The sequence below is a fragment of the Cottoperca gobio genome, chromosome 19 (assembly GCF_900634415.1).
Source record: "Cottoperca gobio chromosome 19, fCotGob3.1, whole genome shotgun sequence".
NCBI lineage: Eukaryota > Metazoa > Chordata > Actinopteri > Perciformes > Bovichtidae > Cottoperca > Cottoperca gobio.
The window spans coordinates 10,711,802-10,829,798 of NC_041373.1; the positions used below are offsets into that span (position 1 = coordinate 10,711,802).

The following is a 117,997-nucleotide window of genomic DNA, read 5'->3' on the forward strand; positions in this document are numbered from 1 at the left end:
AATCCTCTAGACCAGCGGTACATGGGGACCTCCACTGACAGAGGTTTGACATATTTGACACTTGTCATTCCCAGAAGACGAGCTGGATGTTGTGGCAAGCTAGCTGACTGAGACACTCAAGGGCCTTCTGCCCCCCCGAGTGCTGACCTTCAGGCAACATAAATCCTGCAGCACAGACTGCATACACTTATCATACACAACAATAATATAAACAGCAGCAGTGGTAGAATAAATACTGCAATACAGATCTGACATGTTATCTGATGTAGATTTCATCTCCAATATAAATATGTTCGTACAAAAAAAATGTGACCTTTTATGGAGGTTGAATTGAGAGTTGGATGAACAAAAAAGAAACTTTGTGTTTGCTGCTATGCGTCCGCTGCTTATTCAAACTAGGAGAGTTGCCAAAGTTACGCGACAGAAGGCAGATATTTCATTTTCAAACAGATGTACATAAAATCCACTTTAATTAGCTTAATGCTTTGCCCTTTTAATGGCATACTCCTCCAACTCCAACTCCTCTTTAAAGGCTTTCTATTGAGGGCATTTTGATTTATCCAGAAGGGTTGAGTAAGTTACACTCACTAGCTTTTTTTTTCAGGAGCTTTCAACCCCTTCTCATGGTCTTCCTCGGTGGATAGAGTCCATCTGTTATCATGTGACTGAAGTTCGTTCCACCCGCTGAGGAAGATCGTGAAATGCGATTGAAATACAGAAGTTTAGTTTGTACCCACTTCTGAACTGTACTGAAGTATGAAATAACATAACATGTAGATGAATAAATATACTTTCCACCACTGGTAACAAGCTTCTAACCTTCTCCAACCTTTAGGCCAGGACCTTAATGATCAGAGTTTTGTTTCATCAGTCACGCTGTCAAAACAGCCCTTGTATTTCAGGGCGAAAATGCACCCAGCCTACAGTTCAGGACAGGTTATTATTTTATATGAAGCGGAGCGGAGGCCCAGAGCTTGCTTGTGAAATATGAGAGGAATCCAGCCTGGCAGGCGAAATGAGGGTTATTACCGGGTGATACCCAGCAATGTGCTTGTGCCCTGTGTATGCTTTGATCCTACACTCTGCTGAGACCTGCATCCCACTCAGCCCCGATAGAAAGGCATACCGTATTCCACAAATGAGCTCCAGTTTTGGCAGGGAAGTGACAGGCCACAGGCTCTGTGAGGATCTGGGAACACCGAGGTCCAGGCTTCGGCAGGGCTTTGACAGCCTCAGCCAAACCTGAAGATGCTCCTTTAAAGCTACTCTGCCACACACTCTGTGCCAACAGTCAGCCTGGTCCATTCAAGCGTGTGGTGCAAGGCTGGCTTCATAGACTGGTGTGTGTTCCACCACAATCCTTCAGACCAAGAAGGTCAAGAGGGGCTCATGCAGACTGGATGGCTGCTGTCGTTCCACTCTTTCAGCTCTTTGTTCCCTGCCTCCTCTTTGTCTTTTTCCTTTTCTTTTTTTCTGTCCCTCCGACTGACTTTCTTTTTAATTTGTTATCTCTCCCCGTGTCCCCTCTCTGCTTCTGCCCCTTTGTCTCTCTCTCAGCCAGCCCATTTGTATTAATTTCTTACATAATGGAGAAATCAGATTGCGGTACTTAGCAAGGATGTAATCAAAGTACGGCGCCTTGAATTTAATTCAGGTAAAGTTGCCGTTAAGAAGAGGATAAATTCTAAAGCTCTGTATCCATTAAATGTGTGGAGAATAAGGTGCCAGCCTGAGAATTATGACTGATGCACTGCTGGAATAGGATAAGCTCTTCGTTTTTTACTTTACCATCTCAGATAAATCAGAGAAAAACGTTGGGCTCGCCTGCCAGTGCTAATATTAATGAGCCTTTTGCATTAAGTTTACGACATCTGAGTGCACTGATAAAATACATGTGCATCTTAAAGGGCAAATGACACATAATCCTTTCAGAGTAATGTGCACTGACCACGTTCCTCTTTCTGTTCACACTAGAGGGGATATATATATATTGATCAGGCGCAGCAAGGTCCTCAGAAGGACGTGATTCTCTGCAGATATGAGGCACACTGCGACTCTCAGGCCAATCGTTTTAGTTGTCACACACCTCAACTGATTTATTTCTGGGTTGTGGACACATCTGCAGTACTTATGAATCTTTAAAAAGGCAAACACGCCATGATCACAGATGTAGAAGTTAGTCTCACCACGCGCCAAATCTTTGTTTTTATTTCTACATGACTCAAGAGAGTTTTCACATCAAGGGCGCATACACCTAAAAATGGGCCAATAAATTACTGTATGCATAAAAATCCAGCTAATTTATCAGAATTAGCCTCTAGTAAGTATTTAAAATACGAATGTAACAAAGCGCAAAACAATCTGCATTGTTATGGGCAAATGTTGAGATGAACCACATAGAGGAAACATATAATTTATACAAAAATAAGTCATTACAGGAAAATATCAGAAAACCTCTAATCTTGTTGTATCCTTAACACTGTAACATTTCAGATTCAAATTCCAATGCAACTTCACCTACATTTGAAATAAAAGTAATTTAGGTAATTTAACATGTTTCCATTAGATTCTAATGCACATTACATAGAAGCCCATTTGAAACTGAGTGTCATCACGCCGCACTGATCATGCAGGAAACCACATATATGACAGTGAAGAGCATCTGATGGATTACATTTCTGTGTGCATCTCTGACCCAAAATGCAAAATTATCTGAATGCAAAATGCCTGGCAGTAACTCCAGTACTATATGCAAGAGGAGAGTTATTCATCTACCTGTTGTTCATGTCTCTGGGCATCCTCTCTTCACTTTCCATTAGAAAATAAACTCAATTACAAATTCATTTAATTTCATTATCCACAGCCCGGGACATTGCTGTCTGGGTTTTTGATTGGAAAGACATAATTAGAGTCAATGGACTTCCACTGGTTGAGCTTCTCTTCACCATAATGAACGAGGAAAAATTCACAGCAGAGGTAAGATTGTTGTTGCCAGAGTATGATTCATTCAATCTGATTTTCAAATTCATGTGAGCCAGCTATATTTTATTTTGTTTCCAAAATGCCTGAAGAAAGTGAAAGATAGCCGAGATGCCAAGAGAGATACATGCAATGAGTGAACGTCAGTGCCTCAAATCCATCAGTGGTACTGTGATTGTGATCGTAATCAGGGTGGGTATCGGTAACCCGCGTTTAGTTCAGTTATTGTATAATAACATGGATTAAACCATGATCCCTATGCTTGCGGCCTCACTCTAGGTAGTGGTCGGCCCACTTTAGTCCAGACTGAAAGTATTAGATGGATTGCCATACACCGATGATATTCATCTCTAGAGGATGTAGCCATCTAGAGCCACCAGCAAGTAAAGGTTTTCATGTATCTAGTGAAATATCTCAACGTCAAGATGAGTTGTAATAACTTTGGTTTTGGTTTGGTCAACTTTTCATTCACTGCCACCATTTAAAAAGGACCAGTGTGTAGGATTTAGGGGGATTTATTGGCAGAAGTGGTTTATAATATGGGTAACTTTGTTTGTATTAGTGTATAATCACCTGAATTGTTGTGTTTTCGTTAGTTTAGAATGAGCCCTTAATACCAACATAGGGAGTGGGTCCTCTTCCATGGAGTCCGCCATGTTTTTTACAGTACAGACAAACCAAGCAATGGCTCTAGAGAGGACCTTTCACGTTGTTAGGTTTCCTGAAGGCCACCATAGTTCTCTGACATGCTTGGAAGGGCAGGGGGATGAGCGGAGATCATTCAGTTGGTGACCTGTATCCTTAACACTCGACGCCAGTAAATCCTACACACTGGATTTTAAGTTAAAAAAAAATGCAATCTGTACAATTATTTGGTTTAGTGCTAATTAGCAAATATAAGCATGCTGAACTAAGATGGTGACCATGGTAAACCTTATTGTTAAATATGAGGTAGTTTGACTTATAGACGTCTGATTTCTTCTCATAGATACAGTATATAGCAGAATGGCTGAATCCCCACAGAAAACCAGAGAAAGCCTCAACCCATTTGAGTTTTATGAGGATTCTAAATATTTAGGGCGCTGCTGAGTTATGTGTCCTCTTTCTTCCTAACAGAGGCATTGCTTCGTATGAGTTTCAATCAGTGACAGCACTAGTTTAGTGAAGTACAACAAACTGTTAAAAATCTTTTATTCAAATGTATGTTGGGGTGAAAGTTTGTCTAAATCTGATGGGATTATTTCTAATTTATTTGAGGTAAATCGTCCTAATTATTGATTGTATCAGTCCCAGTTGGTGCAACCCATCCCTAATGAAATTAATTTCCATTTATGCCAGCCAGTTACAAGTGCTGCTACTATTCCAGTAGGATGTACATGGCTCACATGTGGCAACCATGGTACTTAGACCGCAGTAAAATGAGTACATGCCGCCACTTGTGGTCATAAAATACGCCTACGGGTATTTGGAGGATACATAAGCCGCAGACGACACCAGTCACAGTGACTTTGCATTTTTGCCTCCCTCTTGTCTCTACTGGTCAACCAAAGGGGCAGTTCACTAACCGGGTCGAGGCCGAACATAAACTGACGCTCCGTAAGGACTTGTCTTCGCGCTACAGACTGACCACAACAGCTGCAGACAAAGCCTCAGTGTTTACAGAGTTCATGTCTGAGGCTAGGGAAGAGGAGGAGGCAGCAGGAAGGACGAGGAGGGCATGAGGGGGAGAGATTCTGGTCTCAGCTTCCACTGCTGGAGGGTGTAAAAAAAAATGACCAGGGCAAATGGGACCATAACGGTGCCCACAAGAATTCAAGTCTCAGGCTAAAAACATGGAGGGCTCGCTCTTCACGTCCTAGGAGAGGATTCTGACAGAGTTGACATCACAAAGGAGAAACTGTATGACACCTGGGGGAATGAGACGAAGGGAAAATAAGTGGGTAGATGTGAAGGATAAATTGCCCCTGTATGGTGCTTGTTCTTTCAACAATGCTATGGGATGTAGTGGGCTGTGTGAAGCTCAGATCCAAGGTGGGGAATCGAAGAGTAAAATGAGTTTGTGTCTAAAGAAGCAGAGGCAGAGGGACTCTTCTCAGGAAGACTGGCACCCTTAAGCGTCACACAGAGACTTGCAGTGACAAGGAGACCACAAGCTTGGGTTGGACAAGCTGCCACAGAAGCTCTCAGTGTCATAAAGCATAAATCATGACACTGAGCATCACTGTGGCACTCTCCGTCTGATGCAGCACTACTTCTCTGTGAACAGCGGAGCTCGGCAAACATGAAATGTCCCTTTTTAACTTCAGCAGTTTCTGTCAACATCTTTTTAAGATGGAAGCCATCAAAGATAAATTAAAGATAAATGATCGCACCGTGCCAGCAAGTTTTAATATGTTAATGCTAGCATGGTGAAACAGTGTTTTTTAAAAAAAATGGCTGCCCTTGGCCCAAGGGTGCAGTGGCTCTCCACTCATCATCAGGTTGAGGTGAAATTAATCAGCAATGCTTTTCCTGTTTGTTGTCTGAGCTAATGAATTACTAATGAGGAATGTCAAATTACATTTTTCAAACCATGTCATCTACTGTAAGTGGAGTGGAATGAATGAATGGACTGGTCTGGGGTTTTGGTCAGAGAGACAGTAAATAAACTGAGGTGGTTGCTTAATTATTTCCACAACCAACAAGTCTTTCAATTGATTTCAGCCATGCTGGGTTTAGACTGAGTAACCAGAAGGAAAACACCTGTACAATGTAAATATATAGGGCTAGCTGCAATAAACACTGCTTCACTTAGCATGTGTTGAGACAAGCTGTTTGTGTTCAGATGGTATGGTCTGTCTCCTGTTCCCATACAACTACACTGCATTCTGCAGTTTTATTAAACACATGGTTAACACTGTGAATTAAAACATAACCAAAAGGCAACAAGAGTCATTTATTATGTTTAAGCAACACAAACTACTTGGTTAGCGTAAGTTAAAGATCATAGTTTGGCTTAAAATAAGTGAAAATAAACAAAAATGTAGTTTCATCCAGGACACGGACAGCAGAATCCTGGGTGAAAGTCCTGCGTTTGTTTAACCCATCCCATTATGTAAAAACCAAATATGTTTCCCCTAAAAACACAATTGACAATGCACTTTTGTTGTATGTGAACGTCATTTTTAGGAAACCAGGCTGCATAACAGAATCACTTTCTTACAGCAGTGGACTATTTGTTTCATGTATTCCGGCGCCAGCTTAATACGGTTTTATTGACTACATTATTTATCCATCAAAATGAAGAGTAATAGTGTAATGTTGGTACCAGTAGAGTATATACTTTCTATCTTTGTAGGATGTGACGGTGAAGCTTTAATGACAAGCTACTACGTGTCATTTTCTCAAAAGCAATCCCTCTATACACATGGTAGGTAAGAAGCAACACGCGCAGGGAAATGATTACAAGAGCGCTTGACGTGCGAATGACAGCTGAGTCTCCTCCTCAGTTTGTCAAATCATGACAAAGTGTGTGACATTCCTTATACACACGAGTGAATGTGTGGGGCTCCATTTGAAGGCTGTTGCCACAGCGTAAGTGGCCACAGAGGAAGTTGCCAGTAATTGTTAGACTGCAGCACATTCACATCAAATTTATATTCTCTGTTCCTGCCCTGTATTTAAATCAAATCCCTCACAGGGAGACGCTGATGAATACAATCACAGTCACTCGCACAATTCTGTCGTTACGGCTTCCTCTGACTTTTAAATTTAAATTCCGGCTCCATGCACCTCCAGAATTCAAAGACGTTCTGCTGAGCTTTGATCTATCCCATACAATCCTGCTGATGCTGCACGTTCAGACCTCATGGTACGTTAGTGGCACAAATGTCTTCCACTAGGAAAATTGAAAGCAGCTCTTCTGCCACGTACTTCTCCACACCACAGCTCCATGCCCGGGGGCCATCTGCACACCGGCTCTGACAGCCCGGCACTTAGACCTGGTGATGCTACAGGACAACACAATATCCGCCTGTCTTTGCAGAAGCCTGGGGAGAGATTACCCAGTATGCAGTCTGTTGACTCTTCTAGGTTCATAAAATCCTCCCGTTTTCATTAGAAATTACCATCTGAGGTGGACTTTGCAGTTTCCCAGTATGCATTTATTTGGTCGAAAAAGGACAAATAGGAGGAAAACTAAGATAGATGTGACTGAAATATAATTATTTTTCCCTTTACTTCAAAATCCAGTTTTATTATAGTAGTCTAGATGTTTTTTGACTTGCAAAACCACCACCAGGCTTTCTCTCTCAGACTCCCTTTATGCTTCTTCACTTGCACTGGTTAGAACATGTCTAGCTTGAAATCATTGATCTTTATGTAAACTGCGATGTAATGGAGTGATTAGGTCTACGTCGCTTTATTTTCAAAGTATACATCCATCTTCCTAAAGGTGTTGACACTGCAAAAACCTCACAATGCATGCTTGCTTACCGGTGAAACTCCAAACAAACACCCTTGACATTTTCACGCACCACCTCATGAAATCCATAATTCTGTGTATTTATGATTGGGCTGCCCGGTGCTCATAATTACAGTCGTGAAAGGTTTGCCTGTCAACACTTTGACCCGCTGACCAAAGTAAAAACATACAGTAGGTGCAGTTATTCATGGAGTGATGTCACGCCGACTCGGATTGACTTGGATTGGTTCTTTCCATGTGTGTTGGCCTTATGTAAGTCTCAATGAATACGTCACTCCAAAAACATAACATCTTGACAGTACAAGGACACATGTGTGCCTGTTTGTTTTTAGTAGTATTCATGAGGCAGACATAGCCAGCAGAATGACAGCATTGTTTGTTTGTTCAAACACTCAAAGCTCCATGAATCAATAGTTTCTATATTAACAATTGATTTCTGTAAAAAAAAGTTTGACACGAGACAAAATGTAAAGATAAAGAGGTCTGGTAGGAAATAAGATCAATCTGAGTCTGAGCTGCCACACAAAGTGCCCCGATAGCACTGAGACGCGTAACCAGAAACACGTCGCCAGCAAAACCATTGTTTTCCTAAGGAATAGCGCCCCTGGCGTGCGCTCCTCTACTTGCGTTTTCCTAGCTGTTTTAGACGCCCATAAAGGTTCATATATTCCCAACGTTTCAGTGCAAGAGCAAGAATTCTTTTTTTTCCTCGGCCAATCGGCTCGCCACTCCCTCACTACGAGTGGGACCCAGATTTCCCTCAAACAAAACCCACCTGTTTGCTATCCTGGTTCCAAAATGGTGGAACGACCTCCCCATTGATGTCAGGACAGCAGACAGTCTTTACACCTTTCGTCGCAGACTGAAAACTCACCTGTTTCGACTGCACCTCGGCGAATGAAGAAAACTAAATAATGTATGTTGCACTTATATTGGTTTGACTTATTTATAGATAATAGTTGAATTTGTATTCTATTGTTTCTTTATGTTGCACTTCAAACTGGCTTATTTGAAGACAGTGTTCACTTAAACGATTGTACCTATTTGAAGCTATTGTACTTGCAAGATTCTTGCTGTTCGGAGTTGTATCTCCATGATTGTTTGCACTTTTTGTACGTCGCTTTGGACAAAAGCGTCAGCTAAATGAACTGTAATGTAATAATCACATTTGATCACCAGGTTGCCCACGCAGACCTGCTCAACAGACGCACGTGCACCGCGTTGTTTCGCCAGAAGCGCTTTGCCTAGGTGTTTATGAAACAACCACGCCTGTAGCAACGTGTCTCGGTGTGATCGGGACAAAACACATATACTCACTCTACACACACTACTGCTATTGTCTGCACAGTTACTTCATTGGCTGTTTGTGGTGAACAATTTGGCAGTCCAGTGGTCAAATTCTCCCAAATAAACCGAGGCTAAATGTCACTAGAAATCCCCTCAAGCCAACTTTCAGACTTATGTAGGTAATAAGCAATCAGACAACTAAGAGGCGGAATCCTACACTGTCGCGTATTGCACAGTCACCTCCCTGTATAGTGGTCAGTCACCTTTCTGACATACAGTTCAGCGTCTTGTCTCGGCAGACAGGGAGGCTCTGTAATGTTTCATAATCAAGCTGATCCATCCGAGCGTGGAGAGCAGCTGGACTGAGCTGATATTAGTATGCCCCTGGTGTGGCTTGGTGACAGAATCTGGAGCTCTCTCTCTTTCTCTCTCCCCCCCTCCCTCTCCCTCTCATTGCATGGTGTCAGATGGACAATTTTATGTGACAGAGGGGGGAATGAAATGTGCTGGCACTCTCCAGAAAACTTAGATTGGGCTTTGTAGCTTTTCACTGTTTTGAAATAACCGACGGTCAAAGCGCACATCAGTCTAAGCAGTGGAATACTCTCTCAGAGAGCTTGTTTGTAGATCCAAATGTGATCTGATTTGTTGGAAGACAAACATAAAATTGGAGCACAGGTTGACTGTAGAAGATGGACAGATATCTCAAATAAAATATGTGTGTTCGGATTTTAAATCTAGTCCCTGACAGCGAGTTTGGAAAAGCAGGGGAGGAGGGGGGGGGGGGGGGGGGGGGGCTGCTGGAGCCTTGCTGTAATCTGAGTGTGATAAAATCAGGTTTGGCATTTGGATTGCTGTACCTGGAACAGCTTTTTCTCTCCTCTCCACCCATGACAGATGCTGCAATTAGTGGTAGTGACGACTGCCAACTGCTGACACGGCTTTGTATCACCAAGCCCATCTCCTCTCAGTGTGTACCTGAATCATTAGCTTATCTCGGTACCTGGTTTCCAACAGGGAGCAGCCAATCACAGAGGCAGCTCGGGCTCAGACAGGCATTCTCACAATATAGAACCGGACTCTTTATCCAAGGCTAGTACTCTTCTTCTAATTGCAGATTTTACCAGAGCCATGGGATAATACTTTATTCCCCATGGCTGGCTAATCTCTATTAAAACGATATAACAGGACTCGTCCAACAAAGATCCAGGCAAACAGTTTAACCACCATTCTAAATCAATTCACAAGGTATATTAAACTCTAACTAACCATATAGACAGCTTCTGCTTCACCAGTACCACTAAACTCTCTCGGGTGAAATGAACCCACGTTAACCTGACCTGTACGAGAAGAGAAAGTAGAAGACTCCTTCTGCGCCTCTTTGTCATGAATTATAGCTCACTAAACTCAAACTACCACTGTATTAAATAGTTATCGTTTTATATGTGCACTAATACTTTGTTTGGATTTAGTAGTAGCTAGCAATAAAGTCAAAGTGGTAAAAACGAGAAAGATAATAATAACTCTTGTTTTTAGACGTTTTGTTTTTAAATGTCATTCAGCGAGTGATTTATTACAGATCATAACTTTTACATAAATGGTTTTTATTCGAAGCAGTTCTGTTGACGATGAAACAGCACACAATGACTGTTATTGTGTGCTTTAACGTGTCTTTTCCAGCCTGCCACCAGTCCTTTTTTAGGGAAAGTCAAAGAAGAAAGTAAAACCGAATAAAGACCAATGACCATAACACCCTTCTACAAAAATCTTTTTTTTTGTCCCAAATGGATTGTGGTAGAATTTGCATAGAAATCTTCTCAGTCAAGGACATCACAATGTTACTGGAGGAGGCATTTCAATTTGCATATCAAATTTAATTCAATTAAGAGCTAAAATACAACATGTATCACGATGGAAAGATGTTGCACATTACCATACTTAAAATACTTTAATGAATTAAAGTTCTGTGCTTTGTGCTAATTAGGATTTGGTGACTAATTTCCACAAAATCTGTTTTGTAAATAATAATTTTTTTCTTTGTAGCTATGAATGCCTATCCTCATAAACTTGAAGATTCAGTAACACAAGAAGAAAAAAGTTACTATATTTAGAATTTTACGGCAGTCTTACAAAAGAAAGCAAAAATACATCTTCCAGATTTCACAACAAGGTGTCACAATTTAACTCTGCCTTATTGTTGTGAATTTAATAGTAAATGTACAGGAAAACTGAATGGCCTGGATTTAAGAACAAAGTTACTATTGTGTCTCACAAAGCTCACTTTCAAGTTGGTACTCTGAATCTGAACTCATTCCAAGAGCAGGGGGGGGGGGGGGGGGGAACCACAGGACCAAAATGGCCCTACAGTGGAAAGCCACTTTGTTTTTCTAAATCGCCTCTTTTCTTGTCCATCCATTAATAGTGAATTCATTGGTTGCCAAGTCTGGGCCTAAACCCCAGATAGATAACAGGTAATATTATCCACCTTGACATTTCCCCAGTAAAATGTAATCTCTGTGTGTTTGAAGAAATGTAGCTTAAATTCCAGACTCTCCACCACTAGTCCGGTATTTCTCCTCTTTTGTATTGATTTAATACGGAGAGAAGAGTGGTAGAGGCAGGGATAGAGGAGAGAGACACACCATTACAGAAGCAGGGCTTTCATGGAACAATGTAAGGCCGGGGTTTATTGTGGCAGAACTCAAATGGACTGCATTTACACTGGCTTTCCGCCTCATTTTGTTGTCGTCGTTGTGTTAGTGAGAGACAGGCTGAGTGATACAGAAAGGACGAGTTCAGTGGCTAAGAGAACATTACTGTCTGCCATGATGAGCTGCAGAAATGGTCGGACAACAATGACAAGAACCTGTCATTCACTCTTCTTTTCAAGAAAACACACACCGAGGAAGGGCGAAGAACGTCCTTCACACTCCGCCTTGTAAATGTTGAGATTTATAAAAAAGCAAATGTTGCCGTTTTTGATGTTGTTGCAAGCTGTGAAGAAGTCCTGTTGGACTGACGCTTATCCCTTCTCTTCTTTTTTTTACCCAGAAGAACACAGGAATAGAAGAAATACAATTTCTACGAGTACAAAGAACTTCTCGAGGTCTTTGGAGGGAGAGAGAAAAGAAAACTGTAGAGCTTGTTCGGTCAGCATTAGTGCAACATCCATCCCCGGTGAGGGAGGTGGACCGTGGAGGACCCCCAGCTCTTTGTTAGGATGTGAAAGATGGACAATGCCACTACTGTGTGCTGAGAGCAGGAGCCATGTCACTGCTGGTTCCATAAGACTGCCAAAGCTTCACAATTATGCATTTATTTTGTTATATAGACCATAATCTTGCCCTGCCTCCACCATTTTTCTTTTTTTCCAAGCCTTCAGTGTCCTTTTTAAATCTTTAAAATGATGATTTCTCCTCCACATCACAGACCGCTCCAACCTGATGTTGTGCAGTAATCCACTGGGGACATCTGTAAACATCCAATCATCCCACAGTAATTGCCAATAGTTGTTTACTTACGTTGAGGACGGAGCCACTGTGCTTTAGGAGTTGGTGGTGTGATTGTAAATGTAAAACTGGCCAAGTAATTGAATTTATCTGCTAATATGTTTGACCTCAGCAGAGCTCTATGTTTGAGACTTGGAATCAAGCCAGACTTCACAAAAACGAGAACTTGAGACCTGACTCGGACACAACTGACTTTGTACGAAAGATCTTGACTTGCAATTTGCTCATGAAGATTTGTGAATTTAACGTGGCCTCTGCCTATAGGACTCGAGACGTGACTGTGATTTGTCTTGAATGACTTAAGACTTGGCTTGTTCCGAGTTACTTGGAACTTGATTTGGACTTGTTTCAAATGACTTGACTTAGACATATGTTGAATGATATGAGACTTGCCTTGAAATTGTCCCTCATGACTTTAGACTTGACTTATGCTCCTCTCAAAGGACGTGAAACTTGACTTGGACCGGTCTCCAACAATACGATTGGCCTTGGGCATTTCCCAAGACTTGGCTTGGAGCTGTCATGAATGACCTGAGACCTCAAATTGTCTTGAATGACAGATTTGACTCGAATGCGTCACGACCTCGGGCACAGGGAAGCAAGACTCAAACGCACGACGCCAGAAACAAATGGAAAGTGTAAAAAAACAATACTTTACTTCAAAAATCTGATAATCAAATTCAAAACCCTCACTAGGAGGATATACAAACTTCTCAGAGCAATAACACTTCTTGATACACTTGTTCATTGCACATGATATAACAAGACAAACTGGCACAAGACGGGGGGGCAGGACTATTTATACAAGAGGTGAGTGGGAACAGGTGGAAACAATCAGGGGCGGGGCAGACGCTGACGATGGCGGGAAACCACACAAAGAAAGGAAGTAAAGGAATATGGAATGAGAAACAAGAGGTAGGTACAAAATAAAACAGGAAGTGATGTGACAACATCGGCTTGTCATGATAGCTGACTCGTCTCAAAAGACTTGACTGTCTTAAATGAATTTAGATTCAACTTGGACTTGTCTCCAATGACTTGACACTTGACTTGAAGCTTGTTGTGATAGACCTGAAACGTGATTTGGGCTTGTCTCAAATGACTTGTGACCTGGACTTGTCTAAAATTGTGAGATTTGGCTTGGCCTCGTCTCAAGACTTGACTTTGACTCAAATATTTTGAGATCCAAATAGGACCTTGGACCTCTCTAATGACCTGAATCCTGACATGAACTCGAAAAAACTTTGTTGTGTCGCCTACATGTTGATGTCCTGTGGATATATTTACTTCTCAGACAGCCACAACTCTCTGCTAACAGAAGAAGAAACTGAAGAAACATGTACAGTATATAAAACGACGCAGTGGTGCTTGTGCTTTCAGATGCACTTGATGTGCTAATGAATAAGGATACATAATATGCTTCACATAAATGTAGACGCAACCAGGTGTGGAATATGGGAGCCATTAAAGTGGAGAGGGTATTTTTTATTACACAACGCCAGGACGACTGCTGAGGAGAGCGTGTGGCTGCTTAATTTTACTTCAAGAAACTTTAAGGATCAACCCTCGAGTCTCATAGTCAGCACACTATAAAATGTGAATAGCTCTCCAAAAGATGTAGCGTGGGAAGAAAGATGAGAATGGATTTGAGAAAGGGACTGTGTGTATGAGTGTGTGTTTGTATAGTATGTATGAGAGAGAGTATAATGAAGGCTGTGAGATCAATGACTTGTTTATCTCTCTTGCAATCTGAAGAAGAAGGTACATTTAATTCAGTTAGTTAGATGAAATGCCATTGTAATATGCAGCATATTGACTTTATGGTGCTGTACTTAGTCTGAGTGGCTGTTTGTTTCAAATAAAAACTGGGAAAAGAAAATAGAAAACTGTAAGATCCCTCAAAGACAGAGACGATTTAAACGGGGAATAGAGTTGATGTCTTTGTGAATCTGCTTTGTCATCGTGAAGCACCATTTCAGTAGAGCTGCAAGCCAATAATTAGTTTTAAAGGGAATTAAAAAAGAAAACATTTTCATAATTGAGAGATTGAGGACAAAGACAGAAGGTTTATTGTGAGTATCAACTGCAGCTAAATTCTTTTACTCGTGAGTGTTTTAATTATGCTAAGACACTATTGACCAGTCACCGATACAGCTGTGTCACGCAAGACATCTGCTCAAAGAGAGTTTGTGCAACTTGTTTTTTTCTAAAAAGGAATCCATGTTGCCTTCCAGAAGCCTCAGGACATGAATATTGCATTTAGTTCAACCCCAAACACTGACATTATTTATGGAGGCAATCATCATCTGCCATGAAGTGAACCCTGTCTGCTTGCACCGAGCAGCTGACCTCCAACAGTCTTCTTTGTGTTTAAAACTGAAGCTCTTTGTGGGTTAATACAGCAGCGATTCAATCATCACATCGCTATTTTACATAAATTCCTGTGGTGTTTAATGATCTGCGACATGTACGTTTCCCCATCATCCCCGGCTGTGTTGTTATGTCCGATTTGATGAAGAACTCACCTCCTCCTCCACCCCCAGACTGTCTCTGTCTCTTCATTGTGTGCTTGATGAAGCTGTCAAAATGTCTGGCAAAGTGATGAGATGAGACAAGGGCGATGACTTGCTTCAGTCAGGCTCACCTGCAGCCGCTGGCAAAGTCAGGATGAGTGTGTGTGTGTGTGTGTGTGTGTGTGTGACTCGTGCGTGTAAATCTGTATGATGGAAACCTCAGGGAGTCGCTTTTATCGAAAACCCTCAAAATGACTGTGGAGAGCAATTACTGGACCAAATAATTTGCTGTCAGTGGTACTTACAATGCAGCCGGTAAGTATTTGGACACTGGCGCATTGGATTTTAAGTCAAAAATTGAAAATGAGGGTAAATGTCAACTTTCAGCTGTACATTGAAGGGACTCACGGTCACATCAATATTGGACGAACAGTGTAGTAAAGGAAGGTCCTAATTAGCTGTCCAAAAATGGGAGGACAATTGATGAGCTATACATTAATAAGAGAGCTACGCTTGCTACACTCACCTAATATAAGAACACAAAGAAGAGGACGAAGAAGAATGATGAGAAGAAGAAGAAGAAAGGAAGAATTGCGCCCCAAACATCATCCAGGACGATATTATTGCCAACATTTTAGCTTCTGACAGATGGTATCAGTGTACTGTATATGCATGCCACGTCAAAAAGATATTTGAGATCATTTTGAATCAGCGCTGACACTACACAGAACGCTCGTATGTTTATCTTTTATTGACTCACCGATGTATCATTCATAAGCAGTAGATTAACATAATTGTTTATAAAACACTTATTATGTGGTTAAAAGGATTCTTCTATGATGATATGTTTGATTGAATATCACCTGTGTTATATTGTCATTCATTATCTCTCTCTATATATATATCCATGCAGTATTACAGTTATGAATGTTTTACAGGAGGAGTTAAAATAAAGTATCAGATATTTGAAACTCTCAATATCAAATCAAATCAATTCAATTTCAATATCAGCCTCAACGATATCTCAGTATCAGAAGAAGTATCAGATCAGATCCTCAGGCCCGGAGTGCCACAGCTAAGTTTATTGATTTATTTCAAATCTAATAGGCTGGAGTACGGAGACAAAACAACGGAAAAAGTGTGTTTCTGTCAAGATTCTTACGGACTGCACTGTATGTGTAAAGTAGGTCAGGAGCAATGAAAAGTGCAGCCGGGGAGGATGGTTGGTGTGAACGGTGAAGTGATGAATAGAAGAGAGTTCAGCTTAGTATGAGTCATCATGGGTGGTGAGGTGGTAGAGAAACAGACTTCCTGTGTCAATAATGAAGGAGGAACTCTGTGAAGAGGGGAGCCATCACCTGGCAAACTGAATTATCAAGTCACAGCAGCTCACAAATTAAACGGAATATTTGAATACGCTCTCTCACCTTTAGAGAGGCGGGAGTGACACCGAGAGGTACAGACGAATTCCAGTTAATTTCCACGATTTGAAAGCAGCGCACACACACACACACACACACACACACACACACACACACACACACACACACACACACACACACACACACACACACACACACACACACACACACACACACACACACACACACACACACACACACACACACAAAGGCATCTGACTTCAGGTCATTAAGGTGCCACACTGGCTTCCACTGTGGGTTTTCCACCGGGGTTGAACGCCTTTCCTAACGAGCATCTGCACCACTGTCAGCTCCACAGTACACGTTTGATGGCAAACATTGAAATGCATTATTCTGTACAAGTGAGAAACAGCAAACAGTGTGTAGAAGAAGAAGAAGAAGAAGAAGAAGAAGAAGAAGAAGAAGAAGAAGAAGAAGAAGAAGAAGAAGAAGAAGAAGAAGAAGAAGAAGAAGAAGAAGAAGAAGAAAAACAGTCTAGGACACGCAATCAGGCCCTGCAAATCCAGAGCATGAATAAAACATTAGCAGAACAGGAAGATTTTACATCGCTCTCTCCGTGGACTTTTTTGTGTACACAGAGAAACTCCAGCAGCCAGTAGGTGATAATGCACAATGGAACATTTAATGAACATTTTTGCTCTGCAGGTATTCTGTTATTCATACAGACCCAAGGCTACTGTTACACATGAGTTTGGAGACTTTTCTCTAAATATACTATTTCTGACTTCCCTTTCTGAGCTTCTGTGAGTGTTATCAAATATTCTTTTAAAAAAAGGTCCTGAAAATCTATTTTCTCAATCAGTTTCTTGGGATCCATGAAACCACATGAAAGATTTTTTATTTATTTATTGTTGATTTAGTGCTTTTCTCACTGGTTTGCCATTTTTGAGTGTTACACTCTGAATAAATTATATAAATGATACGTTTTTTTATCTAACTTTGATTATTTCTTATTAAGACATGGATATTTAATGTTATAGATAAATACCAAGTTTTGACAGGCTCTGAAATCTGACCTTTTGTTTAACTGGTGTGGTCTCTTGAGATCTAATTTAGTTTTTCTTTGCTTTTCTCTTACAATTATGTTGCACGGATCGACACACGCAAAGAGGCAGTGAGAGAAAAGGAGAAAAGAAAAGTTGAAAAAAAAGGAACTGCATAGGTTATTAAATATTCAAGCATTTCCACAAAAAGAAAACTGAATTAAATCAGTTGCATTAGCCAATTTTATTCCTTAAAATGTTAATACTTCTTCTCCAACTCTCTCTCTGCATGTCATTACGCTGCCCAGACTATATGGAATTTCATCCACAATGCCAAAATAAACAAAATCACATTTTTGTGAGCAACCAGATGTGAGATTTAATGTCCTCAGGCATAACAAACACCGTCAGATGATAGTAATCATGATGAAATATGAAAGTGTAACCGTAGCCTATGGCTTCTCTCCTCTAGCTCCGTGAAGGTGCCACGATTCTATCTGCAGTTTTCCTCCAGCCCCGTGAAATCTGTGAGAAGTTTGCTTTTCCACTCAGCTCGCCTGCACCTTGGTGACAGGCCTACCCAGAGTTTACATCCACGAGGGGCCCCCGGTTTTCATATTACAACATCAGAAATTCCTGCGGCCTTGTTGCACAGTGCTCTGACTGTTCGGAGCTCCTGCCAAGTCCATAGTAACAGACAAGCCTATATTTAGCCGTGTTTACGGGCTGTTGGAAAACGCTTAAAATAGTTAGGAGGGAGACACTTCTATAATGCTGCCCCACAGGGGTCCATCAGGCTGGGGAATATCAAAACTGCACAAACACAGCCCTTATTGTGCTATGATTGAATCTTGGCACTTCAACATGGACATAATTGTTTACCTGTGTGTGTGTGTGTGTGTGTGTGTGTGTGTGTGTGTGTGTGTGTGTGTGTGTGTGTGTGTGTGTGTGTGTGTGTGTGTGTGTGTGTGTGTGGCAGTCATGAAGAAGTCTAAATACTAAATAAAAAAATTGAAAAACCCTCATTGAATCATTTGTTCCCTAAAGGTTGTCAAATAGAAGTTTTCATGATTTGCTAGTGGATACAGGAGCTTTTGAGCCAGCGGCTATGGCCTCAACTTGAGCCAAAAACACAGTAGGATTTTTAATGCAGCCTTTGCCCTCTTCCTCTTATCTAACAGGTTCAGCTCTGCAACCTTCTCTAGAAGGAAGCCTGTAGCTTTAAAAAAAAAAGAAAATTGGTACAAGGCCAATTTAATACATACAGGAAACAATGACTGAAAGTAGTCCTCAACATCAAAGATTTAACCCCTAGTCACCTTGATGCAAGAGGTTTACAAGCAGAGCAACACACACACACACACACACACACACACACACACACACACACACACACACACACACACACACACACACACACACACACACACACACACACACAGAGCTTGGATGGATGTCAACCATCTTTCTACATTTTAGACTTTCAACAGCATTCACGATCAAAGGCTGAAAGGGAATTACAATAACATTAAACACACACGGACTGCACCTTCAACTATACGTTACTGTAGAATGTTTAACTCTCACATTTGCAATTTCTTTGAGAAGTAACCTTCTTTTAAAACTTGGCATGAGAGTGAAACACAACATTTCATTGTCTCCATCCCTATCCTACTTAGGCGATCCTAAGTATATGTTTGAACGTGAAATGTTGTGCAAACAGAAGCTCTACGATAAAGATGTTGGAACTTGCAAGCGAGCGAGTGATAAGACCCAGAGCGGGCCGCAGAGGCAATTGCTGGTTTAAGCGTGGAAGGAATCAGAAGTGCTGGAAGCTGAGATAATGATGTGGCATAAGCAGATAAACTGCTGGTTTGAGCCAATAACAGAAATTCCCAGTATTGTAAACACAGGAGCGTATCAACACTATATTTAGACTGTATTCCGTAGAGCCTGTTTGGATTATGCCAACTCTTTGTTGATATTATGGATACATATCACGGCCAGATTTTCCACTAGTGAACAGAAAAATGTAATCAATCCTTCCATGTGGCGGCAATTTTCTTGACAATCCACTCCAGTCCACTGATTCACGCCTAAATAAAAAGTCTATCCCAGTCTAAGCATGGCGTCCACAACCACAACCGAGTAGACCCAGCACTGCAAAACACCTGCTTCAGACTCTCAGCAAAAACCTTTAACCAGCTACAAAATCCCAAACTAGCAAACATCGAAATTAACCCTGAAAATAGTTTTCCCACCAGCAGGAACCATAAGGAAATGGAAATTCAGATATTGGGAGCAGAAAGGTGGAATAGTTTTTTGGTAGCGCAGTGGGCTCAGAGTGGAATGGTGGTCCCGGCTCCGTGACCCTTGTGTGTGATGGTGTGATGGTGTGAGGGGATTTTTTAGACAGCGCCTAATATCTAGCCAGCTGGAACAAGTTCCCAGAGCGTTCTTGGCTTGTTCACTGTGCTGCCGACAGTGAAGCCAGCGCTCTGATTGCCTCCCTCCCTTCCTTCTCTCCTTACACCTCTTTGGACCTGGAGAGCTGCTCCCGTGAAGCACCGGGACGCTGATTATGCTGAGCAACGCGTGCTGGGAGAGCACCAATTACCCTGATGTGCCTTTTCATGTTTGCACATTGTTGAGCAGCACATCGGCTGCTGTCCCAGGTGTACACAACGGCACACAGGGAGAGGCAGCAGTGACAGCAGAGGTGACTTTCTCTGAAGGAGGACATGGAAAGATGGACGGCACCAGTCATGATTGTCACAGGAAATATCATGAATATGAATATACATAGAGGCTAATCCAGGGACATTTTTAAGACAACTGTCACCCCTTCATTAGGTCAAAGTAATAATAAAGGGACAAGAGGAGTTAAAACACATTTATTTTTCCAAATATTCCACAATTCATGAGCACAATTGTTTAGGGCTTCCTGCAACTAATGCATTTTTTTGTGAATATATTTGTAATTGTATAAAATGTGAAACATGCACATCAAGATTTCCCACAGCCCAACATGACATCTTCAAATGGTTTGTTTTGTCCCACCAACAGTACAAAATTAAGTAACAATAATATACAAACAGAGGGTTAAAGGGGTACTCTATAGATTATTATTGCACAACATCAAAGTCGGGAAACTTGTGAGAGACACACAAGTAAAAAAAACCAATACAAGCAAGGCCAGGATATCTTGATCTTTAATTTCTAGTATGGGTCAGTCTACAAAAATGCTGAATCCTACATTTTCCATATTGCAAGTCAATACTATCTTCCTCATAAATACATGTCTTTCAAAATCCACCCTCTAGTTTGTAACACATGCTTTCTTTTTTTAAATTCAAAGTCTCGAAGCCCAATCTGAGGTAACCTTGATCAGGCTGTTCTCATGCACTGTTGGTATTTATACCTACGTAAAGTAATGCACTGTAGTTTGTATACAACCAATGTAATCTTGAGCCAGCACAAGTGACGAAGAAAATCGTATCCCCTCCATTATGTCTTTTGGTTTGAATCTAGCCTCAAGTAGGAATTTCATCTTCACACATTAGCATCAACCCTGACTCATAATTCCAGACTCACAATTCCTGACTCACAATTCCTGACGCTTTCACAAAATGCTTGTGATTTGATGCAAATGACCGCAATAAATAGATGACCCCATGTCAACTCTGCACCAGCACCCAGACCTTTGAGATCCCCTGTGCTGTTAACAGCCTCACTGGTACTGAGCTGATGCAGCGTTTCACATTCCCCATTACAGAAAGAGGAAACATGCAAATGGTGTTAAACTGCACCATTTAAATTCAGAGTAAGTAAGCTGCAATTTTTTGCAGCTGTATGCTAAGCTGCCGGATATCTCCATTCCATTTTATGCATTAAATCGTTTAGTATCTATTTCAGAGAAAAGCAGCAAATGTAATGCTTTCATGCAGCTTTATATCATGAATACATGATTACAAGTTTCTATTGAATGCTGATGTGTACATTAGACCGGAGAAAACGTTTGTCACACGTTCATCCCTGTTAAAGTCGTTTAATTCTATAAAGTTAAGCTGACTCATGGTATGCATTTGTACAGTTACTGGGGTAATCATATTTCCATTTGGTAGAATCAACAAAGGGAGCACATGTACTGTATGTTAAAAGGATTTTACGTAACAGGTCCAACGCATTGATGTCATTCTGTTCATATATGGCAACATCTCTGTGGGAAATTCATCTCAAAAAGTGATTTGTTATTGTCTCCACAGGTCACAAATTCAATCAAATAGTCCAGGTGTTCAAGAGGTGAAGCAGATCCACAGTGCCAGGTTTACTTTGGGTTATAAAGACAATGATTTGCTTCTAGGCTTGTTTGAAAAAAATAAATCAATTTAATTTTTAAGGTAGCTGGAGGAGGTAGCAGCCATAAAGCTCTGTGGTGCTTCCCAGAGGGATCCAGCCCATAATGCCTCTATCTAACCTCCCGGGCTGAAAAACAATCATGTGTGAGGTGGAGGTCTCCTTGAGCGTCTGCCTCCAATAATAGCACCTGCCTGTGTCTGCTGTAGGCGTTTGAGTGGCGGCCATGTTGGAGGGCTTTACAGAAGGACCTTTTGTGCCAGCCAGTCGAGGCTGAATCGCTCGAACAGAGCCCCAAGCTCATGCAGTGTCACAACAGTCTAAAGTTATGAAAAACATACGTCGATCACTGTCAGTCGTTCTGTCAACAACGATATTGAAGCAGAAGATGTATGTACAACAAAGACAAAAAAACACATGCTTCACAACTTTTAATATTTTTCCATCAACTACTCCCACAACTTTACTGTTTTCCAACTTAGCAGGCAACTGTTTTCAGCACAAAAGCTCTAAAACACGACCGCACATTACCTGCCCTCTAAGACAAGTTAGTGAAAAAAGTGAAGCATTTAGCTGCGAAGAGCCGTTTAATCCCTCAGAGCCCAAAACAGAGTTTAATGAAGAGTGACTCATGACTCAAAATTAATGGTATTATTGCTTATATCTGCTGGTTGTTTAAATGGCATATAATAATGATATAATACTTCTATGTTCTGTTTACAACCTATTCAACTACCACCAAGTGGCCAAAAAATACATTAATACTTCTTTAATGCTGAAGTATTCTTATAATAACTACATTTTCTGCAACTTTAAACAATATGTCAATGTTGTGTTTACAGTAGGGTTGTCGAATTACCGCGTTCATTTCGATTAATTAATCACAGAAACAAACAAACGCGACAAAAAAATTAACGCAGATTAATCGCACTCTTAGATGCCCCTTGACTCTTTACATCACCGACGCGGCGCAGCCACAGCAGCCTCGTCATCATGATGAAGAGGATGAGAAAACGTTACTTGGCCCAGTGGATAGTAAGTTTACATTAATAAAGTCCCGGATGTAACTGTTGATGCTCCGTTCTGTGAGATTCCTGCAGCAAAGAATGTTTGAACCATCGGAGAACTTCAAGCTGAAATATCAACTCAACGCAAAGCACTTAGCAGCTAGCTCGGAGCTAGCTAGCACCGCCGCTGATGCTAAAGTGAGCGACCCGTCTCGTCATACATCTCGATCAGGCGTTCAGACGCACAATGAGTCGGTCTACCTGAGACACATTAAAAACTCCATCAGGAAATGTATTGCAATGGACTGCAGGTGGTAGAGGACAGGCTTTACAGATGGCGTCAAATTACACAACCTTTAAGCCACCTACAACATAGGCTATTGTTTATTGTGCAAGATGTTATGCCAGATTTTAAATTGCGCTTTATGTCAAACTGTTGGTCTGAATATTTCGAAATGCTTCTCACAGCAAATATTGATATATGTGATTAATTTAGATTAATTAATCACAAAGCTTGTAATTAATTAGATTATTTTTTTAAATCGCTTGACAGCCCTAGTTTACAGCTTGTTTCCAATGCCCCCAAGTGGCCAATAAATCAGTCGTTGCAGGTTTAAGGGAATATTCAAAAGGACATGACAACATTACATAATCAATCAGGCATCGGGAACTCTGATACATCATACCATTTCATTGTTATCAGCTGATATATTGATAGACAGGGGGGGTGACGTGCATCAAGGGCCCCTGTATGGACGATGAGGTTTTGTACACCATCCGATATCTCCTCTCTTTGCCCTTTATTCCTTAAAAGATTCTGTTGGAGTGGAGACCTGTAACTGTGAGTAGCAGTGAGGCATGAAGAATGCAGGAAGAAGCAGAGGCAGGTATCGCAACATCAACGTATACTCAAAAGATGTTTCCATAAGCCTTTATTGTGGATTCTCTTTTTCAATATGGCAAACTTTCCAATTCACCAATTGGACCTTCAGTCTTCTGCACCAGCCGTTTGGAACCTAAAAAGCAAGCTGGCTTATTTTTCGAGTATGACTGTAATACGAGATGTCTCACCAGGTTCCCATCTGAGATTTAATGGTGAAACCACTCACACACTTGTGCTGAGTCTTCTTCTGTTCAATAAAGGTGAGCAGCAACATCTGAATAATGTAAAATTAGGGCTTGATCTATTGACTGAGCCTCTCTGCGGCTTTAAAAAACAACCCAATGAGTTAATTTAGGATGCATCATTAATAAAGGAAATTGGTTTGATTAAAGCTTTCGGGTTAGGAGTGCAAGGCTGATAGATGATAGCTTTATAAAGATCCGAGATCAGCAATCCCATGTGTGATATTTAGCTATAAATGGAACACAAGGGATTATGCACAATTAGGGATGCATCCTCATGAATATTCATGAGCCGAGGTTGCAAGTGTAACATAATCTGGCTCTTTATCAGCTCTACTCAGATACTTACCTGGGGCTTTTTGGAAGCTGCAGTATCTCCTTAGTCAATTTATCTTTTTTAAAAACTTTTACAGAGATTCCTTTGGTGGATTATTTTATATAAATCAGGTGGGCACTGTTGCATAGTAAACTTGAACTTGCTTCAAGTGCTTGTATGCTTACAGATTACATTTGAACACATCATGACAACGTTTTAATGTTTTAATTTACTTTTGCCCAATACTCTTTTTTGCTGAATAGATTTTGAACGCTTCATAATATAACACAATGGAACCTCCATTGACGTTAGCTGTTAGCGCATCACACACTTGAGCAAACACATGTGCAGCTCCTGGGCAGTGAACGAGGTGGGAGACAGGACTACACGTCACCCACGCACTCGGTTGCTGCTCTCAGCTGCATGCACAAGAGTGATTAAAGAGGTCCCCCCGTCGCGATTGGCATATTTTTGCTGAATATCGGCGGATAATGATCGGCGGCCGATCAATCAGGGCATCCTTAATATCTGCCACCTTATAATCTTGAATCCTGTGCATGAGACAACTTTAACCTCCTCACAGTTCATATTTCAAACACTCTTCTGAAGTTTTTCCATCTACTGAAGTCTGTTATCCAACATTTTGTCTCCTCTTCATACTGCTTCCTTGTCACATCCAAGAACTTTGTTTTTAAAAATTGCACTAGTGCGCAGTTGCCATTACAGCTGCAAAACACAACACTGACCTTTTGAGCAGGAAACTCTGCGTAGATGTTCTGAAACATTCTGTACCCACTGCTAAAATACTTGGCGACTTAAGAGGGCATCAGCGCTGACCAGAAAGCAGTTTCCAGTGAATGTGGCCTTCATACTTTCCACATAAAAAAAACAGAAGCATAGAGAATTTTCAAATACACATCTTCTTAAAGTAGAAATTGCACTGACAGGCAAGAGAGTCCTTCACAGGTTTGTATGTGGTCTCGTACGGTCGAGATGATATTTCCATCAACACACCATAACGGGCCACTGCAGCACAGCTGAAAACGCTCATCGATCCCACACTCTGATGTTCTCCATCAAGGAATGAAAGCCATCATACAGCGTGTAATTACGTATAGTTGCTTCAATAACAGCTTATACATTTCTAAACAACAAGGCGACTTTTCTTGTTCAATTCGCTCTATAGTCCATTCTTTGAAGTGTCAAATCTAAGTGTTCAAAATAAAAGCTTAAAGGATCTGATGTTACTGTATGTTCAAGGGTCCCCCGCAAAGTGGGCTCTTTCTTTTAAATTCTGTTATTTTCTCTTAATGTGAAGGACTTTTATCTTTCATTGTTTTAAATTGTTGCACCTGATGTTGTTTAAAAGAGGTAGCATTGTAATAATCACTAAGTCATTATGACTGTGATGACAGACATGGGGGTGACGAGAATGAAAATGATCAATCGGCAATTTTATCCCCTGTATTGTGTCATAGTCACAAGGCTAAGACCAAAAAAGGTTTGACGTCCACAAAGTGCTTTGTGTCGATGACCAATGAGAGCAAGAGCAAGTCCCTATGATTGGTCAGAGATCAAGATGCAGTCTGACATGTCTTTCTCCACGTCACGGCAAGAATTTAGGCCATTACTCCTCTGAGTTGTAAATAAATAAATAACCACTTTGCAACCAGTAAACTGTTATTATGAATAAGATTGTATGCTTATTCACCTTGAGGATTAAGAAACTGTCTTTTTATATTTACATTTCAGGGCTTCACTAAATGCAATGTGACACGTGCTTGTACTGCCTCTCTGCTATTGTTTCTATAGAAAATGTAGGATACAACTCCTGTAGACTGTGTAATGTGAATGTGTATCTGCTTGTCTTTTACAACTGCAGTTTTGGTTGCAGGTTAATTTATAGCATCCCCGGTCTACTTGTAAACAAAAAATGAATTATTCCCCGGCAGCAGCTATATACGTCAGGATAAGAATCTCAGACAGATTGACTGCTAAGCACACAGCGGAAATGAAATCGAAACCCATGTTAAGTGATAAACAGCAGAAAAAGAGGGTAACGGCGTCGGACAAATAACAGATGTGGTTTCAGTTAAGAGTCCAATTCATCAGATTTAATTCAAGTAATATCGGTAGAAGAATAATGACCCCGCTCCAAACCACCAAAGTGCTGACAACAGCTTTAATGTGCATGTATATATAAACTGAGTCACTCTCGCATGGAAAATGTGAGGCAGATTTGGACCATTTGTGGCCCAAACACTCTGCTTGTGTTGTGGGACGCAGAGCTGAGCCCACTTTGAACTTTATGCCCCAGTTTCTCACAGTCAGACACAGCAGGAATCATCCCACTGTTACCCCATGAAAGCCGCTCGGACCGGCCATTATCCGGCAATAAAGCCTTTGGCAATGCTGTTTGGTGGCCAAAACCCCGGGGGATGAGATAAGACGTGAGGGTGGATTTGGCTCTCAAAGCTGTAAATCTTTTTTACATGCCCTCCTCCCAGCTCATGTTGGAGGCTGTCGCTGTCTCCGCTAATTGGTTGAAAGGACTCTCCCGGCTCAAAGCTATGAAAAGAAAATGAGCGGCGGAATCCAATTGGCTTCGCCTACACATACAGGAGTTTGGAAAATTACAAAAGGGATGAAACAAGGGCAGAGAAATTAAAGAGGAAGAATAATGACTGGAGTGTTACAATGTATCACAACACAAACATGTGTTGGTATACATTTAAACAGGAGTGGAAGTATGAGCTTAGCTTAGCATTTCTTTTACTTAGATCAAAGCTAGGCTAGCTTTTCCCCAAGGCTTTAAGTCTTTCTGCTAAGCTAGGCTAACTGTCTCCAGCTTCCTACTTAATGTACAGACATGAGAGTGGTATTGATCTATCAAGGGAGCACATCAGCACATTTCTCAAAACTATTCCTTGACTATCAGTTCATACTTCCAAATGGGACACATTTATGCTCCCTGAAAATGGTGAAAGGCTTATGGACTGAGTTTATTTCCTTGCCCTCCCCGAATCGAGGTTTGTGGAACATGTGTTTGGAGAATCCAAATCAGACATTGGCTCTTTATCGTTAGGACACTTTTTCATCAAGACAGTTTCTATTCTTCAGTTTAAGAATTAAGAATTACATGTAAAATTGCTGCTTTAGTGTTACAAAATATGTGTTTTTATTTATTTTTACACAAAACACCTACAATAATAGCTATTACTTTATTACTTTATAAAAGTATTACTTGCACAATTGCCAGAGGAAACTAAGAAAATGCTACTCTGCGTTTTTATTCCAACTTTGTCAGAAATATATTGATAGCATCAAACCAATAACTGTGCTAATAACACAAATAAAGATAGGGAGATAATGGCAAATTGTTTTATTCAGAGCACGAAGTGTGCAAGAACCTGTGCTTTGGAAACAGCAGCTTGGGGGGAATAATGACCTTGGACATGTGCCCATGTCTGTTCCAGTCAGCAGACTGTGTGCTGCTGTGTGTGCTGCTGCTACAACACCTGAATGAGTGTGAAACAGCAAGCCATCACAATAATGCTCAGTAGAGACAAGGTGTGTGTGTGTGTGTGTGTGTGTGTGTGTGTGTGTGTGTGTGTGTGTGTGTGTGTGTGTGTGTGTGTGTGTGTGTGTGTGTGTGTTGGTACAGTACGGAAACATTCATTTGAAGGTGGAAGCCAGTTATAAATAATAGATTCATGTACACTACATCTTATCTGTGCATTACATGCTCTGACTTGAAGTAAGCCAATACATGACAAGTTGTTTGTGATGATGAGCAGCCCAAGTAACCCCCTGTGGCTGCTTCTAATTTGAGCAGTTTTTAATTATCATCCCCAGGGGAGTCACATATGTCAGAGGCCATTGTCTCAGACAGAACTTCAGCTGTGATTTAGCATTTTGACCCACAAAAGGAGAACTAAACCGATGTGTGTTAGTGTTCAACATTTTCTTGTCTTTAGTGCTGAAACGATGCGATCAATAAATTAATTAGTCAATCAAAAGAAATCAAACTGCTAACACTTTTAATTGATTATCTATTTAAGACAATAATTAAGCAAATAAAATACATATTTCTTTTTATATCATTGTGACTTAAATATCTTTGGGTTTTCAATTCTTAGTTGAACACATTTATTTATATTCCTTAGCTCTGGGCACTTGTGGCGGCCCTTTTTTCACTATTTCTTTTACATTTTAAAGACTGAATTGACCGCATAATTGCATGAATCTTTCATGACAAATAATCATTAGTTGCAGCCCTCGTCTTCTTAACGCTTATTCAGTCTTGCCTAACCAATATTTTCCATTTTACAGGTGCAAGTAAGCACAATACATATTTTTGCCAATTTTGTTGTAATGTATACTCTGTGTCCACTTTCCATTTCATTCCCTATTTTTTCTTAACTCTTGCCTGATCCTCCCATCCCTCCTGCTCGATATATTCTCCCAGTGGTGAATGAATGGGACTCAGTGTTAATGGAGGATGTGAAGTCACCCCATTGGCAGTGGAACACAGGTTGGCACCTGGACGGAGCAGCTGTCTCGCTGACTGTGACTGACAGATTGCAGCTTGGGAACCCGGACAAGCAGCCACACAGCCGGGCAGACAGCGAACTGGATACCGGCCATTCAATTAATCTCAACCACCATCAGCCTCACAGCCATTTTGCACCGGTGTAGATTTACTCACCTGTGTTCCCACTCCAGACCGGTGGAATGAAGCCCAGTTAGACAATATCCCACTTCTCCACTTCTACAACCGAGGAGAAGCACAGACACACGACCAAATACTTTGACAATTCAGCTGGAATGCTGAATTATACACAGAGCTGTATGTCTCTCTAATTTAATAGATCGACATTTGACAGGCCTTATAACTTAAGTCCAGCAAAATGTATTTCTAATGTAATTTGATCAACTAATCCGTTTCACAGAGGCTGATTTTGGCTGCATTTTCTTGAATCGTGACCCTCAGAACTCTTTCTTGCATTCAATGTGCCGTCTGCTTATAATCTAAAGTTACAGTACATGGCTCCATGAATGCATTACTGTCTGTCGCCCCTGCTGACCCAAGTCACTTTTTATTTGTCATGGCATATTTGATTCAAAAAGCATATTTGGACGTTATGCATTTAGGTTTCAGCTACATTTTAGAGAGCTGAAACGGAAAAATATAGAGCTGCAACAAATCGATTGGTTGTCAACCGTTAAATTATTCGACCATGTATTTTGATAATAGGTTCGAGTTACTTCTTAAGGGAAAATAAGTCAAAACAAACAACTATCGATTAAATCGAGAGATTAATCGATAATGAAAGTAGTCGTAGTTGCAGCGCTGGATAAAAAACCTATCAGCATTTAGAAAATAAAAATGCCAAATGCAAGTTTCAACTTCTCTAATGTGAGGATTTGCTGTTTTTTCTTTGTCTTGTACTATTGTAACTTGAATATGTTTGGGCTTTGGATTGTAAAAAATGACAGAAAAGATAAAAATCATCAGATATCTTTAGTTGTGTAGTGAAAGTTAATTTTTAAGCAACCATAATGCTCTGCTGTGCACAATAGACTCACTTTACTTGTCATTTAGAGATATAATAGCTTGCTTTGCCCCATAAGTACACACAGTCCTGTGTAATGGAAGTTATCTTCATGCTCAATCTGCAAATGACATTTTCCTTGAGAAATTCATGGGCTTTATGACCTTATGCCCTTTAAAAATCTCTTGTGGTTCCAGAGCTAAAAAAAAGAAGAAGAAAAAAATCAAATGTTTCCTGTTAACCAGTCTGCTGGAGTATCTCTGTTCAGAGAGGCATCTCGTCATATGTTAAACCAGCAGAACCATGTTAACTGCTCCTCGGTTAAACGTGGAGGCCGAGCAGTCTTCATGCTGGTGTAAATCCTGCAATGCAATGTGTAAATCTTTTGCGGTAAAGCAATTATCTATGTTTGATCTGTGACTGGAACACCGAAGAGGTCTCGTGCCTGTGAAATCCGCTTTAATCCCACTTATTTGCATGGAAATGGATATTGATTGGTGGAAATAGCCACCCAGCAACTGCCTCATTCTCTTCTCTCAGGGAAGAGAACAGTCGCAAGATGAAAATGCGACTTTGAAGCTAAAACTGTACAACAAAGTGCACACATTCTCCGAGCATGAATTCCACCAGCAGGAAAGGAGTATGCAAAGGTGAGGATATCTAAACCCGGATACGCCATCAAACTGTTTCATATGAAGCAGAGGAAATGGGATCCCCTGTGGTGCACACCCTGAAACACGGAGCACAAGATTTGAAGTGAGTTGAATGAAAAGGAAATGTGCATCCACGCTCTGGCACACAGCAACGCAGTGCAGGATTCACAACTCGGCATCACTTCAAAAGGCCTCGATGTGGTCTACCTCGCTTCAAACATAAACATCACCAAAAATATACTCCTCAAGCTGCATCTGTGGCGACTAAACCATCAGCACAGCGTTGCTGTTGCCTCCCAAACAAGCAAAGAAATACCAAACCAACGGCTGAAAATAATACATATTTGACGGACAGGTTTTCATTACTCTGTAATAATTACTTCATTATAACCCTCTTAGAGTCCACAGTTTAGTTACATGACCGTGCCATTTAAAAACCTCATTAAATCACCACAAAATGCAAATGGCAGCAAATGATACGTACTTCTGCTTACCTCCAGCCATCTTTCAGTTCATGTTTGCGTCTCGGTTGCTATTTGAATTCCTTTGTCGGCTCATTAAAACCTTCAGTCCCAAACCAATGAGGTTTGCTTCCTGGCATTTAGCATGTTTTACATTTTCCTCCGGAAGTCACAGAGTATAGAGAAACTTGTCTGCTAAATTAGTGTTTATTTCTCATTAAATTGCATTTCATAAGTGTGAGTGAACATTTCCTGCGACAACATGTTTCTCTAATATATTCCGGCAATAACCCGACATTGCCAGTAACATTATCATTCCATTAGCAAAGCTCTGCTGTCGCCAATTATTGTAGGATATGACAATAATAGATATGTATATGAAACCATGCAACGTTTGAAGAAAAATAAATGTATTTGTAACCACGGAAACAGCCAAGGGGCATTGTAAATGCAGGGGGAGCATCTCGAATTAATATGTGAGTGTGAAAACAGACATTATCATTACGACGTTCACATTCGGTCAAGATCCCCCCCCCCCATCCCTCAAACTCTCATACTGACCACAGTCTGCACTATCTGTTCTTTGGAAACTCAAATGTGCCTTTATTTTATTTCAATGTTTTCAGCAAACACAATTAAAATCTTGAAAGAGAGTGATCTTCAAGGTTGAACGCTGACAATTAGACCGTTTCTATTCACTGAGCTTCTAAAGCCAGTTAAATGCGTCAGTCTGTATGGACAAATTATTGAATGGGCCTTCGATATGTGCGCAATACGAGAACAACACAAAGCCTCACATCGCTTCATTTTAAAGCAAAGAAACACATTCTGGGTGATGATGTCTTTTGGCACTGTGTTTGGTTTTGAAAAGCTGAAGGTGTGTAGGAGTGGAGGTGTTTTAGGTACATTGTTCCTTAGGAATGAATATGGAATCATTTCCTTTATAAAAAGTCATAGGAATGTCCATCACAATTTCATGTGACGTCTTCAAATTCCTTGTTTTGTTTGACCAAATGTCCAAAGATATTCAATTTATAACAAATCCTCACACCCGAGGTGCTAGAATCACACATTTTTGGCCCTTTTGTTGGATAAAACGTCTTAAACTAAAAATTTCAATTCCTTTGTACACCAGTAGCTGCGCAAAGGGTGAATAAAAAAAGTCTTGAATCTTGAATACAAACAAACAATCGATTTTCAAAATTGTTGTCGGTTAATATTCTGCAACTAACGATCATTTTCAGTGTCAATTCATCTGCTGATTATTATCTCGATTCATCCTTCATGTGTTCATCAAATGTTTAAGAGCTAGGGATAAAATGCAATTCACAATTTATGAGTTGAGCTGAAACCAGAGAATATTATATTCTTTGATTAGAACGGTAGCTTTCAATCGAGTAACCGATTAATCCAATAATTGTTGCAGCTGTCAATCAACAAATCCATTTAAAACCATCAAACCATGTTGTTACATTACATTGTGTTGTATACTCTTAGGGAGAGTGTCTATATGTGGGACTTTCTGTATGTGTACTGTTATGGGAAAGTGGGTGGTGACCCTGCCTAGTAAACTGATGTATGGCATCCTGTCCAGAACTACAAGATTGGGCTCTATTGGCTTTCTCCACAGACAGGACCTCTTCAAGAAAAACCTTTTCCCACAAGAAGCAGCTACAAACACAAGCCGGCCGTCATAAATCAAATGTATATTTCCAGGGAAAGAAACTCCAGTTTCCCCTCCAATGACTCTTTGAGCTCAGCTTGGTCGACGTGTGACACGGTTTATTCATTCTATTGAGTATTGCAACAGAAATTTTCAATTTTTCCATTCATCCCCTGATGTGAAAAAGAGCGGAGAGGTATGACGAAGAAGATGGAGTGTGGCAGCTTCGATCGAAAGTCCTTGTTTGCTGAAATGCTGAGGCAGCACTGTTCTCTGTGGAGCCAGGTGCTGTGATGTCTCTTACTGTTGAATCTTACAGAGATTACCGCAGATGATCACATATAATAATGTTTTCACTTTTCATCTGGGCTAAGGACACAGTTCAGCTTTAGTCATCATAATTTAGAGAAACCCCTTGTAGCCTGCGAAAAGCATTCCCTGCTCTATGTCAAGCCATAGGGGGATTTTGCATTATTAATTCACGCGATGTTAGTCCATATCAAACCTCACTTGAAAAAATTATGAGTTCATACCTCATGTCTCTCCCACTAGAGCTGAAGATGAAGTTCTCATCAGGTGAAAACTTCAAAACTTTCGAGTTAACCTTATAGGGTTGAGAAAATGTAATAACTATAACTTATATAAGGTTTAAAAACCCTTTAAGTACTAGGCTGGATATATATGGTCTACATAAAAGTATTGTCGGTAAGAAATTAAATGTATATGTTAATTAGTTTTGCTGCATACATATTGAGGGAAACATAATTGCTGCATGTTCATTGGCAAGTGCTACTTAGCATATTGCAGTGGCACTTGCTATATTTTTGTACCGTATTCAAGTTGTAGGAAGATGGAGGGGGTGCACAGTGTGTGCATATTGTCATTGACTAAGTCCCACATTTGGTTAAGTTTAGCCAACAAAAGCATGTTTGGTTACAAGAGCACTCCATTGATTTTGCATTGCTCTCATGTAACATTGTCATACTCACTTTGGACAGTTTAACACAAAAATGATTAAAACTGATAGAGCAGAACAATTTTTATGCTACGCAGTAGTCTTCCTTATCAAAACCTGGTGTATGCATTACCCACAATGCAACGTGCGTTATGCTAGTAGCAGGAAATGTGTGGTCATGCCGTTAGCCTCAGAGATAAGGAGCAGGCTACAGAGGTCTGGTAAGCTTCAAACTTGAAGTCTTCAGCCCCAATTGATTTAGCCTCAAGTGACATTACTTAGTGATAGTTTGGGTCTTTTTGAAGTGGGGTGATATTTAATCTTAGTTACTGGATGGAAACAAACAGGAGCAGCAGCACAGCAAACGCATTTTAGCCTCCTAAAACAAAGGCCTACTTTAAAAAAAAATCTATTTCAGTTCCAGTGTACGCTATATTTTGAATATTTTCACCGCTTTAAGGCATTTTAAGGCCACAGACAGATTGAGACAGATTAACGCATTGATAGCAGGCCCGCCCGGGCCTAAGTATCGGCTAATTTAAAAACTAAATGTATTTTTAATATGCTTCTTAAACTAAAGTGTGTTATACAAGTAGCAAACTCCTTGCAGGAAAAACTTGCATTGTTTGAGGGGGAGAAAAAAAGGGGTTAGCCCCGCAGCTAGCGACAACAACGGCTCGCACTCACTTAAGGTGGGCGGACCTTTAAGGTGGAACGGGTTCTTATGTAGCAGCAAGCCGCCTCTTTTGAGTTTAAATGTTAACAGTTAAAGATTTAAACATTTTATTCCACAATCTCTGTTCAGCCCTTATATTGGTGCTAAATAGCTTTTACAAATATCATTAGGGTCAGGCTGTTATCACCGTTCAGCCTTGACATACTCAACATGGAATGAAAGAGATGAGTAATACTCAGGCTGGAAATAACCGCATGGCAGCAGCTGCCTGGGATCCTGCAAGTTAAAACCAGACTTGGCAACACACAGATTTGCACCAAGGACAAAATAAAGAGATCTCATCCCCTCTTCATGACTAACAGTATTGAAAACATACTGTATTCAGTGGAAACAGTGAATCACTTAACCATGATTAAGCATTCACTGTTCCCTAAGAAATCCTCAATGTGATTTTATCAGACATCTTTTCCACCCCCTCTCACTAAACAGGCATGTGTAAAAGCAATTATTTCTAATCTCATCTGACTGTCCTGCTGGGTTCTTTGCAACATTTTAAACACTTTTCATTCTGCAGAACACAAAACAAATTCAAAGAGACTGTGTTTAGAGCTGACAGTAGTGTGCTGTTCATAAAACATACTCCTTAACAGAGGAACCGTGGGGAGTCTTGCTCCGCTCAGAGACTCTTAGCTGAGGTTACGCCTCATAATTTAATATCCGGATGGATGCAGTTTCCGCCTCTCAATCCAGGTAAGATAGAAACTGAAATATCACACATCCTGGATGATACTCTTATGAGCACAAATGAGTTTAGCAGTGAATCAGCCTGACACTACAAAGTCTTGACTCAACTACAAAATAAAAGCTTTTCAATTTGATTTATTTTGGCTCCTATTTCAAAGACAGATGAAACCTGACAAAACCTAACTTCATAGACTATTCTGTGCTTCTTTGATCAAATTTGGACACTTAAAAATCCAGTAGCGCAGTGGAAAACTGCCACACTATGAATTGGATTTGCTGGCCACCAATACTGAGCAGTGAGGACACTCATTTGATAGTTACAGTAATTTTAAAGGGAAGTAAAAAAAGTTGTGCCTACTGCCAAATATTAGCACTTTGATCATGTCGTTTTTTGAGAAAGCAATTCTACAATGCGTGCAATGAAACAAGCAACTGAATGCCACAGCCAAACTGAATTACCTGAGGTTCTGGTCTAAATAACTGGTAATTCATTTCTGTGGAAATGGCTCGAAGGTACACCCACAGACTCCCACATATTTCCTCCCGTCGCCTTCCTAATGTGTGTGATGAAACACAAAAAACAAATGCGGCTATGCAATTTTCTAAGCTAACACACAGAGAGACAAAACAAAAAAGAACAGCCACTTTTTTCACACTTGTTTCCTTTCCAGTAATTTCTACCAGGCTTTAATAGAGACAGAGGCGAGAGTCATGTCTGACTGCAGACGTGGTGCACACGGCAGGCAGCGTGACTCATATGCTCTGGATGACTTGTTGAGCAGAAAACCATCCATTGCACTTCATCACTATCACCATCATCATCAGTGTTGTTGTTCCCATCCGAAGCTTTGGAGGATAAATACTTACAGTAGTTGATTAGATTGAGATCCTCCTCAAGTGGACAGCAGGCACAACAATAAAATTCATTTTGAGAGAAGATGAAAGTCTTGAAAATCTATGACCTCCCTTGGGCTAGTTGCTTATTGCAATAAAGGGAAGGACATATACTGGCAATAATGGATGTTGGAGGCTTTTTCTAAACTAGCAGCTTAATGTTAGCCAGGATGATGATGGTGATGATTGACTCAGCGACAGCAGCAACTGACCCGTGGCGGCATAACTGAAACACGATACGAGACAACATCTCTCCCAGCTGAGCGGATCCGCCTCACGCGGAGAGAATTGCAGCTGCATGTGTCAACACCACGGTCAAGCTGCTGAATCCATTCGCGTGCATCATCGTGAATCATCTCCCATGTCTCTGGTCCTCATGTATTAAATCTGCCTGTTGGACTTCATCATGAGAGAGTTGGGGTCTGTCTGCTGCTGCTGAAACACCGGCAGAAAAACACACACATTATCAAATGAATGTGAAATTATTGGCCTTTGTTTTCCCAGGTAATTGCAATGCTTTCCGTTATATTTCTTTGTCCTGGGGGCAAACAACTTGTTATTGTTTAAAAGGCTAGAGCAAAGGAAATTTAACAAACATACGGACATATTGTGGCCTCTTATAAATCCTTCTTTGCCTTAATGGTCTGAATAACCAGCCAGTGAGCAGCAGCTGTCTTGGCGGCCGCGGTCCCCTCCCCCACTCAACACCCTCTGAGGATCGAGCGCCACAATAATACAATGATGGTCCAATAGAGACTTGAGACAAATAGGTTTATGGTGTTTTTGTATTTGTTTAGTGACTACAGAGGTCGTTAGTGCAAGACTTGAAGAGATCAGTATTGTGTTCTTAAAGGGCCAGTTCACACACATTAGAAAATTAATATTTTCTAATGTATCTGCTTCTGAGATTTCCTTCAGAATGGAACATTTGTGGTGCTTAGAGCATTAACAAATAACATCACAGGATAAGGCTGGCATTACTATACTCTTACTACGATTATCTTATTTTCAACAAATCCTATAAAAAGACCAAAAACAAACACTGAAACCATTCCACTAATAGCATTGCTGTTGTAGCCAAAGCCTGATATGGCTAATTACTCTGTGACATAGACCTCTATAGTGTCCAGCTGATTTAGGAAATTATTATGCCTTTAAAAAAAAATAAAAAATTATAGACAGTATTTTATGACATGTTTTAAAGGTATACGTCCTCAATAGGAACCAATGGGCCACACAGATGATCTGGGGAAGAATGGAAGTTTTGAGACAGATTTAAATATTATTGGTTTTGGTCTTTTCATGGGATTTGTTGACAATAAGGAAATCATCGTAGTAAATAAAGTAACGTAAGACAAATACAGAATCTACGCCAAGATGTAAGTCTTCCCAGAAACAATACAGTCACTCAATAACTAGATGAAGCCACCATCAACTCTTTCCATTGGTGTCGAGTGATCTTTAAAGTACTTATTTATGTTTATATTAATTATGTCTACCTTTCTCTGTCATCTTTTTTTATTCGTGAGGTTATATGTGGTTTTGTAAGCGATGATACTACAGTATATCATCTTGGTGCACACAAAGTGTGTATGTTTAAATGATGTAGTAAAACAATTAAGATTTGATCAAGTACTTTCTCTTAATGAAATGGAAGGAATGAATAATAGGAGGGGGGCACTGTTTCTGGTTGTTGCTGTTGATTTATTTATCTATTTTTAATTAGAGGGGGGAATGAATTGACATGCAACAAAGCTCCCTGACAGGAATCCAACCGGGAATGCAGTGGATACAGTACATGGCAGGCGCATGAACCATAAGGCCACTGAGACGTCCCTTGAATTTAGATTTTTTTTTTTAATGCAATCTTTCAATACTACTGCGAGAGCCACAAATGAAATTCCATTCACCTCCATTGTATCGGGTTAGAATTAGAGATCTGAAATACCTGTGCAAATAACACCAAAACTATTTGCATGACTGTATGTGTGTTTTTTGAAATGTGTGTGAAGTGACCCTTCAAATGAGTATTTACTTTATTCCTATTAAAATGTCTAGCACTAGTAGAGCTCCTGTTTGTAAAGAGATTACAGTCTTCTGGGTAAGGGACCCCTGCTCCCTCCCCCTTTTTGCTGCCGCTCACCCCTCACCCTTACACCATTCCCCCCCCCCCCCCACCATTAGAGAGAGACACAGAGAGAGAGAGGCTGACTCCCACCGTTCATATCGGGAGCTTTAGAGAGAAGCAGAAGAGAAAGAGAGGCTGTCACAGCGCGGAGAGTCTACAACTTGTTCACATGTAATCGCCAGTGGAAGGGAAAAAAATAATAATTACAAGGATTTACAAATGCCATTAATCCCGTGACCGGAATGGAAATATACGAGCCGGCTATGAGAAGTTGTTTGCTCCCGGTGGTCGCGTGAGCGCTGCAAGAATACAACTAATGGTAGGTTTTTTATAATTTTTTATTTCACAATATAATTTATCCATGATAGCACTGTGTATTTTTGATTTATGTCAAGGCTGCTTCTGTTATTGTATCTATCAGCTGCTAGTCGGTGAAGTTAATGCCCTCGGTTTTCAGACTGTGTGTCTGAAGCGAGTGCGTGCAGAAATGGAAAAGTTTTGGGTGATTTGACTGTGTGTGCCCTGTATACAGACGGAGACATCGCCAATATAACGGGCTCCTTTCAGCGGAGAGGCGCCCGCTGCCCGTAGAGAATGAATGGGTCACTATGTATTCTGATCGAAGTCGAGAGTTGACTCAGTTTGCTTCGGTTTAAAGTGGAAGAAAGATCTGCAGCTTGCAGAGTTAACAGCATGTCCAGGAAGAATATCGGGTAGATTATAATCCATCGGAAATACCCAAATCACAATTACCAGCAGTTAAATGAGGGATTGTTCGTATAAAAAACAAAAGAAGAAGATATTTTCTCTCATTTTCTTTGTGATTGTGCAGGAATAGTGTGGCTTTCATTCATGAGATGGGTTGTTGGGCTCTTCTATCGTGAGAGCCAAAACAAAAGGATTTCCCGCTGACCAATGAGAGCAGGGGAAACCTCAGGAGGGACGGAGTGGTCCTCTCTTCTCTTTGTCCTATACCTGAGACACCAAACAGACCACAGACTGCCGCGAGGCAAATGTGGGATGACTTGGGAATGCTGACCAGATGGATCACCGTGCGTAAAAGAGTCATTTTCTCTCGGTATTTTTTTCTTCTTTTAACCAGTTTTAGATGCCTGGATGCATACTCGCAGATGCACCTTATAGTTCCATATTCAGATCATCAGATGTGAAGAAGACTAGTGTATTCAGGATCTGAGGAGCCATCAAGGCATCTGCTAATTAAGCTTCCAGTTCACACCACAACATCCTTAATCATCTCCAAAATGAATAACAGTTAACCGATCTCTCGTCAGACTCATTTAAATGCATCTCAGGACAAACTGGAAACATCTATACAGTACGCTGTTACAATATAGATTCGTGTGAGGGCTGATGGGTTTTGGTTAATGGTTAAGACATGCCCTCAGGGTGCATCACATTGCACCTCCTCCTTCTTCCCCTCATTACTTTCAAGTTGAATAAGTTAATGTGCAGAGTAACACAAGGGTTGTTAATTACTGTACTTGAGCTTTCAATTACGCACATGGTAGCGGCTTGCCAGCACATAAGGCTGTCATACAGGAAGTGAACTAAATCGGAGAAAAAGCATGCGACTGTGAAGTCGCCTTGAGCACTGGAGCAGTTAATCGCTTAGTCGAAGTTGAAATAAGTCATTTATCAAGAATATTTCTAAATAATCTTTGGATCCAGCTTCTCAAATATAACGATGTGCTGCTTTTCTCTGATTTACATCATTGTAAACTGAATATATATATGTTTACTTTTAATTGGACAAAGCAGATCTTTTTGAGCTATGGGCACTTGTAATAGGCACCCCCCCCCCCCCCCCTTTAAAAAAAATGCATTTTATAGACTAAACTAATAAGCTGATATTCATTTTAAAATATAAAAGATAATGCAATTACTTGCAGCCCTGACAAGCACTCCCATCTTCAAAGCACATTTCCCATAATGATGCATAATGTACATATAATGTTAACATGGCTTATACTCAGTGTGTGTGTAACAGTTTGCTTACAGGTTGACACAGAGTCTGTGTGGGAAGCTGCGACGTAGGCGTCATAAATGTGGTTGGGGATTCTCTTTCTCGCTGCGATATATTATTATACAGCGAGTGGGATGGATGATTAGAATGATTTAAATGCCAGCACTGGGTGTACACTGTAGTGTGCGTGGCCTCTAGCAGGCACTCCGTGGAGTGACTGAAGCACTTTGATGAATTGCTCTGTCCAAGATAAGTTGAGATGTAATATGTCCTGCTGATCGTTCTGCATTTAGATGCAGCATTAATTTCTGTCTTTGTAGGGCTAATGAAGTATTAATTTAAAAAGCAACCTAAAGTAAATAAACAATGAATCACACAGCCACCAATGACACATCTGCATGTGAAGCACGGCTTTGTGCAACATGATTAAGAGCATGCAAATAGAGACAGAACTATGAATGAATAATATCGATTTCATAACTCTTCTATTAATTATAAAAAAGCAAGATGTTGATTACATGTAAATGTATTCACAGCAGGAAATCCAGCTTTTATGATGAATATTCCATCATTGGTTTTCATTAGTTTCCAGTAATGCTTCTTCCAGTAATATACCAGCTGTAAACTCTTAATTATTGCTATACAGACAAAGAGGGAATGCTTTTGTCATTGAAATGGTTCTTGGAGATTTCCCAAAGGGGTGGGAATTCAATTGAAATGACTGAGGGAATCTCGCTAATTCAATTTAAATGCCACTTCATCATGCAAACTGGGGAGAACGTGGGAGCAAACATGCACAGAGCGGTTGCCCTTTTCAAATTTACAGAGGTCATTAGACACTGACATTGATAAGACATATCCTCCTGTTGGGACAAATGTAGAACCACAGATTGGATTAGTTTGAGTCCAGAAGATGAAACAAGTGTTACTTCAAAGCTGGGCGGGCTTCTGAGAACTGGCTGCCATTATTGTCATGCTGTTACAGTATTGTGTCTTTGTGTACATTTGAAAAAGATGCGCAGTGAATTTTGTGCAGTGGAGCGGCTTTTATTAGTCGAGACATTTGGAGTCCGATTGAAGACTTTCATGTGAATTGTTCCGCCATCCTGCGTTTAACGTCGCACAGATTTAACACGCTGGTGCTCTTGTTTATTCGCACAGTTTTCATTTAAAAAAAAAAAAGAGTGCCATCTTTATCGCCACCCATAAATCTGAGAAATTGTGCATATTTGGAAATACATGCTTATTTTTCTCAATGGCCCGGCTGTGTTGTGATTCATACAAATGTACTAGAACACTGCTGCCTGACATGCTGCCAACTTCCTTTTGCTCCACTTTATCTTTTGTGAGAACGCAGCCTTGTCTGGGACATTTTGCACCAGGCGGGGCAACTGACTGTCCCAGAGCCTCACTGTCTCACCTCTTGACCAGCCTTTCAGACACCCTGCGTTCGCTCGTTTTCCCAGTGACTCACGCATTCTGGCCCTGCTCTGATAACTCGAGACACCTTTTTTTCCCTCCTTTCTGTCGGATACATCTCCCTTTTTTTCAGCCCGAGAGCCTGAAGCAGCACTCTGTGTTTCTCAAATGAAGCATTTGACCTCTCTTTTAGGGGTCTTTTATTGCACTCGCTGCTGCTGGAAGGTTAGCGTCAAGTGTGCATCGATGTGCAACGTTAACACACAACAGGGTCAGCTGACTGTCCTCCATATATGTACAGTACATGATGTGCTCTTATGTAGCTCAAGCGTTTAATACTTTGCATTTACCCAGCACATTTTGGTTCCAAAACTTACATTCATTAATTGCACTTGATGGTAATGTAGTGTAGCCTTGCTGTTAGTGTTTGGGCAGTCTTTGAAAAAATTGACCTTACTGGACCAAGATAGTCTCTGTAACTTTTTTTGATAACCTATTAACCGTTATGTCATTTATCAACCAACATTCATTGGATCCAGCTTGTCGGTGTTATGTATCGTTGGAAAAAATGAGGGGGGTTTAGACAGCTAGTCGTACAAAACATGCAATTTGAAGTCCCCTTGGCATTTTTCACAACCTTTTGACATTCCACACACTAAACGATTAATCAAAAAGAAAACAAACAATTCACTATAATAAATAATAAGTTGTTTGCATCACTATTATTTGAGATTAAGCATTGATGGTTAACAATCTGAACACAGCACTTCCTGAAACTACTACAGCAGATGCATACATCTCCCTCATCAGAATGCTGATTGAGTGTTTTGCATCCACATAAACAAACCGACTGTCAGATGCGGTTTTCTTCAGCGTCTCTATTTAAAGTTAAGTCCTGCTGTTCAGCAGCCCATCAAAACATGTCAGCTCTTAAAGATGGCATCTTTAGCTTCACTCCTGTCACCAGTAACCCTTTGTTGCATAAATGTTTCATAGACAGACTGCTGTGTTTGTGAGCTCACGTCTAAGTGACAGCAGGCTCCAGTTTTAGACCGAATGATCTGCAGTGGGAGACAGTATCCGGCTGCTTTCTGACTGAGCTCAAGTGCAGAAGTTGGATGGTTAATGGTGCATGCAGGAGCCCGTTGATGGATGGATCCTCCAATGAAGTTATGTTATGTATTCCTGATGAGAGTAGTGGATCAGCGGGCAGGATTTATGTGGCTGTGGAGGAGCAACCACTTTCCAGAAGATGCTGTCTGATTGAAGCAGCGGTCCGAGGCTATTTGTCATTGTGATTGATGAGCTTCCAGTGATTAAGCCAACATGCTGACGGACATTAATCTGCTTTATCTTATGAATGACTTGCACGGATGTTGTTTTTCTCCAGTGTTATTGGCTCTAGTAAACAAGGAGGAAACGTGGCGGCATCTTGCATGCTTCAATCATAGTCTCAAACTCATTAATAGTCATTTTAACAGGTCTTACCATCTTTGCATGCAGTACTTGAGACTTTCATAAGTCAGAATATACATCCTTTTTTTTATTTTTAAACGTCACATATTCATCAAATTGTCAATTCAAATCACATATGTTTTCTGGACACGTTGGTTTTCAAATGCAAATGTTACATTTCCAACTTCGCACAGTGACATTTTCACGTGTGATTTGTCTCCACGTGAGTCACAATCACAATGGCTGTGTGATCGTTTTAAAAACGACTTTTGCATACTGTAAGAAGCAATAATTATAACACACGTTGTGAGAACACGACAGGAAAACAGCACCTCACACATGAAAACCAACATGTTTAAAAAAAATAAAAAGCGTTTGACTGCCTTGTTATTAACACGTCTGTAGGATACGTTTTATGAAATAACACGACGCGACAATGCGTGGGACTTTGAGGTGCTGTGTAAGAAGGTAAATCTGGCATCCCAGAGTTGCTGTGTGCTGCTGCCAAGTTGTGGGGTCATTGCTTGTATTAATGACGCATGGGAAAATAAACTGGCTTTCATTTCCCTCACCATCTGTACCCAGGCCAGTTGTGCTGTATAGATATAGTCTGGCGCGTGACAACAGCCTCCTTTTGCAGCTATTTGATTTATGGGACAGTGAAGTGTGGGGGGTATAGTACTACTTATGCAGAGAAAAATGTATTTGTGCAATTATGTAAATATCCCTGTACTCAGAATACATCACTGGTCTTTTGTCTTCATTATTAGCGCAAAAGAAAAAGATGTAGCCTAATAGTTAAGGCTCGTTGTTTTGGGATTTCAGTACATTTTCTAGAAAAAACGTCTGTATTGGAGCGAGGCAAACATGCTGCCTGAGGTGAAGGGCAATTAACGTACTTTCAGAATCTTGGCACCCAATTGCTGCAATTTGCGTCAACATGTATACTCCTCCTCAGAGTTATAACTCTAAATAGTAATGTGTCAGACTTTGAAAACCCCTAGTTAAAACTAATTTCCACCTGGATTGGATGTCCCCACATGCTCAAAAGGCGTTTCCTGCAACACAGGCGGGTGTACAATGTCAAACAGTCAAAGTCAGTTTCTTTCAACCGTTTATCTTAACCTTACCATAAGCAAGTAGTTTTAGAAGCGACATGTCAGAAAACGCTGTTTTGGAAGACACCGACAAATAACCTGTTCTATGGTTGAGGACATGTTGGTTCATGACGGAAGTTTATAGCAAAAAAAAAACAACTCCCAGTAAGGAAGAAAGAAGAATGGGGAGAAAATGCAAATTAGCTGTCAACGAGGTTGTGCATCCAGATTTCTGTATTATTGTTTTGTTTTTTTACATTTAAAAATAAAAACACAGAAACATTTCTAAAGAGAAACAAACAAAAAAATTATAATAATAATACTCTTTTTACACATATGACTTTTAAAATGTATAATTACGCTGCCACTAGATCATGAAAGCTTTCATGTGTAGCCATGGAGTGTTAGTGTGTGTTTTTGTGTGTGTGTGTGTGTGTGTGTGTGTGTGTGTGTGTGTGTGTGTGTGTGTGTGTGTGTGTGTAGACAGTATCTGTCTTCCAGGTGTCAACACAGACCTGTGGGGACTTCGGGGAGAGATGTGCTAATTTTCCAATTACCTCCGGCTACTCCTTTTAAATGAGCAACTGGGAAACTTTTCAATGCCACAGTCCTTTCTCACACTAACACTTCCTGCGTTTTTTTTCTTGTTTTTTCTTCTAATGCCCTACAAACCATTGAGACTGTGAACCGCAGATTCAGTTCAATTTCAACTCCATTTCCCAAGTAATGTAAATGAATGTGTGGCTCAGGTGGTGACTGTTAGTGCAAGCAGCGGGGGCTAATTTAACCTCAGCAAGAGATGCCGTCTTAACTAGTTCAGACTGGTAAACAAAAAAGAAACTTGCAAGCACTTGCCACCTCGCTGCACGTCTGTCTGTCTGAGTTCAAAGGTCAACATGGAGTTCCGTTTACCAGACGGCCTCGAAATGTCCAGCAGAGGCGTCAGACGCACCTGCAGGGCTGTTTGCATTTTTCAGGCTCTTTGGCAGCGAGGAGACACACTCCGACCTGGCCCGGGTCACAAGGAATTTGTACAAATGTTATTTTCATCACTGCAGCTATCACTTTGTGGGATTATCCCTGTCAAGTTAATTTGGAGCTGGAGTTTTATATCTGAGCAAGCAGCCGCCTGCCAGTATGAACCTTTGGCAAAGCACACACATTTTCACACTTTGCAAGATGGATGTGCTGTTGTAGTTAGAACATCTCTCTCCCTCCCTTCATCCATCAGAACGTGGCCAAGCAGGTAGACCTTTGATTAAACTGTTTTTTTTTTTTTTTTTTAATGCCACAATCTACTTTCAGAGCATGCTGAACGAGACAGATGTATTATTGTGATTTATGCTAAACCTCACACTCAAATCACAGTGGAAGTGATCCTTCTGAGAGAGAGGTGGAACATATTGGCAACCTTAAAAGTTAAGATACGATGCAATTAATCCTTCTTATTAGAAAGAAGACCTCTTTATGGTCACCCGTAATTTGGAGAATTAACCTGCCTGCTCGTCCGTTAAGCCTGGAGAATTTGTTCAAGTCTTCATTATTGTGGAGTCACATGTATAATGTAGCAGGGAGAAGATACGTTGAAAATCCACAGGCCAAGTTAATATTATGGATCCACTGGGACGCCCTCGAGTAGCCTCCCTAAAACTGTTTGCATCAGGCCCACACTGCGCAGCAGAGGAGCAGTAAGTCAGCAGACTCGGTAATAGCCTACGTTTTGTTAATTCACACTTTTTCTTGGCAGTCATAGGCTAATACTCAGTCCGTGCACATATCCCTATCTGGCAGGAGGCTTAGCGCTGTTAGAGATGAAACTGACTGTTAACTCGGTGTGAAATGCTACTGCACAGGATTACTATACATCTACTGCGGAACCTTTAGAAAGCAGGGAATTAAAAAAGAAACAGGAAGCTGCTCGCTCTGAAACATCATAGCCTGTGGTGCTCTTCATCATCACACATAGTCAGAGATAGAAATGTAGTCTTTAATAACTTGACTGACTTTTCTGATTTTTTTTTGTTGCAGGGCGTTAACAGCCACCCGTAGTTGCATCTGCAGAGAAAAGTTGAATTTCTCAGACTGCGCCGCTGATACTTCTTGAATCCTCACAACTGCAGGATTTGACAAAGATTTTTTTTTTGTTGGGAGAAACTCAAGTTCTCCTCCAGCTTTAGTCATAAGTAACAAAGTTTATTTGATGGAGGGTGAGAAAAAGTACAAGGAGCAGCTCATCTAGAAATAAAGTTTCTCTCTAGCCTCATTTGATTTAACAAATGAGATGCTCTTAGTTTCCTTACTCAGCCGTCAAGCCCTCTGTGACTTCATCTTATACGAGTCCAGGGTACCATCATCATCATCATCATCATCATCATCTTCTGCCTGATGGGCTACTACTCAAAATATATTGGCGTACTGAGAACAATGAATTACAGGCGAGATGAAACATCCCAAGTGTCCCTTTCATTCCGACTACTGAAAGGAACATTAGTCAAGGATAAATGAAAGACTAATAACACCTCTGCACATTACAAATTCATCGCGCCACCATTGTGTTAAACTCAAGCATTACGTGTAGCGGTGACATGTACTTCGGGAATTTCGGATAATCACAACGTCGACTGCTAACAAGCTGTAAAGTGTTTGCTAATTATGCTTAAGTGTGATAGATTTAAAACAATTAATTTTTGATTTAATTGAATTACCCAAGATGGAGCTACTGAATAATAATAAGACACCATTGAGAATAATGTCAGCACTGTCAGGTGAAAAACCTGTCTCCACTTCTGATTACTTACTTCTTCACTTGATGGATTACGTCTTCCTCTGTGTGTTGGTAAAACCAAAGCAAAACCTAAACTCGGGGGCTGCCAGATACATTTAAGGGGGTCGCAAAATCAAAAACATAATACGGGGGCTAAATATGCTCAACAAAATGAGATGGGTCACACATGTTTGATCCAATGTTGTTAGCTGCTCAAACTTTATGTTCACGGCTTCTGTGTGGAACACGCTTTCATAGCACTTGGATCCATGGCTCCAATTTCTCGACATGACTGGCTCTCATAATAGTTTACCAGAATACAAACTGTTTTTATACGTTGCACAGATGTGCCATGAAAGCACATCTTAGTAATGGTTTACCAACTTGAAGTGCAGTGTGATTCCACAGCAGAGAACAGTGTTTACAGATGTGTCAATAGGCAACAACAAAAATACCATGTAAATACAATATTGTTTTGATTGTAAATATAGCCTTGAAAGTCCTAGCCACAACATTCTTCTTTTTTTTATAGTGTTACGGGTTTTTCCCCCTAAATGTTCTGTAAGCCGATTTGGATTGGAGCCATTTATGCTGCACTGTGGGTTCAGAGGCATTCCACTGGAAACAGTAAACATTCCCATTGGATTAATTACCAACTGCTTTCCCCCGGCTCTGTCTGCTTCTTGTCAAAAAAAAGGAAGATTAACAGTAGATTGAACTTTGGTCTACATGTAGAGAGACTTCCTGTCAGGTCTCATAACGAGAGTGAGGAGGTGATCAGGAGCAGGTGTTGGTAGAGTGGTGAACAATTGAAAAGGTGGTCGTCTGAAGGAAGAAGTTCGATTAGGTAAACGACCAAATTACAGCATCAATTTGGCCCTAGTGTCGTCTCCAGTATCAATAGAAAAGGTAATAATGTCATCCCCAAGATCAACACTTTCCCCCCCCCCCACCCTGTAGGAAAACAGTTCTGATGCCGAGTTGCTAATGGTGCTTGATTTAAATGTTTCATTTGCCACCCACATTATTGGCGATTTTAAAACGAGAAATGGAGCTCAAGGGAATGAGAAACCGATTTTCACAAATCCCAAAAAAACATCCAGTCCTCCTACGCAGCACTGAGTTTAATATTTCACAAACAAAGATTATGATCAAGAGAAGAAAAAACATCTGACCTCTGACACAGAAAGATAAAAGAGGGGAGGGGGGAAAATGGAGAATAAATAATGAATTAAAGTGACTAGAAGATCACTGTTAAAGATCTTAATGCAACAAAAAAAAAACAGTAGAAGGAAAAATATGGAAATACACACAAGGCTGTCTACAGAATTATTTGAATTCATCGGGGTATAAATTTTCTAAAGTTAGATAATAAGTTACAGACACATCACATCTGAGTTCATCCTGATACATTATTCATTAGAAGCTGCTGTGCGAACACAGCACTGTTTTGCATATGCCCCTCAAACTTGACGCTCCTTCTCATTCACACAAGAAATCCTTGATTGTTTATTGTGTTAAAGATGCAGCTTTTCAAATAAGATTACCATTTTCTATTTATAATTTTCATGTAAAATAAGCTCTACTCCCAGATAAGACACGTGACCTTTCACCTTTCCTCCTTTACATTATCGTTTTCTGTCTGTATTTAGCCTCATTGTATGTGTTCTGTGTAGAAAGCAAAGCACCCCGAGCTCTTCATAACCTATCCATTACCGCAATCAATCATTTTAATAGCAGCCATTGTTTTTCTGTGCTTTTTAATGACACCATCATAAGCACTTATCCACATCAGAAAGGAGCCGAGGCTGTGGGAGGATGCAAGTGAAATTAAAATAATGAATAAAAGATAAGAAGAAGGAAAGTGCTGAACTGGGACTCCGCCTGAGATCCCTGCTGAGCAGCAGTTATGAATCCAGGGCAGAGGGCACATTTCTCACCACCCTCCGCAGCAGGGAAAGTGTCCGAAGGCGATGTTGATAATTTGACCCGGTGGCTCCTCGGTCAGGTCACGGTCAGGTCCTCTGGTCTCCCGGGGGGAGGGGGGGGTCTGCTGCCTGACTTCCTGGAGATTAGATTCTGATCTTCAGTCAACAGTGTGTGTGATCTGGGGGAATGTGATGGATGACTTCTCCCTGGGTAATATGATGAATCCACTCTGAGCCACAGTGAATACTGATCTTTCTCTTTCTTGCTTGTGTTACATGGTTGTGATTTACGTGATTAGATGGGGCATGCAGCCCCCCGGGGGCGCTAAAGAAGGAAGTGACATATTTGACGGGTCATAGGGCTCCTGCTTGCTCGATCGTCAGTGGGCTTTGTGGTACGTTGTAGCCCAATGCAATCATATTTCCAGATGCTTCTCTTGTACTCCCAAGCCATTGTAAGGAGTAATTTCATGCTTCAGTAGCTTGCTGTGGTTCTCGCTTCATTTACTCCCACCAATGATGCCTTTTCCAATTGATTTCATTTATCTAAATAAAAGCTCCATAGTTAAGGCTCATCATTTTCATTTGTGTCATGTATTTATTATCACTATTTATCTTGATGATTAAAATGGGTTTTAAAAAAAGAAAAGAAAGATCTGAGTGAAAATCAAACTCTTCCTTGCGCCCTCTGGCTGCATAATCAGCTGCCCATTTGTGATTTCCCACCATAGTTCTGCCGCCGCAGCACCGGCGACAGCTGTAGCCAGAGGCATTACGTTATTGGGTTGTCTTGTCCGTCCAATTCTAATGAACATGATATCTCAGTAACGCTAGGAGGTAATTATCTTCAAATTTGGCACAAACGTCCACTTGGACAGAAGGATGAACTGAACTGAATTTGGTGGTCAAAGGTCACCTGTGACCTCACAAAACACGTTTTTGACCATAACTTAAGAATTCACATGTTAATTATGACAATTCCACACACATACAAATGATGACGTTACGATGTAAACTTGACTGGTTGGCAGAGGTATACAACAGCGAGGCTGTAATTATAGCAACCTTTACTTTCTATTACTTTAAATAATTCTTTGAGACGTCGTCAGCACAAGAGGACCTAATTTAGGAATATAGCGTGTGGGAGATAAAATCTAGTTACTGTTATCATCTTTAAGAGTTGTAAAGTGATAATAAACACACCTCCAACTCCTCAACAAGGTAACTTTGCTGTGTGAAGTTTGGTTGCACTGTGAACAGATCCCCCAGGATTGAAAATATGTGAATATCGTAAACTTATGACACCTATCCCCAGTTTATGGAGATCGCTCTTGTCCCTTTAAGATCCCCATGGCAAATTAAAATAGCCTTGGTACTGGAGGAGAAAGACATCCGTGTCATCAGCAGCTATTTATCACCAGCCCACTTCAACCAATCACAAGGTTGCTTCAGTGTCTCATGGCTGTACCACCGTTGCAGTGGCCTCACGCTGAACTTTAATTATTGTGAGTGGCCTGGTGGAAAAACATCTTTCCGCAGCTGACACAGTGATGACACCCGCTTTGTTCTTCTTTCCCACGCACTTGCCCAACAGAGCTTCCTGTGTTTTTAGTGGATGTCAACCAAAATCCACTTCCCGTCTCTTGGAAATGTTAAGCGATCATGTGATGAGGGGATGAGCAGATTGTTTCTCAGAAGAGAACGCACATTAAATGCATGTTTAGAGCCCCTCAGCTAGTATTGGCTTTTACAGTCAGCTCATCAGCTGTGTGTGTAGAAAAAGCCACAACAGGACACTGCTCAAGTCTGCAGGCAGTACTGTTGTTCTGTTGTGCTTACAGTCATTAGCAGTTTAATCTAATTCTTCGGTTTCTTGCTTATTTGCTTTGGAGGATCTGTAAGTGGTCCTAAAAGAGGAAATGGCTCTGCATACGGGCTTGTTCCTGAATGACAAACTGCTTCTTCAGTATGACAGTGGATGGTTGAAATCTGTCTGGGAGAGCAGGTCTCGAGTCCTCCTGGGCAGCTGCACACAAGGTCTCTGTAGACAGCATGTGCTATTCTATTGTCGAGGTCTCCCAAGTCTCTTCATCACGGGGCTTTTCAATCCGCTCTGTCGTTGTGTGTCCGTGTTTCATTTTCCTCCACACCTTGAATGTAGCAGAATTACAGAGCTTGCTTGCTTTATCTAGTTTCTTTGGCTCTGTGGTTGTGAAGCTAGCAGCAGATTATTCTTTATGCTGTGCACAATCCACTTGTATTAATCTGTTTTCTACTGCCGTCACAGTGTGTCTGTAGGAAAATGATAGGTTTCTGTCTGTATAGGGAGAAAGCAGCACCGGGACTCACGAGGTGTGTGTATTACTTTACATACCTGCACAATGAATCAGGTATAAGCACCAGTTTACATTGTGTTCATCTGTCACTTGTACATGACCTACTCTGCGCCTCATACTGCCTGTAGTGTTTGTAATGCGTCCTGTGCGTCTAGAGAGTAATCGTATCTTTACTCTTTGTCCAATGACATCTTCATTTCTTTTATAATCCATGTATCTCTGATTCATCTCGTGATTATAAATTGGGTATCCAGTGATTAATTGAGGACTTAACCATTTTCCATCGCCTCCTCTTTGTAATATGGATCAAGCTTGCTTGAATTTATCGACTCACTCTGGAAAACCTCTTGTAGTACAGTATATTCCACTGCTTCCCAGTCTCCACAACCTCTAATCTGCCTGTTGCTCCTGCAGATAAATTTAAACTGTCATGCTCCGTAAACAGCACTGAATAATAAAATATACAAGTAGACGTACCTCTTCTGGTCCTTCTGAGGCAACTTGTCTTACAGACTGTCAAAACAAGCAGAAAACATCTTATTCCATTGTAAATGTGGTGTACCCAATAGGAAAAAAAAGCTTTTTAATCTTCGCCAGCAGACTAAGATAAAGACGAGAACACAGGAAGGGTCTATGGGGATAATTTAGATACAACAATATTCTGTGATTTGGATCAGTGAGTTCTCTGAAGCCAGAGAGTGAGCTGGCACTTTGCTTTGAATCAAAACAAAAAGGGCATTTCAAGGACCCATGAACAGGCCATGCAATTAATTTCCTCCATTTGAAATACCAGCCGAGGAAGTAGGACAGTGTGCTCTCCGCTGCTTCTCCAGCCAGGTATAATGATCATTCGTGGCTGTGGTTAGAGGAATGAATGAATAAAGGGCTGTGGAGTGTTTTTGTCATTCCTATTGTGTGAGAGCATTTATGGACATGGACAGCAGAGGAAAAATAGAACAATATTCAGTACCCTGCAAGTGAAGTCTGGTCTAGAAAATCAAATGTTCCTGTCCACAGCATTAGAAATGCTGTAATATATCCAGTTACACATTTGATTAGCTGCAACAGATGGCTTAAAAGTAAATTCCCATTGGTGCTTTTACGACAAAGAAAAGATCATCTGTCCATCTACAAAGCATCTTTTCACACAAATAATCAATCATACTGTATTGACAGCGATAAACACAAAGAATGGAATTGTTCAGCGAAGAAGAAAAGGTACACAGGAGAACAGCAATTAGCTGCCAGTGTGCAAGATTGGTTGGTTTTTCTAGAGCGGCGATGGACAGCTAAAGGCGGAGTAGACGGCAGACTTTAAACAAGTCTGCCTGATTGCCCGTTTCACTGATCCGCCTCTGAATGACAGGGTAGACAGCATGGAGAGGTCTCCATCTGATGAGTTATTAAGGCCATGGCAATCCCATTTGCACCTCACAGGGAGGGAACCATCAGCACAGCATGCAGGCCATTACCACTGATGCCAATGTCTTTGAAGTTACAATCTTAATGAATTTGAGTTATCTGTGTGGTTAATGTGTTTGATCTCTCCAGTCAGATGACACTTATACTTTCTGACTTGAAGACTCCCTAAGTGAGTGAGTAATGTTTCATTTTTTGGTAGTCGCTTCTAATAAAGCATATTTTATAAAAGGGTGTATGATTTATACCTAATAATGTGATTCATTGTTATAATAATACTAATGATACTGCTTATTGGCCTTTTATCAGTAAAAAGTCAAAGGAGTATATACACCAGCCAAAGGGATTTTTTAAAACCTGGCAATCCAAATAAATGTTTGTTGTATTTATGCTTATTACTCATCTATTAAGCATTTATTACCCATCACTAAAAGTTTAACTTACAACAAGAGTAGAAATAGCTACTAATTTCTCTTATAAGAACTTAATCATGTTGGAAATAAATCTCTAACATAAACATAAACATCCATCTTCAATGAGGAAAATGTTCAAACCCATACTTTTTTACTCTTATATAAAGGTTTGGCAGCAGAAAAGGTAGCTGATGCGACTTTGTGTCTTCCCTGTCCATTGCCTTCCAGCCATATTTATGTTCTAGTAAAGCTGTTTCATCATATTTGATAGACAGGAGCGACAAATTTGCTTTATGAATAGAGTAGATCTGTCAAGCTGCCAGTCGCCCACTGCTACAGTTAGCTGACTGATTGATTTAGATGCGAGTTCCCTTGAGAGGGACATTCTCTCGTTAATGACATGGCCTATTTTTCCCTCTTTCTTTCACTTAATTTATTTTTCTACCTACCTCCCTCTCTCCATCTTTACCCTTATGCCTTTTCTTACTTCCCTCTATTTTAAATAGCTTCGAGTACGAGCACCTCATTGACTTCAGCCTTGATGAAGGACACAGACAGTCAATAAGTGCTAATGGCATGAAGACTACAGATGAGAGTTTATGCTCATCAATAGCAAACAGTGGGCTTGTGACTAAAGTGCAATCCTGGAAATGTCATCCTACTTTTAACACTTTGATTACACAGTGTCGTGTCCATCTCTGTGATGGAACAAGAAATCTGACCTGAAGTAATTACATTTCTGTTAAAAGCAAACCTCTTAGTCTTTTTGAAGCTTTCATCATTTTGGAAAATGTGAGAGTTTGTTGAAATGGGATCCCACACCATTACGGACTATTAAAATAACAAGAAGCACATGAACACTACTTGTTATGGGGAACTCATATGCAAGACAAGGACTGATGCACCATCAGATGACATGACTTATTTAAAGTAGATATTGTAACCTAAAACTCATTACCCTCACTCGCCATAATATATATATATATTATATTATATATATTAATATATATATATATATATATTATATTATATATATTAATATATATATATTATATATATTAATATAATATATATATATGTTAATATATATAATATAATATATATATTAATATTTATAATATAATATATTCATTCTCCTGCTCTCTTTTTTTACTGACTGAAGTTGCAGTCAGTAAACTTCTCGAGGGCTGGAAATCAGTCTTTTTCAGAGTGGGGCTCATTATTTCTCCACCCGTCTCCTGGAGAGACTGTTGCTGTGGGGTGACACTGAGGGCACAGCTGGGGGTAAATGACTTTGCTTGAGCAGGTAGGCAGACGCTCTCCAGCCATCCTCTTATCAGCCCTGCTGCAAGCTCCGTGAATACAGAGTTGCGCGAAGGGTGTGGGCGATGGGCGGAGGCACAGGGGGGGCAGACAATATCAGCAGCCATGAGGAGGAGCGATGACTCACTTCCATAGGGCCCTTATCTTATGATGTATGCGAGCAGCATGCAGGTAAAACACACATCAACCTTGTGCCTGTATCCATGCAGTTTCAAGCATTCTGCCATATTCTTGAACATCACATTCATCCTTTGAAAAGTGTCCTAGACCCTCGGCTCTCTCTTTGTCATTATCCTGTATTGTGTTGCTGCCATCATGTTGGCTCAGCTCCAGACACAGAGAAAGCCTAAAGGATGGAATTACACGTTGCTGCTGCAGGAGCATTATCATTAAAGATCCACAATTCTTTCGCCCTTTAGACATCGGCCCTCCTTTTATCTGTGGGCGACTGTTGATCTATGTGACTTCACAGTGAGGAATACCATTTTCTGATAATATAATAATCCCTTCTCCGGTCCAGACCGGGTATCTCTTGTATTCGTGTCTCTCCCCAGGAGAGTCTGACACGTAGCTTCGTAGTTTCTAGGCTGAATGCATCCCTCGTCCTTATCACTCCCTCCATATTGTGACTCTGATGCACAGGGAGGCTGGGAAGATGGACTGCGAGGTTGGGGGGAGGGTGTGTTGCTATGCAGTCTGATTAAAACAGGAAGTGTATGAGGGAGTCAGTAAAATTAGTTTAACCCCCGCAAAACGTCATTGTTGCCATTAATCACAAAACAATGACAGATTTTCCAAAACATTGTGACATTTGACTTGTTACTATCTTCTTAGTGGCATTTCATCTCGCCTAAGTCGTCAATATTCAGAGCAGACAAATTTCTGCCACAGTTTTCCTCTGCTGTCAATTTATTTGTCTTTTGTTCAGCCTGAGGTTATGTTACTCGAACTGTAGAAGCACAGAGGTTTAACTGAAATTCCCTTCAGCTATCTAATCGTTCGACTGCTTTCACACAGCGGCATTATTTTGTAATTGGGATTTTCTGAGACTGAGGGATTTTATGACATGCACTTGAGGTATGAAATGTATATTGAAACTAAAATGGAAAGAAGGTAGCCTGGGTGGGGACCTGGTTCCCAAGTCGGCATTTAAACGCATGTGACTCTGAGTCAACACTTTGTCATAGTAGAAATTAAACTGACACCTCTTTCAGCTATTGTGAATGTGAAACTGGGAACCTCAGTTACACAGAAAGGCGGAGGTGGAAACAAAGCGAGTTCTCTAATATTTCTGAGGTTTTGAAAGTTGCTGCATCAGCCTAGACACAAACTATTGAGTCAATGTCGCTGACTGTTTTTTTCCTCTTTACTAGGCAGGCGTCAGTGGATGAGGTGGGCTGCTCTTCACAACCCATCATGGATATCAACTGTCAGCCATTCCCCCATTCCAAAACCTCCTGTCCTGCTCGCTCCTGCTCCATAACTCCCCCCGGGGTCTGAGCTGTGACACCTGGGACTCGCAGGCTGTTGACACCATGGCGCAGATGGACTACAAATACAGCTTGCTCGGCTCCACGGTGGACGACTACCGCAAGAGGCCATTGCTCCTGCAGGTGGACGACACGCCCATGAACCTGTTTGCAATTCTGGAGGTGAAACGGGAGCTGCCGCGGCGCTGGAGCACCCTGGGCTGCTTCCGCAAAATCCGGCTCTACAGCTTCCTCTTCGGCCTGGCAGTCATGTTCCTCATCATGGCTTCGTACATTCTGACAGGAGACAAGAAGGGTCTCCTCCTCACCCCTTCTCCCTACCACTTCAGCAGCCTGATCAGCCCGGGACCTTTTGCCTTCAACCTCTCCTCAGTCAAGGACGACGCACATATCAAACTGGTGGTCAAGACCATCACGTCCAAGGTGGAGTTCCGCAGCAGTCGACAGCTCCCAGAGTTCAAGGCACTGGTTAACAGTGAGCCACATGTGAGTAAATCCAAAACTTACATCTGTCCTCATATATTCAATGAGATCTTAAGGACGCAAATTGTATCAAAAAATTGATTTTGTTATCAGAATAATTGCCTCAATAAAAACCTCAGTGTTTTATAGTGTAAATGTTATCTCTCTATTTTAATCATATTACAAACACGGCCCTGCGTGATATTGATCTCTCTTTTAATTGACAATCACAGATGTGTCTGGAAGCATAATTAAATGCTAAGTGAAAAGGTGATTCAAATCTGTATTCATGCCTCCACTCCGTCTGCACCAAGTTCAATACAGCTACACTGTTGCAATTCCCCACTGGTTGGAGTTTCTAATTTAATTTATAAAGAGATAAAACTGTTCTAAAAGCCTAGTATAACACTTCATGTCACACCAGATAATTGCACATGTCCCGACCAATTTTCTTGCAGAGGGATTTAAAGCTCAAAGTCGTCCCACTGTCTTCCAACACATTTGCTCGATGGCTTTCTCGCGGTGTCCGTCTCACCTCAAAGCCTGGTTCAATTAATTGTTCATTCTAATGATAATGGGCTAGGGCTATTTGCAACATAACTAATTTCTTATTGAACCAGCTAATGAATAGGAGAGTGTGGCCGCGGGGCGATCGATACAACGACTGCGGCTGAATCCGGAATTAATTGTCCTTAAAGTAGCCGTGTCACACAGGCAGAGAACGAGTCATAGTAACATTGGCCTTTGATGGGTTTGATCACTGAAACAAAACTTGTGAAGTGGTGATCAGAAAAGACTGTAGAAATGTGTTGCCTTGCTTCTACAGTCGAGGATGAAGCCGCTTCACAAACCCAGGGCTGCATGTGAGATCATTGTACACTGCTGTCACAAAGTATAAGAACAAATATTTTGCATTTTTTGCTTGAATCCAGCCACAAATTAAACAATGAAACTATAAAGTTCAAGTGGTAAAGGGTGTCCACATATATACTGGGTGAAAAAGAACGGCTATTTTTAGGGGATTGAATCAGGACAATGATACAAGTTTGACTTTTTTTATGGCCTCACAGTGGAATGTTCTCGCCTGGCCAAGTCAGTGGTCCGAACGCAATCCAACTGATCATTCTTCTTTCACCAGACTGAAGGCAAAAAGTCCCGAAACAAGGACAAAGTGAAGATTGCTGCAGTACAGGCCAGACAGAGCATCAATAGTAAAGACCCTGAGTGTGTCTGCTGTTGTCTGTAGCCTTCAGTTAGCCATTGAATGCAAACGACTTGACAAAATCATGACTTTAAGTGGCTACAACTCCCACATCTGATGTGGACAATGTCAAATAAAAAGTTTGAACTTTACTGAAGTTCAGAGCCAACAAAACAAAACAAAAGGCCAGTTTCTAAATACTGTCTGACTCCACTATGTGCATGCATATGTGCACTCACTTGAGTCAACGTTTCCATGCATCTAAAGCCGATTAACTGCCCTTCTAGAGATGCTATCCTCCTGCACAAACCTGTCATGAACATGCAGTTGGATCCCACATAGATGGCGTTTGCCTACATCTGCAAAAACAGTTGCCTGTACACAAAAAATAGTTTTTTAAATAGTTGAAACAAAACCTCTTCCTTTAGTGTGTCTGTAAAACGCCTGGAAGGTATTTATCTTCCATTATGCAGCCTTACCATGTTTATATCAAGGGTTTACAGGCTTTGTCTGTCTTTTATATAATTTGGGAAGTACGGTGACTCAGAAGCTTAAAGCAGCCTGCCTTCTTTGTCTTTACAGATGTTTTCTGCAATCCCCCGCAAATTCCTGCCTGGTGTCAAGAACCCTTGCTGGTATGAGGAATTTACTGGGAATATCACCTCGGACCCCTACAGGACAAACTTGTATGCCCGCTATTCGAGGCGCTTCCGGACGGTGTTTCAGCACTTGAGGAACACTTTCCGAGAACACTTGTTTCACCGCAATGGGAAACTCTACCGCATGCGCTGCCTTCCATATTTCTATATTATCGGCCAACCAAAGTGTGGCACAACGGACCTGTATGACAGACTGAGGCTGCACCCGGACGTCAAGTTCACCACTTTCAAAGAGCCACACTGGTGGACCCGCAAGAGGTTTGGTGAGTAACAAAAACTGTAATTTGCTGTGGTGGAGGCCTGCAGGCTGGTACACGATAATGAGAGCCCGAGAGCATTTAAAGTGTGTAATGGGACCAGTCTCTACAGTGTATCATTTTGGCAGAGCCATACCTCGGTGACAAACGTTCTGAGGGGTCTCAGCCATGAGCATCATTAAATGAATCTCCTGTGAACTTGCTGTCATTATATTGTGACGATGCTGTGTGGGGATAGTAGTAATGACATTTAGATTTAGATATTTCAGTAGTTGGTATATTGACTGACGACTTCACACTGTCAAACATTTCTCTACATCAAATATGCCACAAATTTTTTCCATCATTTTTTTTTAATGATGTGAAACCTAGCTGGATGCGAGTCCTGAATGTGACATGAATTAAGTATCTCTAAATCACGCAGTTCAATCTCTCAGTGTAATTAACCGAGAAATTACTATTCAATCCCATTTTGTGCTGTGCAAAACTTTTTTTTTTTTCTACCTGAGAGTTGTTATCCCCACATTTGCAACTTTAATTGTGTATTTTAGTTCCTTATTGTGTCCTAACATTCAACACTTTGAATTCTAATCGTCTTTTTCTGTGTTTACGTCATCAACATATCACATCTTACCACTGTAACTTCCCCATCTTGATACGTACCTAGATAGCTGTGCTCATTATCGTCTCAACTCGCACGATACGCAAAAATAATCTAGACTAACTGCTTGTTCTTCATCAGTGACATAGATGTGTCTCTGTGGTAGAAACGACTTCAAAAGAACACGACAAAAATACAGCCTCCTCTCACACTTTGAACCCACATGTGTGGGTACGGCTTCCTGCACTAGTTTAGCAAACACTTGTTCTTCCAACATGTCACACGAGAACTTCCTTCTAGTTCTCTCTTTATGTTCCTTTCTGGCTGCTCCCTCTTTGCACACCGTGTATTTTATACTCTCATACAAAAGTTTAAAGTGTCATTCATAAGACAGAAAATCATTTCATGTTTCACAAACTCTCAGAGGCATACTTCAGGATCTGATCTCGTTCTAGTTTTAGGGAATATTTGCCAGATGAGAAGGAGAAGACTTATGCATTCTCACATAATGACTAGCTCGTTTCAGTTCAGACTTTCCAGACACACTTACAACCTACTGCCACGATCCTGGCCTACGCCGTTGGGTTTTCATGGAGTTTGAACAGGTGGTAAGATGCAATTTTCTCAAACAAAAGAGATCAACCCTCAAACTGTGCGTCGAGAGGTAAGAACTGCCTCGCAGTAGACATCTGCTCGTATGGCAGCGTCTAAATGTGTGGAAGCCATTGTGTGTTTGCTTTACCATGAGCATCTGTGATGTTAAAAGAACCACCAAACCACCACAGATGGGTTTAAAAGCCATGCGAGATCTGGGAGTGAGACTGAAAACCACATTTAAAAACAAAACCAACCCTTCACTTAACGTGCAGATGCTTCGTTGCTCCTTTGGTTTGATTTGGTGACTTTTTTCTAAGATTGTTTTCTAAATTTAAATATATTTGATCATTAGAGCCCAGGCGAGCAGTAACACTTTTAAAGAAGCGAAAATTAAAAACTGTGTCAAATGTTTTTTTTGCTCCCAAAAGAAAAGACAAATCATTATTCTTAATACTTTTTATTTTATTTTATAACTGAAACATCAATTAAGACTCATGAATAATGGAGACTCTTTAGCAGCTCAAGAGGCAGGCATCCGGAGTGTGAGTCAGTGTGTGTGTCTGCATTTGTGAATAAATACTAGAAGAAGAAGAAGAAGAAGAAGAAGAAGAAGAAGAAGAAGAAGAAGAAGAAGAAGAAGAAGAAGAAGAAGAAGAAGAAGAAGAAGAAGAAAATAATGTGAAGTGTAGCAGTTAAACTGTAGGGTGCCGATCTGTTCAAAGTAAACTCTGATTATGAAATCGGAAGCAGATTAGATCAGGACTTTAGAAGTTGAAAGACACGCACATACTATGTGTAGATAATCTCATAATTGTCCGTTTACAACAGCAGCTGCATTATCACATCAGTGCATCATGAGGACTCCATTTTTTTAATGGTAATTTCTCACTGTGGAGGAATTATTCTCCTGCTCACCAATAACATTTTGTTTTGCTTGGAGCCATCTGTCTAAAAATTACTTAATGATTTGAATAATTTCACCCGTGGGTTTTGGCACAATACTTGTTGAGGGAGCTACATACAGCATTGGCCACATTCTTTTGAAAAATTTCATCCAAATTTGTTAACGCAAATATCAAAAGGAGGCTTAAATGTTGCAGCCAAAACGATCCTTTTGAAGTTCATCCAGTTGCTGACTATGCCCCTAATCCTTACTCACAACCTAACTGGCGGATTGATCAGTCTGTATGCAACACCTTTTGTTTTTATGTGTTGTGTTCAAGTTTGAGTTGATAATTATTTGAACCTCATAAAGCTTTGTGATGTGGACGAGTCGTTAATTGCTTGCAATTTCTGCAACCTGGGATGTTGCATAGCAGCAAATGCAGCTGTATCCCAAGGACATAGGTCCCTCTCAGTTATTGACCCCCTCCATTCCCCATCCTTTCAGCGTTGCTGCCACCTTTTCTCTCTCCCTTGTAGTGTTGCACTTAGAGCTACGTGCTCGTAATCAGCACTTTTCTCTTAAGACATCATGTGAGAACACTCTGATCTCAAATGCTCTTGTTTTGTATTTATTTATTTCATTCCCATCAAGGCGCTCCTCATTCGATGCAGTGAAAAAGTGATTTGATGCGATGCACGTCACATAAGAGAGGAGCAGTTTGAATCTTAAGCAGATGTGCCAGCAGTGCACAGTGCCCATCAAGAAACACAAACTATTTTTGAAATGATGTGACGCCTTATTCATATCAAAAAGCTAAAAGGGATCAAATTAAAAAAAACAAAGCCCTGAAGCGAGACACACAAACGCACACCTCATACAAAGTGTAACCCTTCTAGATTGATAATGATGCATGCTGGGTGTTTGGAGAGTTTACTAGTTTACATGTTCTTCTGCTAACTAGAGATCCGGTGTTTAACTGTTACTTTCAGCGATGCTTTGATGGTGTCACAGACGCCTGAGCTACCTTATTATTCTCATGCTGCATGGATACTCCAAAGTCCTACCCTGAATCTCCACAAGTGCTTAGTAAATTGTAACTATACTGCAGACCACAACAGTTTAAATGGAAAACACATTTGCTAGTCTTACATTTAAAGCAGTAAGTTGACATTGGCCCTAAACTGGAAACAGGGCGCAGTGACGGCGTTCCCTGCAGAATTTGTATCCAAACTTGGATTTTACAAGGCCACTCTACAGTCAATACAACACAGAGAGCCTAATGACCTCCTTTATGGTTTCGGGTAATGCATGGAGAGGAGATGGCAGGAACAAAAACACTCTTGATCTCACTGCTACAGTTTATTTTATTCTTAATAGAGAAAAGAAAAACATATTAGTACTGTCTACTCTCTACTTTTACTAAACATAAGCTATGATTACTTGGAATTGTACCACACAGAGTTTATTTACCATCCCTGTCTTCTTCCTCCGCCAGGTATCATCCGTCTGAGCGAGGGCTTTCATGATCGATACCCAGTGGAGGACTACCTGGACTTGTTCGATCAGGCTGCTTACCAAATCGGTGGCAACCTCACAGCAAACGCCAGTGGAAGCTCCAGTCAACCTAACATCATCATAGGTAGGTGGTAAATGCAGTACGGTTAAATTGAATAATAATTACAATCAATTGTATTCTCTGTGTGTTGTTATTGTTCCTCACAGATGAAGTGTTTGAACTAAATCACTTGTTCTCTGTGAGCATCAAACCCATGCACTTTTCTTTCCATGTGGTAACCAATGTGCAAAGGATAAGCTTAAGATACCACTGATGTTAAAAGCAACTGAAAACAAGGCATGCGTGCAAGGGTCAAGGCCACAGGATCTGTGATGTACAAAATATTGTGTTGATGCTTTATTTGGATTGACCGTTAATGATAATGAGCGGCAGTAACCGCTGCATCTGGTGACAGAAAGGGTTAAGTCACTATTTGTGGTGTCTTTATAGACTCTGGTATCCCTATTTTTAAAAAAGGCAAGCTATCGCCTTTTTAAACTACTTCCCTTCATACAAATAAATAACATTTTAAAGTCTGCCACTCAAGGGATATTAAAGAAAGGTCTGCATCAGGGAAAATCCAGGCATATTTTATTAGATTGATAGACTTTCTTTCTCCAACAGAGTGGTGCGTCTTCTCTCTAGCTGATCGCGTCACGTCAGTGTCAGGAGTCGCATTCTCCATGCAGTATAACGTTTCACTCAAAATCATATTAATAATTTAAGCTTATAAACTTAATAGTTTTGAACCAGGACCATGAGCTTGTGAAAAGTAAGGTGTGTCAGCTACTTTGGCAGATATACAATATTTAAAAAGATTTGGATCTGGATCGGGGATAATAAAAAAAACCTTGATCGGAACACCCCCCCATTCTAGCACTTATGTAGGATTCGGAGGAGACTCCACAAATCTACAAATCAGCCACTGTCTAACACTGTCCAACCCCAATCAACCTAATTCTTTATTCTATTTTAATGATCAAAAATAGTTTTAAGATGAACTGTAACCCAGAAACTCAGCATCAAATAGCTTTTTCACACTAAGCAAGCAAAGCATCATGTGAAACTCAGCAACCTTTAAGTGGCACAGGCACACTATGACAGGAAAGACGTCTATGACCTATTTCAGAATGATTATCTAAAGAATGACACATTTCAGTGAGAGAGCCAGTTACACGTGCTGGCGTGTAAAAACAGTCTTCAATCTCTAAAGTGGATCTCCAGGCAGTTTCAGTCACACAAACATTTCCTGTTCAGAGTATCTCTACCTTCCTGTTTTCGTCAGAGTTTCACATCTTGTCAGAGGACGGCTTAACCCGCCCTCCCTGTGCTGTATCATATTAGTGACTCAGGTCATGTATCAGCGCTGTGACCCGTGTGAGGAACGCGGACTGACAGTACTCTGTGGCCCCGAGTCAGGCTGCAGCCAATAGCGTTTGGCTCGGGGAGACCCGACACTTGCCTACAACTTCACATGTAATCTCGTCTGCAATATTACAAAGCTGCTATTAAAGCAGGCTGAAGCAAAGAGCCGCTCCGTAGCAGCCACTTTCACTCCAGCGAGTGATGGTGTTTCTTTTTAAGAGAGCCGGGGACTCAGCCCTAAAGAGAGGCTCTAACAGCTTAATAATACTGGACTTCCTTCTGCTTCACTTAGCCACTTCACTGAAGTGCCGTATAAAAAGGGAATCATTGTTTTTAGTGTGTCAGGACGGCAATAATATCCGCAGCGGGGTGAAGTCTTACAAACCTCCGTCCTCTATCTCCATATCCTGCTCCCAGCGCCTCTGCCTCCATCTGTCTCTGTCTTTTCCCGTCGACCAAACACGATCTGAAAGAACTGCTCAGCTGCAAAGAAAAACTGATTTCAGTTTTCAACAATAGCCTTTTCAGACTGGACTGAGTTGCTGCATTGAGCACAGCTTAGCATGCCGCCCTGTTTTGTTTCCCTCTTTAAATAAATAATCCTTTTTAAAAACAATTTAAAGGGCGGGGAGTGTGCCAGAGCCCCGCTCAGTATTCACACCATGCCCTGGGAGAGCCCATCAAGGTGCACTTCTGTGGCCAGGATCTTGGGCTTCGGACTCTCATCGACCGCCGGCCAACACCAGAGTCACGGCGGTCTGGCTCCGCCATTTGTTCGCCCTATTACGTCCTCTTCCCGTGGAGCAAAATAAGCCCCTTTAATGGACACCGAGACCTTTAAATAGACTTGATCACAGTGTGTATCATTTCAAGCATAACAGCATTAGCAGCGATCTCGTTTCATTCTCACCATCATCACAGAAAATAGGCCCTGGCTATCATCCCTTTCTCTGAGGAAGCGAGGCAGATAAGGCCCGTGTTGTGTTCCCTCCAAATACATCACACTTCACAGATAAGAGGATAATGAAGGCACCGACAGCCTAATGAATCCTGGATATCATTTCTAAGTACAGCCTGATAAAGTTTCTGCTCTCAAATTGTTTGAGAAACTACGTCCTCGACGACTCGTTATGAGCGGCAGGTACTGCGAGTGTATGGATTGCAGTCTTTCCTCTATTTTACTCACAGCAGGAGATGTAATTGCTCTTTATGCTTTTTTGCACTTGCTTTAGAATCTTTTGTTATATTGCCTTGTTGCATGTGTGGTGAGAGCATGCTGTGTCTGTTAGTTGCAGCCTCGATTCAAAGACAATTATAGGAAGAAGTTGGATATTGGATCTTACAAATGCGAGGGAGTTTGGAGCATAATCATAATTCATTTGTGTTTTCTCCACACGTTACTCTACATTTTCTGTCAACAGCGTCAGAAATAAAATCGGGGGCAAAGGGCTAAACGGTCCCAATATTTAGAAAAGGCTATTTTCCCCGTAAAACACAATCAAGTGTGCAACATTTCTTTTTAGCGATTGTGTACTTTAATGCCTGGAAATCTCAAACATCGGGGGCAAATATCGCCCAAAACTCCCTGACTGTCAATGTCTGCCACATTCAAGAAGCTGGAACCATGAAATATTTGGCTTTTTTTGTTTTTGCTTAGAAAATGACCTTAAACAATTAATTAGTTATCAAAATAGTTGCTAATGAAATATTCTGCTGATTGACAGATATTTAAACCAATCTGCTGCTTTGAAAAATAAACCGATGAATAATGATCCTTGAATATTCAACTACACACCTCAAATGCCAAAGAGAGAGAAACACTGTGACAATGTGTCTGCACATGCATGTTCTCTGCATCATGCATGTGTATGATGGTCTGTGTATACGTTTTCGTTTGAAACACTCTGGGTGTATTTTGCAGGAGAAGCCAGCGCGTCCACCATGTGGGATAACAACGCCTGGGTGTATTTCTATGACAATACCACAGAGGGAGAGCCTCCCTTTCTTATCCAGGACTTTGTCCACGCCCTGCAGCCCGATGCCCGCTTCATCATCATGCTCAGGGACCCAGTGGAGAGGTAAAAAGTCATCTCTGTTTTACTGCCTCCCACTGCATATCTGCACTGAAATGCCAGTAACCGCCTTTGTGCCTCCATCATCGCTGTTTACGCTGCCGTACAGACAGCTACTTAGGAAACAAAAAGACCTACTGTCAAAGAAATTGTGTCGCCTTTTACTCAGCCTGTCACATATGTTTCATTACGATGCGTTTATCAGAGCCGTGAAGACCTCACTGCTGACACATTCTGTTTAAACTGGGATTACTTTATGCAGTTAATGATTTTTACTTAGGACAATGTCTGAACATGCTCTCTATAATTGTTTTTGTCCCAATATTGAAATGTGCGATTGAAATGCATTATTCATATTACTCCATTCGTATTCACACTCCTATTCCAACTGTTCTTCAGTAAAGTATTCACAATGATTATGCATACTGTCATAAAAATGATCAATAGCTTTCTCCATATCATGCAATTTTTATGCTCAAAAGTTCTCAGTCCCCAGCCTTTCATATTCTCATATTCCCTTTTAGTTACCCATCATTGATAGCTCCGGCTGGAGATTAATGCACTCTGTTAAAAGCTGCTTTTAATCACCACTTATTTGAATATTGTTCATTCTGTTCTATGGAAACTGATCCGATAGAGAATACCCAATCATCACTTGCAAAACAAAAAAAGTATATTCGTGCAATAGCTATCCAGTCCACTATTACTACGCAGATATCCAAGTTGTAGAAAGCCATAGATATATGGGTAAAATCGGAGTATCTGTAAATACCTGAAGAACTGAGTCATAAGTCTAATTTTACGGCCTCATGTTTAAATTTGCTTACAGAGCATCTCTTTTCTCTTTCAGGCTCTACTCCGACTACCTTTACTTTGGTATTGCCAACAAGTCTGCAGAGGATTTCCACGAGAAGGTGTCAGAGTCGCTGCAGTTATTCGAGGGGTGCCTTACAGAGTACACAATGCGCTCCTGTGTGTACAACACTACTGTCAACAACGCCATGCCAGTGAGTGTACCCCTCCCTCCCACTTGTCTCGCAGCCCCGCAGAACACCACAATTTAGCGACCACCGTATTAGCTGGTGGGAAGAAAGAAAGAGAGGGAAAAAAAGGAGTGAAAAAGACAGATTGAGTGAAATCCACACTTCATTAGCACATGCTAAAGCTTGCAGGGCAAACTTTATGAAAGGGGATTGGCAACAGAGTTGAACTACGGCGCAGGGCTGTGTCTACAGCCTCCCTTTGTGGCGTGAACTTCCTTCTTAGTCACAAAAAGACCAAGTCTTAGTATCAGCCAGTGCATGGCCCCAGTGTTGGACCCCTGACCAGCTTTTTTCCCCATAGTGCCTTCAGGCAAACTGGCTGAGAGGGGAAGGAGGAGGGCGTCCTCTTTTGGCTCCCCCTTCAGGCTGCTTTATACTCAGAGGTCCTCTTCTCGCACTTCCACTGAAGAGCTTTATGACCCACTGGGAGCATGCTCACACTCTGCCGCTGGCCTAATTGTCCATCCACTAATATCTCCTCAGAGTTATTAGACCATGTGAAAGGCATTACAGCTATCCTTACAGCGGTCTCTCGTGCCTGTGGCTCCTCGATTAAAAGTTTTAGAACTCAGATTATAGTCCGGGGAGAGTAGTGGAATAAACACCAGCATGAGAACACGATTGGCCGTCACTGTCGTACCAAATTGATTTAACAAAAGAAAGAGTTGCTGGTCTGGCTTGTAATAATTTATTCTGAATGGCTTTTCAGTTTTGCTAAAAGAGGCAAAAGGGACATAAAGACAATTGTTTTTTTGGTATTTTGTTTAGGCCTACTGTTCTGCAATGAACTGACAGAAGGGAATCTAAAAGCCCATTTCATCAACAATTAAGCTACCTGCAAAACGCTCTGGTGAAATCTCACAGCCGATTTATTTTTTGAGATAGTTTTTAATTACATTTTGGGATTGATAATTTGTTTTTTTTTCTGAAGATGTTGACTTTACTGTGATATAAAAACAGAAAAAAGCAACACATCCTCACATTTGAGCGACTAGAAGGAGAGAATGTTTGTAATTTCTGAAAATGTACGCTTCATGAGTCAATATAATGGGGTGAAACCAAATACGACAACATGATGCAGTGTTATAAAGTGAGAATCTGTTCCACTGGCAGGTGGTGATGCAGGCTTTTGATTCTAGTTGGAAACTCTTCATCTCAAATCTCAAATCCCTCAACCACATTATAGCAACACATGTGCTCATGCCCACATGGTGCCTTACAGCCGTATGCAAGAGGAAGATGAAAGAGAAAGCTGGTGGGATTCCCTCTCTCCTGTCTTCCCCTCCCTCTGCCTATTCATCTCCTTAAAGAATTTTAACCATGCATAAACCCTGTGTCCATCCACTAAGGAGGACATTTCTTGAAAAGAGCTTATAGTTATCTCACATTCATTCTCCTGTTGTGTGTCCTCAGGTCAGGTTGCAAGTGGGCCTCTACATTGTGTACTTAATGGACTGGCTGACCGTCTTCAGCAGGGAACAGATTCTGGTGCTGCGGCTGGAAGACCATGCCTCGAACAGGAAATACACAATGCACAAAGTCTTTGATTTCCTTAGCCTGGGTGAGTAAGCAACACATCCAAACATGTGATCCTGGTCTGTAATCATTCCCTCTGCGGACTCTGTTCACTACAGATCACTAAAGACAAGAAGAGATAACGTTAAATGCGTGCGTTGTAGAGATAAAAGGTACCAAAGTGAGGTAACTAGGGTTATCTGCTTCTGTACTATGTTAACATAGAGCAATGCATGTACTGCATCAGAAAAGTATGTTGATTTGAAGTTCTTAAGTCGTGTGAGAAAATTGCATTTCATAGATACCTCCCTTACAGTAGATACAGTATATTTGCTGTTAGTAAAGTGTGTATATAGCGCTTAATCTTTTGCGATCACTCAAAGTGCTCTACAACGTGCCCCCTGCTCATCAGTAATGATACACACACACACACACGCACACGCACACGCACACGCACACACGCACACGGGGTTCCGCAGGGGCTGGAGATTGAACCACTGACCCTCCAAACGGTGGATGACCACTCTACCTCCTGACCCACAGCCGCCCCGGCTATGTGCAACAGTCAATACAGTTTTGCCCTGTAGTCTGAAGGCCCCCTTGTCTCACTGGTTCATCCCACAGTAATTGCCCCAAAGCTCAGACTTAACTCTTTAAAGAGCTGCCGACATCAGCAAACCTCCGAGAGCGTCAAATCTTCTGCTCAGAGAGCACTGCTGATACAAAGTGACATTTCATTCGAGTCCTTTACTGTATCCATTTGTTTAAAGCTGCGGCAAAATCTGAAGTGGCCCAGAAGTAAAGGATGTGAACAAAGTGTTTGTGTGTGTTTTACAGGGCCGCTAACAAAAGAAATAGAGTCAGAGATCACAAGAAGTCCAGCGTCGAATACCAGGAGGCTGGCTGACAAAAACCTGGGACCCATGCTGCCCATCACTAAAGAGATCCTCAGGGATTTCTACATGCCATTCAACGAGAAATTGGCCAAAGTGCTGCGGAATGACTCCTTCCTCTGGGAGAACAACTCTAAACTCTGAAAAAACCCACCTCCCCCTTACTTCAGTAAAAGAAACCACTGACGTGTCAGCCAGCCCCTTCGTTTGAGCTTCATCTCTCTTCTTGAAGTGCCCATGAAAATCAATGTTTTTTTATTTAAATTATTTTCTAAGTTATAAAAGCAGAGATGAATCAAAGATAGAAAAAGCACAAGAGAGTGTGTTGATTTTGTGTGTGCGTGCGAGTGAGAGAGAGTGAGTGAATAAAAGAGAGAAAGATGGCAGGTCTTGATTGTTTTTGTTTTTTTGTGACCAGATGTACAAAATTAAATAGTGAATTCAAAGATGTTAAAACAGAGTCCTGTGTTGTAATTAAATGATAGCTCGTCCGGCAGACTAAGATTACTTTTTGTCCTGTTTTTACGACATAGCTGGAAAATGTCAGAGCAGATAAAAATACTTTCAATGTGCCTTGAGCAAATTTCAGTGAAGTGGTCTATACTTTAGAGTTTAGTGAAGCAACACTACCCTCTACTGGAGACCACATGTTATTGCAGTCTTAAAATTGTGCCCTTACAAAACTGTTGATACCAAAGTAGCAGACCAAAAGCTCAAAATAAAGACATTCAGTTTAATAAATGCAAACTTCAGACAGTGATGTACTGTGTTTGGACATTAATTGAGTTTAAAAGGAAATCCAAGTGACAAATATTATTTTCCGACTGAAGTTGAGTAATGCGGGAAGCTGAAAGCCAGCCATGCAATGACACTGATAAAGCCTTCATAATAATTGACTCTCCTGTCACAAACATTGAATAATTACTGAATTAAAATGGTTATGATTGGATTGAGGCCATTATATCTTGCACATTAATTTGGCAATTGAAGACTTTTGAAGACCTTAGACAGAAACACATCTCCCCAGGGGTGAAAGGTAACCAGAAATAAATCAACAGCATTACCATGTGTTTAAAAACACTGTGGAGCACTGCTGAACAATTCAAATTAAAGAGATACTTTGAAATATTGAAATACTGAGGTTGATACATACACTTTCTCTCCACCAGAGGGCAGACTATACTTACCATTATACAGTCTGGATTTAAGGCATTTAGTTAGTTATGGCAACAGTTAAATAAGAACTTTCTCCAGAATCTACAACACCCAGATGATTAGGAGTGCCTCAATACAAACGAGAAAAAAAGGAGAGAGAGAAACATCTGTAAGCGAGTCGTGTCTTTCTTTTCTGTCAGCCTCTAAGACTTCCTCCACTTAAAGACAAACTGACCTAAACACACCTGGAACACCTTTCATAATTGAAGGAAACCTGCAATCACACAGATGTATTAAACAATATGAGATGATACTCTTCTTTTTGTAGTTTTCAAAAAACAAAAAAGGGAATGTAGTATCTTTCACTGCAAAATCTCAAAATGCAGCTTTGACTACTTCCTCTTCACTGAAATCAAGACAATCTGACTGGGGGAAAAGAGTGACTGCAAATTATTTACATATTTTGTTTGGAGACGATGCATCTGGCTGGCTGAAGAAGTTCCGCTTCAATGAGAGCCTCCAACCAACTTTAATTTCCTTGGAATTCACAAACATTATCCAAAAGTCTTTCATCCTCGTCTGTGCTGTTTCAGACTACAGTGACTTGACAGGAAACTGGACAACTACCGCCGCTGAGAAAACTCCAGAGAATCTTTGGAGACACACATTTCAGCCTAAGATCCCACTCTTTCACATTCCTTTGCATTGCCTCTGTGCTGAATGTTGGCCTAGGTATCCCAAAACTGAAATCTGTTGTCATGGGAAATGACAAGGTTTTTTTTTTCCTCCCACAGGCAGTAATCTAGCAGCCTGTCTGATAAAATAATAATTCAGTCTACCAACTCAAGTGGAACAGATTTAAAGTGGTAATAAAGAGTTGATATTTGGCATTTAAGCTCTGAATCTCATCACATCCCACAAGCTCAGCACAGCAGATACTGGGAGTGATGATAATAAACTACACCCAGGGAACTTCAACTCAGAGCCTCCAGGTGGATGCTGGGGTGGAGGTGGAGCTTATGCAAGGTCATACGAGCAGAAGGAGCTGCAGTAATAGCAGGTGTACAGCAGGGTTTGCAAAAGAGCCAGGGCAGGAACAGCAAAGTAGAGCAAAGGGTTCCTCAGACCATGAGAGAAATATGTTACACCTTCAGTGTGCAGACTGGGCACAGGCCTCAGCAGGGCAAACACTTCAAATCATTGTAAACTATGGAGTGAATTAAGATCAATTTAAATCCAGCAATCTATCTGGCCTGCAAAAACATGCAGCAACATGTGACATCTGCAGCAGATACTGCCAACTTCTTCTTAACAAAATCAGATGAGCATCATGGAAATAGACTCAAGGTTGGCATTTGATGCTGTTGAGTGTAGCAGCAGTGTAAACCATTACAAAGCAGCTGCAACAGCAGAAGAAATGTGGCCCCACTGTGGGACGAAAAGTCATGTTGAGTTTCCCAGAAGTCAATATTAAACTGTAATAATTACATAAATGGACATAAACAGCATGAAAGATCCACTATACATGATTTAAAAAAAACATTACGAGCCATTACGAGTAAGCTGAATGATTCGCTATTAAGAGCCAACTAATGAATTTACTTCACATAGATATGGCAGCAAAAATAAAAGCAGGAATTAGCAGATAGGAGACAACAAACAGCAAAGATGTGAGGGACAACAGTGTCGTTAGCAGCCTCACTTACTAATAGGGCCAACCAAGCACAAAAACAGCAACTGAACACAAACTAGACATCCATGTTAATGTATTAGCTGCACAAACTTAACTTGACGAAGCAAAGACATGACTGGTGTCGCAGCAATTAAAAATCATATTGGAACAGAGTTGCAATGGTCCCAGGACAGAATTAATTCAGGTTAAAGTTTATATGGAGTTTACTCCACATAAAGTTACTATAAAAAAAAATATATATATAAAGTTACATAAGTTACTATTACTATTACTATTACATTTTCCTCTCATTCATCCATTTACTTCCGTTTGAGTAATAGTAACTTACAATCTGTATCCATCTGTTTAAGAAAATTACATAGCCTTTGAGTTAAATTAAACTATATATTTGTGACCTGTTTTCAAGATTCACGTCCTCAGTAGGAACACATTGGCTTTGGGCTAAGTGTCATAGACAGGGTAGGGGTTGGGAAGTCGGGACGTTTTGAAAGACTAAAGCTTTGTTGGTTTTGGTCTTCTCATGGGATTTGTTGAGAAATGTAGCCAACCCTAACTGTTAGGGACAGAGAAGAAGACATTGCCAAATTCAAGAACAAAGGTTTCCCAAATAGTGGTTCAGCCACCATCATTAGTCCATGTAAGAGGCTCAAGGGGGCCTCAGAATGTATTTTAATATGGATATAGATGCAATTTTATCTTATTTATCTCATGGCATCTGTGATTTGAATATTAGAAAACCGGCTGTAAACTACTCAGCTCGTCCTTGTCGCTATGTAGATCCTCCTTGTAATGAAAGAAGACGTGTAGATGCCGACAGAATGGCAATGGAGTCCCTGAACCTGTAATGTGGAGGTAGGGCATCACATGCAGGTCACATTAACGGGATTCACAACAGGATGTTGGATGTGGCTGGGAGAAACTTTGTCCTTAGGTCTATTTCTCCTCTGTCAGTTTGGATAAGCTCTGAAGCAGGGCTTTAGCAGAGAGGCCTCTCTTTCTCTCTCCAATGTCTTTCCCCCCACTTTTCTTTTCAGTCCCCATCAAGTATCTCTTAACTCATCTGCTCTTCCTTCTCATCGTACTCTAGGGACTTCTTAATGTGAGGGATGTTTGTCACTGCTCTCTAAGTTATGTCCCAAGTTTAAGACCTTTGACCATGACAGCCAGGGTTGAAAATGTTGTGAAAGACCACAAACAAACTCTCCTGCTCGTAACTCTCCCATGATCCTTTCAGTCAAGCTGTGTGCAAATAAAACAAAATCAGCTTTTGAATCAGAGCTCTGTGTCTCACTGTTGTCAATGATTAATGGAGAGTGGCTTGAGATAACAAGAAAGAAAAATTTGAATAAACAAGTTTATGCAACAAACATTTTCTATCCATCATGCCGATCGAGTGCTCTGATAGGCTGCCAGTTATGTTTGAAGAGGCTGTGTGAGGCCCAGTCGTGCCCACTGATGACGGAGTGAGCGAGGAATGCAGGAGACCAGCAGATCTTTATAGAATACTACGCGAGATTTGTTCGAGCAGAATAATAATATGGCTGGTTATTGTCATGGTAATCCAAAAGTAAACTGAGGATATTACACTGAAGAGTCCTGCAAGTTCTGTTCACTTCATATTTCTAACGTTTCAGGAATATTATGGGTTCAGCCCAAAACATCTGTTTGTGATATACAGTACTATGCAGTTTTATCTCTTTTGGACACAGTGTGGAAATAGAAATGGTCCTTGGCAATGCTCACTGATAGCCGTTCTTCTTTCTTCACACAGGTCTACTAAGCTGAGCTATTGTGATGCATCGACAAACAGCTAGTTAGTTTTTGGGCAGTGGGCATTATTATTATTAGGTTTTTAATTGTTGCCCTAATTTTCTCGCTTTACCTCTAAAATCTTTACAAATGTCTTCACCTCAAGATTTCCTTTCATGCATGTTTGCATCCTAATTATGTATCCTAATGATTCTGTTGAGGTTTGGCAGGCCTTCATAAAGCTACATTGCTCGATCCAGCTGTATTTTTACTCAGAACTAACGCTTAACAACCTAATATGTGCTAAACCAGATGTTTCTTCGTTGTTTTTTCTGTCCTCCCCGGCCTCTTGCTGTTTTGTCATTGTGTAACAAGGTTGAATGACTCTAGGTTCGTTGCTGCACTAACTTGCACCTCAGAATCCAGCCAAGCATTTCAGAGCAAGGACAGTACAGTCACCAGTGTGTCAACAAAGTCCTCGGTAATGAATTCTACTTCCCTGAGACACAATGTTTGTACGGAAAACTTGGCAATACAGAACATGCAACAGCTAAATAAACTTTTATTACATTTCGTTGTGCTCATGCAAATTCCTGCTTCTATCTGGATTCTCTTGCCATTTAAATGAAGAACTGAACATTGTTTTTAGATGTGAACATCTGGCCTGTTTCGGTCACATCCAGCTGGAACCTGTCCCGGTCGCGGTGAATGCGGACAAAGAATTAGAAACACAGGTGTTCAGGAAGGGAGCATTTTTTTAAAGGGAGGAAACTCAGGCCGGCTGTGCTGAAACACATCAGGAGCCAGGACACCGAGTAGTAAAACTGACGTTGTTACCGAGAAGCTTGAGGGTCTAAGTGTGTAATGAGTAGATAAAGAGCTTTTTCATCACCGAAGGGCCATTAAAGGGGAGACATTCCTACAACCTCCCCAAACAACAATAAATTGTCCAAAATGGAAAGCTATGACAAATGTAATAGCTTCTGCAGGGATCTTATTGCTATAACTGGACAGAGCCCATGCAGAAAGGAGAAAACCATAGAAGAAGGTTACAGCCAGAGAAAAAGACAGATGTACTTTTTGTCTCAATTGGCCTGAATAAACAGCTTACTGTGTCTGTTGACAAGTTATTACTCACATTCCAGTGAAAACATTTGCTTTTGAAATGAAGTAGAAGTAACTTTTACAGATGATTGGCTTTAAGTCAGTTCTTTACTTTGGACCTTAAGGGGCGGCGTAAACAAGCTGTAAACACAACACTGACACACTGTTTTATCACCTTTTCAAGTTGACTTGCATAGCAATCTTGTTGGCAAAATTTAGTTTAATTATGCATCCAGCAGATATGTTTTATTGCTCTCTCTCTCTCTTTAGTAGAAATGGCTTCATAACTATAATTTCTAAAACACTTTGACTACAAAACAACATCAATGAAACTGAACCTGCTTCAAAACTTCTGAAATCTGCTTAAGTATCAAACACCATGGAAGCAATATCACCACCTGACTGCCATGTGGTGTGATCTTTAAGTTACAAAATTTGATTTTCTGACTATAATCAAACCAATAAAAAATGGCTTAAATCTTTGACTTGGCTGGTAAAGCAGTCTGGGGTTTTCTGAGTTTCAAGAAGGAAACCAGGAGAGCATAAGCTGACACAGACTTCAAGACTCAAAGCATATTGCTCTGCGTGTGTGCCGGTCTAGCAAATTGACCGTCGCCCCGTTTCGCACAGTTTCCATGGACACAGGAGAAGAATAGTTGAGAACAACACCAGCCTTTTATCTTCTTCTGTGTTCAGAAATGCTCACAGATACAACTAAGCCAAGTTTGGAAGCATATACGTATATATTTAGCAGAATTGTGCAGAAATAGAGCATTTTTTAATGTGTTTCATAATCCATACCATTGCAAATATGTGACATGCCTTTCAAACCTGAAGAACAGAGCGACCGACTTCAATGTCCTTGTCTATGTCATTCAAATTTAAAAAGCACCAACATGAATTCCAAACATTGTCAGCACCAATGCCATCCTTGTTTGTCTTTCAGTTTGAGATAAACCAAGATTTAGCTTGCATATTTAGTTTCCCTGACCCTGTAGGGCAGGTGTGGCAAACTCAATTTCACTGAGGGCCTACAATGGAAAATGCTATATATCGTCTCCTAAAGGCCCTGTCACACATATCCGTATGACAGCGTATATGAAAAGTAACTCAAAATTTGTCAGAGTCCAAATACGTTCAACTTTTCCACAGCGGTGTTGTAGCTTACAGTATACATAACGAATACATAACGAATTATTATACATATGTCCAACATATTGATAGCGTATCATTTATTTAAAACGTACCAGAGCGTCTGGCCAACGGAGCTGGAAAAGTGCCATCTGGTTCACGTCATGCTGATGCTGGAGAACGGCTAAAATGTACTCTTGTTGCAGCCTCTCAGCATCCTCCATGCTCTCTGATGATGGGTTGATGTATTCATCAAGACGTGCTGTGAAGAAGTGAGGATGAGCTACTCACAGGGACCCTACATATTATATTCAAACACCAATAAGCTCCCAAAACGCTAGCTGAACGCTAGCTGTACTGTAGAAACACGTTTAATAAGTTACTCCGTCATTAGGCATAATCTTAACATAGGGTAGGAATAGGTTATCCACTCGTTATCAATGAATTGGCTGTAGGGTTCACCGTGAGCCGACGTAGCCTATAGCTAACGTACCTCTAACGCAGGGGTCGGGAACCTTTTTGGCTGGGAGAGCCATAAAAGCCAAATATTTTTAAATGTATTTCCTTGAGAGCCATATATTTAATAAAATCTGAGTACTAAAAGCGGTATCAGTATTTCCCCTACCATTGTTTGTGCCCCCCCCCCCCAACAGAACCCCGCGCCCCCCTCTGATTTTTATTTATTTAATATTCACAACTCACTTTCCACATTGAACAGGTGCTCTTTTATTAAACAAACTAAACGCTTATGTTATTTATCAAATGCATGTGCACGTTTCTGTGTCTACTGCACAGGTGTCAAACTCAAGGCCACAATTATATCCGGCCTGCGAGAAAATATCATTTTTCTATCACAACTGGCCCGCCGGTTTTGGTAATTAAATCAATGCATGGCACAACCACGGGAAAATACATAATTGAGGAAGTATCTAAAGGTGTGAATGAAATGAAACTGCCCCGGAACAAACTGACGGGACTGACGACAGCCTGCGATGTGGTGAAAAGAGCGGATTAGTGCAGGATGCGGGAGAAGATGCAGCGGCAGAACTGTGCAGGTGAGCTGACGGTGTATCACCGCATCATACACCAGGAAGCGCTGTGTTGTAAAGCTCTGGAGATGGAACATGTAATAAGCACCGTAACACAGACAGCACAATTTATAAGAGTCAATGTAAGCTTTTTCCTGAGGAGATACATTCTGAACATGGCGGTGCGATGGCTCAGTCGAGGGAAAGTGCTGAATAGATTTTTCGAGTTGCGTGAGGAAATCTGCAGGAAGCAAAGGGAAACACATCACAGATCTCTGGGACGAAAAGTGTGGATGTGAGCTGGCCTGTTTGTGCGACATAACGAAGCATCTCACTGTTAAACTTGCAGCTTCAGGGCCGTGTGATCACAGACATGTATGATGCAGTGACAGCATTCCAAGCCGAGCTGCCTGTGGAAGACTCTGATGCATTAAGGAAACTTTGGTCACTACGTGTTTCCAAACACTGACAACCATCTCCACCGCTGTGTTCCCGACTGCGCATGAACTGCTCAGCAATCTGTTTGCAGTTGACGTGGAAACAGCACATGTGAACATCCAAATGGAGCTGATTGACCTCCAGTGTAACGACACACTCAAGGCAAAGTGTGACTCTGTGGGCGCTGCAGTTTCCAAGCTTCACCCCCGAAACGATGCCTTAATTTTGGCCCTCTCTGTGATTGAGTTTGACACCCCTGGTCTATTGCTTGCTTTGCGCAGTTTCTCCTCAGCTGTTTCGCGAAGGGCAGGGCTCTGCCCCCTACACACACACACACACACACACACACACTCACACACACACACGCACACTCACACACACACAAACACGTGCGCACACAGTTACAGTCAGAGACAGAGCTGCTAAATGTTTTACTTTAAAATGACACAGTATAATTATTTATTACTTGTTAAAATGTCAGCTCAAAATTGTCTGCGAGCCATATCGCGTCATCGAAAGAGCCATATATGGCTCGCGAGCCATATCGCGTCAGCGAAAGAGCCATAGGTTCCCGATCCCTGCTCTAACGTATTCACGTACTGTATTCACGTAGGTATTTACGTACTATATTTACGTAGGTAAGTATTCACGTACATATTCCGTATTCACGTATGTCTAACGTAACTTATGTGTAACGTCTGCATAACTTGAAGACACATGTCGGGTAGGTAATTTTGAACATGCTCAAAACATCAGCGTAACACAGTGAGCTCTTAACGAATACTACTTATACCTTACCTTATATCAACGTAAACCAGCGTGTTGCCGATATTTTGTATACGCCATATTTTTCTATACGTTATGCATTCGTTGGGCATTCGTCTGATACATTTTGTATTAGGAAGTGATGCGCTATAAATAGGTTAGACATGCGTATCTGTATATGTTCCCTTTTCCGATCTGATGAAAAGTTGGACGTATTTGGACAAATATTCATATACGCCAGCATACGTTTCTGTCATACAGATATGTCAGATACTTTTAAAAGTAAGGCTTTCTGATTACATTTCTACAAGTAATCTAACATACAGCCAACTCACAACAACCTTGTGGGACATTTAAGTAAACATTCTTTAAAATTATGCATTCAATCATATGCATGTACAAAATTACAAGTAAACCTTGCAGTCAAGCAGAACACATATGCAGCCTTTTTCACAGACCTAAATGTGACGCATCAATGTCGGTGGGCTATTTAGTCATATAGATTGACCTTTTTCCAGACACCCATAATCTTTTATTTGAAGCAAGTTCATTCATTTTTCTGCAGCTACAACCGGGCCGGATCAAAATTTATGGGGGGGGGGCGCATTTGGCCCACGGTCCTTGAGTTTAACACATGTGCTGTAGGGGGTTGGGCGATATGTTAAAATGTTCCACCTTGCCCCCTTGAAGCTAAACAACCGCCAATCGCCAATATAATATGTGTGCCAGAATAATAATAAAATGACAAAAATCAACCCAATAAATCCAGCAGGTGTTTTATTGCGCCTGTACATGGACATTTTTGAATTCTGAAAAAAAAATGTTTTTAATATATTTTTGGAAAGCTTAGAATCTCGTCTATTTTAATATGGCGATGAAAATCACAACAGCGGTACAATCATCTCCTCAAACTAGCAAGTACACTTGTATCATAATCATAACTTTGAGCCCACTTACCTATAAAGCCTCATAAATATCCTCTTTTCAGCAATATTTTGAAAAAAACGCTCCTAAGGCATTGCCAGAGTTTCACACGTTCGTTTCCGGTAAAAAGATATCCACTGTGAACATCGTCACATCAATAAAAGTGTTGCAATCTGTGAAATCAGCTGATCGATTTTTGCATTGTGTGATCATAAACAGTCATAACGAATGCACACTTCATTTGAGCCAATTGGAGCTTCGATGGGTTTTTTACAACCTTCATGAGCCAATGAGTGTCAACTTGAACTTGAAAGTGCCCACCCACTTCTTTTGTTACAGACAAAGCTCAGCATCCTGGTGGCGTGCGCATTGTATAGAAAACGAGCGCCTCTTTCGTTAGATGCGTCACTTCCCTTGGTTTGTTTTTTCAAAATAAATGTATTTCCAAAATAATATTTATTATTTATTGTACAGAAACAAATACAAACAATACATACAAATATTAGAAAAAAATGTCTTTATACTTCACTTACTCTGTGTGATTATTACTAACAGGGAATATGGGTATATAATAGTTATTTATAAATAGATAAAAATAACATTAATTAATAAATATTATAATATGTACAATACATGTACATATTGCACAGTTGGTGTACGCCTGGTGTTACTCTTAGATAAACCTGTCTAATAAATTAAGTTTTTAACCTTTTTATCTGAAATTTGGTGGTGAACTTGATAACACTTGGTTCTATGTTTCTATTGTGTGTTTCAGCTCGGGACTACCAGCTATACCCATCTTCAGACATCTTTTTCAACAAAGATATTCTGGCGGAGTGTATTTTCTTCAAATTCAGTATATTCAGAGCACTATTACTCAGTGCCAGAAGTACTTGGAGTGATTCTTCACTGTTTTGCAAGAACAATAAGAGAGATATCTTTTGAATGAGACCAAAATCATGCAGCTGGTGCAAACGGTTGAAGAGCAACTTTCAATTTACCACCTTCTAAGAGGTAAAACAATCCGATGATGCACTCGCCGATAGCCAATATATTCGTCCAAAAGCCCAACCCTGCTGCCTCTCCGCATATCAAAAATGCCAAGAGTTGAGATCCATCCACAGTGAAATGTAAATCCAAGGTTGTAATATGACCCTTTTTGGATCCATAAATATGTCACATTACATTTTGGTGGACATAAATAAAATAAATAAAAAAGACAAAGCGGGTTTGTCCCTGTCAACCAGGGGTGTACTTGTTTGCCTCAATGAACTCTCAGACTGTATTAGAAATATTGGACACAAGCCAGTGTGACACACGCAAGGTTGTGTTTGATGGATGATCACAACATCTGTTTGCATGCATTTAGTTTTGTCTGTGAGTGTGTAGAGGGTGTGTGAGATTACACACATTATTCAGTCTCTTCTCAATGCAAAAAGAAAAAAACTCCACATTTGTAAGCCACTGTGGGTTCATTATTGACTTTAATCCTGTTATAAATATAAAAAAACCAGCCTAGATCAATCGTCGTGTGGTTGCTTTTTTATTTCTCACTTTAAGTCCCAATCATCAGTAACCACACATTGTATGTCACGGAATACTTGGCTTTAACATGTCCTGCTTAACAGTCCAACACCATTACACATTTTTTACACCCTCAGATTCTCTTTCTCAAACCAGTTTCCCTTTTTCATCAATTACAAGGTGCCAAAGCAGCAGCAGCAGGGAGGTATCGGCTATTGGCCGCTGAGCCTCTAACCTGTCACTCTCAGCACTGATGTCCTATAAATGAGAATTAAGACGGGGATTTTTTACCTATAGGAGATTATGGAGAGAGGCAGGAGCCATCACTCTCCCACCTTGGGTGTTCTTCACTGAGAAAGACAGCAACTGTCACAACATCCCTGCCTCAAGCTGCACTGCTCCTCAGCCTGATAAGCGGCTGTTTGATGTGCTTACTTCAGACTATAGCAGGTATTTTAATGCAGACATTCTGGCTGTTTCAGACGGCAGGTTTAGGAAAACATTTCATGCTTTAATAAATGCCCATTTTTAAATTACAGTACATATATTCTGTAAAAGCCATGTGTGTAATTGTAGTGATCATGCAGCCATTGGAAGATAAATATGGTCCATACAGTATATCTCAAAAGTGAGTACACCCTTTAGATTTTTGCAAATATTCTGTTATATCCTTTCAGGGGATAACATTATCCTACTGAAACTTTGATATAACTTAAAGTAGTCAGTGTGCTGCTTGAATAACAGTATAGATTTATTGTCCTTTGAAAATTACTCAGTACACAGCTGTTAATGTCTAAACAGCTGGCAACAAAAGTGAGTACACCCCATAGTGAACATGTCTAAATTGTGCCCAATGATGTTGTTTTCCCGCCCTGGTGTCATGTGACTCGTTAGTGTTACAAGGATTCAGGTGTAAATGATAAGCAGGGCTGTTAAATTTGGTGTTTTGGGCACAATTCTCTCTGAATGCTGGACAACATGGCACCTCATGGCAAGGAACTCTCTGAGCGGCTGAAAAAAAGGATTATTGCGCTTCACAAAGATGGCCTTGGCTATAAGAAGATTGCCAACACCATGAAAATGAGTTGCAGCACAGTGGCTAAGATCATACAGCGGTTTTCCAGGACAGGTTCCACTCGGAACAGGCCTCGCCAGGGTCGACCAAAGAAGTTGAGTCCACGTGCTCAGCGTCATATCCAGAGGTTGGTTTCCAAAAATAGACGTGCGAGTGCTTCCAGCATTGCTGCAGAGGTTGCAGAAGTGGGATGTCAGCCTGTCAGTGCCCAGACCATACGCCGCACACTGCATCAAATCGGTTTGTATGGCGGTCACCCCAGACAGAAGCCCCTTCTGAAACCGATGCATAAGAAAGCCCGCAAACAGTTTGCTGAAGACAATGAATCCAAGAACATGAGTTACTGGAACCATGTCCTGTGGTCTGATGAGACCAAAATAAACCTGTTTGGGTCAGATGGTGTCCGGCGTGTGTGGCGGCACCCTGGTGAGGAGTACCAAGACAAATGTGTTTTGCCTACAGTCAAGCATGGTGGTGGCAGCATCATGGTCTGGGGCTGCATGAGTGCTGCCGGCACTGGGGAGCTGCATTTCATTGAGGGACACATGAATTCCAATATATACTGTGACATCCTGCAGCAGAGCATGATCCCCTCTCTTCGGAAACTGGGCCGTAGGGCAGTTTTCCAACATGATAATGACCCTAAACACACCTCCAAGATGACAACGGCCTTGCTGAAGAAGCTGAAGGTTAAGGTGATGGACTGGCCAAGTATGTCTCCAGACCTAAACCCAATTGAGCACATGTGGGGCATCCTCAAGAGGAAGGTGGAGGAGTGCAAGGTGTCCAACATCCGTGCGCTCCGTGATGTCGTCGTGGAGGAGTGGAAGAAGATTCCAGAAGCAACCTGTGCAGCTCTGGTGAATTCCATGCCCAGGAGGGTTAAAGCAGTGCTAGATAACAATGGTGGTCACACAAAATATTGACACTTTGGGCACAATTTAGACATGTTCACTATGGGGTGTACTCACTTTTGTTGCCAGCTGTTTAGACATTAACAGCTGTGTACTGAGTAATTTTCAAAGGACAATAAATCTATACTGTTATTCAAGCAGCACACTGACTACTTTAAGTTATATCAAAGTTTCAGTAGGATAATGTTATCCCCTGAAAGGATATAACAGAATATTTGCAAAAATCTAAAGGGTGTACTCACTTTTGAGATATACTGTATATAAGGTTTTTCTTTGCTATAAGCAGTTTTGGGGTTTTATTTTATTTTGAAATTTGCAACATTAACAACAATAACAATAATTTATTTATAGAGAATTTATCAAAACAAAATATCAAAGAAAACTAAAGAAATAACAAGGAAATAACAGGAATAAAAGAAGGAAAATTCTTAGATACAAGCAAGTCTGGTAAAATATCTTTAAAAAAATCTTTATTATCTGGAATAACTGCCAGGTACCGTGTAGTTATGGTTACAGTATGTTTGTGCTGGGTAACTAAAACATTTAGTCAAATTCAAGGAAAGATTGCCTCCTGCATGAAAGTCAATGCATAAAAGTTACATGCACTACATGCCCATCCAACCCAATCTCCACATTCTGCCTCATTACATAAAGTCACAGAAAGGAGTTTTCATACAATGCAAAATCATCCAACATAGACTTGATTTCTAGGGATACGAGGCTGCTATCCCTATTTTGAATGGTCATATAGGTCATTTTAGAATCCAATGAAAAACAACCAAAAGGAGTTGTTGGACCTGCCAGAAGGGCCCTTCCTAACGATCTCTAAAAAGTTTTTAAAAATCCACTCTAAGATGCAGTGGTAACCAGTGTAAAGATGCTATCTAGGTTCCAGTTGCTGCATCATTTTAAACAGAAGGCAGGGAAGAAATGTTGGGCTAATAAACCGAGTAACAGTAGCCTGAACAGGAAGTGATTAAAGCTTCGATGAAAATAATAGCTGTAAAAAAATGAAATGAAAAAATAATTGGACAACAGAATTTATGTGAGAATGAGAGCAGAACATTCTGTGCCCAGTATTACTGAGAGTGCATATTTATTTATTTATTTTTGATATAAGTCACTCCTTAGCTAGGACTCCTTGCTCAAGTAAAGAGGTAATTGAGAGTATTCTCAGAATGATTGTGAATTTGGCCCCATGTGAAATAAATGAAGTATATCACAGAACCTATTCAGTCCTTGTGATCTCTGCCATTAAACCACAAATACACAGCCAGATCCGTCACGTTACCATCTTTAAATGGTGGTGAACGCTGATCGCTTCCATTTTTCCCCCTTTAATTATTGGGTTTCTTTTAGGAAGTTTTTCCTTGTGCGATGCGAGAGTCGAAGGACAGAGGGTGTCGTAACCTGTACAGTCTGCAAAGCACACTGAGACAAATGTATAATTTGTGATATTGGGCTATACAAATACATTTGATTTGATTTGATTTGATTTGAACAGACAGCCAGACTGGTTTAGAAATCCTCAACCATGCCATGAAGTAATTACTTGTGAAATGTAGACCTGCCTCCAGAGGCATCACAGCCACAGTGTACTCATGCATTTGGAGAAACCTGACACTCTAAGAGTTGCGGTTGTTTTACGGTGTGCAGGGAGAGAGGATATTTCTTGTCTCAAAGCCTTTGACAGTAAAATGCTACACCTCTCTCGGCTGCTTTCTGCGTCTCGCTCCTTTTGTGTCCTCCACTATATTTTCCCACCCAGAACACTTGGTTGGATGGGTGTAGTCTAGATGAGGAGTGGGCGAACAGCGAATGCCTGCCTAGCTGGGGAAAGACTTTGCCAGCCATGCAGCCTCGAGCTGTCCACCCACTCTGCAGCTCCTGTCCCTCTGTTATTCGCCTGCAGCCGCAGCCTCCTTTAGCCACCGCTCAGAAGCTATCAGTCTCAGGTGTAAAATCTGATTTCCATACAACCTATTCGGACTTATCTGCATGCAATGTCTATCCACATCAGTTATATGTGCATTTAAATTGGGCAGCGTCCTTGTTAATAAAGGATTATTATCTTTTCCTTCATTTGTCTTGCCTCAGGTTGATGAAATGTCAAAAGCTGTACTTATTAGTTGTGCAAATGTTCAGTGGAATCCCACTTCTCGTTAAGAGTAAATATTTTAAGCCGAAGGCTGCTTAGAAATAACTCCAAATGCTTGATATAACATGTTGGGATGCTTGTGATGAAACCTATCTAACTTAAGGATTAATCTTTTTAGCAGGGAAAAACTGTTTTTAATGAGGAGTTCTGGCTAAAGGAGAGAAAAAGAGCTTCATGAGGAACAGACAGCGTTGATGTGATGAGGTGTGACACGCAGGGCATCGCTCCATCCCTTTGTTGGAACGTGCCCGGACGCGCCACGGAGAGTTCTTTCGGTTTAATTTCAGCTGCATGTTAACATGTAAATTACTGCAGTGTCCACACAGGCCTTGGCTCAAACAAGAAGTGCCTCGCTAAATGAGGCAGCTTGAAAAGAAGCAACAAGTTAATTATCTTCCCCACTAAAGGGATATCATGTGGCGCCAGAAGACGTTCAACACAATAAGTGCACTTTTTACTAAACCCTAACATCTGTGTGATTTACTGTTCAGGGCAGATGAGTGCTACTGTTTGTTTTGGAATGCATATTTTGTGCGTGGATCAGGAAACTCGCCTCTGCTTCTCCTTTGGACACACATAATTGCAAAACTGGTTAAGAACAGTTTAAGTCTCTGAGTTGTTCCCCCCGCAGGATGAAATAAACTCTCCTCCAGTTAAAGCCTGCCCCAGACAGAGTGGGAGGAGATGGAGATGAAAGCAGATCCTGAATGTGTCAATGTGTGATCCCCAGAGTGATTTGGATCCTTATTTCCCTCCTACCTAGACCAATAAAATTACTCTGCGATGTGTCAGCAGCCTGGACTCATTTGAATCTATAAGAGAAAGATTATTTTTCTTCTTTTTGAGTCACCTGCCAGCATCTAAAGGAGAAAACTGTACTGTCTGTCTCCCTGCCTCTTCCCTTTCCTCTCCCTCATCTCCTGCTCTCTGTGTTTCTCCCTCCCTCACTGCATTTTTCCCAGACTGAGGCGTCCATGGACCCTCTGGCTCCGCTGCTTTCGTCAGTGACTTGGAGCGCTCAGAGAACTTTGTGAACTCTCCGCGTTGGAGTGAGAAGGGAGAGGAAGGGGAGCAGTTGATGGGACGCAGCCCGGCAGCAGCAGCAGGCTCCTCGGGAGACGGCATCGGGACTCACAGATGGAGATAATCCCCCGAGTCATGACAAGACAGCGCCTCAGCCTCCTAACCCCCCTGGCTCTGCTGGGACTCCTTGTGGGGCTTGCAGACCTTAGCCATGGCTCTGCTGGTGTGGATGAGGATTACTACATGCAGGAGCTGCTGACAAGAGAGCAGTACAACCAGGTCCAAATGCAGGAGAAGCCTGTGGCCTCGATACCTGACAGGCATGAGCACCCCAGCCAAAAACCTGGCAAGAAAGTGCCCAAGGGAAAGGCAGACAGCAGCAGGCAGACGGATAAAACTACAGCTGATGCAAAATCAGGTAAAATCATTTACCATCTCTTGAGAAAGTGTTTGTTTTTTCTTCTCTATAAGTCCTTCACAAAAATCATGTTTACAGTGCAATGGGCAACCAATCAGCAATAGGGGTACTAAAGTTCTGCTGAAACTTTTCAAGTAACCTGATGAGTCAGTGTTGCCACTAGATGACAGTGTATGGCTTATCATTGAAGCTTTTTCCGGCAAGTTTTGATACATTTTTTTAATTAAATAAACATGAGAGAAACATCACCATGTACAATCTTACATTCTTATACAATCAGGCACTGAGAATAATGGACAAAAAGTATGTCCGGTGTCATCACTGTCGCATACTGACAACATGTGGACAATCAGCTTCAGTATAAAGAGCCGTCAACTCTGGAACAGATTACCAACTGAAATCGAATGAATTCCAGATACATAATCTTTTACAACGAAGATCAAATGTAGGCTAAAGGCAAACCAGAGCTGTGCACATTTATAGCTAATTGTACTGTAAATTATCAAGGTATATTGGTGCATGTGTATTGTGTGAAGTGTATTTTATAGTAGTTCCATATTGTGGTGGTTTTATGATAATGAAAGCTGTATATTTGAATTATACTGTACATAAAAAAGCCCTGTGCAGCACGTTGGTTTAATGCTCTGTATTGGAACAATGTCAAATTGCATCATCCCTATCAAACAAAACTCATATAAATTCAGAATTGTATGTATAGAAATAGTAAGGAAACTGAAAAAATCGAACCTGCTTCTGTGTCTTTTTGTATCGGCTGCTGCTTTTAAAGTGAAATGTGTTGTACAACATAAAGCTGCTGTTGGAAGTTGCAGGTTATCATTAAGAAAGTTACTTTTACTCAAAGCCAGATAACGTGTCACAGACTTCAGAGGAGCAGCTGAATTCAATTCACATGGTGAAAGAAGAAAAAAACAATAACAATGACCTCCTCAGGTAGTCTTCCTCCTCACACACACACACACCCCTCCCCATACGCATAGATCAGAGCAATGTTTCTGTGTGGGATTAACAGCCTCACCCACGTTCAGGACTGCATTACATGTAGGAGCCAGAGCACATGTGAAATCCACGTTCTTTTCCCAAAAGCAGCGATACACAGCAGTGCTGTCCCGTTATAGTCTGCATACAGTTTAACGCTCTCTCTATGGGACTCTCAGCACATGCAGTAGCAGGTTTGTAGGTATGTTTGAGATCCTGCCAGCTGATTGGAGGACAGTAACAGGCGTGAGGGCTTTCGGTTGGTTGGTGGCAGATAATTCAGAGCAGCTGTGTCGACAGTGACCTCATGTACCAGGCATCTGGCTTCACGTGTCTCAGCAGAAATACCTGCTGCAGGTGGGACTGGAGCAGGAATATGATAACAGTGAAATATATAGAAGTCACTGCTAAATTGTTATTTTTAGAGGCTCATGAATTCTGATCACAAGGACTTTTGAATAAATATGTATGTATACTTACATACAATATTTTTTTTTGTCAATTTCAAAGTCAATGCTGTGTTTACAGCTCCTTCTACGGCAACTAAATGAATACATAAAATAAAATCCAATAAAAACTAAAAAATTAAATCCAATTGTTGTAGCTTTAAGTACAGTCTTTAAATGCTGGTTCCTGGATTTTGGAGATCTTTACATATATATGTATTTTATATATAAATATATATATATATATATATATATATATATATATATATAAACTTGCTTTGTTTCAGCTTGTTAAAACAATAACTATTTTACATTATCTGAATGTTTTGGATAGGGAAAACAGTTGGGAAACCTTCTCAACCTGTAGAGTAGTGGAATATTTTCAATGTTTGAATTTATTCCAGAAGTGACCATGTATGTATTGTATGTATTCATGGTGGTAGTATCTTTTTTTTTTTTTTACAATGATTTGCACATGTTAAAGCACCCATAATTCAAAACTCTTAAACTTTTGACATGTGAGTGCATTGAACTGCGGTTTAACTTAAGTAGAATTTTTTCTTGTTGCGGTTATTGTGTTAATACCACTTAACCTTCTATATTTGTCACTCTGAACCACATATGCAGCCAGGAGCATTGTTGAGGATTTAACCCGTCCCCAGAATGAGACGAGGATAAAGACTTTCAGATGTGAGGAGGATTGTTATCACGTGCGGCCTATCCTGACCTGACACTCAGTCAAATAAAAAGCACACTTCCATGACTCCCTGCCCCCATCCTGCCTCCTGTGCAGGGTGCTTCCATGACTGATTTGAACCTTGAGGCAGTTATCTTATTTCAGTGTATTAAAGATCTTAAATTAGCATTGGCTTAGCCACTCTGAGTGGGAGACATACTGTGATTGAAGGTAAGGAGCACAAGAGTTAAACGTTTTCAAATTCTGTGCCCAGAGATTGTCTCTTGGTTCAGTCCCCAATCCTGAATCTATCCACATGTGTAGAAATCCAGCCAAAGTTTCTTTCCCCCTTTGTCAACACGCCATCTCCTGGTTAACAACAATGAATCAGCACTTTTAAAGGTGATTCAACCTGTCTGAGCCCATTTCAAAAATGGAAAATGGTTCTATTTCTGTTCATGCATTAATGATATTTCCTTCCTTAGTGAAAATAGCCAACAAAAAGGCCGAGAAAAACAAGAAGAGCGCCCTGAAAACAAACAGAATCTCAGAAGGAGAAGGACGATACAACTCGATAAAAGAGGGTGAGTGAACAACCGGTGACACTCTCAGTTGTTATGGGAAATTCATGATCTCATAAAAATTAATCCTCCCTCAGACATGCACGGATCATTTCTCAGCTTTCACGGGAGCCGTTAGGCTGGGAAAAAAGAAACAAACTCTCTCAGAGATGACAAATATTTTGGAAATAGGCAGAGAGCATATGCTCGTTTTTCAGAGAGAATATTTTCCCTGAGAGGAAAAGTCTGGCAGTTTAACATGATGCTCTCAGAAGTGGAGTCAAGCCACAGAGGCACTGATGTCTTCTTTGCCTATGAAGCATTGTGTTTAGTTTCCATGGTTCACTATATATATTTGCTAAACTGAAGCCAGGATGCCCCTGTAGCCTCCCTGTCATGTCAGATGACAGATTAAACTCGCTCGATTGAGAGCATGATTTAGGTGCTTTGACCTCAGACTTTCCACAGTTCTCAACATGGAGATATTGCCCTTATTAGAGTTATTTACACAGTGTCAAGCATGTCTAGCATAACAGGAATATGTATTTAATCATTCTGGGAGGTTAAGAGAGGTTGTGGAGGCCAACTGTGAATTTATGTGTTTATATTTAAGCTATTGTAAAGAACCTACCGAGACGGACGGAAAGGCTGCCATTTTTAATTTGGCACATGGGAGCAGAAAGTTGGATATTCTTGCATGTTGGAAAATGGGAACTTCATGCCGACATGCCTGGCACAAACAAAGCCCAAACAGTCAAGATCTGAAAGGCTCAGGCTCCCAAAATCATGTTTTCATGGAAGAAAATGTGACTCAATCTGTTTTCCAAAATTGTTTCAGCATCTCCAGGTAGCAGCTGATTTATGTAAAATAAAATATAATGTATATATCATACACTTTCTATACATCAAGAGCTGCATTACTCAGCTTTAGAAATTGTTTAGCCTCCAAATGTTTCATTATTCAGCCATTGTTGGAGGTGAAGCAGAACCTCAGTGCCTGCCACATCCACACATACCACAACAATGGGGAAATCATTAAACAGGGATCTAAGACTGGTGAGGATTTTTAATGTTTGATTCAACGGAAGTTTCAACGGCTTATTCATTATTCCCATCGGAGGTAACAAAAATGTGTTGAAACAAGATGTTTCCGCTCTGATATCACAGTTTGTCAGTGCACAGTCAAGTTGCAGAGTCTGAAAAGTAATAATCATGGGCTGATATTTAAAGAGATTTCGGAGTCTCAATGAGTCGTTAAAGGATTTTCTTTTAAAGCGAGACTATGTAGTCGTTTAAGTGAAAAAATAACACAATATTCTACTTACTTAAGATCAATAAAAAACATTATTGCTCAATTATTGTATTATGATACAACAAGGAGATTTGGTGCTATAGCCTTCCTTGGTCTGGTATGACCAGTAGCTTATGGTGGCTAATGTTAGCTAATGTAACTCTAGCTAGATACCACCATATAATTGATGGTAAGTTAGTTTGCTGACTTCATGATGGATAAACATTTCGATTGGTTTTTAATCACACAAATACCATAAACACACCATACCTCACCACGAGACATGTTTGCCATTTCCTCCTTGGGAGCCCATTCACATTATGAACTGAAAACTGTTCCAAAACGGCAAATGATTCATTCAAGTTAAAGTTGTTTGCTTGCTGCATATGACAAATTAGCTGTTCAACCTTCCTTGTTTTTTGGGAACATGAAAGTTCAATGTACCGCTATCCTGCAATTGTCATTTGTGGCCACATGGGTCGCTGTTCAGCAAAAGTCACCTTGTCTTGCTCTACTAATTGTGAAACAATTTGGTCGTGGACATCGTCTCTCAACTCCAACAACATTTGCGCGTCTTAAATTGCTAATCGGACCTTAGACAAAGCGCACAGAAAAGGAAGTCTTGGCTAAATCTTTGTCAAACTGCTAGCCAATAGGTTCCGAGACTGACTGGTGTGCTTTGTTTGAAAGCAGTTTAAATTTTACGGTAAACATTATAATGTGAATAAATCGTACATCTAAAGTAGTTAATCAAGTTAATCAATAGTCTTCCACCATGTGTGAATTTGTGACATACAAAGCCTTACTAAACTTTAATCCCATAATTGTTTTTAGGCCTCACATGGCAAGTGGCCTAGATAGTAACACATCAATCCTGGACTGTGTGCTTTTTCTTTTCTATTACACATCATTGTTAAGGCCAGATGCCGTATTCCTGTGTGGGTCCTCTTGTGAAGGATTGCATGGTGATGGTTAAAATTATTTAGGGCTTTGCAACATGGCAGGCACCCATTTATTTTTTTGTCCCGCTAACCTTGATCCTTTAGGCTGCTTTGAGGGCCGATTTGTCCCTAATATGTTCGCTCCACACAGAGAGCCTGTGGTTTTGCAGTATGTGTCTTATTCCAAGAGGATTTTAAATATGGGAACACAGGGTCACAAGTAGATCACGTGTTGTATTGCTATATAGAGTTACTGTGAATGTCACTCTAACTGGACTTACCAGTGGCTTATTAATCGACTTCTACGCTTCAGTTTTAAAGCAGGAATTACATTGCTCTCAAGCTATATTTGCGTTATGCACCAAATGTACATTTTCTCATGTATGTGTGGGTTTATTTTGAATGCTAATCTTTTCCTCTGGCTTCTCTACAAATCCTGGTGCATGTGATTGATGGTCTTCAGTGTATCAGACATAACAGCCTGCAGGAACATATACAGTACAATGCAAAGCCAGCTTCCTTAATGGATCAAATATATACTTTACTGCACAATATGTCCACAATCACATGCATCCATCCTATAAAATCAAAAGTCCAAATCCACAGTATTTTAAAAGAACATTTCTTTGTCTTCTTTGAGCCTGTTACACTTCTGGGTGTTCATTTGCGAAGGCAGTCCTGGCGGTATGACAGCAACATGTGCAGCATATGCTGCATGTACAAATAGAACGGTGCCCAATTGGAAATTATTGCTCTAAAAGTGAAATGAAAGTGAAAAGTCTGCAAACAGCATGATCTGACCCAAAGAGCCGATGGGCAGCTGGGATTTGACACATCAACCTTGATTCGCCCATTTGGCACTCACTGGTTGATATCTATTGTTGTGTAAAGGATGAGCCAATCTCACACAAAGAGCTCTATTTAGTGAACACCAACTCGGCTTCTGCAATCACTTAAAGACAGGCATTTGTTCAAATGAACTGCAAACTCCCTCCAGCAGCAAATGAAAACATTCTTAAGTGATGTGGAGCTTTCTCCTTTAAAGACTGTGTTTTTCTAAAATAAGGGCAGAGGGCCTTGAAGGGGGCTGCATGACAGCCAAACCTTTGCTGTGGCATCAGTGGGTGTTACTGGATAATTGCCATAATCAAGGAGGTAATTACAAGATGATAAGTCATATCTGTGACTGCTAATTGCCATCTTCTGCAATGCCAGTAAAGAAGGGAACTCTGGGACTCAGTGCACCGTAGATTACTCATGTCCCTGGTTTGGGCTGGGAGGATATCTTCACAGTGAAGTATCATCATCTACAGTTATGAACATGTGATGGTGGAGTGGAAAGAAGTCAGAGAGTAAAGTCTGAGAAAATAACCCAACTAACGCTGATGAGGTCATAGTGATGTCATCAGGGTTATTTCAGCTTGGACTTGGAGACTTCAAAAAACAGAACAGAGCATAAAGTTTAAAACACAGTGGTGTTTATCAGACAGGGAGGCATTATTATTTCGCTTTATAGGAAATGTAGGATCCATTTTTTTTGGAGCTTAACCGAAGCAAAGTCATCAAATCTCAGCCTCTGCTGCTTTAATTTCTTTCTTTAAAAAAAAATGTATTTATCTATTTGTCCCACGACTTTATGGAAGAGCAATTTAAAATAACTGGAGTGTTCTAAGGGAACATGCTGTGCAAAAGGTCTTGAAGGATTACTCAACTTTTTATGATTTTGACCCGTTTGTCAGCTTATCCAATATCTGCTAATAGAACTGGCACAACAAACCCCTCTCAGTCTAGCATCCATAGTGCTGCAGCGAATAGTGGGCATGCGTTAAATAAATGTATAAAAGACCATAAGTAATCAAAAACCTTTCTGACATTGAAATATTTTTCTTTAATCAAATGAATATATATATATATATCTTTTTACTAATACCTTTAAACATGATTGACAGTTTTGCAGTTCTAGTTGCTGCAATTTTCCCATATTCTCCATTTCATGATATTGCTTTATTCATTGCAACAATTTAATCATGTATGCATAATGCAGTTAGATAGCTGTGATAGGACGCTTTCATAGTGTATAGTCATTAATCATCCATGAAGATTGACAAAATTTGAAATTCATAGCAGTTTAGACATCAAAGCCTCCCTCACGCTGTTTCACCTTTTGCCGTTTGATTTTCCAGGTTTAGAGAAAATGAGTTGTTGACAGAGAGAAGTGTGAAATGTTTCATACACATGAACTTATCTTTATTTGTTTTCTTTCAAACTCAACGTGTGATGTGGAAAATGCAGGGGATTAAATTATCTGCGAAGTTTGGCAATAGTAACTCCAGATGCACTTTCGTTATTGTCGTGTTTTGTTCGGCGGCAGAATGAAGAAACATGAACACTGATCATAACACATTCTGCTTTAATTCGGGCATTTCACATTATTAAAATGAAACTGTTCATTATCTATGTTGTGTTGACTACATAATGTTTTCTGTATAGACCACCTATATATTATCTTCTCAGTAACAAACACACAGCTGCTGTCTGATGTTCTTCACACATTTGAGTTCACTGTGAAAAGTTAAAATTACTCATTACTGTTGTTGTCAAGGAGTCAGGAGCTATACCGTGCAGAAAGCAATGCTCCTGGAGCTATGCAACACGTGATAAAAAAAATTACCATCACAGGCTAATTTGTCATTCTCGTTACCCAGAATGCCCTCCCATGGGACTGGAGACATTGAAGATTGATGATTTCCAGCTTCATGCTTCAACTACGAAACGCTACGGTCTTGGTGCACACAGAGGTCGTCTAAACATTCAGGTAAGAGGGGAAGTGTTGGTAGCTTGGGCGAGCTTGCCAGGAATGTCGGGGCTTGCATTATACCCTGGGCAATCTCACCTTTTTCTTGGAAGCTTCCCCATGGAATCGTCCCCCCCCCCCCCCCCCCTCCCACAAAGCAGCAACACAAAAGAAATATGATCCAGAGATAACATCTTTTAATTTCAAGATCAGTTTAAGAGCATATTAAAGCTCCATGCAAAGATGCCGGCTGCGATAACTGGCTCAGTTAAATGTGGATGGCCTTACCGTTCTGTTTCAGCTCACAACATATTTTAATATTCAACTCAACAAAGAAACTAACGGTGTTGCTGTGAAACTAGGGGCACATCCCCAAGCCTAACAAAAAAGGATTGGCATCTGGGAGAAGAGGTATTTCCTGTTAGTGTTAAGCTGTGCTGTGAGGGTATTAGCATGTGTACAGTCTGCAGCGTGCCTCATTCTGCAGGATGAACTCCGAATGCACACAATTAATGAAACACACACACACGTGCTCTTAATCCACAAGGCAAGGCATTACAGTATGTTTCAGGAAATCAACAAAACAAAGGATTGGTTGTTTCGTGTTTGTGTGTGTGTGCACCTCTGTGTAAGTGATCTGCCTGTCAGGGGATCGTAGCAGGGCAGAGATAGTGTCCAGAACAATTATCTGGAAGTCACAAGAAACAACATGGAAAGCAGATGTTGCCTGTTGCACCGGGCCTGTAGCCAGTGAGCTTGGTTTAATTCCACTTTTTTTTAGCCGCTACAGTTTGTTTAGACTCCAGACAGCAACAGTTCTGTGATGAATTGAACTTTCTTTATAGAAGATGCATACTGGCAGCACTGAACACCCTCTAATAATAATAATAATTGTAATAGAAATGTTTAGAAAGTTAAAAACTGTGTCCTTATCTTGCAGTAAAATACATATAGTGACATAATTATGGGATATATCCCAGATTTATTTTCATTCAAGTAGGTAATTCAGGAAATGTTCTGGATCTGGATTGGCACCAACAGTAATCCCTTGTTTCATGACTTCCATATTTCAATTAAATCTTATACGTTTTGATATATTCTGCTAACTGACAGAAACAACTGGACCTGAAACAGACTCTCCTTGGCAGAAGTATTTATTTGTAAATTTCCCCAATCATTCAACAGTAGACGTAGACAAGCATTTTTGCTTTAGGAATTTGTTTCCAGGCAGCTGAACACTTCTTACAGCTGCAACATGCTTAAGAGACACATTTAGATGTGAAAGATGTACACATGTATGTTTGCAAAACAACGATTTCAATTTAACGTCACATTCTTCCAGAAATATATGTTTTTTTAGGAAACTTTCAATGAACAAGACTCATTTTAAAAGATGTTTAATGTGATGTAAAACATTTTAATTAAAGTTGAGGATAGTTCACAAAACCCATATATACTTTCATAAGATAAGATCATCTTTGTTTCCGTACAGTAATTGTAAAATGATTTCACGCCAATTCCAATCTTAACTTGCATAATGTATTTTTTAATGCATCTTTGAGGTGAGAATATATAAATGTAGAATCATGTACATCATTCTTCTGTGTTCAGATCCCTAAATTATTAGCTGCTCGTGCATTTAAAAGAAGCGTGGTGTACTTCAAAGAGACTTGACAGTGATGATAAAGACGCAGTGATAGTATCCACTCAGCATGTACAGCGCAGTGTGTCATCATAATGTTAACATTGAGATGAGGAAGACGGACAACGTGACCTGTCAGCAAACACACAGCATGTGTGTGACAGTTCATGCAGAGAGTAGCTCTTTATGCATTACATCTACGTTGACATTTTCAGCTGTTGAAGCAAGTGTCAAGAAAATGTCTCCTCACATTCCATCAGTAACACGCAAACTAAAACTGTTGAATGCTGGGAAATGAAAAAGAAAAAGAAAAAGCTCAGACAGTCAGCCCTGTCTCACAGATGTGTCCTTTATTCATTCTCATAACTCAACCTCACTGGCTTTGTTTCTGCCCTTGTTCACTCCATTTAAGTAGTCTCGTTTGAGTAATGTGTCTTGTACCTGTTTCATAAAATGTACGATCCATATGCCGTCTTTATCATGCATCTATTTTATCTGGACAGCATCATTTAGATTCAGAGGATCAAACGCATGATTAACACTCCTCACTGTCAATTCAGTTACTTTTAATAAATATGTAGCAAAAACAAGCAAAGAGTCGACCAGCATTACCAGTCAGTGTGTTGTACCCTACATGGACTGTGTGCTTGTGTTTCCACATGGACATCTGGAATAAAATTCTGCTCCACGCGGCTGTGTCTGTCCTGCAGGCTGGACTTTATGAAGATGACCTCTATGACGGGGCCTGGTGCGCTGGGAGAGATGACCCGCTGCAGTGGTTCGAGGTGGATGCTCGGAGGCTGACGAAGTTCACAGGGGTCATCACACAAGGCAGAAGCTCCCTCTGGTCGTGAGTAGGAACCACACAGACATGCATGGAGAGTTGGAGAGTTAACTTTTAAGGATAATTGTCTGGGATGGTTTTTGTGCTTGTTCTTTTAAATTGCCTTATTTCCTGGCGATGTTTGTTTAGTGGTTGTTTTAAACCAAACAACAGCAAGGAAACTTCTCACATAGCTTCATAATGCAGCTCAATCTCGATCTTTTTATCCATGATCCATATAAGAAAAGAATAGTGAAAAGAAAGATGCATCTATGAAAAGATTTTTGCTTTAATCACCTGCATTACCTAACACCAAACACAAAATACAATTGAGACTGATGGGACATAGCAATCCATTAATTAATTAATGAATAATTAATGAGACATTTCACTGAAAACCACAAATGTCAACCGTATGTTGGCGCTAGAGGAAACATCAAGGCCATCTGCACAGTCAGCAGGGTTCATCCTCTGGGGACCAAGAATGTCTGTGCAAAATGTCATAGCAATCCATCCAATAGTTGTTCAGATAAAAGTGGTGCACCGAAAGACAGACCAACATTGCCATCCATGGAGCCCTGGCACTCGCATTGTGTAAGAAAATCCAAAACAAAAATCTAATTGCACATGGCATGAGTTTGAAAATAACTATGGGAAATGAAAACTGGAAGTAGACAAGACAGCAGTAATTGTTGCAGAACTCTAAATGACTTGGATTTTCCTGTAAACCCAACTGGAAAATATGACTCCACAAATATAAACAAAACAAGCTTTTTAATCTCGTCCACATGGCTCTGAACCTTCACTGGTGTTTGCCCTTTTCACAAGTCTTTTCTGATCCCCTCACTGTGGGATTAAGGATTTATGAGTTTGATTGATTGGAGTACAGCCCCTTAAAAGGTCACTTCATTATAAAAATAACACAGGAGAAAAAAGATTTTACCGCACCGTAAACTTGTTCATCACACTCACACAAGAGAGATATAACAAGTAGGGATTATATTTCAAACTGTACACATTTTCCACATTAATTATATTTACAGTAAGTGTTTACTGACTGCAACATGGGATGAGTCTTCTGTACGCTGCCAACAGTGTCTGTGAAGCTCGTTAAGATATGAATTATATTACCAGGTCTCCATGGCAATTCATGTACTTCACGTCCAAACACAAAGGGATGGGTATAATCTCACCTCCCACAGCCTCAGATCATCACTACATAGTGTCTTTTTTGAGTATGCAGACATTTTTTAAATAACTACTCTAAATTTAGAATCTGGCTACATCGCTTCAACCTTTGTGCCAGTGGTGTGCATGTTATTTTGGTATTGTTTTTAATAACAACTCATTGTCTTTGGAATGATTGGTGACACAATGGTTTTCTATCCATTGGGCAAAGTTAACCCAGTATTGATTGATGCTGCATTAAAATTGGTACATGTTGACCTTGTCATTTTAAGTGTGTGACACTTATGCTAACGTGCTCACATAGTGTACAGTACATACTTGATTTGATGAGCTCTTGAGAAATTCACTCTGAGGTCACAGAGGATTATGTGTGTGTGTGTGTGTGTGTGTGTGTGTGTGTGTGTGTGTGTGTGTGTGTGTGTGTGTGTGTGTGTGTGTGTGTGTGTGTGTGTGATTATGAAGAAAGGTAACTGTAGTCATAGTGATTCACCTTGAATTATTAAGCCCACGCATTACAACAATACTGGATTCTCCATTATGCTAGACCTGACTGTAAGCTTGTGTCAGCGAACAATACAGAAAACTTGCTCCCCATTGTCTAGGCTTATGGCCTAAATTGTATTTTATTAATTACTTTGGGATAGCATTTTCGAATGACAAACTTTTAAAATATGCCTTCTTAGAAAGTGACCCTGCACCTACCTAATTGTTGGATATGCCTTTTAATAAAAGGAACTTTTGTTAACAATTAAGTGATAAACTAAAGGCACAAGTTGTATTTTAGTCCTATAATCACTACGAAAACCAACAACTGCTTCCGTTCACATTTGACCTTACCCTGTATTCTGACGTTGCTCTGTAATAATACGTGTTTTATAACTTTTGGCCTTTGCACTTCTTAATTGGAAAGGGTGGGCACAGACTTCTGGAAACTGCTGTGTAGTTAGAGAGCACAGGGAGATACTTTATCAGGCTGTGTTTGTAATTTTCCTTCAAGGCCAGCACGATCTGATGGTGCAGAAGACACTGATGCCTGAAACAGAATTTCTCCCGCAATTAGCTCTGTAGGGCATGTAACCGTCGGCGGTGCTAGCTCAGGGGTTTCTGTCTATAACAGCGCTTTAATTAGCAGAACTGGGAATTCTTACCAGACTGGACCAGCTCAGCACTGATGTCTTTATCCAGAAGCATGGAAGTCACTGTCAACCTACATACTCCTCAAACTGGGTAGACCTCTATCTGGCGTGATGGGACAGTGTTTTTGCAGAGACATAAAAAAAAACATTGTATTATTTTGATGTTTCACCTCTCTGTGCTCTGCCTAAGATACTTTCACAGAAACCCACTATGTTAGCAAGTTTGAGCTCCTCAACTACAACTCCTGTATACTTTTAAAGTTGTTTTCTGTTCCAGACAGCCATTTCTGTCCCTTTATCTCCACTTATTATAAAATAATATTCAGGAGACGTTTGAAACTTGCTTGATTTGTGTAAGCCATTAGTGATATTTAAGTCTTTATTTATGGTTTTCATTGCTACATTATTGTTGCCAGAGCCATAGCCAGCATTTTTAGAAATGCTAATTTAAGGAAATGTTTTTTCTGTTGTTGGTTATTTTAGATTTATTTAATTAATTCAGTTGACTATTCAATACATATTCTGTAAATAACAGGAATCAGCCTGTAAAGCACTCTCTATGGTAGGTTTAAATTGTAGAATGAACTCCCTCCAGGTTGCAAAACCTTCTGAGGACATGTCTTCAATGCAATCTATGGCCCTGATTGTTGCATAGTGATGCAGTTTAAGATCGATTTTAATAGTCGTCACTGTGTTACCTCATACCAATAATGTAAATTTGACAAAAACGTATTCAGATTTGATTTTCACTCTGATGGATTTCACAACTCAAATTCACTATCAGAAATGTCTACTGTACAGAAATTGATGGAAATCAATGGATGCCTGGGTAGGTAGGGAAAATAGACTGTTAGCAGAATCAATCTTCTTCGACATTTACTGTAATTTTTAGATATCGACATACATTAAAGCTATCATTATATATTGTCAGCATTTGTTATTTGTTTAGCGATTCGAATGAATGAATGAAGTGACACAAAATTCAGTCGGATAATCTGGAATTCAGAACCAAAACTCGTCCGCATGGCAAACTTCACATCATTTTCCCAAACGTTAGGCTATAACAGGCTCAAGAGACACTTCTAATATATATTCTTTGACCTCCTCTCCCATTGTCCTAGTTTCAAACTGACTTCCCTGTGAGAATTAAGCGTGTCTGGCTGTGTGCTGCTGAGCTACTTCCTCACAGTCACCTCATTTGCATCGAATTGAGCCTGAGAGGATATTTCTTTTCTTTCTTACACCAACAGGAGCGATTGGGTGACCTCATACAAGGTCATGGTGAGCAACGACAGTCACACATGGATAACACTGAAGAACGGCTCAAAAGACTTTGTGAGTAACAATCATGACATTCAACAAACCAATATCTGCTGACATATCATAAAGTAAGCAATTATTATCAAGCTTTTGAACTCGAGCATAAACTAGCTTCATAAGGACTCTTGTTTTGTGTGTCCCATGTTGACTTGAACATGATAGAAAAAATTAATTCTTCCTTGAGAGCAATTACAGAGGAAGATTTAGATCTCTGCTTATCTCCAAGCTTAATGAGCTGGGAGGCAACAGTAAACACTGATGATGCTCAAGCAGATGGGAACTTCATCCTGGCTCATCCTCAAGAGTTATGTCCCTGCACTGGATGTAATTGAATAAACAGAAACTAAATACAGGAATTTATTGACACACAACAAACTAAAGCAGCAACTGATGCACTCGGCCTAAAATAATAGCATTATTAATATTCCTATTATCAATGAACATGCAGATCAGATTGTATTTTTGAGGATAATCTTATCGTCGCTGCCCCCTACTGCGGTTCACGTTCCCAGCTAATGAAATTCCTCTGTAACTGTGCACTCCCTTGGCTGGTGATGTCATAGATGTGGGAGATAATGCCCCTACAGTAATTAAGTCTGAAAGATACAAGCTTCCCACTCACTTGCACACCTTTTATGCCAAATGCCAAACTGCACTGGCAAAAGGTACAGAGAACTATAATCTTCACAATTTACTACCAGTGGTATCCAGGTTTAATCACGTTCTACAGGTATGTGGACCAAAGCATCATTGTCCTGTGCATGTTCTCACTGATGGTTGCTTAGTAATTGTATTAGTCTTTTAGGTGCATTTTAACATCTAATCGGGGACATTGGATGACGTTCTAGGCTCATTTACAGCTGTTCATCAAAAGGCATTGTCCAGGACAAATAAACTAGTTCTTCATTTACCATCTGGATTAATGTGTTTGCCTCAGTAGATCTTCATTGGCAACAGGGAAAAGGAAATCCCAGTCCGGAACATCTTCCCCGCGCCAGTGGTCGGCCGATACATCCGAGTCAACCCTCGCTCCTGGTTTCACATTGGCAACATCTGTATGAGAGTGGAGATCCTTGGCTGTCCTATGCCAGGTGACGGGTTTGTATGGACAAAGCAGACACATGTACAATTAATGCAACTGTAGTGTTGAAATATCAGGACGATACAGGATATAGGACTTGTTCAGACGGACAGTTAGAACTACTAAATACAGAACAACATGTATAATTGCTTTCTGAACTGATGACCCTGTCAACATGGACAGCGTCACTGTCCGGAAGATAATAAGAATTCTGATCCAACACAGTTATGGTTGTAGTTTGGTTAGGTTTAGGCATAAAAAACTGGACCGACTGTGGATACAGAGTCTACAGTCTGGCGATGTGGAGAAGTCAGGACCAGGGCTTTAAAGCAGAGTAGATGTGGATGTGTGTTGGCAGCTGGCAGCGTGGCTCCCGCACACCTGTCTCCATGGTTTCACTGTGTGTACTGTGCTGTGTATATGGGTGTGACCATTAAAAGAGGATTCAAAATCCTCAATTTCCATTTCTATTTCCATTTAAAGACAAAAATGTCCCCATTGAAACCCATTAAAACCACAATTGTTGATCCCATGGCCAGCAGAGCATTAAATCATGTATTTTTATTATATCAGACTTCACAGCTAGAGCCCTGGCTACAAAATTGTAGTTTTTAATATTTATCATCAGATTGAGCCATTTTTTTGCTTTTTTTCCTGGTTTCCTACACAAAAAATTAAAATGTCAAAGTTGTTGCTTGTCATTGACATATCCCAGACTACGAATAAAAAATCTGCCAATATTTAGTATACAGAAAATATCTTGTGTTTTTTTTCCCCATAAAAAACAACAGTGGCATTATGCAAACAAACTGAGATTTAAAGCATTATAAATCTGAAAATGAACGAAAGTTTGGTAGTTATGATCAGGACTGAAGTTGTTTGAAGAGAAAGTAGAAAATAATATTAATATATAATATTTTTATGACTTTGACGTGGACATTTTTGTCCTGTAAGGACAGCGGAGCAAGTTTTTAAAAATGAAGCACAAGAGTTCATTGATTTAGATTTAGATTTTTCAGCATTGGTTAAAAGGACACTTTTAACACAAATCTGCCCCGTTTACTTCTCCTTGTACCTTGCCATGCAGACAGTTTTTGGTTTTATGTGCTGAGACGAGACGATTTTCACAGGAACATTTTCTACTGAAACAACTGTCCCAACGAAAGCTTCACAGTGAGCTCTGCTGAAATGATCCACAGTAACTGGGACATTGTTCCTGGAAAGACAGGTTGTTGTTGTTGAGTTATTGATGTGTGTCGAGTAACGGGAGCACAAAAAATTAAATTACATTTATCTTCCATTGTGTTGGGGTGACGGCAGATTTCAAAATATGTTTGTTTTTTGTAATTTGGCTGAACTGAAGCTAAACTAGAGGATAGAGAGCAGGTGTTTAGCTTTTATAGTCTTGACATACCTGATATTATGGATCATTCTCTTCCTTTGCAGATAAAAATAACTCATCCACCTCCTTTTATATGTTTGCTGATTCTCTTCAGATCCAAATAATTATTACCACAGACGCAATGAAGTCATAACAACAGATGACTTGGACTTCAGACACCACAGCTACAAAGAAATGAGGCAGGTGAGTCACAGTGAACAGACAACAATAGATATCAACCGCCTGCATTTTCAAAGACACCAGAGCATGGAGCAATAAAACACCTTGTGTAACTGCGAGCCAACACCACACAACTTGTGTCCTTTTCAAGAACAAAGTGTGCAACGGTAACAAATGAAGTGAGCGCTGCCAGCAGCCACATGAAAATGCATGAAGCATCTCCTGGGTTGTGTCATTACTTATTCATATAGTTGTCATGAACAGTAGCCAGTGCGCACCGAGAAAGAGACAGCTGTATTTGTCACTGCTTACACTGTGACTAAGTGGTTGTAAAAGGTACAAGTGCTTTGAATCGCAATCGTCTCTAATGCAGCAGCACTTCCTGTGCCAAACGGTCAACTACAAGTGTCCTAAACTGCTGTTATGACCCACAATGAGATTTATTCCAATTAATGCTCCAAACGTATGGCTCATCAGCTTTTTTTCCCTTGTGTGACAGCCTGAAACGCCAGCTATATCAAAGTGAAATAAATGGACTGCTTTTTGTTAGTTGTTTATCTTTCTGTGACTTTGAGGCTAATGTTTGTGTCACGCAGGGTGTCCAGCCTCAATAGACCTTCACAAAGAAAGGAAGGACTATTTTTAAAACTCGGCTCCTAAAACCCTTTTCACTCTTGACATTTCTTTTCTCCATGCAGGTACCTGGTACCCTATCTCCCCATGGTACTAAGCAGTTTAAAAAGCTCTGCTCGAACCTCAAAGTGGAAATAGCCCATTGTGGCTTCTCAAATAAAGTACATGCCCCATGAGAGGAGGGAAAATATATTTCTGATATTGCTCAAGGACTGTCCTTTTTTTAGATCACTGCTAATATAGAAGCCTTGGGAATACTGATATGTTCAAAGCGTAGACAATTATACATTATAAAATAGGGACAAAGAAAGGACATTTTCCACATTCTTCAAATAGGAAGATGATGATTACTTTGCCATTACCCTTGCACTAGAAGCGTACCTTTAATGATAACATTTGTTTAAGTATAACGTTACTGCAGGCAGATTAAATAACTGTCTATTACCTGTCAGTTTTAGTATGTTTCTATGAGAAAAAATTAATACTCCTAAGTGTTGATGAAGTGAAGGGAGTGTTCAAAGACAGGCTGTTCTATATTGATCTTGATAAATACAATCCAGGCATATTTATCAAGGGAATGTTGTGCTTTATTGAATTACAGCGTGAATGTCATTGTCAACTTGTAATCCTTTGTTGTATGAACAAAACCAGATGTTTGTTTAATGATTTATTTGGTAAGAAAAGTGAAGATTCAGTCCAGACTTAATTAAAATCCCATCGCTCCTGACTGGTTAATGACTTCTGCAGCAGCTGGAAGCACGACCAAACACAGATTTCTCAACAGCTTGTTAGTCTTTTTTCCTGCTGCACGTCCTCATTGTGTCTCCACTCATGCCCACATGGGTAAATGATAGTTGTTGCTATTTTAATCAGCTCCTCCACAAGCCTGTCTTCATAATTACCTTGACTGCTTTTCCACAAAGCCCCCCCCCCCTTCCCTGGCTAGAGTATTATTAAATAACTCTCTCCATTGTATTGCGTGAAGGTGCCTCTTTGTCTCCTCCGTCTGCTTGCAAACAACAGAAAAATGCCTAAAAGATGCTGTGTGGGTGCACTCCAAAACAGGGTAAAGAGCCATAAAGTAAGTTTTTATAAGCTGCAAAACCAAAAAATGACAAAAGAACTGGGGGATTCTGACACTCAGTATGTCCAAATGTCAGTTTTAGTTTTAGGCTAACTATATTTAGTTTAGTTTAGTTATTTAAGATAAAGCATTTTGACATTTTGGTTGATAAACCAGAAAGCTATGAAGCATTGTTAGCAAGTGCATTAGCTAGCTACAGCAGCTTGCTAATACATAGCTTACATTAGCTTGCTAACAGCTAACTTGTAAAATCATGGTTTTAGTTATCAGCTTGGTAGACATAGTGGCTAAAATAATCCTTTGATATCAGTATTGTTTTTAGCTAGCTACAGGAATGTTGTTAGCATTTCACTTGGACATCTATAAGACTCTGATTCGAATGTTGCTAAATCCTGATTTGGTGCATGGATATATGTGACATCAGCTTTTCCAAAATGAGTCCCACCCCCTAAAAACTAGTGAGTAGAGCACAGAGACAAAAAGAAACACAACACCAAAACTGTTTGACTTTGGCAGAAGATTTTAAAGTGAAAGTCCTACATTCGTGATTGTAAATAAGTAAAGTACCTAAATATTCTTAAAGCCCCTGAAAACATGGTTTGAAATGTTTCTCTAAAGCATTAAACATTCCTTACATACAAAAACTAAAATGTTTATATCATTTATTAAGAGCTGATGCTTCATTATTTATCTTCCACAGCTTATGAAGGTGGTCAATGAAATGTGCCCCAACATCACCCGGATCTATAACATAGGAAAGAGTTACAGTGGCCTCAAGCTGTATGCAATAGAGATTTCTGACAACCCAGGAGAGCATGAAGTTGGTGAGTACAACTGTGTGCTTTCATGCAACAGGACGAGATTTAATGCAGAATAATAACAACATCAGAGACATCACACTGAGTGTTTTCCTCTGTCGTGTACGTGCTGTTCCAGTCATTATATATATTCAATCTCTCCCCACCCCTTAAATCTCTTCCTTGTTTAAACCTGTTGACCAGGTGAACCAGAGTTTCGCTACACCGCAGGTTCCCATGGCAACGAGGTGCTGGGACGAGAGCTGCTCCTCCTGCTAATGCAGTTCATGTGTCTGGAGTATATGTCCGGCAACCAGCGGATACGTCACCTGGTGAAGGAGACCAGAATCCATCTATTGCCATCTGTCAACCCCGATGGGTACGAGAAAGCCTTTGAAGTGGTAGGTCTGCAAGGCCACTGTTAGTGACCTCATACCCCGCGCTGGTCTCTGGTGAAAACAGCCGCCATATCTGTTGGCAAGTCTTCCCCTGATAAGAGCACATGTGATGTTTGCTGGAAAATGGGTATGAATGATCTGGTGGGATGTCTGAAATGCCCTGATGAACAATGTGTTAAATTAGTGCCTGTTCTGCTGTAAATAACAACTGAAACACATACTGTTGGGTGTGGTTGTAAATTAGCTGCAGGCCTGCAAGATTTAAGGGTCAATATTTATGAAACTCAAATAGATAAAGACAAGAAAAAGAAGATCAAAAGCAAGTCAGTGCTTGCTTTTCTTTATAGTCGATGACATCCTGTTAGTCAGTGACCTGAACGTGTAGATGCAGTGTACGTACTGTAAAGCTTTGTCTTGCTCTGTTGCCCAGGGTTCAGAGCTCAGTGGCTGGTCTCTGGGTCGATGGAGCAATGATGGAATAGACATTCACCATAACTTCCCCGACCTCAACTCCATCCTGTGGGAAGCCGAGGCCAAGAAGTGGATCCCTCGCAAAATGTTCAACCACTATGTGCCTATCCCAGAATGGTACCTGTTCAAAAACGCCTCGGTGAGTCTGATTGACTTTTTTTATGCTATTTTAAACTTATTACACATTCCAAGTTTAAATTTCAAGTTTTATTTGTCATATATAAGTTAACACAGGGTCAACGGTACAATGAAATGTGTCTGAGAGAGACAGCATGTCCGCTCAGCTGTCAAGAATTAAATAAAATCAAATATATGAAATATGTTGAAGAAAAGAGTATGATATACAATTTAAGTTAAAACAAAATCAGCATTTCTAGAAGTAAAGGCATGCAATTTTCAGATTACCGAAATGTCACATATGTGCCCAAAGTCTTCAGGCTGCAACTTGTGAGAGATTTAAACACTAGCATTTAATTTATTTGTGACATAGGTCATTGTTTTCAATATGAAATAACAGCATCAAATTTGAATGTCCATGTGCTTCATCTATAGAAATGTTATTGCCATTCAGTTTCCAGCTAATTTTTTATGACTCCATGTCCTTGTCCAGTTTAACAAAGAAATCCTATGGTAAAGACCATCTGCCTTTTAAAAAGGGTAAAACAGCCTCGTGGGCATACTAGCGCTGTCTATTTTGGGAGAAGCGGATGCATTAGCTATTTGTGACGTAGAGGCGGTGAGCTAAAATAGACCCGACAACCTATTAAAAGCTCATCCTCACTTGTGTTTTGACGTTACCGAGAGCCACGAGTGAGTCACACAAAGCCTCCAGAATAGCTGCTGCAGCTGCAGAGCTGGGATCCCCATCTGTGCTCAGGAAGCTGTGAAAACTAACCTCGCTCGCCTCACCGACCGGCCCCACCGGTGTTTCGAGACAGGAAGGCTGGTTTAATTATGAGTCCAAACAGCAGTGGCATTTTTCTTAAATCAATACAAGCTATGGATGCAAGCTGGCCTGCTGCCTCTTGATGAAAACGATTCACTTTTCCGAATAAATATTAGTGAAATCAGTTTACAGCGTGTGAACAGCATTTTATAAGACTTTATCACTCCCTCTTGAGAGCACACTGCAGTGAAAGTTCTTTCAGCGTGAGGGAGTTCATTTAGCAATCACAGTGCTGAGATGATTGCACGAATGACATTATCCTCCCCTCCCCTGTGTGCCCGCTGTAGGTTGCCGTGGAGACACGGGCTCTGATCGCATGGATGGAGAAGATGCCCTTTGTACTGGGAGGTAACATCCAGGGAGGGGAGCTGGTGGTGACCTTCCCCTACGACAAAACTCGCTCCCAGGGGGTGGGGAGGGAGCAGACCCCCACCCCGGATGACCACGTCTTCCGCTGGCTGGCATTCTCCTACGCGTCCACCCACCGCCTGATGACCACTGCCAACCAAAGGGTGTGCCACACAGAAGATTTTGCCAAGGAGGACGGCACCATCAATGGAGCGTCCTGGCACACCGCCCCTGGCAGTTAGTGTCCACAGCCGCCCGGGTGTTTCCTCACTGATCCTAACACTGTGTTATGCAGGATTTCTCCGCTCAGCTCTGATCCTTTGAGCTGTAGCTTTGTTTAGCACACATGGGCACATCTGCATATTCAGTACTGTAGCGCCTTTGGCTGTTTCAAAGCTTCCAGGTTTTTAGCTTAAAGCATCATGTAAGAATTCAAGAGGAGACAAACATAGAAAAGAAAGTGATTCAAATCCATTTCATTCTTAACACCACAACTTCTAACCAATAACTGGACAAAAGCTGACATAAGTTCATGCTGCACTGCCTACAGATTGGTTTCTCTTTCTTGGCAGGTATGAATGACTTCAGCTATTTGCACACCAACTGCTTTGAATTGTCGATGTATGTGGGTTGTGACAAATTCCCTCATGAGAGCGAACTGCCTGAGGAGTGGGAGAACAATCGCGAGTCTCTTCTTGTCTTCATGGAGCAGGTACAGAGGCAAAGCAGCCCACGCAACTCAAACAAACACACAAGAAACCACACATAAACTCGGGCTTTTTATTATTTTGGAGTTATTTTAGGGAATATGGTAGCTCTATAAATGTGTTCCTGTTATTCTTCTCACTACAGTATTTACTAAAAAGTGCTGTATCAATACTGTACGAGCTAATCACGTACTCTGCACATACTGAAGAGAATTTTAACCGTCATCCATTTAGATAAATTGTTATTGTCAAAATTAAGCACTTACTGAAATATGCTTATTATAATTTAAGACTTGTAGGCCTTCAGAGAATCTGTCACAGCTTGTATTTAAATATTAAAGCTGAATGAGGAGGAACAATATTTAAACACGGTCTGGTAAACTGAAGATCATGCATTATACATCATATCACATGTAATATACATGGTGTTGAATTATGAAGTAGATGTGACAGGGTAAGCTTGGGGACAGGATTCACACATGGTTGCATGGGTCTTGCTTTTCACGTGCAGGTGCATCGTGGGATAAAAGGTGTGGTGAGGGACCTGCAAGGTCGCGGAATAGCTAATGCCATCATCTCTGTGGAGGGCATCAGCCATGATATTCGCACAGGTACAAGATCACATTTCACCTGATTTATATGTAGGAGTTAGCAACGACTACAAAACAAATCTCATTGTCTGTCTTGTGGATATTTTCTGCTTTCATCTCTAAAATGATATGTGAGTAAGCTTTTGCCGCAGAAGCTAACTGTCTTTACTCGTCACATTATTCCTCAGGAATATGTCACTCTTACAGTGAGTTAGTATTCCAGTGTAACAAGGAATAAACAGCATAAATGAAAGCAGCTGGAGCAGGTTAGAGTCTGACTCAATTCCCAGTAGCCAGCGTTGGCTTAGATCTTGCTCTGAATTTGACTATCGATTGTGCGTCCTCAAGGCAATCTCTGCTGATGCCTGAAAAATGCAGCATTCGAAGCCAAAGTAGTTCTGTACTTAGAGCGTGAAATCGAATGGCCAAGAGGACATTAGCCATTATTATTCCTGGAACTAAGAATAAGCCACTGTTTCTTCTCAGAAACCTCTCAGTTGCAGTCAGGAAAAGATTTCAGGCTATTTATTTAGAATATGATACCTTTTCAGCTGCTTTTCATTTGCTTAGTTATGGTATAAATCTTCAAAAACACATTTGCAAAGCAGTTGTTGTCCCATCTGGATAAATCAACTGTACGGAGAAGCCTGACAGACAGCCTGGATGCTACTCGTGCACCCTGATATCTGAAAGATGTTTTGCCAGACTGAGATATTCATTAGTTCATTAGCATTTTATATTGAAACATTCCAGGCAACAGTTAGATCACTTACAACACTTCGGCCATGTGAATGTGAGCAATGTGAGCGCAGATGTGCTCCGTGTAACTGTTTGGATCGATTGTAGATCAGAAGCAGAGGCAGACCTGCCGTCATATTTCATTTGTCTCAGTGGTCGTTCAGACGTGTCAGGGTGTTTGGATGACCTGGAAATAAGTCGTTTTTGTGAGTGTGTCAAAGGCTGTAAATACAACACAAGCGCACTCGTGTTCCCATGTCACATTTAGGCAGCGTTCAGCAGAAAGAGAGGCCAAGAAAATCCAATATGACAAAGCAGAGCTATTTTTAAAAATCCAAATAGGAATATATAACACCGTCTTCTCGAAAGTGGAACACAAAGAACTCTCCAACTTTTATTTTAGGCTTTAGATGAAGGCTGGCTTTTTCCCACTGCTTAGCAGGCTCTTTAAATTCAGCTTTCTAGGACAAGATTTGCATATTGCTGTTGTTGCACATATATTTTGTCAAACTGTTATGCATGTTGTGATTTAACTCAAACACAATGCTTACAAGGTCCCTTGGGTAAACTCTTAAGGACACAACTTCTACAGTAAAGTGTTTCACCTGACAGAAAAGTGATTATTGCTAATGGTTGTGCGAATAATCATAATCCATCTGTAATTGAAATGATTTTGTTTTGTAATTTAACATATAGGTTAAGCATTTACATTAGATTTAAAAGTTAAATCTACCTAGAGTTCAGTTGGAGAGGTTAGTTTGAGCATGCAACACCCCGACACAACAGTCACCACGTACATAAGTGCAACAATAATTGTTTTCTGTGTGTTATCAGCTTCTGATGGCGATTACTGGCGCTTGCTGAACCCCGGAGAGTACAGAGTAACAGCCAGGGCTGAGGGCTACAGCGTCACCACAAAGAAGTGCGAGGTGGGCTACGCGATGGGCGCCACCACCTGCAACTTCATCATCGGCCGCACCAACCTGTCACGGATCAAAGAAATAATGGAAAAATTCAACAAGCAGCCAATTAGATTGCCCCTCAGGCAGCTCCAATCTCAGAGGTCCAGAGAGAGACGCATGGGAACACAATGATTGTATGAGGAAGAATTAAAACAACATCTGCTCCGATTAGACTGGGGTCAACTCCAAGCCTGGGTTTGGACCTCTGTCAGATTCCTCCGGAGTGCTGTCAGTGGAATTAAAGTTTGAAGATGAGAATATGGATTCATTTATACGGGATGCTTTATTTGCTTTTTGTTTGGTTTGGTTTTGTTTTATCCCCAGACATAAGCTCTCTCAGAGTTCACTTAACTTTTCTTGATATCCACTGTATTTCATTCTGTCAAAGGCTAACCCCTTTCAATTTATAGTATTATATGATATTATATTATACTATAATTTAGATATTGACCATCATCAATTATTGTGACATCAGATATAAATACTGACAGAATGTAAACTTATTAGAACTTATTTTTTTAAATAAAATAAAAGTGAAATATAAGTTACAGATGAGGAATTTGCCTTAACATCTAATTTCAACCACTGTGAGGAGGAATGGCCATGACTGTCATTATGTACATACTTATTAACTTATGTAACACAGTTATGTAAACCATTGCAAAAGCTTTATTATCTGCACTTGTACAATTTATGGTCCTTTTAAAAGAAACCTTGTGGACTTAGTGACCTTTTGTGTGTCATTGATTAGTTTTTTATACACTTTGCATTTGGGAAGTTATTAAATAAAGACCATGTTTGCACAAATTCTAGTTGTTTGATTGCTCATGTGGAAGTGTGTGAATTGTATTTATGGTAAGCGCTCGTCAATTAATCAAGCTTAATTTGCATAGCACCTTTCATAAAGCTGGGTTGGTAATGTTTTATTTTATGGTGACGATTTTTAAAAGAATTCCAACAAGTTTCCTAGAAATGTTTATGGAATTATACAAAAAACATTATTGCATTTTTACAGTGTTTCAAAAGATGTTTGTCTACATTCAAATACACAATTCAAAATATATGGAGATTAATGTTTTCCATTGCAAATGAAAAATGTATGAAGATATTTTGAGGTACGTAAAAAGCATCAGTGAAATGAATAAAAATGTGTACAAAAAGTAGTACCACAGGGTTTTAGAAGCCAATCTAAACAAACTAACAGATACAGTAGTGCATATAAATAGTAAACAAATGCACAAAACTAAAATGAAATAAACCAAATCAAATTCAAATCAAATTTATTTGTATAGCCCAATATTACAAATTACACATTGGTCTCAATGTGCTGTACAGACTGTACAGGTTACGACACCCTCTGTCCTTAGACCCTCGCATCGCACAAGGAAAAACTTCCTAAAAGAAATCCCACAATTAAAGGGGGAAGAAACCTCAGGGAGAGCAACCAAGGAGGGATCCCTCTCCCAGGACGGACAGACGTGCAATAGATGTTGTGTGTACAGGATAAACAACATAGTAGAAATACAACATCCATTTGACAGAAATTATGTTGTGATTGAAAAAGAGAAAGTATGGATGAATCCAGGAAAATGTCAAAAAGGCTTCCAGGTGTCCAGGCAGGATGATGCCCCAGATGCTGAGTTAGGAACAAATATTTACATAAATGCATACAGATAGAGAGGGAGAGGAGGGGAGTGGGAGTGGAGGAGCGAGGAAGAGAAGGAGGAGAGCAGGGAGGTGTCCCCCGGTAATCTAAGCCTATAGCAGCATAACTAGGGGCTGATCCAAGGCAAGCCTGAGCCAGCCCTAATTATAAGCTTTTTCAAAAAGGAAAGTCTTTAGCCTGCTCTTAAATGTGGAGAGTGTGTCTGCCTCCCGAACACAAACTGGAAGCTGGTTCCACTGGAGAGGAGCTTGATAGCTGAAGGCTCTGGCTCCCATTGTACTCTTAGTAAATGTAATAAGATTTTTTTAACCAACAGTAGGTCCTGACACAAATATATAATATATATACATTTTTTCATAAATTCTGCTCTCTCCTTTACGTTTTTACATTCCACACTGAAATGACCAGGAATTCATTTACTAGGATGCTGTTTGACGAATATTAAAATGAACTCTGATTTTACATTCACTTCTGCTTGATCGAACATCCCTAATGAAAAATAAACTTAATTTCATTCCCAGGTGTAATCATTGGGTTTCATTTTAAGCATCCTCTCATCTGATTTCTGCAGTACTGAACCGTATCTTGGGAGTTTTTGAGACGGAAAGGCTCTAATTATCAGAGCTCTGCCGGGGCTTTTACGGATCACTGGGCTATTCTGACAACAACACCATCCTTCCTTCTCTCTGGCCAACATGCAATTATAGGAAGACCTCAACCTCTTGTGTCCTCCTTCAAAGTGTATTGAAGAGAGGCTCAGACACCTGTCACAATGTTATTAATAGCATGCTTTTTGCGGCTCTATACCATAATCAGTGACTTTGAGTGTGAAACAGAAGAAATTATGTATATGTAATTATGTAATTATGTATATAAGTCATACAGACATCGTGGTGTAACATAAAAAAAGGTTTTAATGCATAATAAGTTTGAATGCCTCACACTCAAACTTTCTGTATTTCAGTGCTGTATGAACGGACAAACGGACACAATGAGAGAACTACTGGATGTTTGTAAAATGAGTGGAATCCTGTGGCTCTTACACTGCAGTAAAAAACACAACCAAGAGCAGTGTTGCCAACTTTTTATTTTTAAAGATTTTAATCTACAGTAAAGCCTGTTCGAAAAGTCACTAGATGTGCCTCTAATTACAATACTTTCTATGAAAGCTACAGAAAATCCAGACACTGGAATAATAAACTCAACACTTTTCTAAACTCAAACAATAGAAACAATATTACGTAAATGGTCATGTTAAATCATTAGAATAATAAAGGAAAAGGAGTTCCCAGGAAAAACAATTGGAATCAGGGACTCTATGCGGCAGCTGCAGAGTCTGAAGTCTACAACTTTCAAATGCTGCACCAATGTTGACTTGATTTCCAGGAGGGCTAGGAGAACTGAGCATTCAAAACAAAAACAGAGCCAGGTTGGCTCTGTTTAGAAAGCTGTAGTTCTAAAAGAGAAGAAACCGGCATTGATCAGCTACACACCTGTCAGCCTGGACTCCCAAATTGTACGTTCCCAAACAACAAAACTGTATGGTTAATTACGTTTTGAGGGAAATGTATTTTCTTTCTGTTTTGGTGTAAAACAAGCCATACATTTATTGAAAATGGTAAGTTTGACCATTAATCAGTGCTGATGTTCATTAATAATAAGAGCTTGTAAGACAAGTTGAGGTCCAAACTTCTCCCACATGGACAGCAGACAACCCCGGTGAGTTAAGGTGCGTGTGGATTGTGGTGGGATGGGAGGAGGGGGTTGTACAGTGTGCAGGGTGTGCAGTGTAGCCGCTGTAGCCTGCAGCTGTGATAACGTGCAGATGCGTGGGAAGACACAGGCACCAACTGACCTTGCCAGAAGTTGAAAGGCCAATGCTTCTTCAGAAGTCAGTCCAGCCTTTGAAGTGTTAAGAGTGCCGGCCTGGATATCACAGGAGGGAGTCGCCATGCAGCGTTGGTAAACCAGCTCTTAACCTCTCTCCCCTCTGCTGCTCCGGAGCCTCTGAAACAGATTAGACTCTCTGCTGGCTCGATGGACATCAAAGACGACAACCAGATCAGCAAATGGAGGGGTGGTGATTGAAGAGCTTTGTTATTTCTGGATTCATTTACCAAGATTATAAACATAACACTGCTAGATTTTAGACCTCAACACAAAGCACAACCATTTCAAGGCAGTGCATCCCAACAACACAACAAATGTCAATCTCATGGTGATGCTGGAGGCAAAGCCACTAGACTTTATTCTCCAGCTATCATGAACTGTACAAAATGTAATGGCAATCCATCAAATAGTTGTTGAGATATTTCAGTCTGGATCAATCCATCGGACCGGCAGGCTGACAGATATTGCCATGCTGCTAGCGTGGCTAAAAATAAGACCCAGGCTGTAATAAACCAGAATAATTACAGATGCTCTTATCCAGAGCAACTTTCATTGAACTAAGTACAGGGACAGTCTCCCTGGAGCAACTCAGGGTTAAGTACCTTGCTCAGGGGTACAATGGCGGCAGCCTGGTATTGAACTCCCTACCTTCTAGTCTTTTGTTCAGATGGTGTACCACTAGACCACTAGGCCATCACTACCTGTATATCTGTAAAGATGTCTTACCAAATTAAAGAGAGTCACTTTATTTTCTAACAAGTTCATTACATTGTTAACGGGTGAAATGACTACATTTCCAAATAAAAGTCGGTAAAGACGCGAATGCTAAATGTCTTATGATCAATATTTCCTTGCTCTGTGAATCTGTCAAGTGTTGGAGGAAACTCTAAACAAATCCGCATTAATGATGACGACAGAATGATTATCTGCTGTTACCGCCGGGCGGTGTGAATGGGGCACAGATCAGCAGCATGTGCACAGTATGAGTGAGTGAAACGGTCCTTTTTAACTGCAGCAGCAGCCCCAACACACTCCCATAGAACCTATTTACAGCATGGCTTGTCAAAAAAAACAAGACAGCAACAACAAACAAAAAAAGCACGGGTTTAACTAATAACATCATTATTAATTGATTATCAATTGATAATGTCCCTGATCCACTTAGGTATTCCAGTAAGAAATATCACTGAGCCAGTGCAACTCTGTAAACTGGAACACACTAGACACGTCTGCCTTCTCTCCAGTATAATGGAACTGCTAAAGAAGGCACTCGGCTTGTGGTGCTCAAAGTGCCATAAAAATACATTTTCAAAACACAACAGCAATGTCTCTTTCCAGAAATCAATAATCCACAGACCTTGTTAGGAGCAGTTTAATGTAAGAACTATTTATTTGATACCAAACTACACCCGCCAACTGTATCACTGCACAGAAGACGTGGATGAGAGGCTCATGCTCTCTATTTGGTGGGTGGAGTTCGGTAGAAAGAAAATAGTTCCCACATGAAACTTTTTAATTTGCGGTGTCTCTCTTCTGCTATGAATGCATTCTAATCATATAATCATATAACAGTAAATGCTATGAATTCTTTGGTGTAAATTCATCCGCCAAACTGTGCCCTCAAAAGAATAGTGGGCCCTAATACGTACCAAAAATGAACCCGTTTAATCTACATCTAGGTCTCATTAACATATGTTGTTTTAATAGCAGCCACAGCAAAAAAACAAAAACAAAGCCAATCAATTAAATCTCCTTGGTGGAAGTACAGTAATGACACTTCAGAGCAGCATCCACACATATGTCATTACTGCACAGTGTACACAGTCAAACAGAAAGCATATGGTGACACATGGGAGAGAAACACCAGTACAAGTGGGATAACGAGTGCCACATGCGTTTTGTTTATTGATATGCAAAGCATATAGTTATGCTGGATCCTATAATTTTCACAAATGTCCCTACATGTCATTCAGATGTGGAGGCAAAAGCAAAGGTGAGTTTTGTTGGAGTTTTTTTTGGAGTTTGGATGAAACAACATTTACAGTCTTCGTTGGAGTCTTTTCCTATTTCTTATTTTTGTGGTTTTTCAGCAGAAACAATCCAACAAACACAATTTATTCTCGTGTATCACTCGTCTTTTCATTCCCTCTTTTTTCCCAAGTACCTGTCAAAAGAGATGTTATTCTACGCTTTTTATACCAATGACTGGATAAATGTGTAATTTTAGGTTCACACATTTAGGAGGAAAATAAATCTTTACTCACCAAGGTACTAAATCGATTGAAAGCATATATAGCTTTGGACAGATGTTAAACAAATAATGGACGAGGGATTCACACTTTCAGACCTTCGAGGTTAACCTCTTTTAAATTCCTGAACCCGAGTTCATGATGTTGTGAAGAGAATAACAACAAACATTCCTGTATTTTACAGAGCATGGGAGTTTCCACTTTTCACTTGAGTTCTGGTTTGTTTCTCACTGGGGGGGGGGATCCAATGATTAAGCCGTTACGGTCAGTGCCACCCACCTGATAATCACTGGCTCCTAAGGTGTGAATCAGTGTTCAGAATCTCAGACGGGTCCAACTCAGCCAGCCTCTGATGCTGTTTCATTACCACCTGCGCTTTGGTGTGAACAGAAAAATCGCTTCCCTCTGGCTCAGACTGATTGCAGGTGGAAACAGTCCGAATGGCTGCAGATACAAAAGCTGAAAGTCATATCAATCTTGTCAAACCCTCCCGTTGTGTCTAAAAGACATGATTATGGCACTGATTTATCACTGGACCAATAGTTGCAATGCAGGCGAGCAGTTGAATTGTTAGTGAGTAAGATATCTTTTGCAGTCTTGTCTTTTTTTCTCTCTCAACACCAAAACTCCTGAACAGACTGAAACCAACAATGAATGTATCCCACTAACTAAGTGTTGTGTGCCTGATACAGTACATAAATAATGCATAATACATATAGTGCATAATAAATAATTCTGCGCCATACAGCTCCTCTGTTAAACTATTAAAATCACACTAAACAAAAAGCCACATCATTGTATTTGGGTGACTCATTTCTTCATTAAAGTGAACATAACCTGTACGGCTTATATTGAGAAAAACACTGATTTGCTAGTTTGAGGAATGGAGAGAAAAAAAGCAAACTAGCCATGCTCATTGTAGTTTAATTGCAAAGTTTGGATGCTGAATAATGTTTTACATAAGTAAAGCCACTTATTTTGTTTTCAATAACAACATGTTCAATGTTTTAGCTAATGACAAACTGTCTAAGCCTCATGGGAGGTGTAGTTGCTGAATGCTAATAAAACACTTGTGTTTTGATTAAAATGACAAGGTGTTTTAAGTTAACGAGCAGAAATGTCAGTGGTCTACCAGGCCTACTTTATAAATTATTATTATTATTCTTTTTGTTCTGGAACACGTTTCAGCTTTAAACCATCTGCTAAAAATTGTAATAATTAGCCTGGGGAACAGAGGTTGGAGCAGTGTTATGTGCGCTTGTTTTTGAGTTTGTATTCCTTCTATTTGTCAGACATAAAAGCTAAACACAGCTTTAACTACTGAGAGTCTGAGTGCAGGCTTTCCTGGAGAATTTGCACGACCACTTTGGTAAAGTCTACAGTTTAATTTAATCATCATGGTCCACATCTGAAACAGTCATCCTCCTCATTTTCACCAAAATTACAATCACCATCAAAACCAAATATCCTCATCTTATCATTAACAGATTGAAACAGCAGTGATCATCAACACCTGTCATCACATCACCACCGTCATCAGCTGTTGTCGCGCCAATGGTTTAATAAATTAGTAAGTACATAACAAAACACTTCAGGCAGTCAAGTCAGTCACCATAACAAAATGAGGTATATTACACTCAATTCATTGTCACCTATCAACAACAGTTCAAGCTAAATTTGCATGTGAAGCAGCACATTCTATAACACTCAAACAAATACAGTGTCGTCATAAATAACATGTACGAATATCAAAAAGACACAAAAATACTTTTCACGTTGTCATTTATCTAAATCTGTCAACATATGATATTGTTTAGCTTGTTTTTCACCAATAGCCATCGTGTATGAGAAAAATAACTACTCTACATCAGTGCAAAACATCAGCGAGAATTTGCCTCGAAAAGCAGAGTTAGGGTACAGAAATACAGATTCTAGAGAGTTATGGGTTAATGAACAGAAGTGAGTAAAGCAATGATTGACTCTAAACCATATTGTTCAAGGTACCCATATGCCATTTCGAATGGAAAAACTCTTTCATTATATTACAGAATTTAAGGCATCGATTGTCTTGGAGTGTCGAACTGTACTTCGCAATACATCATATATCCAAGACAAGCATTTCTCCTCTGTATTGTCTTAAGTGTACGGACGCCCTGAGAGGCAAGTGAGAAAATAAATCAGGTGATCTATTTTCTAAGTCTAATCTAAATAGTTTTCTCTGCTGTGCTTATGACTAAGAACAGGCAAAAAATAGGTTTTGACAGGATAATCTTTCTAAGTAACTTAATTATTATCTTTTAAAGTTCCTTAATTTTTTTTTGGGGGGGGGGACAACTTTTGCCACGAGAAAAAAAAGTTAGTCAGGATCATTTTTGTGTGTTTATTCTAAAACTGTGCTCTCTATAGACCAAAAGCATTCACAGTTTTCTACTGTATTGTGTGTTAGCAAGTTATGTAACAACAATGTTACATTAAACATTTATCACCTGTTTCACGGATGAAGCAAGGAGCCTAGAAATGTA

The 117,997-nt window shown here is 40.5% G+C and overlaps 2 protein-coding genes across 2 annotated transcripts; both read left to right on the top strand.

Annotated features, from left to right (window-relative positions):
- Positions 1 to 37,818: 37,818 nt before the first annotated feature.
- Positions 37,819 to 68,940, top strand: chst15 (carbohydrate sulfotransferase 15). The gene is made up of 8 exons (XM_029457032.1): positions 37,819 to 38,027; positions 55,220 to 55,822; positions 57,582 to 57,921; positions 61,495 to 61,638; positions 64,841 to 64,997; positions 65,842 to 65,998; positions 67,448 to 67,595; positions 68,387 to 68,940. The coding sequence occupies exons 2-8, from the start codon at positions 55,382 to 55,384 to the stop codon at positions 68,584 to 68,586; spliced, it is 1,587 nt and encodes a 528-aa protein (XP_029312892.1). The 5' UTR covers positions 37,819 to 38,027; positions 55,220 to 55,381; the 3' UTR covers positions 68,587 to 68,940.
- A 15,911-nt stretch (positions 68,941 to 84,851) lies between these two features.
- cpxm2 (carboxypeptidase X (M14 family), member 2) lies at positions 84,852 to 110,477 on the top strand. Its single transcript, XM_029456899.1, has 14 exons — positions 84,852 to 85,541; positions 88,145 to 88,243; positions 93,157 to 93,266; positions 95,598 to 95,737; positions 99,285 to 99,369; positions 100,295 to 100,445; positions 101,932 to 102,020; positions 104,414 to 104,537; positions 104,715 to 104,911; positions 105,339 to 105,518; positions 106,613 to 106,910; positions 107,246 to 107,385; positions 107,892 to 107,991; positions 109,543 to 110,477. The coding sequence occupies exons 1-14, from the start codon at positions 85,238 to 85,240 to the stop codon at positions 109,800 to 109,802; spliced, it is 2,277 nt and encodes a 758-aa protein (XP_029312759.1). The 5' UTR covers positions 84,852 to 85,237; the 3' UTR covers positions 109,803 to 110,477.
- Positions 110,478 to 117,997: the final 7,520 nt, after the last annotated feature.

Excerpts from the sequence above, each read along its gene's own strand:
- chst15 (XM_029457032.1), top strand. The coding sequence starts at position 55,382 with ATGGCGCAGATGGACTACAAATACAGCTTGCTCGGCTCCACGGTGGAC. Across the intron at positions 61,639-64,840 it reads TCAACCTAACATCATCATAG|GAGAAGCCAGCGCGTCCACC; the intron begins GTAGGTGGTAAA and ends TGTATTTTGCAG. Across the intron at positions 65,999-67,447 it reads CTGTCAACAACGCCATGCCA|GTCAGGTTGCAAGTGGGCCT; the intron begins GTGAGTGTACCC and ends GTGTGTCCTCAG.
- cpxm2 (XM_029456899.1), top strand. The coding sequence starts at position 85,238 with ATGGAGATAATCCCCCGAGTCATGACAAGACAGCGCCTCAGCCTCCTA. Across the intron at positions 88,244-93,156 it reads ATACAACTCGATAAAAGAGG|AATGCCCTCCCATGGGACTG; the intron begins GTGAGTGAACAA and ends CTCGTTACCCAG. Across the intron at positions 105,519-106,612 it reads ACCTGTTCAAAAACGCCTCG|GTTGCCGTGGAGACACGGGC; the intron begins GTGAGTCTGATT and ends TGCCCGCTGTAG.